At 40.3% G+C, this 115,805-nt stretch overlaps 6 protein-coding genes across 8 annotated transcripts; 3 read left to right on the top strand and 3 right to left on the bottom strand.

Moving 5' to 3' along the window:
* Window positions 1-1,706: 1,706 nt before the first annotated feature.
* On the top strand, window positions 1,707-10,003 carry cgrrf1 (cell growth regulator with ring finger domain 1). Of its 3 annotated transcripts, none has more exons than XM_013264591.3 (6): window positions 1,707-1,808; window positions 3,999-4,135; window positions 4,456-4,633; window positions 6,198-6,345; window positions 6,751-6,858; window positions 8,988-10,003. In XM_013264591.3, exons 2-6 carry the CDS (start codon window positions 4,075-4,077, stop codon window positions 9,294-9,296), a joined length of 804 nt encoding a protein of 267 aa, XP_013120045.1. In that variant the 5' UTR covers window positions 1,707-1,808; window positions 3,999-4,074; the 3' UTR covers window positions 9,297-10,003. The 3 variants fall into 3 exon arrangements, with proteins under 3 accessions (XP_013120045.1, XP_013120044.1, XP_013120043.1); XM_013264590.3 differs by having other exon boundaries at window positions 1,760-1,854; XM_013264589.3 differs by having other exon boundaries at window positions 1,781-2,011.
* A 1,244-nt stretch (window positions 10,004-11,247) lies between these two features.
* Window positions 11,248-19,642, bottom strand: psmc6 (proteasome 26S subunit, ATPase 6). The gene is made up of 14 exons (XM_003456017.5): window positions 19,471-19,642; window positions 18,988-19,067; window positions 18,518-18,557; window positions 18,238-18,290; window positions 17,847-17,914; window positions 16,215-16,329; window positions 15,945-16,032; window positions 15,021-15,082; window positions 14,812-14,935; window positions 14,420-14,481; window positions 13,172-13,292; window positions 13,008-13,088; window positions 12,657-12,728; window positions 11,248-12,577 (listed from the first exon to the last, which is right to left on the bottom strand). The coding sequence occupies exons 1-14, from the start codon at window positions 19,553-19,555 to the stop codon at window positions 12,459-12,461; spliced, it is 1,170 nt and encodes a 389-aa protein (XP_003456065.1). The 5' UTR covers window positions 19,556-19,642; the 3' UTR covers window positions 11,248-12,458.
* A 7,766-nt stretch (window positions 19,643-27,408) lies between these two features.
* On the top strand, window positions 27,409-35,766 carry nus1 (NUS1 dehydrodolichyl diphosphate synthase subunit). Its single transcript, XM_003456018.5, has 5 exons — window positions 27,409-27,987; window positions 30,657-30,788; window positions 33,268-33,420; window positions 34,807-34,906; window positions 35,067-35,766. The coding sequence occupies exons 1-5, from the start codon at window positions 27,576-27,578 to the stop codon at window positions 35,155-35,157; spliced, it is 888 nt and encodes a 295-aa protein (XP_003456066.1). The 5' UTR covers window positions 27,409-27,575; the 3' UTR covers window positions 35,158-35,766.
* A 1,506-nt stretch (window positions 35,767-37,272) lies between these two features.
* slc35f1 (solute carrier family 35 member F1) lies at window positions 37,273-61,322 on the top strand. The gene is made up of 8 exons (XM_005475128.4): window positions 37,273-37,404; window positions 41,035-41,210; window positions 45,947-46,074; window positions 47,815-47,974; window positions 48,217-48,373; window positions 50,154-50,206; window positions 53,474-53,628; window positions 59,887-61,322. Exons 1-8 carry the CDS (start codon window positions 37,316-37,318, stop codon window positions 60,118-60,120), a joined length of 1,152 nt encoding a protein of 383 aa, XP_005475185.1. The 5' UTR covers window positions 37,273-37,315; the 3' UTR covers window positions 60,121-61,322.
* A 2,308-nt stretch (window positions 61,323-63,630) lies between these two features.
* serinc1 (serine incorporator 1) lies at window positions 63,631-72,383 on the bottom strand. The gene is made up of 10 exons (XM_003456019.3): window positions 72,232-72,383; window positions 71,529-71,690; window positions 68,624-68,817; window positions 68,113-68,192; window positions 67,727-67,864; window positions 67,252-67,421; window positions 66,850-66,940; window positions 65,231-65,372; window positions 64,870-65,094; window positions 63,631-64,620 (listed from the first exon to the last, which is right to left on the bottom strand). The coding sequence occupies exons 1-10, from the start codon at window positions 72,268-72,270 to the stop codon at window positions 64,482-64,484; spliced, it is 1,380 nt and encodes a 459-aa protein (XP_003456067.1). The 5' UTR covers window positions 72,271-72,383; the 3' UTR covers window positions 63,631-64,481.
* A 3,436-nt stretch (window positions 72,384-75,819) lies between these two features.
* hsf2 (heat shock transcription factor 2) lies at window positions 75,820-92,823 on the bottom strand. Its single transcript, XM_005475127.4, has 12 exons — window positions 92,506-92,823; window positions 92,005-92,113; window positions 88,654-88,781; window positions 86,743-86,867; window positions 85,912-85,987; window positions 84,214-84,275; window positions 82,473-82,551; window positions 81,037-81,167; window positions 80,572-80,859; window positions 78,526-78,628; window positions 77,729-77,795; window positions 75,820-77,174 (listed from the first exon to the last, which is right to left on the bottom strand). Exons 1-12 carry the CDS (start codon window positions 92,596-92,598, stop codon window positions 76,846-76,848), a joined length of 1,590 nt encoding a protein of 529 aa, XP_005475184.1. The 5' UTR covers window positions 92,599-92,823; the 3' UTR covers window positions 75,820-76,845.
* Between the last annotated feature and the right edge of the window lie 22,982 nt (window positions 92,824-115,805).

Raw genomic sequence — 115,805 nt, 5'->3', positions numbered from 1 at the left:
TCCGATGAATTATCTTCTACATTGTTTTGGTATAAGGTTACCTAAGGGTTGACAGTGACAAAAACTTGGGAAGCACTGGACTTCTGAATTTTCACTTAGTATATTTATCTCACTTAAGAGCTCATCTGGTATTTGAATCTCAGATTCTAATCGCACTAAGTCTTCGAGAGCCTCGTTTCTGGGGGTCAGCAGAAATGTTTAGTAAAAAGGTGGTTTCAGACTGATCTATCTCCACATTCAAATGTGGAGATAGATAAATGTAAAATAAAACTATTTCTAAAAACACACATACAGAGAATTGTATTCTTTCTTTAATATTAACATTATTTAAGTGACCAAACATGTTGTGCAGCATAATAAAGATACATACTGCCATCCTGGACCAGCTGTTATGTGAGAGAATGAGAGATGGTCTTATTTTTGTTTCTTTAATGTTGTCTAAAAAAAACCCATCATCAGTAAAAATCAATTACATATTCATTGGTATCTTGAATGAAGAAAGGGCTTGAAAAGACTTAAATCAGAGTCTAAAAGAGTAAACACAATGAAAAACATTTCAAACACATGAGGAAATGCTACACCGTGTCAGAGGAAGCTACGATATCAAATGTATCAGCTACAGTGTTCTTAGTCTTCAGCTTTATACATATGCAAAACTGTATTAAGGTGCTATAATTCCCCTGTGATCAAAACGGTGACAAAAGAGGCATGAAAAATAACAAATCTTTGGCCAGGTAAAATTAACATCCTGGCTTATCATAAGCACAGCAGGACACCACCATCTGTTTTAATCAGCTCTCAATTGGCTTTGGTCATCACGGAGGCTTATCACCTAGAGCGCCAGCGTGACCTTCTGAAATCCCCCTTTGTCTGATTGATTTGAAACATAAAATCTCTTCCTCAGAAGGCCGTAAAATCAATTACGTTTCCCACTGGTCAGCTCAAAGCCATCCTTCCCACTCTCTTGTTGGTCTAAGCGAGAGCCTGCCTATCCCAAATTGCTTTATTAGTGGTTCAGGGAAGAGCTCCCAGACAGCCAGTATCGTCAGGTGTGGACTTGAGGTTTATGAGTTGGTGTGAAAAAGTTTTCACCCCCTTCCTGATCTCATTTTTTTGGTGTTTTTGTCACACTTAAAAGTTTTAGATGATCAAACGAATTTAAATATTAGAGAAAGATAACACAAGTAAACACAAAATGCAGTATTCCATTATGATTTTTATTGCTTCTCCTGTCATAAATCACAGGGCCAGACTCACTTTCTAAAAGTACTCTTATCCCTCCTTAGCATGAACGGAAAATGCAGTTAACATTTACATGACATGCGCAACTTTATTGCTACTTTGTTGTTATTTTCGTGAATGGTCCGTCACAATGAATTATGGGACGGCGTTTTCTCCTCCCCTTTCATAAAGGGTGCTCCAGTGTATCCTCTGCTGAAGGAAGTGCTGATGCTTCTTTTCTTAGTATTTGGAGAATAGGAACAGCTCTTACTTACTATGACAGCCACAGAGATACTTCTGGGAGTGAAAGTTATCAGGCTATCTTATTGTTTAAAACTATGGAAGAGGATTAGGGTCACTGGGGAAAAAAAATAAAAGTGGGCACGTCTTTTTTCCCAGAATTCTGAGAAAAAGGTTAGGTTTCTGCCTTTTTTCTCAAATTTCTTTTTTCTGAAATTCTCTCAAATTTTTGTGATATTTCACTCCACACCAGTTGGAGGCGGTAATGCACCACTTTGCTGTTTGCTAACCACCAATAAATAATAAAAACAAAAAAGAAGAAGAAGCTACTTCCGGGTCACGTCTCGGTGAGAACACTTGCTAAGCAGGATGGATTATTGGAATAAACCGAAGGTGTTATATGAGTTTTTTTAAATAAACACGCTTATTCTTGAAGCTGGTGTGAAATGGCAGGGGTGTTTCTAGCCACACTCTACGAGTACTCTCCGCTCTTTTATATTAGTGTGGTGTCGCTTTGTTTCGTTGTAACCGCGGCTATGGTCCTCGGCTGGTAAGTTGTATTTAGCTAATACAGTTAGCCACACTTTGATATATAATTTACATTCGTTGTCACCACACAGGTACCCTTCGATTTTATATATTAACGACTTGAATGTGGCCTTCATAATATAACAGAGCATGTAGGTCAGGCGCAGCGTGCTGTAAGGGTCTATCAATCATCCTGCTTATTTTGGGCTGAACAAAATGCTGCATTCACCTTTAATCAAAGTAATCCATTTTTTACAGTCCATTAATTTTCACGATTTCAGAACTAAGTGGAGAAACTATCATAATTAAAAATCTGAGTTTAGTATCGTTCACATTGATGCTTTAATCACATTGTTTACAGTCACTAATGACTACCTTAAGACTGGAACCGACGGGCAGTAACAAATACTGATTTTCTTCCTCGGTGATGCTGCCAGACAATCATAGCTTCTGCACTGTGCTGGTCACTGAGCAATCAATCTGGGACTTCTGGGCTTTGTTATGATGTTTGTGTTCTGGTGATTTGGGTGAGCTTGATGGGTGTAAAAAATGTTCTTACCACACTACCTGGCGTTTGGTTTCCGGGTCCCATCGGGGTGCACTTTAGGGCTGTGGGTATTGTGAAGATTACTAGAACAACCTCACAAATGTGCACACATACGCGCACACACACAAAGAGGTGAAAAAAATAATGGGCTAGTGATGTTTCAAAATAATATTCGTTGTCAGAGGCCTCGACCTGTAGATGATAGTAAATATGACATGTGAGTTTAGTAGCGCGGCTCACCATTTAATTCTTTTCTGAGCCCCCGCCCAAAGGAGAAAAAAATAAATAAAATCAATGTACAGGAGTTTGGCGTGGTTGTCTTTTCTTTTTCTGTCCAGGTGGGTTATTATCGAGTGCTGTGAGCAGTGATGTGTCAGCAGTGACCACACCTCTGTGGTCTTCCAGGTTTTCTGGTTGCCACATGTAGTGAAGTTCTTACCTACAGTGACATCCTCTGTGCAGTGTCACTGGTTACTGCCTTCGCACTCTTGGATGTTTATGTGGTCTCTCCGAGGGGCTTCACTCAGTGTGCCTAAAGTAGAAGTGCTAAGGCTGCATCCTCTGTTTGTCATTGGCTTACTGTGCTTCAGTGTGGTATGTAAGCAGGTACCAGCATAATGGAAAGATGATCAGGTGGGGTCAGGGGCTTGCCTTGTACGCATGTTGGTGGTTTGTGTACACCAAGAGTCCAGCATGTTCACCCCTCTGGTTTTAAAGTCGTTGTATTGCTTGAACTTGGGGAGCACAGTCTTGAACCTGTTGTGGTTAAAATCCCCTCCAATCACTTCATAGCTGTCAAGGTGTTTAGGTAGAAGCCCACTGTTGCCGTCGTGTAGTCCTCCAAGTGCCTAATTAGAAATAGCCTTAGCACCGGGAGCAGTGTAAACAATGGCAGTGATAATAATGGTAAATGGCTGGCATTTCACACTGAGGAACTCCACCATCTGTCATTTTTTCTCCTTAACAATTGGTTTGTCTCCCTCTGAAGTTTTTGCTGATTATCTGAATTTGTTTCATTTTGCAACCTAATAATTACCTGTTATTCTTGAATATGCTATTCTTTGAAATGCACATGCAACACTTTGTTGTATCTGGTTAGCTGATGAAGAAATAACAAATTGCTCATATGACCTCCATTTAAAGCTAAAAAATTTTGGGTCTCTGTATAAAGAACTGTAATTCCTCAATGCATTACTTTTGTTCAATCCTTTTACAATAAAGTTCAGAATCTGCACATGAGTTGGATTTTTGATTGTTGATAATTGGTTGTAGAAACATTTCCAGGCATAACTGTATCATGTTCTAGACTACAGTCAACATAGTAGCAGTTAATTCAGAAGAGCATGTTTCTACACAGCCAGCCAGTGTGTGCACCCCTCTGCATTTAATCGATTTGATTTAGATTTAAGCGAGAACACCACCAGGCCGAAAGACTCTGCTTACTCTCGCCCCTTTTCTGTAGGTTTGGCTTTGACGTTCCAGTTATACTTCGCAGCTATGATGAGCAAGAGCCCAGCTTACCAGCCGCTGAGAAACAGATGGTTCAGGTGACCAATCCCTTCGCCCTAGAGTTGGGTTCTGGATCAGCAAGTGTTATTGGTGAGAAAGGGTTAGGAATGAAATAATGCTGTTACTGGGAAAAGGTATTTTTTTGGCCTAAAAGTATGAGTGGATGTGAAACTTCCATGCCTGCATCCAGAAACGTCTATTAACCCTCCTTTTCTAGTGTGTTTCCAGAGGATGGTGTCCAGCTGAATGTACTAAATAGAAAATACTGTAAATCTATTTACTGCAGAGAGAATGTTTCTGTGTAGTCTATATAATAATCAATTTGATTTGTGGTCTGCTGTTCAATGGAAAGAACTCTAAATGGTGATGCTGTGGAACACTGAACCTTTTTCTGTTTTTGTTGTGTTCAGATGGTGTGCTGGTGAGACCTTGTTGTCTTGAGTCCTGTGTCCTGAGCTGTTTCTGGGGCTGTGAGGTCAGTACCCTACAAGGAGTGCTACATGCCCACCAGCATGGCATGATGCTCAGCACCCACCAGCATTTCCAGGAAGCCCTGAACCTTCACTACTACTATTGCCAGAAATTCCAGTATCCTATTTATTGCTAACCAAGTGTCTCAGTGGTATGCCTCTGCCAAACAGTTTAGACTTGATCTTTGACCTGTGAGATCTAAAATTGTGTTGTTCAGTCCAGCTGGAGTGTGTTCGAAATTTGAAGAAATTTCTTCTTTCTTTTTTCACACTGTCTGTCAGTCTGTCGCTCCCCTCTTCCTTCACTCCTGAAGGAAACCCAGAGACACCTAAAGGACAAGTTGCTGCCCCAAGTAGGGGAGTACTTGGGGCGGCAACTCGTCCTTGACCCAGGGTGGGCTTTCCACCCTTTTCTGGCCTCAGATTTAGAATTGGAGATTTTTATTCCTGCCATTTCAAACTCTGCTGTGAACCACTCTAGTGCAAGCTGGTGGCCACCACCACCTGATGAAGCCAACAGAACCACATCATCTAAAAAAAGCAGAGATGAGGCTGAGGCTACCAAAGTGGAAGCCTTCCGGCACCTGAATATCCCTAGAGCTTCTGTCCATAAAAATTTATTATGAACAGAATCAGTGACAAAGAGCCCTAGCGGAGTGCAACACCTACCATAAATGAGTCCGACTTATTGCTGCAACGCTGGTCTAATGTTCCACGACCAGGACAAACACCACACTGTTCCTCATATAGCCTAAGGTTCAACTAATGGACAAATTGTCCTTTCCAGTATCCTGGAAAAGATCTTCTCAGGGAGACTAAGGGGTGTGATCCCCTGTAGTTGGAGCACACCCTCTGGTCCTCTGGTGGGTGCCTCTTCTTAAAGATGGGAATCACCACCCCAGTCTACCATTCCAGAGGCACTGCCCCAGATCTCCACAAAGTGTGATTTATTTAGAAGTCTAATTACAAAACACCACTTGCATTCAGACTCGACACCACTCGGCTGATCTTCCCTATCACACCCCTGTAATCGATGTCATTGCCCACATGAGCTTTGAAGTCTCCCAGTAGTACGACAGAATAACCAGATGAACCTACACCCACTCAGTGACTTCAGGAAAGCTGGATACTCTCAACTGTCTTTGGGCACATAAGCGGAAATGACAGTCAGGAACTGGTCCTCGACCTGAAGGTACAGGGAAGCAGCATCCATTGGCGTTAAAAAAACCAAATATACTGTCAGCCTTCTGAGGGGATACAAGAATTTCCACTCCTGCCTGTTGCCTCTCACAGAGGGCAACTCCAAACTGTAACAGAGTCCAGCCCCTCTCTAGGAGACTGATTCCAGAGCCCAAGCTGTGCATTGAAGTGAGCCCGACTATATCTAGTCAGTATCGCTCAACCTTACGCACTAGCTCAGGCTGTTCCATGTCGCAGCAGCCAGCCTTGATAGCCGGGCATCCGATTGCTAGAGCCTGCGCCCCTGCCCTCTGCCTGAAATTTCGTCTGGTCACATTCTTGTGCCACTAGCAGCAAAGTTTGTGTTATTAGTCATCAGTCAAAGCAATCATTTCTAACATTTCCGCTCTTTGACTCATTGAGCTTCATGTCTGCCTTTATGAAGGAAGACATGAAGCATGTCTTCATGTCTCCTGCCGTTAGTGTCTTTGACCTTCTCTCAGTATCAGCAGTGAAGATAGAGCAGAGCGGCACACACAGATCCCCGCTGATCAGGGCATCACCGATTTTGGACCACTGCCAAGACAGCGCTACCCTCTCGTGGCTGTGCTGACCCTGGAAGAGGCACAAGACAGACACTTGAACGACATTGTGAGTTTAATCATTTAATTTATTTATTTTATAAAGATCTCCAATTTGTCTTAAGGCTCTTTATACTGTGAAGAGGAAACCCACACAGGAAGGCCCCAACTGGGATTTGAACCAGGAACCTTCTTGCTGTAAAGCAACACTATACCACCTTGCCTTCACTCAGGGTAACAGTGTGGTCAAAATGAAGAGGGGAGTGGGGGTAGAAAAAGTGGGCAGTGCATCATGAGAGCTCCCCGAGCATTCTGATCCAACCCTAACGATGAGCTTTATCTAATAAGAAAACTTAAAGTGTGTCAAACTGGGAGCAGCCATCAGTCAGAGATCAGCAACACTCACAGTGAGTTAAAACAGTGCAGATTTACATGGTGAACTGGTAGAAGTGATTGTAAATGTTTTCTCTTTCAGGTGGCTAGTGTCATAGTTATTCATGTTCCTGATGACAAATACAAGCTTTCTGCACGGATTCTCTTCCAGTACCTCCTCACTTCACAAGGGAGCATGTACGAGTTAAAGGTTGGTCACATCTTTTTCTGTGTGCATTGCTGCTCAGTAATAATAATAATACTAATAATAATAATACATTTGAATATAAGTACACCATTAAATGTCAAAATCACAGTATGCATAAAATAACATAAAAAGGTCAATTTTTTTTGTACATTCTGATGTCAGTTTCCCTTTGCTGTCATTTCCAAGTCCATATGTTGATACTATTATTGTTATTAGTATTATTCCTTATCATGAGACTATTGTTATTCTTTCAGAGGGGTTTGTAGTTATGACTTCATTTCCCACTGAAGCATAAATCCCTAGTGACTCCTGGATTCTCCTGTGTCAGTGCAGCCAGCCAGCAATCACTTATGCTTAAAAGGCCAAGAGTGAAAGCGGACAGTCTTTCCTTGGTGTTCACCATTAGGGTCATTGCTGCAGCCACAGTCAGCACAACAAAAAAGCAGCTTTTTCACTTTACCAACAATACTACATCAGGAGGTTGGTTACTATTCTGTAGTGGCGCTAGGGCGGGGCAGTATGGCCAAAAATATTTATCATGATATAAATTTGAAAATTTGCGATAACGATATAACTGACGATATAATTGACGTGAGACAAAATACTTTACAACTCCACAACTTTATTAGTGCAAAAAAACCCCCATCAATGTATTTTCACTTAAACAAGCAGCTGTTTTTTATGTGCATTAAAGCTATATAAAAATTTAACAGTGCAAATGCAAATTCCTTGCTGACAGTTTAACCAAAAGGCATTTCCAGTGGAAATTGGCCGACATTTCATACACACACAATACGGTAATATTATGTTAAAGCACAGTACGTATCGCTGCGCGAGGCTCCTGCCTACGATACTCGTAATGCTCCGACAATCCATCAAGCGGTGCGGCTTCGTAGCTTAGCAAAGTCATACTAAAACATTTTTTTGACAGATTTTTGAGTGGCGTGTACCACATAAAATCGGTTCGAGGTCACTAAGCACAACCAGAATTCATACATAAGGCGCACCGGATTATGAGGGGCACTGTCGATTTTTCTGAAAATCAAAGGATTGATTTTAAGTGTGCCTTATTTTCCAAAAAACACGGTAATAACAACGGCCCGCTTGCATGCTCTACCAAAAATTGTGCTTTGGTGTGTATCGGACGGACGAAAGCTAAACCAGTTCCACATCACAGAAGTTGCACCATTTCTACAAACCAGTTATGGTTCACCTGTTTCATTCAACGATCCGCTTTCGCCCTTCTCATTCTCCATTGCCACCACGCTTTTTCCGCCACGTGTGTATGAAAACAAAGTCACTGCGCATGCACGTTTTGCCCATATTATATCATGATATTTCATTGTCTTATCATTGCCTAACATTATACCAGTATTACCCTGAATGGTATGCCCTAAGTGGTGCATTATGGCTCTACAAACTTTGGGTTTAAACAGTTATTTCAAGGTTAATCTTAAATGTGACAGTTTTTTTAGGGCAAGACTCCATGTGGTAAATTAAGTTTCCTTCATGCAGTGTTTCCTGGCCTCTGTAATGTGTGCCAGGAAAATGCATCAGGATGTGGTGACGTGTCAGTCAGGAACGAAATGCGTCTCTTTGAAGTCAACGATGGGACCAAGAGCTTTTTTCTTCTTTGTTTTATGTAGTTACATTTATTTAGTTGTTTGATTGTCTTTTATTGTTTCACTGTAAATAATTCAAAGTTTATAATCATGGATTGTATATTTTTGTCAAACTGAGATGGATGTTTGTTTTTGTACTTTAATAAGTCATATAAATAATAAACATTAGCCATTAATTATACACATCATTTTACTTAAGTTTAGGTAATAAATTAACTAACAAAACCTCTGACGAGCTGGTTAGAAACCAAAAGAGTGGATTCTCTTAGTAGAGCTAGAATTCCCGTCACTTGCAGGATGAACACTCAGTTGAATTCACTGACTCTTCTTGCAGTTCTCACACTGATGCAGATTACTGCAGATGCCTCTCAGGCAGATCTTGTGGCTTTAGACTAGGAAAATGTTACATATTTTGTGTCGTCTCTGTCAGTGTGAAAAATATCCAGTTTGCCAAGCACTTAGGTTTTTCCTAAATTGCTGTAACAAGGCCCCATCTCTTGTCTCCTGCAGCCTCTTTTCATGTCTGCTGACAGCGGGGGGATGTCTGGGTCTGCTGATCCGGGCCACACTTCCACACCCAGTGACACTGAGTGCGAGGATCAGATCCCAGTGATGGAGGAGGAGGAGGAGGGCTGGTCAGAGGGGACGCAGGGCAGAGACTGTGTGGTGTGTCAGAATGCAGCAGTGAACAGGGTGCTGCTGCCCTGCAGACACGCCTGCATGTGTGACAGCTGCGTGTCCTTCTTCCAGCACTGCCCCATCTGTAGAGCCTTTGTCCAGGAGTCATTTGCGCTGACACAGAGCACTGACTGTCAGTGAACTGGTGAACATGATAGAAGAGATGACTACAAGGATCTGTCGCCTGTGTGACAGGTGTTTTGGTTAGCAGCAGATCAGACCTGTCTGTGCTCCTTTAAGGTCTGGTGGCTTTCTTTAAAACATTCTCCAGGACTTTACAGCATTACCCAACCTCTGCAGTGCTTCAGCCAACCTCTGGAATAGTTTCTACGAGAGTGACGCTGCCTCCACCATAGATGGAAGGATGTTCTTGGGTTGTTCTGCAGTACTTTTGTTACACTAAACAGTTCCTTATGTTCACTCAGTCCTTCAGCAAACAGTAGTGTTCACAGTAATATTGTGTTGTTTTCTGGCTGCTCTTGCTGAAAGTGGCATCACTGTGACCGCTTATGTTGTGGTTGTTACTCACAAAAGTAATGGATTAGATATTACTTGATAATCTTCCTAAAAGTAATACAGTATATTACTTATATTCACCGCTTTTGTGTTACTCCATAATTGTCTTATAGTTACCAGTTAATAATTTAAAGCTACAGGCTACAGTTCTGCACAACATGTTTACGAGCTGTTGTACTTTTTACATATGAACACAAAACCAGCCCAGAGTGATGGCCGGGGTGATTGTACAGTAGAAACAGGTGGAAGTGGAAGCTACAAGGTTATTGTTGGCTTTGTTTTTCTTGTCCTTTAATTCAATAAAAAGATTGTCCAGACCTGCACTCGTCAAAGCTGTCAATCTCTCGAGCTGATTCAGCTGACTGTAGTGTGAGCATGCAGGGTAAAAAAAAAAAACTGAGAGCCATAGTGATGTAAATAATAACATAATTGTAATTAATTACTAAACATGATGACTAAAAACATGGAACCTGGTTACAGTAACTTGTTACATCACTGCTTACCAGAGTTTAGTTTCACTGTTGATGCTCATTAACTAAACTCTGGAACATTGTCCAGATACATCTTCTGAGTTCCGTGTCAAACTACACAGCAAAACTTTGATGCATTAGAAGGAACAGCACTTTCACTCCTATGATAATACCCAACTTTATCTATCCATGATAATTAAACTGCAGGTGTTTCTGTAAGACTTAAAGACCTAATGACCTCTAATTTCTTGTTTGCATACTCTGGATGCCATTATCATATCAAACGTAGACTGAGCCCATGTTTGACGTTTGTTTTTATATTTTCACTCAGTGTTTTATTTACAGCATGTTTTAAGTGATGATATAATGGGGGTATAGGTTTTATATGAGCAGTGTGCAGCCTGCTGTACTCAAATCAGTGCGTTGCATGGTCACAGGAACATGCGTGTATTAATTTGGTGATTTATTAAATGTATGAATGTTATACTTGATTCTAATTTGCCGCTGAGTCTCTTACACTGATGGAAATAATGCAGATAACACACATCATGAACACTCGTTCACCCAATCGCATTCATTCCACTTTGACCTGCGACAAACTGAAGCGTTCATCTCTTTTACAACAGTGTTGCGTTTGACTGCTATATTTTTATGTTCTTTACGATGCAGATTTTCCCATCTCTGGAATAGTTGGCAGTAATAAGGATGATTTCATGTTGGAGAACACAGATATGACCATTCGATTACTTTGATGTTGCCGACACTTTCATGTGCCCGTGCTGGGAAACCCTGGGTTAACTTAGAGCTCCTAACTGTTTATCCTGGTACCAGTGTTGGGGTCAGCGATTCCAGATAATGGAAAGATATCCTGGATATGCCGTCCTCGCTCCATGGTGTACAGGGCTCTGAGGCAGCAGCTGGACTGCCTGTTTAGCCTCATGATTAATGTTCACAATAAAATATTAGTCTGTTTGTGTTTCACTAACAAGCCTGGTACATTTAAACCAAACAGTTACTACATGACGGAAACACCAGTGTTATCCATTTTAATAAAGTTTATGCGTGTATACACAGGTCACGCTGATTATTGAACAAAAACTCAAGGATCAGATGTTAATCAGATTTATTTGCTCTCTCCTCCTTTAACATGTTTTTAATGTTAGTTATAATTCAGAATTGGTGACTGAAATGAGCATGACACATACGAACATCATGAGAGAAAGACTCGATAGTTTAGTTAGTTTCTATGTTTGTTGTTGGCGCTGAGAAACGCCCACTGAAAGGCCAAAGCAATGGTGTTGACTGGATCAGCGTTAACCTCGCCCCCTGGCTGTGATTGGTGAGGCTGACTGATAAAATTAATTCATGAATTGTCCCTCCTGGCCCTCCATAGACACCCTCTCTACTTTTATAAATAAAGCAGAGTTAGGACAGGATCCATTTACACTCCAATAGGTCTCAGCTGCTGGAGGCTTCCCATGATGCACCAAGTGTTTCTTCTTCAATTACTGTGTGTTTACACAACACTCTGCATTAGTTACTCATTAGTTATTATTATTCTCTGGCTCTCTTCCTTTCCCTTCACCCTCAACTAGTGGCAACAGATGGTCTGCTGGAGGTTTCTTCCTGTTAAAAAGGAGCTGTTCCTTCCCATTTTCACCATGTGCTTGTTCAGAGGGGAATCATCTGATTGTTGGGTTTTTTGTATTATTGTGAGGTCTTTATAATCAATATTAAAGAGCCAACTGTTGTTGTGCTTTGGCGCTATATAAATAACACTAAATTAAATCAAGTAGGACCTTTACCATGGATCCATAAAGTTTGGTCCATATTATTCAGTCCCAGTTGCTGCCATCTTAAAATATGCATTTCAAAGGTTAATATCACCCTTCTAGATAAAAATCAGAGACTGGTTGAAAAATTGGACACCTCCTGTGGTCATCTGTGGATGCGATTAGTTAACAGGAGCATGTTTTCGTCAAATTTCCATTTCAGTTGTGGATAATTAAGAAGAAAACTGAATGATGGAAATAAAACACACAGCTTCAGCAACAGTTGTATTTGTGGACATAAAGCCGTTTTATATAAGTGTGGATTATAAGACAGAGCCTCTTTCATGTGGTGTAAACACTGAGGCAGTTCGACTAATAAGTGGAAACAGAAGGTAACGTCACTATGAAAGTCACTTTTGGCATCTGGAAGGTGGAGGGATTTTTTTTTTTTTTCATTTTTCTTTTAATACCGCTTCCCAACAAACAAACTTTAACACAGCAAATCCATGACAGGGGAATAAAAAATAAAGAAAAGGACAGACAAGTTATACAGGTTTGTAGTCCAGCTTAGACTCGAGCTTCTTTGAGTCCGCCACCTTCCTCACGGCCTTCATAAAGTCCTCCTGAGTTACGTATTCACGGTCTGAGCGGATGGCAAATAACCCTGAAAACATACACAGGGCCATGTGAGAGAAGAGCTTCTCAGAGCTCACCATAGATCTTATAAGAAATGATCATCTGACCTGCTTCTGTGCACACGTTTCTCAGGTCAGCTCCATTGAAACCATCTGACAGCTTCACAATGGCTTCAAAATCTGAAAGTAATCATAGAGGTAGATCCGTGAAAATGGAAAGGTCACGTGTCGGTTATTCTGCAACAAATACACTAACAAAAGCCTTCAAAGAACAGAGATAAGTCACGAGTAGGCAGCAAAGAGGAAAGCAACTTGTTGTTCATCTGAGGGATTTTTGTCAAGTTAACATGCTGAAACTTCCAGGCAGAACACCTAAATGAGCAAACTACCAAAGTAACACCGAGTCCGTTTGACATTTGGATAAGTGCAGCAGGACTGAGGTGATGCATGTCTACTCACCTATTTCTCCATGCTTGGTGATAGGACTGGAGTGAATCTTAAGGATGTCAAGACGAGCCTGCTCATTGGGCAGTTCAATGTCTGAGGAAGAGACAAAGGAAAGTGGTTTTCTTGCGTGGGCTCACTTAGAGCTGACAGAGAAGCTGAACAGGAGAAGTTCTTACGAATTTTGCGGTCCAGTCTGCCAGGCCGCAGCAGGGCAGGGTCGAGAGTGTCAGGTCTGTTGGTGGCCATGATCATCTTGACTCTGTGCAATGTGTCGAAGCCGTCCATCTGATTCAAGAGCTGAAAACACACAGACATGTCATGTATTTTGTGCGATTAAGCATCTGTCCACTGCAACAGCAACCATGTTACTGGTGACTACAAAAGTCACGTTAAAAACAACAAATGTTTGGAAAGGTTTGCTTCATATGAACAACCGACATACTGACGTGATGTCTTATTGACTAAACAGACCCAGTACAGACGTTCGAACAGCGTGTTGTGCTGTTAATGTCTGTTATAATAACAACAGATGGGTGGGGTGGGGGGCTGCGTCAGGAAGGGCATCTAGGGTGAGTTGATGTGCCGCTTGTGAGCAGCCAAAAGCATTTTTAATCTCACAGACTCAGAGAATCGGGATGCTTTTATTGCTCATGTTAGGATCACAGACGTTCTCTCTTACAATACTGTAACCACACAACTTAACTTTCAGGTAAACTTGTCTCCTGTATAGAAAAATGGTGTGGTATGTGGATAGCATAGTGAGTACCAGCCTGGAAATTCGGAGTACTTCTGATTCATGTCACACACGGCAGAACAAAAGTGGAGTGGCTGTAGCTCAGAAGGGAAAGCAGGCGAGACACTAGCCAGAATATATATAATATAGAAAGCACTTAAACATGTGCTTGAAGTGCTTGTATCCATGGGCGAATGAGGCACGGTGTATAAGCACCAGTCCATTTACAAAGCTTTGCATCAATTTGATGGAGATTTTGTGTGTGAGCTTATTTCTCGTGCAGGGTAAAAACATGCCTCCTTAGTCACTAAGGCTCAATTATACTTTAATTTGTACTTTGCAGTCAAATTCATTTGGTTTAGTGTGTTTCTTACTGTATGTGTTTCTTACTGTCACTATGTGACTGCAGAGTTACAATAAACTGATAACTGGCAGTTATTATTGGCAGGGACTGATACAGCTAAGGACACCCTCCAAGTACAATACAATTCTGTAATATGGAAAATGAAGTCCAATAAAATGTTTTTTAGTTTTTATAAAGGCACCTAAGCTGGACACTTGGGGTATTGAGCACCTTCTGGATGCAACATGAAAGCATGACTCAAAACAGGCGATCACACTGTTCCATATTTGTGGTTTATATCCAATCAACAAAGAGGGCTGCTGAGTGGTGTTTTGGTGCTTCTGTTACCTCCATCAAAGTCCTCTGAATCTCTCTGTCAGCTGAGGTTCCCTCTGAGAAACGTCGGCCACCTACGGGGAATAACACCAGTATCTCAAGCACCCTTCTAACAATTTCACTGTGAATAAACATTCAGTACACAACTCTTAGCTGAATGAACTTTGTGCTTGCTGTGTCAGTATCGAAGCTCACACCTGTGACATGGCTTTAAAAAGTACTTCAGTTTCATGCAAACTGGAGACGAGCAGCAAAATAAAAAGACAGCTCCTGTTTTTACTATGTCTTAACTTTAAGTATGATTTGAATTTTGGAAATGCGGCTTTACTACTTTAACAAAAGAATTTCCCAAATATGGGATAAAGCATTTTCTATCCTTCTCTGTAGAGCTGATGCTTACTTACCAATGGCATCAATCTCATCCATGAAGATGATGCATGGCTGGTGGTCCCTGGCATAGTTGAACATTTCTCTGATCAGCCTGGCACTCTCACCAATGTACTTGTCCACAATGGAGCTGGACACCACCTACAGCAGCCACACAGACACACAATAAGCTGAGTGACTGTGTCCGAGTGTGGCAGTACACTCTGATGGAGCTGCTGAGACTCACCTTCAGGAAATTGCAGTCCAGTTGACTGGCCACAGCTCTAGCAAGAAGAGTTTTCCCAGTGCCTGTTTCACAACAAATCATCACTGATCTTTAGAAGTACTGGTGGTATGGATTTCAAAATACTACATCGTGTTCTACTCGATTTATCACATTCACAGACTTGAGTGTCCATGCCAACCACCTGTCTTCCTGACAACAACACCCCCACCAGGCTTTTACAGCTGATTATATTACGCTCCCAATGAAGAATCAGTGGAAAAAATCATTGCACCCATAAAACAAACATATCATGGATTTATGATGAAGCCTATTTGTGTATTCCCACCATGCGTTAAGTGAAAATTGGTGTGATTACATCAGTTCAAGAAGGTGTATTGAAACCAAGACAAGACTCACAGTATTTCAGCTTAGGCAACAATTTGCTCCACACTGCATCGAAGTGTGATTAGAGCGTGTGGCCTTTAATGTGTACAGCACTTTGGGTTGTACTGACAACCCAAAGCTAGCTGGAGCTGTATGTTCAAAGTCACTTTCAGCATATGAAAAACAATGAAGAACTCTAATTGTGATTAAAAGCAGGTGTACTTGAAACACTACAGTGACAAATGGGTAAAATTCAGCTTATTCAGCTTCACTTTAACATAAAGACAAGAAGAAAAACAGAAGACTCTTTGGACTAAAGTGAGTGAAATCACAGGATTTCTTGGCAAGTTGTGAAAACATTGTATTCTAACTGGATCCTAGCTGTTAGATGTACTCTTCGTTGTGCCATTGGCCATTAGGAAGAAATATTCATAGGTTTATGAATGTTTAAGAGAATAAAGCATTGTATTGTAGGGTCTACCTTACAACATAAAGCGCCTTGAGGCAATTGTTGTTGTGATTTGGCGCTGTAGTGTGAAAACACCAGGAAATGACAGTTACCTGGGGGCCCATACAGCAGACAGCCTTTAGGAGGAATGATGCCAACTCTCTGAAAAAGCTCAGGGTTGGTCAGTGGGAGCTCAATCACCTGCAGAAAAACAGCAGCAGCGCCATTATTGTGGACTCATTTAAATATATATAAAGTAAAACAATGACTCTAGTGAAGGTGAAATCATACAAACAGAATGTAGTGAAACACTGGAGCCAGTCACACTAAGATAAATAATGCAGAGCACACAAGAGCTGAGGAGGACTTCATTTTTGTTGTACCTCTCTCAGCTCACGGATCTGTTCAGACAAGCCTCCGATCTCAGAATAGGAGACACTGCCAGGGTCCTCATGGGACATGTTGTATACCAGGGGGTCCACCTCTCTGGGCAGGTACCTGTGAAAAAAAAAAAAAAAAAAAACAGGCCACACATACACTAAATCATCACATAAGCCAAGTTCAGGAAGCTTCCTTTTTATTATGTTTGCAGATGACACCACCCCGGTGGGCTTCATCACAAAGGGGGATGAGGCTGCTGACAGAGTGGTGTGAAGCCAACAACCTGCTTCTAAACACCTCAAAAACCAAGAAGGTCCTCGTCGTAAAACTGCAGGGGATTATACCCTCTCTACATACATGGAGACTGGGTAGAGACGATTACTGGGAGTTGCGATCATACATGATCTCTCATGGTTGGAGAATACACGGGCGATGGCAGTGAAGGTGATGCACCATATGCACTTTGTGCCAATCCTCAGTAAAAAGAGACTGAACCAGAAGCTGCTTGTGTACTTACTTACAGCATCTCAGTGTGGTACAGTGGAAGCAGCAGAGCGTCATAAACACAGCACAGAGGATCGTCAGATGCTCTCTGCCTCCCCTTCCTGGAGGAGATCGCCAATTCCAGATGCAGAAGAGCAAAAATCATCCTGAAAGACTCCTCCCACCCAGCTCCTATCTGTTCAGCTTAATGCCTTCAGTCAAGCCCTACAGGTCGATGAAAGCCCGCACAACTAGTATGAAAATTATTTATTTTATATTGATGTTTAAAGGGAGCTGCAACTGTGATTTCATGTCATATAATGCCAATAAAGCAAACCCATATGGAGTTTCCCCACTGCAGCAGACTTATTAATTCAGAGATGTAAAAGTAAACAAACCTGTGTGCTGTGATAAATCTATTGTTTATTAATCAGTGCTGAGGGCCGTACTACAAAGCAGGAGAGCACTTTGTTGAAATTTCAGTCATAGCTTTCCTGTGTCATCAAAGCAGCTCTCTTTTTTCCTGGCTGAATTACCATGGTAGCTTATTCTGAATAACAACCTGATAAAAGATGCTGTGTTCTGAGTTTGGGTTTTTGGGAAGCTCCACATTTCCTGGGATCTGCTCGAGCCACTCGCCAGGTTTGGGGGTCACTAGCTTGAGTGCTCCGATAACCACGTGCTCTAGGACCACTGTTGCCTTCACCCTCCACATCTTATTGAGCACCTCTCTCAGCCCTTAGTACTTCTTGAGCTTTTTGTGTTCCTTCTTCCTGAGGTTGTTATCACTACAGCCACCTTCCTCTGCTTGTCCACTACTATGGTAATGGTAATACTGTTGGTTAGCCACCACCAGCCATCACCATCCACTGGGTCGTATTCCGTTTTGACCTCTGGACTTCCAGGTCACACTCGGGACAGATGTTTCTGTATACTATGCCAGCCACTTGGTTATGGTGTTCCAATGTTTGCCCTGCCTGCTAGCATCTTGCACCCTGCTGTTATGTGCTGGATCTCACTGCTTCTTTACACAGCCTGCACCTGGGGTCTTACCTGGTGTGTTAGACCCCAGCCTCTATAAACCTTTTTCTTAGTGCTGTGAGACACGATCCTGGTGAACCAATTCAAAGTAGTCATCATATCCACCTTACCTCATGATAGTAAGCGTAGTCATGTCCAGAGCCACTCTGGTCCCTGGCTTCAGCTGGGATTTGTCCAACTGGAATGAAAAAGATTAGAGTTTACATTTTATACAGTCAAGTCAGCATTTTTTGAGAAAGTTTCATTCTAAAAATGACATAACTCAGTGCTGAATAATGGAGTACTTCCAGCTGATTTACAACATTGTGCACAAAGAAACAGACATACATTGGTACAGAGTCTTTTGTAAACCTATTTTTATTTCCTCATCATTGTCAAATGATGAAAATCAAATGATTTATCACTCAAAGCTCTCAGATGTGATTACAGAGGGCTTCCAAACCCCAAAGAAAATTCTGCATTACAAGACAGCACAAACACTAGAATGTGATCAACCCTTACCTGCCTGCGACATCCAACCACATATCGGGGTCCATTGGTAGCCTTTACAATGACTGTAATTAAGGAGCAAAGAACAGATGACTTCAGTCAACAAACAAACAAACCACACACCTGAGTTTAACACCGTAACACAAGTCACAGATTCACATTTGCTATTTCCATTGATTACCAGGCTTCAACACAGGTGTTGCATAATGAGCCTGACAGTAGAAGACTAAAGAGATGTATAAAATTATTCAGCCTTTTCTACCTTTGCTATATATGGGAATGTATGACTTACATTTCTCCTCAGTGAGTTGTTTGAGCACTTCTCCAACAATCTGCAGGGAAGACACATAGTTAGCTAATAAAGAATACATCAGGTCGCTTCTGTTTGTGTTGACATTAGCTTTGTGTACTACAGCCTCACTATTAGTTCTTTAACTGGGACACAAAGGAGAAAAGGAGAAAAGAAAAATCACTTTTTTGACATTGTCTGCTGTTACAGTTTCTCACCTATAGCAGCTTAGTCAGCTGAAAGTGTTCAGCGCTGTAGAGCATTGGTGGAAACTGCTTGTTTCTAGCTGTTGACTTACAACAGCCAGAAATATTGCACACCTAATTACACTAACTGGCTTCAGATTTCTGTCATCAGATAACAAGTGAATGGTCTTCTGTTTGCATTGATTGAGTGTGAATGCACTGATGTACAACGTTAACCTTCAGTCTTTAGTTGAAGCCAAATGATTAATTTCCGCACGGTATATTTACCTGACCGACGCTTTGGAGAGCCTTGAGATCATTCTCTGATTTCTCGTACTGTTTGGTCTGTTCTCGCAGCTGCTCTCTCACTGGAAAACAACGGACAGCCAACATGTTTCATACACACACTAAGAGCTAACTGGAACATTTTGTTACAGCTAATGCTCGCATCAACGTGAAATCAGAAGTTAGCTTTACTTATAGCTCTTGATAACGTTAATAAATAATGACATCACATTCTTAGATTAACTGGCCTTAAAATATGAATTATCCAATGAACGGACGAACTGTATCACTGTCGTGTTTATACACCTAAGCTGGTAGCGAGAGCCGGTAGCCTCCATACATTTCCACCGAGAAGCTAACTGCATGACAAAGCACTAGCTAGCTGGTATGCTAATCAATGCTGGCTGTCCATCTACAAGTAAACAGTCAACTAAACAACACAAATTTCTAGCACGCCGCAAATATTAGTGTTAAATAATCCCTTACATTCTTTTAGTCGCCCATCAACTTCTTTGTGTTCCAGCAATTTTTTCCTGTAGTCCTGCAGCGCTTTTTCTCTAGTGTCCGCCATGACGCCCCGCTGAATGATGGGAAAATGCGGTGTCGCTCCACTGTTGGTGCGTTCGCTTACCTCAGTCGGATGCCGAAATTTCGCGCTCCGTGATGTTGCTGTTCGCTGGGATTGATATTTACACACACACACACACACACACACACACACACACACACGATTCGATTCAATCCTGTTTTATTTATATGGCCCCAAATCCCATCAACAGTTGCCTCAAGTTGCTCGCGATTCTGGATTTAACAAGAGAAGCCAATATATGCTCTATTTCCAGCTCCTGTCAGTGCTCTCTCTATAGCACACACAAACACAACACAATAAGACTGTTAGTTTGTGTTTTTCCATATTTTTTGTCTTTCACGAGTGTCTTGTTTATTAGTGTTCCTCTCATATCTATCCCCCTATCATTTTTTCTTTTTTTATCCTGCCTGTTAGCTCTAGCATTGCTGTATTACAAATGTATTTTTATGTACTGTAAACAATAAATAAAATGAATGAATGAATAAAAGATAAAAGCTCAACTTGGAATAAGTTTGGCACAACGGTGCATTCAGATCATATCCTGATTTTAAACCATAGGTTGAAAGAGATTGAAGTACCCCTGACTCACCTGTCATAATATCTGAGAGAGGGTAAAATAACTCAACATCCAGCCCTTTTATGTTTGTTGTGATGCAACGTGCTAAAACAGAGTTTATTCATACATGCTTTTGTTAATAATAAATTATATTTATCCTTAATCAAAGATATAGTGAAAGTATAATTCCACTTGATATGATGAATGAGGAAAACAGTTTGAGTAATGAAAATGTCTGTTGTAATGTCTGGATTTTGCATGTAGATGTGATTCAGCTTTGACTTTGGTAAATGGACTGATTCTTATATAGCGCTTTTCTACTCTCCCTCAGTCAAAGCGCTTTATATAATATGTCACATTCACCCATGTCACTTTCTTCTATGCTTTAAGTACTTTCTATCTAAGCACACATGCATCAGAGAGCAACTTTGGGTTAATATGTTGCCCAAGGATACTTGGCATGCAGACTGGGGCAGCCAGGGATCAAACCACCAACCTTCCGATTAGCAGGTGACTTGCAGCAAAGCAGATTATTGCTTGTGTGTGGCTGCAGGAATGTGAAAAGATAAAAAATGTATCTCCAGCCCATCCTCATACATGATTCTAAATCAGAGAAGCACTATTATGTATGTAGTCATTGTTAAGCACTGAATCATTATTTATATGTGATTTTGCTGATAGTTAATCATGCTTAATTGATTAATACTGATCATAACAGGTATAAGTTTAATCGATATATTTTTCTGCTGCCTGTCAGTTTAGACATACAACACATATAATGTAATAAATGAAATAACACTAATAGAAATGAATAAATAAACAAGAGGAGCCTATAGAGAATTTACAGAGCTCATCTTAGAAAAAGATGAATGTGTTTGGTACAACAGTGCATTGAGATTATAATTGTGATTGCCAAAAAAGGTCAAAATTTAATATGACCACCTTCAACACAACCTGAACTGTCTAAGGCAGAGGTCCCAAAGTGGGGGGCCGGGCGCCCCCTGGAGGCAAGGGGTATGAATAAAAAAAATTAAAATAAAGAACGCTTGGACACTGCTAGCATAATGCACAGGTTTTTGACGGGCTCCCACATAAACGCAAAGCAGAAGATGAAGCATCGCCAAGTATGTTGAGAAAATATGATGAAGCATATCTTGCCTTTGGCTTCACCTGTACAATGGCCAAGGTAGGTCTCCCCGACAGAATTAGTTTCCCCTGCGTCGGGAGCACGCGCTGGGCTGTCCAAATCATGGACAAACAGTATCCCACATTCTTGATTTTTAGTTCACAAACACTTCTTATAATGAATAACTACTCCTGACATTTTGGAGATGTTGGCTCTTTATACAGTAAAGTTACAGTGGGATACAAATAATATCAGGCTGATCCTGCCACAATTTGTTCCCCCTGTCCAAATCACAGACAAACAGTATCCCACAGTTGTTTATGTTTTTGAACCCATTTTTCACAGAGAGGCATTTTATGACAAATGTATTGATAGCAATGTTGAATATTATTACACGGGGGAAAAAAACAACTGCATGTAAAATAATTACACCCTGACGCCTCTGCTTTTCTAAATGGAGGGACAGTAACTGCGTCTGTATTTGTAAGCGTGTAAAAACTGCAGATAATAAGATTAACAGTAACAGTATTTTGTCTCTATCCGCCATTGTAGAAATTTATCTCATGTAAACAATAACGTGGCGTACAGCGTGACGTGAAAAAAGGCACATACTTTGACGTTGCGTGACGAACTCCGTGTTCCTCGTCCACACCACGTAAACGCAAAAACTGAGTGATTCGAAACGCAGTTTACGTGTTGACAGAAGGTCCAAGCGCACAGAAAAAGCTGCGTTTTCAAAAATACATGTGTAGGTGTGGACGTAGCATAAAAGAGTTAGTAGTTCATTTTATTGCTAAAATGTGCGAAGATTTTCTTGTGAAGCAAAGGGAGGCCTAGCAAAAAAAAAGTTTGGGAATCACTGGTCTAAGGCAAGGTTTCTTGTAATTTCCTTAAGCAGTCAGGAATCGTTGTCCGGGGTTCCTGATGTATGATCCCACACTGTTTCAGTAATACTGATGGCCAACCCATGCCTCATAGTCTTGTATTTGTTTTTTTCTATCCACGTATGCTTTTACTGCATTGCCAGTGTCTTTGACATTGTTGTTATTGCGGAAATTAAAGCCAATCAAATGTTTTCCAGATGGTATTTCATGGTCCACCGTCTTCCTCCATACAAACTGATAATATTTAAAATTTTCACTCCAGTTGTTATGTAATTTTGCATATATTGGCCTTCTCTCGCCGTTTCCCTTTCTAAATGATTTTTTCCTTACAGCCCCTTCCACTGAGACCATTTCTCAATAGGCCTAAGCAAACAGTAGATGAATCAACTAGAGGGACCAGTGCATCTCTTAGGTCCTAAATCAAATCTTTGCTGGAATTTTTTCCCCATTTCTTAGGGATATGACTTTCAGATACTGTTCATCTTCTCTGGATAGTCTTTTAGGCCTGACACTCTTGTGTCGTTTACTTGTCCAGTTTCCTAAAAATTTCAAGAACATAATGCAAACTATGCTGAGATAAGTTTTCAGCTAATAGCTCACTGGGATTCACAGTGTTGGTGCAAAAATACTATACTTATCAGACTTTGTTATCGTTGGTATGGAGTCCATCATATTATCCCCAGTCACTCAGACTAGCATAGCATGTAATTTTCATTATCTTATGATTTACAGTTTAATCCAGCGCAGGTATAACAAGTTTTAAACTGTAGATCTGTTCAGAATTTAAGTCTTTGAATGATCCAGAAACAGATAGAGTCAGATCAGGAGAACCCAGCAGCAGATTCACCTCTGAGGGAGTAAATGAACACATCAGCAAGAGGCCAGCATTAAAACTTCTGAAACTATGTTGTTTCTATATTTTCCAAAGATTTAGAGAAGAGTTTGTGGGATTCAGTGGAAGAAATCTGTGCTGTTGGTCAAGCTGGCCCATAAGAGGAAGCACCCATGGCAGAAGAAGAAAAGCCAAATTAGACAAAATGTACTTCTGCAAACAGTATGACTGTAATTTAAACCTAAATTGTTAGCATTTTCAAGATTCCTCATGAGTAAAACTGTGAGGATGTGCTCAGTCATCGTGACACTTACACATATAGAAGTATAACATTGTCATTTTGTGAAAAGGCATCAATTTTTTGTTTAACTCTGTAAACCATGACTCACTACACTACTTAGATTACTTTTTGTCAGTTTACTTCAAAGACTGGTAGTTCACTGGCTGTAGTTTGTTTTGTTCACAAGGTGCAAAAGGTTGCATCATCTAAATGCATGTAATGATTTACAGGGATAAAACAAGTGGACTCAAGCAGTAGAGCCAGATAGCGAATGAGGCATGAAACAATAGTTACAAAGCTTTATTCAGTCAAGAGAAATATATGAGCAGGATTAACCTGGGCAAGAGGCTGAGCTTGCTGGGGAAATGGGAACAGTCAGTGAGGAACCGTGCAAGATCTAAGCGAGTGAGGAGTTAGATCAGGTGATGATTCCAGAAATGAAGTAAACTATATTGTCCACAAGTGAGTAACATTAGAGTCTTTGCCTTACGTGGAATCCATGTTTCCAGGCACAAAGAGGCATGGATCAGAGCCAGCAGAGGGTGTTCAGGCCGGTAAGTGTGGATCAACTCTGCCCGAGAGGTAATAAGAAAAGGAGTCCACCACCCACCAGCCAGGCACTCCTTCTCCACTGTACTGTACCTGGCCTCTCACTTGGACAGTTTCTGGCTGATGCAAATGACTGTGTGGTCAATCCCACTTATTTGCTGGGACAAAACGGCGCCCACTCCTGTGTTCAAGTGTCAGTCTGCAGGAAGAAAGGGAGGGAAAAGTTAGTAGTGTGGAGCAGGGGTTCCCAACAAAAAACCTTCTTCAGCTGCATGAACTCGGCCTGGCACTGCTCTGTCCACTGGACCAGTTCTGGGGCACTGTGTTGGGTAAGGTTGGTCAAGGGGCTGGTCAGCTCAGTGAAACGGGGACGTGAACTGGCAATATTAACCAGCCAGCCCCAAGAACCGCCACTTTTTTGGTCATATGCCATTTGACTCTTCTATTGTACCCATCTTTAGCATTTCAGCCAATTGTTTCAGAACAATTTGCCTTTTGTGTGCAGGTACCGATAGGACTGTGAACGCACCGTCACACAAGGGCGCGTTTCAAACTGGTGCTCTATGAACAATTTGTGAGCGGGCAGGGGGAGAACACGTCTGCAAAATGCTGTTGCAATGCAGCAACATCCACTTTCTGGGCCTGTGGTCGTCACAATGGAGGAAGGTGGAAATGCCAGAGTTTGGTACAGTTTCCATGCTTTAAGGAGGTTGAGGTGCTATATCTGTGTGACTCCACCTCTATCTGACTGCACCGCCTTGTATTCAACATCCCCCACTCACCCTGTGAGCATGAAGGGTCATTGCCGCCTGGTCAGTACCTTTGAGCTAGAAGAAGGAAGCAATACAAGCACTCTATCTCCCGTGGAAATTGCCTGAAAAGAGCCCCTTTGTTGTACAGACGCTGCTTACGTTACTGAGCTTGGAGCAAATTCTCACATGATAACCTCCCCAGTTTGTGTAGCTCTGCTCTCAGGTCCAGATTGTATTGAATTTCATTTTAAACTGGGCTTTGACCTTCTTCCCAGTTTTCTTTAGTTATGTCCAATACCCCCCACAGCTTCTTTCCGAACAGCAAATAAACTCAACGCTGGTAGGAACAGATTTAATGCCCAGTAATTTATTTGGCTCTTTTAGTGTGCGAAACATGAACATGAATGTGGTAACGGGCACAAAGGCACTTTTGGAATGACTGGCTGGTTCATCAGCTGATGTTCCGGGCAGGATACGCACCTGCCCGGAACATCTGCCCGGTGTACATCTGCCTGGATGCCTAGCCAAAAGAATTGCACCATTACTTGCTCCAGAGTTTTGTCATACCTCATATGCCCTGCCATGGGGTTACAATGAGCCTCCTGGAAAATCATTTCCCTGGAGCTTTTTGGCACCAACAACTGAGTGTGTTCCTCTTTGGTGCAAGTGTCACAACTCACTTGATACAGTCTGCCTCTAATCAACACAAAATGCATCTGTGACCCAGTACAGGGTGCACCATTTAACCATCAAAGGCTGACTAAGTGTAGTGTAGACTGAAGGGTAGAATGTCATCACGAGACTGCTCGTGGAGTTAATTATTGGAGTCAGTCCTGATTCTCCTCCTCCCCAGAATCAGTGTTAGACGACCTCATGTCACTGCTGAGCGCAGTGCAGACACTACACACCCATATCAGTCGTGAATGTATCTCCACACACTGGTTATTAAACCCCGGCCAACCTATTCCCAGAATTAAGGGATGCGTTAGGCAGAAGCTAACCACTGCCTTAACTTGATGTGTTTTGCCCTTATATTTTATTTGTAGGGGCATTATGGGATATTTGTGTATCCCCCCATGCACACACCTAACATCCACCAGAGTCCAACCAGGGTTTGGTGGAACAGAGAGCCTGTGCAGCAAAACTGAACACACGAAACACAGGACAAGGTACGATCAAAATAAAACAGAAAACACGAGAAACACACAGAGAGTCAGACTGACTGAATATAGGGAACAGAGGGAACGAGAGACGCGACTAGGAAGCAGATGACTAAACACAGATTTTAACACTCATGACAGACCTGACAGATGACGCAGAGAGGCACAAAAGGGAATAGACTAAGTGAATGAAACTCAGAACTAGAAATAAAAATGTTTATACAAATGATTAAACTAGGAAGTACAAGGAAACTAACATTTACCAAATGAGAACACGAGAAACATAGAAACACTGGGTTCATAGACCCACTACAAATATATTAGTGTTGTAGGATGTTATATAATGGAATCAATAACTCTGTTTTGCTAAGACATGGCACTAGTCCAAGATTTGAGGTTAACAGCAAGGATGTAGTAGCTCACCACTTTTTTTCATCATTGCTGCAGAATTGTTGTCTATTCTGATTAAAAACAGTCAAACTGAAGTGTTAAGTGTGATGGGCAAAAATAAGTCAACTGGCAGATGATACCACCCTGTTTCAGAAAATAAGGACCAGATCCCTTTAGGCCACTTCTCCAAAGCATGGGGTCTATAGCTGAATATACATAAAAGTGAGATACTAGTTCTGTAGTGTCCCCTGTAGTTGATATGTAATATACAAATTAAAAAGGATGTGAAATATTTGGGCATTGTAATGTTACTAACATAAAGCAGTAATATATGTGATAATATAGAAAAGTGTTAGTCAATTTCAAACAAGTGGCCGCAGAGGAAATATATGCAAATATGCATGTGCATAATAAATGTGCAAAATATGCAATAAATGTGCAAATATATATCTTTGGTTTTTAAACATAAAACTTATAGTTGCAGCCAGGGAATGTACAACAGTGACCCCTTAGATGGCTTTTTAGTTTTAGTCTCCCTGTTTTCCACTGGAATAAACTAATGTAAATCTATTAGTACCAACCAACCCAGTGATGTCAGGTTCTGTACAGGCAGAAGATGGCGCTGAACATGTTCTAAAAACTCTAAAAAGTCACCGAAACATGGAAATGACAAGACAGCCCTCAAATTAGCGGCACTGTTCAATTATTTTAGTTTTTGTTAACGTCACCCCACCTTTTCTGTGATATAGTTAAGGACTTTTCTTTTCCTTCACATAATGTGTCTTTTTTAATATTTTAGTAATTGTATTTATTAATTATTTTCGCTTTTTTATGCTCAACCTTGGATTTCTCGAATCACTGTTTGTGACTGTTTGTTTGTCCCTCAAACAATTGAGCAGTCGAGCGACTTAAAAAGTGCAGGGGGCGTGTTCATGGTCGACTCCAAGAAATCTCTACTGTGCAGACTGGCTCTAAATAAATAGCCATCAGGGAAATGATCAATGTTGGCTTAGTTTTTGTACAATCGAAGGAACTGGAACCACGTCGTCCATACAGGCACTGAGTGAAACCGAGTGTTTAAAAAAATGAGAATTAACCATTGCAGCCACTCTCTATATTTCTGATACGTTTTTTTTTTAAATATATATAATTTCGATGCTTTCCCCTGGTTGCCCACCCGCCAACCAATCGGCATGCACAACAGCATGCCCATGCGCAGTTTGAAGCAGGCTTGGTTGGGAAACCCCTCTCTGTAGTCAAACGCATACGCAGCAGCGTCTCGCTTACTTTGTCCAATCCGAGAGCTACGTGTATCACACGCTGGGTTCGGAGTTCAGAGGTTGCCAGCCAGAAAACAAGATGGCTGCAGTCATGATGAGCCATAAGCACTGCTGAGCTTATTTAGGCGGATAATATATCAGAATAAAGTGGTCGTGTTCTTGTAGTTTATCCGGGGTTTTCCCCCTACACGAAATGCGGACACGAATGGCGCTTATGTACAGTTTGTTATGGCGGCTATTACTGATTCTCGTTCACGTCAACAGAGCGCTCTTCTCTTGGCTCCACGTCCGCATTCAGAGCTGGAAGGGCCGGCTGTGGGAGCGAGCAGCGACCGTCCTGCTGTTGCCGATATCTTTAGTTGGGTTTCCAGACTTTCAGAATAATCTGAATCATGGACCAGATGCTAATGCTAAACCGATAACTGAAAAGCGCACTGGCGGTTGCCGGTCACGGTGTCTGTCTGACGGAAAGTCCCTGAAGAAGATACCGGTCCACATCGGCCTGTTGGTTGCGGAAGAAGAGCCCAGTTATCCGGACATAGCAAATGTGGTGGTGTGGTGTATGGCTGTCGGCATATCCTATGTTAGCGTCTATGATAATCACGGTAAGCATGTTACTCCTATCAGCTGAGTTTGCTGCTTGTACTTTTATACAGTGAAGTTCATAAAATAATAGATCACAGTTTCATCAAAAATGCCTTTAAAATCTGCCTTTAAAAAAAACTATACACGTAGTTTGGTGTAGTTTGACTACAACCGATGTTTAAAAATAATGCAATGATTGGCAAATATCACTGAAGCCATATTTTATATCTTCATATCTCTCTCTTACACACACACACACACACACAGATTCTTAAGTGAAAAATAAATCATAATTCCAGTCTTAAAGAGCATTAATGCGCGTGAGCGTTAAATACTCATTCAGTATTCTTCTGACTCTTAAGTATTTTTTTTATCATTAGATGTACATTGTTTCTAATATGCATTTTAAAGATATCGTTTCCAACTTTGAGGCTTTTACTATTCTATTGTATTACATTCATTCTCTGTATAAATTTTCCCTTCAATTCGGTGTGTTCACACCGAACGCGATAGGCGCGAGCGAAAACGCCCCAAACGCCCCTAATTTGACGCGTGCACATTGGCACCTCAACGCGTGTCCAAGAAAAATCCATCGCGCTTCAAAATTGCATATTTTGACGCGCGTGAACCGGAAATGTGGGAGGAATGTGGGAGGAAGTTTTATTATGCTGTGCTTTTTCTCCGTCTGCGCGCCACTTTCGTGCGCCTTTTTCCCTCGCGGTGCAGGTGTGTATCTCCGAATGAGGGTCATAGTTATGAGTGTTTTTGTGCTGTTTTTTCTATTGGACGTGATGGTTATCAAAACCAAACATGATAAGTTTGGCAAGCGCAGGAGACACGACAAGGAGGAGATTTGTCAATCAGGCTGCAGAATGCAATGCGCATTGTTGAAAGCTATAGGGTGCAATAACAAAAATCAGCGAAATGTGACGGGTGAACAGCGGGACCACTGTATACTGTTTTATTAATAAACAAAATATATTCCTATATGACAATCACATCTACATTAATTCACTGTAAACCTTGTCCTTCTGACTGACACTCCCCTGCTGCCTCTCCGGGCTGTCCCTGGTCCTCGGGGGGGGGGGAGTTCTCCACGGTCCGCACCATATTGCCGCTAGTCTCCCGCGGGTGAGGAAGGGGTCCAGAAACCCCATGACCGCGAAGAACTTCCATCTCTTCCCCGATCCTGCTGCAGACCCACTCCTCTTCTCCTTCTCTGTCCTCTTCTCCTTATTATATGTGTCCCTGAGGCTCTTCCACTTTCTCCTGCAGATGTCCTCTGAATAAACACATTATCTTGTTAGCGGAAAGGTATTTGTACATCAGTGGGAAAATAGCGGGACAGTACGCGTCAGTACCTAGGTCAGAGCCACATCACCAGCCTCCTGATTGGTTGTCGCGGCGCGAATTGACGCCGGAGTTCAGATTTTCCAACTCGAGCGGTTGGCGCGATACGCGCATGTGCACAAAATGCAACACACAATCTGACACGCGTGGTTTTCTTCGCGAGTCAAACGCGCCCCACGCGCTACACTGACGCGCGTTTCAGGCGTTTTGGCGTTTTCGCGACGCAAATCTGCTTCCGAATTTTCGCCGGACGCGCAATCGCGTGTCATCGCGCTCTTTCCATTGACTTTACATGTAAACCTGATGCTCTGGCCGCCTCTATCGCGTTCGGTGTGAAGGCTGAAGATGCATGGAATCTTTTCATTTTCCTATTTAGCAATGCCCTGTTTAATTGTTTCCATCAAATGCAGATTAAATGTGTCTTTTTTCACCACTTCAAGTCCTAACTTTGTTTCAACATATTTTCAGGTACAGACACCATTCAAACGTTAAAACAATTGCACAGTATTTAACTATTAAACTTTTATTCATCATTCATTCAATTCTGTTTATTTGGCCGTCACGTTTTCAGTAGGAGAAACGTTTCATCACTCATCCAAGTGACTTCTTGACAGTGACAGTGACCTCAGCTCACTGCAGATTTTCACGAACCTTATAAACAGTCATTATGCAAATGTACTGTTTATAAGGTTGGGGAAACCTGCAGTGAGCTGAGACTGAAGAAGTCACTTAGATGAGTGACGAAACGTTTCTCCGAGTGAAAATGCTACGTCCAGATGAACAGAATCAACTTTTGGGATTTACATACCTGGATGATTGAGCATGCATCAATACATCAAAACTTATTTTTCAGTTCCTGTTATTATACTGCTTTTTAAGTTTATGTAGAGGTTATACTGCAGCTGAGCATTTTACCCTCAAATTGTTGAAACTATTGTCTTTTTTTCCCACATGATGCATCTCTTAAAGCTAACAGTTGGCAGTTTTCTACTCTCTCAGTTAAAGCACTTCATACAACATGCCACATTGTGTTTGTCTGATTACCAGATCACACAGACGTAAATACAGTACTTTTATCTAACTTTCACACACATGCAGATGAATGCGTTAGGGGGTTCAGTATTTTGCACATAGACTGGAGAAACCAGGTATCAATCTATTGACTTTCCAATTGGTAGACCACTCACTCTACTGACTGTTTTAAAGAAAATAGTTTCTACCAAGCCAAAAGTCATGTTTCTTCACAATTACTGTTTCTGTCTGAGGTCTACTTGGTGAAGTGAATTAACTCTGATTTTCGTCAATCTGAACTTAAATGATGTACTTTTCCTCAACCCAGGTGTTTTTCAGAAGAACAACTCTCGTCTACTCGAGGAGATAAAAAGGCAGCAACAGGATCTGATGGGTGTTGATGGCTCTATGCATAGTGTGGAGTTCCTGAGCAGTGGTAGTGACCAACACCAGCACAATGGTAAGAACCTGGCATGATATCTTTGATTTAAGTTCGTACAATTACAGACTCTTACGTACTTGGAAGCTTTACCAATAAGAACATGTAAACTTGTAATACCAACATTTTGATTAGTAACTGTAATTGTTAATAGTTAATTGTATATTTATTTTCAGTAAATTCCAGGTCAATGGTTTTCTTGTAATTTAATTCTGTGACTCTGTTACATATAAGTAGTTAATTTCCAAAATTTCTGTATCCACTTGCTGGAAGTGCCCACAACCTGATTTTCATTTTCTGTATTGTTCTTCATTAGATTAGATGGAATCCACTTATAAAAATTCAGACCCTTACACCCTTAGACCCTTTAACCTAGGACAGCCCCTTTGCCCTGGGGGCAAAGGGGTTAAACTGCAGTTTGACATCAATTCTTTGATGCAAATATCGACATGTGGGGTATCCAGAGAAACCTCTGAATCTCAGCTAAATGCTCATTTAAACCATTTCTACGACCACCAAACACAGGGATGATTAAATGAGCAGTTACGTAATTGCGCAAAAACACACACCTGAGCCACTAACTCTCCTGACTTCATGTAACAACAAAAGGTATAGCTAGTTTGCAAGCAGAGATCTCACAGGTTCTAAAACTGCAAGTTCCACCACGCTCCGACCAAAATTCACTGAACCAGCAGCAAAAGAAGACCAAAAAAAGCACACCATATCCGCTAAAACAGAAATCAGCTTGCCTCCAGTTCCCTCCGTTGTTCTCCATCAATAGCCGCTGTAGCTACTGATAATGGCAGCGCTAACAAGAAGCATCAGAGCCACTTCCGTCAACAATCACCATTTTCTGCCCAGTTACAGACACGTGACTGGATTACTCTGTGTGTTAGGGTCACGTGAGGTTTTCACCTTGAAACTTCTGATTAGTGAAACTCACGTGAACACAGCCTGGGGAGTCTATTGGCTCAAATGATTAAAAAGAGGTGTCAATCATGCAAATCGGCCAATAGAAGCTAAAATTACAGCCCCTCAGAATTTAAAGCACCAGCGTGCATTTAAACTGACTATGGCGCAGTGCATGGTTTTAATGGGCTTGCTGCACAACGCCCGGACATTTATTTATTAAAAGTGCAGTAATCATTCACTGTTTCACTTTTGAAGCATAAATCTTTGCACAGATGATGTTTATATGTTGATTACTTTTCTGGGTTAAAATGTGAACTAAAGCATATTTTTAAAAAGGTTTTAAAAAAAACCTATCAGCAACTTTTTCTGTGTTCCAGCCTCAGTAACCTTGATACAGTAACATCTGCTGTAATATTTACACCTCTGATGAAACCTCACAAGTGTTAGCTTTATTCTGGTACCAAGATTGTTTACACAGAGTTTGTAATTGCAGAGAATTTGATTTCATTCATTTTGGGGCAGGAAGCTCAGAAAGCTCTTTGGGGCTTAGCAGGTTTTAAACACTTTTTCAAGGTCACCTTCTAACACCTCTCTAGTTATATCTCTTGGCCTCTGCAATGGCTGAATTTCCTCCAGTGTCTTCAAGTAGTAACTCAACTTAAATCCAAATCCTTAAATTCCTGCAGTGGACAAAACTGCAAGGATCCTTGTTTGGCGAGTAAACGACGTTGCACAAAGAGCATGTTGCAGAAATTTGACACAAAGTTCAGAATTTTCGAAATTCAAACTTTTCATGTAATTTATGTACAGGCTGAACTTTTTGTCCTCATGCAGTGTGAAAACAAATGAAGTCAATGTTAAGCCACAATAAGCTGGTCCTGAAGTTTCGAATTAATAAAATAAAATAATGGAAATTCTGGGTTCATCAGATTCTCTACAGATGGTAGCAGCAGGTAAAATTTAATGGGGCAGTTTCAGCTGTTCTTGGTAAAGTTGCTATCACATCTGAGGAAGAGAAATAATTTCAGAGACCCCGTTGACCCAGTCATGTTTTGAGCTACGAGTCCACTTGTTCGTCTGGCTGGTCAGAGCTTTTTATTCAGACTTGGATTGGTAATAAATGCCAGAAATTACATGGTCGGCGTGAACGGCTGCATTAAGAATAGGTGAGTCAGAAAGTGTCAGTTCATTTCATCGTAGTATTTATCCACATATTTTAATTTTTGTTAAGTTGTTCCTTTTGGAAAAAAAATTGACAAAAATTATTAGTCAACGAAATGAACACGCATGGTAACATAAATAAATAATTTCATTAATTGGCTTGTTCCACTGAGGTAATGTCTGACCGAATCATTATATTGACCCAGCAGTTTCTCAGTTTACCCAACAATACTTTTCCCAGGTGTGATCCTAAAATCCCTAAATCCATACTTCACCAGTGTGCTCCAGTAGTCTACATCAGGTGTGTTAGTGAGGTTACATTATTAAAAAAAATATTTATTTACAAAGTTGAAAATTTGGCTGTGCAGAAGAATACCATTTGTAGTCATATTTAATTTTATGTGTTTTTATGTGTTCTTTGTTGCAGTTGTGTCCTGCAGGCCCACAGTGAGGGTGTTGTCTCCTGACGATGGGAAGCAGAGCATTGTCCATGTAGCACAGCAGCTCTGCCGCTCTGTGGAAAACAAGGAAAGGAGCTTCAAAGACATTAATGTTTCCATGCTGGACCTGCTTCTCAGAGGTAACACTTTCTGCCTGTGTGCATGTGTAAAGATACTTTGATTTTTTTCAGAACACACTTGAGAGATCGTTGCTCACCTACTTGCGAACACCTTGGTAGCCCTCAATAAAGCTAGAGAGGGTTACTGAAGCTGTGTGTGCTTATTTAGAAAGAGTCTTAGAAATCTTCTTTTCCCTAATCATTAGAAGTGTCTCATGGAGTTCATTAACTCATTACTGCTGAAAGCAAAATTATTTCAAGATCCAATGGATGTGCGTGCCTTGTGTTTTAAAAGTAATTAAGACGTGTCTTAATTACTGAACATTTCTTAATTGCTTGAAGTATTTTATCCTGTCTTTATCCACTCACTCCCAGCTGGTTACACAGAGGGCCGCCCCTCCCTGGCCTGGTTCTGCTGGAGGTTTCTTAATGTTAAAAATGTTTTTTTTCATTCCCACTGTTGCCAAAGCGCTTGCTCATTTGGGGGTTATATGATTGTTGGCGTTTTCGGTTTTCTTTGCATCATTGTAGGGTCTACCTCACAATATAAGAGCCATTAAGCAACTGTTGTTGTGATTTGGTGCTGTATAAATAAAACTGAATAGAATTTAGTCATTAGTGGACAGCTTAAAGAGGGAGAGTAACCTCCAGAGGATCCAGGTTAGATGGGCCATGTCATGGGATTGTACTTTTACATGCAAGAGATGAACATGACACTGAAGTGCTGTAAAATGTTTCCTCTGGGCATTTTTCCCCACTGTTGAACCTCTTGGGTTAAGCACTAGGAAAAGTGTTGTATGAATACGTCCAAAAAATACTAAAGGGGGAAAAGTGAATGTGTGCCATGTAATATATGAGTGTTAGAAAGAACATACCACAGATGTAGCAGTCAAAATGTCTTTTTGTTATTTGACACAAAAGAATATCCAAAAACCATTAAGCTATTTTAAGAAATAAATAATCTTGTAACAGAAGTATTAAACAAGATATTGTCAGAGTAGAATTCCAGCCCAGTGGTTAGGCTTCTGTATTTAAATGGACTCTATCCAATGCCACATAGTTCAGCCAGTTGGAGACAAATAAATGCAAAACAAACAACCTCTACAAAATCCAACAATTTCACTAAAATAATGACTCAAGTTTTCTAAAAGTCCAGGGATTGGACACATTTATGGCACCAAAAATGACCATTAATGTGGAGAAGTGTATTGTCCAGTCAGAGTCGATGTGTATTACCTAAATTTTCTTGAACCTGTGTGGCTGTGGATCTCGAGTGACATGAGTACTGCTAAATGGGAGCCACTCTCAACATTCAGTTCATTCTATAGTCAGAACATGCAGATTCTCAGTAAATAGGAGAAAAAGGTTGTCTTCATAACATGTTTCCTTTCTTTGTGCTTGTTTCAGAGTCAAAAAATATTCCAGACCCTGAGTTGGTGGTGAAGTTTGGTCCTGTAAACAGCACACTGGGCTTCCTCCCCTGGCACATCAGGCTCACAGAGTTCATGTAAGCTTCTTTAGGTCTCAGAATTTGCATGTTTAGATGGACCACTTTTAATAATGACAATAAATTATGAAAGTTTGTTTGAATTTTGAAATTAATGTCATTAACTGAATTCACTTTGAGGCGCACTGTGTTCAATGTGTAACCTGCTCTGTGCCCTCAGCTCCCTGCCATCCCACAGAAATGTCTCGTATGAGGACTTGTTGGGTGCCCTGCAGCGGTATGGGGCTTGTCAGCAGCGGCTTGGACAGTGAGTCAGAATGAGATTATTAAATAAACAAGTGTGGGCTTTACATAGCCAGGACATCCCGGACAGGTAATGACTACCGTCCCTCATTACTCGTCGGCTCAGCTATGCCCATCTGCTGGACCTCTAATACAACAAGACAATTCAAATATATGGAAACCAGGAAACATAGCCAGCCAGTTTTCACCACCAGCTTGTCTTCTAATGAACTCACATTCCAGGACTCATGGAACATGCTCAGTAAAACAAGAAAAAATGGCACTGACGTAAGACTGTCTCCACAAACTCGGTGGTCCTAACACCCTTGTTTGTTTCATTCATTCTCCAGCTGCCATTTACTGCTGATGAAAAAATTGCCTTCACATAGACTATAAAGAAGAAACAAATCTTTGTGTGCAAGCTGCATCACAAGGAAATATAGCAGCAGTATAGGGGCATGCAGCGCAGGAGCTGAACAGCAGAGTGGCTAATGTGTAAATATGAGAAATTCCTGTAGCTCTGTTTGTCTCTGTGGCCTCCAGCTTGCAGTCATGTTCATGTGTAGTGTTGTTTCATGCACATACAGACGGTTGTTCAACATTTTTTTGGTCTGAAATAAAGAAATGCACTGTGTGTATTTGAGTGTGTGTTTGTGTCTGTTAACACTCTTAGAGAAAAAAATAAAGCTCCTTTTATGACAGAATGAACTCTTCCTATTATGATTTAACCTCGATTCGCTCTGTGCTTGGACACGACTCAGTTCTTTATATTTTGCTTCAGTGCAGCGAGACTTGTTTGTCATTTTTAAGGTGGTCTTAAGTAATAGTTTGTGTCTGAAGTTTTTCTTTGGACATTGGTCTGAAAATGGTCAGGTACAATGTTGGGGTTTTTTTGTTGTTGTTTAAAGTCATTTAGCATAGACCATTGAATCGAGCATAAACCCAGCTATGAAAAATGCCAAAGGTGAAATTCTGATGGGCATCAAATAGTATTTTTGCATCAAAAAAGCTTTTAACTGAAAATGGCATATTAGCATTCTTTGCATTTTAGTTTTATTATTTCACCAAATCACAACAGTCATCTCAAGGCGCTTATTGCCATGTCCTTAAGATATAGAAACAGAAAAATCTACAAGGAATTGACACGACACATATGTTTTCGAATCCTCGTGAAATGGTCGCTGCCAAGAAGCCATTCTTAAGGAAGCTGAGCTATGCCAAACTACACAATTTTCTTCTCAGACCAATCATCAAAGAATCCTGGAGGAGTGGCTTGGACTGGCTCGTCAATGAATACTTCACAGTCAATCTGGACATCATAGACACCTGCTATTTCATTATTTCTCATCACAGTAATTTTACTTCATAAAACTTGATAATGAATGCAACATTTTAACCTCACTCATAATCAGTGTTGGGCATTACTTGAAAATAGTAATTACTTCTCTGAGAAAGTAATCCCATTACTTAAAAAAGTAATCAGATTATTCATTACTGCCCATCTCTGTTCATAATACACTAAAACCCTTAGTAACTCTCTAGGGTTGCATTCAGTATAGAAACAGCTTTAGTGAAGGTTACAAATGATCTTGTGGACTCATCTCTGCTTGTCCTGCAAGACCTCTGTGCAGTGATGATACTGTTGATCACATTTTATTACAGCGATTAGCGCATGCTGTAGGCATTAAAAGGTACCGGGCTGCACTTGTTTGAATCATTTAATAGACTCTAATTTGATCACGGAAATGGAGAGTCGTCTTCACACACTAAGGCTAATTATGGAATTCCACAGGATCCCATGTCAGGACCAATTCAATTTACATTATACACGCTTACCTTATTAGAAGGCATATTTTCATTACTATGCTGATAAAAAGCTCTATCTGTCCACAAAGACAGATGACACACACCAATAAGTTTTTAATGAATCTTAAAAAGATTTATGCAGTTGGAGGTCATCAAATTAGAGGTCAGCTTCTGGATGATCTCTAATTTTCTACTTCTAAAATCAGAAGTAGAAACAGCGTCGTTGCTTTTGTATTACCTGCGAAGTGCATCGCAACCTGTGCACTGCTGCCCGCGGGACGGAGACCAGTAGCTCCGCAGCTTCTCTGCCGACGCCCCTCCTTCTCCTCCTACTCCTCCGAGCACAATGCGCTGATATCCGCACGCTCGGTAAAAAAAAAAATGATTTCTTTTGTGTCGACAGTAGAGGGTGTTCCCAGAGATACGGGCACCGCAAGCCTCTACCAGCGGATCAGAAAGGTCTTGACGAGGTAAGATGATGGTGATGGCGCTGAACAATTTACATTCACTCTGCGCTCCAAACACAAGCTGGCCATCACACCCGTCAGATCCTGCTGCATAGTGAGCAACAGATGTCATCGTAGCATCATGCAAAGAGCTGTGTGTGTGGAGGGCAAAGCATTCGAGAAGGACCGTTAATACATTTATAATACATTTAGTTTTATATTGGTGTCCAGGGCTAGACAAGTTGTGTTGGGTCGGTGTCTGCTGCCGTGCTGCGTTTATCTGTCCGCTAAATTGCTGCTGTCCAGTCCCCGTGTCTGCTAAAGCCTCCGTCACCTTTACTCATTGGCCTCACTCACTGCATCCTTCAAACTCCCTTTGTATTTGCCTACTACATGCCTACCAATACCAATATGTAGGACTGCTCGCTTCCATTTTCGCAACATCTCCAAAATTATAAATATCCTTGTTCACAGTAACGCTGAAAAACAAGTAAATGGATTTATTATTTTTAGGCATGATTACTGTAATTCGTTATTTTTAAGATGTCCTAAAAACTCCCTGGAAAGCCTTCAGTTAATCCAAAATGCTGCAGCGAGAGTACTGACAGGGACTAGAAAGAGAGAGCATATTTCTCCTATATTGGTGTTGTCTATTAGCTTAAACTAGCTCGAATTTATATGTGCATCACATCAACGTTTCAGCTCTGAAAACAACGTGACAAAGTGAAAAGAGTCACTTGTAGTAACCTACAGAAAGTGTTAAGTTGACCCTTATTTTGCAAGATGCGGAAAGTAATCGAATAGGTCCAATAGGTTCTTCCTTTTAACATGTCCCACATCTCCACCAAGTTCAATCAACATCCTCTTGGTAATTATTGCACAAATAGTTATTTGTGTCTTGGTGGAGGAGGACCATTTCAGTTTTACATAGCTTTATGGTAAGTTTCAATCTTTAGCTGCCTTCTTTGTACTATTTTGATTCACTCTCTGTCATTCTGTCATTCCAACAGCGGACAACCTTATCAGACACAAACAGTAAGATATCAGTGGATGATCATTTTGCTTTATCAGTTAAAGTGAAGCTAAATGCATAAAGAATAATTGCTTACCTAATATTCATTACAATGGAACACAAACACTATCGTAAGCAGTGTTGGTCAAGTTACTTGAAAATATTAATTAGTTACCTATTACTGATTACTTCTCAAGGAAGTAATCCAGTTACTTTACTGATTACTTATTTTCAAAGCAATTAGTTACTTTATTACTTAGTTACTTTTTAAAAACATGATACACAACCTGAATACGTAATAAAGGAATAGATCTTTCAGCCCAATTCTGTTTTTTTGTATAATCCATATAATTGTTTTTGTTTACACTCTTTCAAATAGAAATCAAAGATTCAGCGCCACTAAGTCCTGTCGCTCTTAAATCTATTTTCACCTGTTTAGCAGGAGTGGGGCCGGTGGTTTGCGCGGTGCCACAGCGGTCATGTCAGTGGGGGGATCCGGGGGTTTCTCTGTGGCAGCGTGCTAGGTACTTGCTCAGATATGAAGTTTAATTTTCGCTGTAGAAAGAAGTTTTCTTCCCACGCAGAGTGTACAGTTGACGCTAATGTTTTTGTCACTTTTTATGGATTCAAACTCAAAGTACTGTCAGTACTTCCAAACTGTAAACGCTGCATGGTCGTACTCTCTCCCGCACTCCATATTATCCATTGTTGATCGACATACGTCTGTTGCTATGGCGTTATTTTTGTGCCACTATTCTGAGCGCACGTAAAAAACATTTGCAGGTGCAAGTGTCACATTTTGAGGAAAAAATTATTTTGAGCGAAGAAAAGCTAAATTTGAGTGAACAAAATTCATTGCTGCGTGCAAAAAATGTATTTCAGTGTTTGCTATTATTCATACACACACACAATAGCAGCCCCTCTCGCTCAGTATTTGCATTTGCGCTTGCTCGCAATGTGTTGCTTGCGCTCTCAACATTTCTGCCCGTGCGCGCTCAACTCTTTCTGTACACCGTTATATTTGTGCCACAAAACCAGCCAATCACAGACTTGGATGCAAAAAAATCTGATTGGCTGTTTTGGTCTCCAATCTATGGAGCCCCGCAGGGGACATGGGAGAAAAAAAAATTACGATGAACTTTTGCGAGATCCCGATCTCGCAAAACTAAGTCGGGATCTCACCGGGAGCTCACCGGGCAAATGCCCGGTATGCCCAATGGCCAGTCCAGCTATGCGGTCAGCTGATGGGCAACAGGCATCTCCGAGAACTTTAGAGCACTATTGTGTGTGTGTATGGATAATAGCAAACACTGAAATACATTTTTTGCACGCAGCAATGAATTTTGTTCACTCAAATTTAGCGTTTCTTCGCTCAAAATAATTTTTTCCTCAAAATGCGACACTTGCACCTGCAAATGTTTTTTACATGTGCTCAATTTTTTTTTACATGCGCTCAGAATAGTGGCACAAAAATAACGCCATATGTTGCTGCCACCGACGTTGCGCGCTCGTATGTCACTGTCATGAGACACTCTCACAAACAAAATCACAGTTTAGTAACGCAGTAACGCTGCATGCTTACGAGAAAGCGACAGTAATCTCATTAATTTTTTTGCAGTAGTAATCCCTTACTTTACTTGTTACTTGAAAAAAGTAATCAGATTACAGTACAAGTAACAAGTAACAAGTTACAAGTAACGCATTACTGCCCATCTCTGATCGTAAGTGCAAGGCTACAATATGTTACTCTGTAACTTTTTGGTATGCAAATAGGAAATTGCTAAAAAGTTCAACACATAAAAGGATATACACTATACTGCCAAAAGTTTTCACTCACCCATTCAAATCATTAATTTCTGGAATTCTAATCACTTCTGTGACCACCGATGTATGAAATCAATCACCTAGGCAGATTTGATGGAATAGGTCTCCATGGCCAAGCAGCTACATCTAAGCATGACATCACTAAGTACAATACAAAGCACTGGATGCAGTGGATGGTGTAAACTGGGGATTATGGTCTGGGGTTGTTTTTAGAAGCTCCAGTGAAAGGATTTCTTGTTTGTTTCAAACAAACTATTTTGTCTGTTTTTGTCTATTTGTTTCTACCCCCCACCTCTTGTATTTTTTATTTTTTTGGTGTCTTGCCCATCTTGCCTTAGACATCGTCGTACTATTCCACATATAATATCTGAAATAACACAAACATAAACAAATAAATAAACAGAAAGATTCACATGAACAAGAGGAGCATATAGGGATTCTGTGTAGCTGTTCTTGCAAAACCAAAATGTGTTCGGCACCACCGTGCACTCAGATCACAATACTGACTGCAGGACAGGTTTTAAAAAAAAAAAAGTTCACATGCTTGTGAAGGCAGACAAGTGAATACTTTTGGCAAAATATTGTAGGTCACTGTGTGCTTCTTGGTACATTCAAGTACTCCTGGTGGCCAAAAACTGGTATTGCATTAGTAAATATCATTTCAGGTATTTAATTTTATAAGTCATCTCATATGAAAGAGAATGATGTAACAAGCAGAGAACGTTAGACTATATTATTGCCTTATGATTATAATAATCCTTGCCATTCATGCTCAGTGATAAAACTGACTTTTTGTCCATGTGTGCTGTTCTCCACAGGGACCTGCTGGTGACCTTGGCCCTGGGTCAGGTCCTGTCCTTATTAATTTGCGCTTTAGGTCTGACCAGCAAGTACCTGGCGAATGACTTTCATGCTAACACCCCAATCTTTCAGAGCTTCCTCAACTACATCCTGCTGTTTCTGGTGTACACCACCACGTTGGCAGTCAAGCAAGGTAAAGCCACAAACTAAAATATGTGAGTGCATAAAACTAGCAATCTTGCTATCTAATTATAATAAGAATGATAATAATAAGGATAAGGCAGGTGAGATGAGGCAACTGTCTATGTCAATGAATACCAGAGTCTATACAGTCTTTTTTGCATTGGCTTTTAATTCAAGTTCAGTTTGAGTACCATCAGGCTTGTTTATGTTTGTTATGTTTTGTTTTTATGTTAATATTGCAACGGCCTGTGGAGGCAGACCGTGTGGAGTGTGTGAGGAGGACCCAGGTGCAGATACAGACGAGAAGCCAAAACTAAACTTGAACAAAAATCGAGCCTTTATTTTGGGGCTGAAACTCACAAATGTAAGACAAGGCAAAAAGAGGGAAAACCTAAGAAGTGTAATAGAGTAATAGAGTGCTGAGATCAACCTGTACATCTTCATCACACGAATGGAAGCAGAGAGCATGGCGGCAGATGATCGGACCAGCATATGAGTGGTGAAGAGCAGGGGTCCAAGCACAGAAACTTCTTGGTTAACTGGAGTACACCTGGAACAGACTGGGTGGCTGTAGCTCAGGTGGTAGAGCAGGTCACCTGCTAATTGGTTGTTCAAACCCTCCAGTCTGCAACCTAAATATCCTTGGGCAAGATACTAACCCCAAGTTGCACTCTGATGCATTCATCAAAGTATGAATGTGTGTTAATGTTAGTTAGAAAGCACTTGTATAAAGTGCTTTGAGTTCTGAGATAGAGTAGAAAAGAGCTATATGTCCATTTACTATTCACAAACTATTGTGTGTTGGACAGGTAGGATTGAAAACAAGAGAGTACAGCACCAGTTGGTTAGATGAGAAACTGGTGTTGAAGGCTAGAGAAAGGTCCAGGAGGATGAGGATGTTGAGTTAGAGGTTAGTGGTTAGAGTCCACTCCAATGAGAGTGGACATTAGTTATTTTGATGAGAGCAGTCTCATTGCTTTGGTGTGTTCTGAAGTAAGATTGGAAGGGTTCATAGAGCTCATGGTTTTTTTTTTGGTTTTTTTACAAGATTTTGTTGAAGAAAAGAAGGTTAGGATTTTTCTATTTGGCTTCTAGGTAGACAGTTAGGTCAAGGTGTGGACAAGATGTAGAGTTTGCTACGCAGACACACGCTAGTGAGGCCTCTGTTTGACATTTGAATAAACCGTTAAATTACCAGTATGTCTTGTTTCTTCATAATGATCCAATCCAATAAATTATACCAAACAGGCCTATGTTATCTTAAAAACCTCATTGAACGCAATTTTGAATTTCACAATGACCCAATGAAAGAAAGCTAATATGCAAGGTCTCTCTTTCCAGTCCCAGCCCTCTCTGCTGCCGTTCTGTCCTTCAAGCTTGGGTCCTCTACCAGAGGCCTGGGAGCTTGAGGGTCCTGAACAGTATATGGTTGGGCGATATGTAAAAATTTTCCAACCAACAATAGTCAGTCCAATATTCGACCATGGGTGATATATATTTGCGCATGCGCAGAATTTTTGATGGGCGGAGCAATGTAATCATGCACAGACTGATTTGCGCATTTATAACAGTCCAAACATGGATGAACTAATTTCCCCAAAAAATTAGGGCTATCAGTGTTAACGCGTTAATGCGACGTTAACACAGTCATCACGATTAACACGATTACAATTTTTAATGCGCTCAACCCATCTGGAGCGCAGAATGAACGAACTTTGGACAAACTGCCCGAAATACGTTGACAGAGATATTTCAGGGATTTTGACTCAGTCTGCACTCCAGATGGGTTAACTGTTAATTGCGTTAGTTGTGATGACGGCATGTTAACGCTGACAGCACTAAAAAATATAAAGTTGCAAATTTGGGATTTCTTTGGCTTTAAAGCAGATGAAAGAGGTAAACCTAAGGATGTAACCAAAGCGATTTGCTGCTTGTGCAGATGTATGTGTGAGCAAAGTACTCAAACATGACTATCTTGCATGAGCATGTACGTGTCCAGCATCCGGCTGATTGTGCTAGGCAATCACCAGCTTCTGCAGCTCCATCAACAAGCATTTGGGCAGTCTGAGGAGGGTGCATTTGCTCGCAGATGAAAGAGGGTGCTGTTAAAGCAGCGCTATTTTTTTTTTCTGTTGACTGCTTCTATTAGCTCCATCATTATTAGCAAACTTACTCATGGGCAAACAAATGAATAAATCGCCCGATGGCTCAGCCTATCATCGATAGTCAATATATCTGTCCAATCGCCCAACCCTAGCGCAGTATCTTGTAAATGGTAAATGGCCTGCATTTGTATAGCGCTTTTCTAGTCCATAGGACCCCAAAGCGCTTTACACTACATTCAGTCATTCACCCAGTCATACACACATTCACACACTGGCGATAGCAAGCTACATTGTAGCCACAGCTGCCCTGGGGCGCACTGACAGAGGCGAGGCTGCCGGACACAGGCGCCACCGGGCCCTCTGACCACCACCAGTAGGCAAACATGGGGTTAGTATCTTGCCCAAGGATATTTGGCATGCAGCCAGGATGCAGCCTGGGATCGAACCACCGACCTTCTGATTAGTGGCTGACCTGCTCTGCCACCTGAGCTACAGCCACCCCATCTTAGCTGTTCCTAGGACTCTGCTCTTCTGGACAGAGATATCCGATGTTGTTCCTGGGATCTGCTGGAGCCACTCATCTAGCTTGGGAGTCCCTGCATCGAGCACTCCAAATACCACTGGAAGCACTGTTACTCTCAACCTCCACATCTTCTCGAGCTCTTCTCTTCTCTGAGCCCTTGGTACTTTTCCTTCTTCCTGATGTTGCTGTCATTCCGTATAGCTACATCTATCACTACGGCCGTCTTCTTCTGTTTGTCCAACACTATATCCGGTTGGTTATCTACCACCATTTTGTCCATCTGTATCTGGAAGTCCCACAGGATCTTAGCTCGGTCATTCTCCACCACCTATGGGGGTGTTTCCCATTTTGACCTTGGGACTTCCAGGCCATATTCAGCACAGATGTTTCTGTATACTATGCCGGCCACTTGGTTATGGCGTTCCATGTACGCCCTGCCAGCTAGCATCTTGCACCTTGCTGTTATGTCCTGGATTGTCTCAGGGACATCTTTACACAGCCTGCATCTGGGGTCTTGCCTGGTGTGATAGACCCCAGCCTCTATGGATCTTGTGCTCAGAGCTTGTTCCTGTGCTTCCATGATTAGTGCCTCTGTGGTGTCTTTCAGTCCAGCTTTGGCCAGCCACTTGTGGGATTTCTGGATGTCAGCCACCTCTTCTATCTGCCAGTGGTACATATCGTGCAGGGGCCTGTCCTTCCATGATGGTTCCTCCTCTTCCTCGGGTTTCTGCTGCCCGAGGTATTCACTGAGCACTGATGTATTCGGGGATGTTTGTTGTCTCATCCTGGACTGTGGGGCTGACACTCACCACTCCCCAGTCTCAGGGTGCTGGACCCCCTGTGCATGATAAGGAGCTTCCTTGTCTTGATGTCAGTGGCTTCTATCTCCTCCTTTGGCCAACATATTATCCCAGCAGGGTACTTGATCACGGGCAGGGCGTAGGTGTTGATAGCCCGGATCTTATTCTTGCCGTTCAGCTTACTCTTCAGGAGTTGCCTGACCCTCTGCAGGTACTTGGTGGTTCCAGTTTTCCTAGCGGCTTCTTCATGGTTCCATTTGCCTGTGGGATCCCCAGGTACTTGTAGCTGTCCTCTGTGTCTGCAATGTTGCCTTCTTGTAGTTCGATCCCCTCAGTTCTGACTACCTTCCCTCTCTTTGTTATCATCTGACTACACTACTCCAGTCTGAACTACATTCCGATGTCCTTGCTGTATATCCTGGTGGTGTGGATCAGTGAATCAATGTCTTGTTCACTCTTGGCATACAGCTTGATGTCATCCATGTACAGGAGGTGGCTGACAACTGCTCCATTCCGTAGTCGGTATCTGTAGCCAGTGTTGTTAATGACCTCACTGAGGGGGGTTTAGGCCTATGCAAAACAGCAGTGGGGACAGAGCCTTGGTAGATCCCGCACTTGATGGTGACTTGTGCCATGGCTTTGAAGTTGGCTTCCAGTGTTGTCTGCCATATCCCCATTGAGTCCCTGATGAAGACTCTTAGGGTCCTGTTGATCTTTCACATTGATGTGAAAGACTCACTGTCACTTATTGCAAACTTCTGTGTTGCAAGATACTAATTGTGTTTGATAATGACAAAGTTGTGGAAATGACTTTCCTTTTTGATCTTATGGTATAAACTACTTGCACACTCTTCAAGAAATATAAACAGAAAATAATATTTTTGGCTGATTGACTAAATAGGACATTTGTGACTCTGTTTGTGTGTGTGTGTACAATGTTTATATATCTTTGTGGGGACTAAAAATAGGAATATTCCTAAACTTGTGGGGACCAGCAGCCCTTATGGGGACAAAATGCCTGTTCCCAGGAGTTTGAAGGCTTTTTGAGACTCAAAATGTGGTTTTAGAATCAGGGTAATAATACATTTGTGGTTAGGTTTAGCCTAAGCAGTTAGGGTTATTCATTCATGTTTGATGGTTAGGGTAAGATGCTAGGGAAAGCATTTTGTCACATGTCCCCACTAAGATATGAAAACACAGTTGTGTGTGTGAGTGTGTGTGTGCACATGTGCTGTAATGGAGTGAATCATCTTGTCCCTATGTTTGGAATACTAATGTGAGATTCTTTCCTTTTGTCCCTTTCTATGTTTCTCACCAGGGGAAGGGAACCTGCTGGCCATTCTAATGCAGCGCTGGTGGAAATACATGATTCTGGGTGTCATAGACATTGAGGCCAACTATTTGGTCCTTAGGGCTTACCAGTACACTACACTGTCCAGTATACAGGTTAGTATGTGTGAGGCTTCTGTGCATGTGTGCAGACATTACATCAAAGCCAGCTGTCCTCATAGTACCCATTGAGCTTTTGTTAAGTCTGACAAAATAATGTTGATGTTTATGGTACAAAGTTTGTTCATGTTTTTTTTAAAGGAAAAAGCTCTCGGGTTCCATTATGGAAAAGGTAGCATCATTGAAGAATCAGGATACCTTGACTTCTGCTTTGCCAGTGAATGGCATTGTGGTGCCATGCTAGGTGTTGCTGCATCAGAGCAAGCAGGTCCTTGGTTGGATATGTGGGATTTGCAGTTCAGAATTTAGTTACTCTGGCTTCCTCTCACATTTCAAAGACATGCATGTCTTAGAAATGTAATAAGTGAATTTAAATTAGCACAGGAAGCAAGGTATGTAAAGTGCTTAAAGTGTATAGAATAAAGTAGGGCTGGGTGATTTTTTTGGCCCTCTCCTGATACACGATATTTATTGTGATATGTTTATGTGACTCAGGAGGGGAAAGTGGTGCTCTACCTGCACTGTGTATAGTGCGAGTGGAGCACTGCCGACTTCAGTTCAGTTCAATTCAATTCAATTCAATTCAATTTTATTTTTACAGCACCAGTCACTTCAAGGTGTTTTATATTGTAAGTTAGATCCTACAATAATGCATACAGGGAAAAACCCAACAATCATATGACCTTCTATGAACAAGCACTTTGGCGACAGTGGGAAGGAAAAACACCCTTTTAACAGGAAGAAACCTCCAGCAGAACCAGGCTCAGGAAGGGGCGTCCATCTGCCGCGACTGGTTCTGGAGAGAGAAGGAAGACAGGAAAAAAGACATGCTGTGGAAGAGAGCCAGAGATAATAACAAGTATGATTCAATGCAGAGAGGTCTATTAACACATAGTGAGTGAGAAAGGTGACTGAAGAAGAAATACTCAATGCACTCATGACTTCAACTGAGAACATTCTCGGGGAGTGGAAGGAATACTTTGAGGACCTCCTTAATTCCACTGGTACATCTTCCTAGTAGAGCTAGGAGAGAAGACGACAGAGTAAGCACACAAGGAACTTGGATCTTGAGCTTAGCCCTTGAGCCTGTTACCAACTTAGGTGGGTTGACGAACTAGCGGCGAGGCGACAGTGAAGCTGGCCATAAATACCCTCCATTGATTGTCCAGAATTAAGTCCAGGTGCGCTGCCCAGTTGAGAGAATGGTAGGCCAACCCCAAGGTGGTTACAGGAGGCAGGGATCCACACCAGCTACACCCAGCTGCTCAAATGGACCATGACACTTCTCTACTTAGGCTGCTGTGCCCGCGACCCAGATCCGAATAAGCGGAAGAAGATGGATGGATGGATGGATGAATAATTATTCCTGCAGTCTTACTATTTATATTATATTCCTGCACAGTTTGTGTGGGTCACCCACAATTTCATTGTACATGTAGAATGACAATAAAGGGCTGTTCTGTTCTGTTCTATTCGATTCGATTATTAATCTTTGGGTCTCTTAAACATTAAATTGGTATCCTCTGACAATGATGTGGATCCAATCTGCATTGACAGACCACTAGGAAGTCTACTGAAATCACTTATTACATTGTTTAGAATACACATTAATGTAGTCACTTGTCAACAGTAACAAAAAGATAAGTCTGATTAGAATGAAACAACACTTCCAGTTTGAACGAAAAAGAAATCATCAACACGTTTATTTTTTTCTCTGTGCACTATTCTTTCTCTCAGCTCTTAGACTGTTTTGTCATCCCAGTGGTATTGCTGCTGTCCTGGTTCTTTCTCCTAGTGAGATACAAGACTGTCCATTTTGTCGGGACAGGTCTATGTTTGCTTGGCATTGGCTGTATGGTAGGAGCTGACATCCTTCTTGGTCGACAGCAAGGCCTTGGCAAGTACCAAGTACACACTGTCAAGTACACATAAATACTTAAAACATGACACTCAACAAACTTACATTTGATTGCAAGCAGCTCATCAAGGCCCAGATCCACTGGTAATTTGATATGATAAACAATGCATTATTGTGGCCCACTAAGGGTGCATGCATGTGTGGGTGCTGTCAGTTTGTTGGGGTCTCTTGATCATTTGTGAGTGTTGATTCCTCCTCTCTTTCTTCCTGAATCTTTCCAGGAGAGCAGAAACTGTTTGGGAATCTGCTAGTTCTGGGAGGAGCTATGCTGTACGGAATATCCAATGTATGCGAAGAGTTTATTGTAAAGAACTTGAGTCGTGTAGAATTCCTGGGCATGTTGGGGCTATTTGGATCCTTCTTCAGCGGCATTCAGCTGTGAGTTTGTGTGGAGGAGAAAAATGCTTCATAAATGCAAGTGGTCAAAATTTAATAAGTAACAAGCTAGGTATATTTAGCACAGTTTTGATGTAATTTTCTTTAAATTCTAAATTGAATTTTAAATTTAATCAAATTTTAGACATATTGTACTTTTAACTGAACTATGTGTATTTTACAGCATTTGTTATTAGCCTTTAAGAGAATACATTTTACCTTTAAAAAATTAAGTATTAATGCATAATGATAATACAGGTACATTACAGGTACAAATGGTCAGAGGATGTAAGAAGAACACTGTCTGAATGTAACTTTGGCCTTTCCACTCATTCCTACCAGGTATTTTAGTCAAATTTTCACCAGGAAATTAAATCTAAAACTTTGAGGCACATGGACTAGTTCTTATATAGAACTTTTTTACTCTACCTGAGCACTCAAACCAGTTTATACAACTTAACTTATTCACTCATTCACACAAGTGATAGGTTTGTAGCATAAACCTATTCGCTGGAACGTTAAGGACAATTTACTACACAGCAAAAGCAAAACACAAGTAGGCAAAGTTCTTTGTGTTACTCACGCATGAGGGAGATCTGCCTGGAGCCAAGTGTCGTTCCACCCACTTGACCTCCGTCAGACTCTCGTCCGCTCCCCCGTAACACTGCTCTTTTATTGAGGTTACATGAATATACATAGGTTCATTAACATATGACGTATACATACAAACAAAGAGTACCTTGCCTGTGCGTTGTGTAAGTATGTGTGTGTGTGTGTGTGTGTGTGTGTGTGGGGTCAGAGTGTGACCCCATAAAGACTTCCCTAAACCTGCTGGTCTGGAAGTCAAACAGTTCATCTAAACAAAAGGCACTTAGACTAAAACTGACATAGATACGTTTATCCTACCATAAAACAATAAGAGAAGGTACGACCTCTCCCATGCTCCCAGGATGTGGGTGTGAATGCCAGAGCACTCTGGAATGCACACAATGCCTTTGCAGACTACTAAAGATCACACATCCTATCACTACACACTCAATTATACACCTCTAAGCATATATGGTTAAATATTTCTAAGCATAAATGACAATCAACAATATAAACCTGACAACAAGCACTTTTTTTCTATGCTTTTTCTAAGTAAGTGCTTTCTGTCTAACATTCATACTCCAGTATATGCATTGGAGAGAGCAACTTGGGGTTAGCATCTTCCCAAATACATATGGCATGCACAATAGAGCAGCCAGGAATCAAACCACCAACCTTCCAGTTGGTATGTAGATGACCTGCTCTATAGCTACAGACACCCCATTTATCTGCAATTTGAACCTTTACACAAAAAAGCAAAACACCACTAAAAATGTCTTGATGCATGCTCAATCATCCAGGTAAGGAAATCCCAAAAGGTTGATTCTGTTCGTTTGGACGTAGTGTTTTCAGTGGGAGAAACATTTCGTCACTCATCCAAGTGACTTCTTCAGTCTCTGCTGACTGCAGGTTTCTCCAACTGTATAATGAGTACATTTGTATAATGACTGAAACTAGCACCACTGGCGAACAATGGGCCATGAGGTCAGTTTCTTGATCATTAATATGCAAATTGTTATGTTACGTCCAGATGAACAGAATCAACTTTTTGGGACCACTGAAAGTGGTTTTGGCCATACTAAACTAGAATAAACATCCTTTGTCCACTGTGCACCAAGCACCAAGACCCTAATGGAACTCTGGTTCTGTAAAAATAAGCCAGTGCTATTAAATCTCTGTGTATGCTTTGTTGCAGGGCTATCATGGAACACAAAGAGCTTCTAAGAGTATCCTGGAACTGGCAGATAGGTGACTCTGAACACACACACACACACACAGAAATAATGTTACTTTATTATAATGTAAGCACAGAGAAGCTTTTTGGTCTCACTTTCCTACACTCTTTATCCTCCATCATGTGCTATGTTTTAGATACCTGAAAATACCCCCCCTTTGCTTTGTTGACAGCGCTGCAAACCCTTGGCCTTCTCTCAATGAGCTTCATGATGTAGTCACCTGAAATGGTTGTCAGGGTTCATTTGTGGAATTTCTTGCCGTCTTATTGGAGTTTGGATCTTGTTCTGTTAAAAGGTTACCCGCACCAGGTAACCTTTTAACAGTTAACCTAATCTGAGTGTCATTATTCTGACCTGTGTTGCATTACAGGAAAACTCCTGACAAGCTTCAAAATGTTGTTTCTTTTTTTGTGCCACTTACAGTCTTTTGTTGGTTGCTACCATCAAATTCAAAATTAGCTAATATTTTTCTTAAAAAAGGATATTTTCTCACTTTATAAATTTGATATGTTTTCAGTGTTCTATTGTGAATGAAATGAAAGGGATAATTCATTTGTAGTAATACACTACCGGTCAAAAGTTGTAGAACACCCCTATTTTTCCAGTTATTTATTGCAGTTCAAGTTGTTCAAGTTCAATGAATAGCTTGAAATGATACAAAGTGGTGCCAGACGTTTAAAAAAACAAAAACAAAAACAAAAACATAAGGTTACCCAAAACTGATAATTCCAGGTGTTCCAACTTTTCTTGATTACTTACAACCCCTTCTAAAAAAAATTGGTGTTACTGTCCTTACAGAGACAGAAAACATGCTATTTGCACATATTTATTAATCAGCTCTGCAGAGGAGCTGAAGGAGAGTCCAGCCTGTTGCTCTTACAGTATAATACTCATATTACAAGTACAGTAATGGTAGTTAGTTAGTTAGTTAGTGACTGAGCAGCTTGGTGACTTTTCTCTTGATGTCTTTAGCCAGGCTAAATTCATTCACCTGCACAGATTAGCTAAACAAACTGTACAAAACAAGTTTCCCCAACAGCTGAGTGCTAATCTTAGCTATCTTAGCTAGCTAGCTAAGGATTTTAGTTCATTTTTGGGGTGCTATTAGGTCGTCCATGTTTTCTACAGTCATTGTACTATACCCTCGTGAATATCACTTGAACAGTATTGTACTGCAGAAATTAGTGTGTTGCTACAACGAGAAAAAGGCAATTACCAATGGAAGAGAGACAGACCATGATAACACTTAAAATGTAGGTCTTTCCTACAGAGAAACTGTGAAGAATGTCAAGGTGTCAGTGAGTACAGTTTCCTTCACCATCAAAAGGCACTCAGAAACAAACACTGACAGGAAGAGGTCTGGCAGACCTATAGCCACAACTATAACAATCAGAGGACACGTTTCTGAGAGTTAACAGCTTGCGTGATAGGCGGCTCACAGGACAACAGCTTCAAGCACAGCTTAATAGTGGTTGTAGTAAGCAAGTCTCAGTTTTAACTGTGAAGAGAAGACTTTGAGCTGCAGGTTTGACAGGACGAGTTGCAGCAAGAAAGCCATTGCTAAGAAGTCAGAATAAGACAAAAAGGCTTGCCTGGCCCATGAAACAACACCATTGGACTACTGAAGACTGGAAGAAGGTATTATGGACTGATGAATCAAAATTTGAAATCTTCAGTTCATTATGTAGGATCTTTCTAAAAGGATGGTTCCACAGTGAGTGGAATCAACTGTCAAACATGGCGGAGGAGTGAGATGGTCTGGGGATCCTTCTATTGCTGGATCCAGGGTCGGTGACTTGTACAGAGTGAGAACCAAAACAGCTACTACTGCATTCTGCAGCGCCATGCAATACCCTCTGGTATGCGCTTAGTTGGTCAGGAGTTCATCCTACAGCAAGATAATGACCCAAAACATAAGTCCAAGCTATGCCAGAACTACCTCAGCAAACAAGAACAACATAGTAAGCTTGAAAACATGGAATGGCGAGCTCCGTCTCCAGAATTAAACCCCATCGAGCTGGTTTGGGATGAACAGGACGAGAAGAGTGAAGAGTAAGAGTAAGAGTGAAGAGTAAGAAGAGTGAAAGCAAAGCAACCTACAAGTGGCACACATTTATGGGAACTTCTGCAACAGATACAGAGATGCTGACCTACAGCATCTCTGTATTGACCTAGAAGTCAATGAAGATGCAGTTGATGCATTTACTCACACTTCCAAGCTCATGGGTCCTCGTATTGAAGTATGTAATGAAGCTCGTCACTTAGGAAAACATGGGAAACCATCACTCAAGGATAAAAAGTCAAAGCATTTGTTTCTCAAACTTTCTCAGACTTTCTCAAGCTTTCTCACAAATGAGACTTCAAAGATTTGCACGCTCTTCAGTCCCCTTCTGTAAGTAGAGTCAGAGATGGAGCTAGTGTGCTTTATCAAGGGATGGGCTTCTGAGAAGAAATTTCCAAGCTACATGCTTGCATTATAAGGTAGCCCTTTCCAGTGGCATTTCTAGCCCTTTCTAGTCACACAAGATGGTATTTTGATGGTAGGTAGCAGGGTGAGCACATCAGCCATAAAAGAGGAGGCAAAACCCCTGAAACCTCTCATTCTCAGATCTGCTCACATGGATCTTGGTCAAAGTGGCAGGAATCACATTCAAGTTAGTTCAGTTCAACTGTATATGTGTATAGAGACTATTTACAACAACAGTCCCTCAAGGCACTTCGTTGTAAGATAAAGATCACACAGTATTAGAGAGAACACGTAAAAAATTAGACAACCCCGTAAAAGCAAGCACTTGGAGACTCTGGGAAGGAAAAACTCCTTTTTAATAGAAAGAAACCTCTGGTAGAATCAGGCTAGAATGTCAATATAGATCACATTGAGGCACCTGTTGTTGTGATTTGGTTCAATATAAATACAACTGAACTAAAATGAAAAGTATTGGAGAAGTACCCTGTTCACTTACAAAAAGACACAAAATGTGTTGGGAAATCCTGTAAGTTTTTTTGCCTTGGTTGGTCTGGAGAAAAGGGCTTGTGACTACGCCTCAGTATGTAAAAATTTATGGTACACAAATGTGTTTTCCTGCATCTCTACAGTGTAGGTTGGGAATGAAAAGTTAGCAATAACTCATAGCATGATCCATAAGATCACAATAACCACTTTTATGGTAAATGGCACATAGACTGGTTCTTGCATAGAGCTTCTCTACTGTATTTGAGCACTTTATAATGAAATAAAAATAAATCCTATTAAAAACGTTACCTCTTTGTGTGTTCACAGGTCTTCTTTATGTTGGTTTCAGTGCCTTCATGTTTGGCCTTTACAGCTTCATGCCTGTTGTGATGAAGAGGACTAGTGCCACCTCAGTCAATCTGTCTCTGCTCACAGCTGACCTTTACAGTCTCTTCTGTGGCCTCTTTCTCTTTCACTACAAGGTAATCAAACTGCCAGGAATCATTTATTTGATGATGTACAGTTTAAAAGATATATATACAGTAAAGCACTCTTTAGTTTGACTAGACTAATTGATTTAGTTGATTAAAACTAAAATAACTTTACTGCATTGTGGTATAAATGATTTACACTGTTGTAACTTATGAAAATGCTAATGATACTTGTTGCACTTAGATTTTTTTTTTGTTTATAAAAAGTGATATAAAGTTAAGAATGGATGAGGTGAACACAAAAAAGGCAAGAGCTATGCTGGCAGGCAGGTGGCACAGGTCTGATGGTGGCGGGTGAGTGGGTTTGGTGACATGGCCAGCAGATGAGTATGGATTATATAGAACTGGGAAGCAATAGCTTGACTTACAAGGACATACACACAGGTTCCAGAAGTAATACAAGGGATGGATCTTTACTGTATTCGGTGTTGCTATAATGAGAAATGTGTCTTCAAAGCTGAGAACTTGAGAGGTGTTGTAAAAAATGTGTCAAAGCATATTTTAAAATGCCACCTAAGAGTTTAAACTGAGCAGATGTTCTGGAAACTGCTTTCTGACAGCCTTAGAAAAACAAACAAACAAACAAAATATAGTAAATTTTTATTGGAAGTCCCGTAACTGACGGTGTCTATGCAACATTTAATTAAGTTGTAGCTTGCTGGCATATAAGAAACTACCAATAGCTTAGTTGCCATTAACCATGCCCACTAGCAGGGAAAACAGTTAATCACAAAACTGGGAGCTGAAATGCTTAAATAATGCCTTGAAACCATTAAAACATTAGAGTTCATTGTCAGATGATTGTTTTAGCACAGTACAGCGGGTAAAATAAGTATTGAACGCTTCATGTATGTTCTTAGTAAATATATTTTTAATCTTGCTATTGACATGAAATATCACCAGATGTCAGTAACAACCCAGACAATCCACACATGAAAAGAAGTCAAGACATTGCATATGGCCCCAAAACACCATCTCAACACCGAAGTTTTGAGGTGGGAACATCATGATGTGGGGCTGTTTTTCAGCATACAGCATTGGTATGCTTCATATAATGGAAGAAAACATGTACTGAGACAATCTTGATAGAAAGCTGCTGCCATCTACCAGGATGATGATGATAAAATGAAGGTGGATGTATAAGCAAGAGAATGATCCCAAATACACAAAGTGTGGAGCATGAAATTGTCCAAAATGTCTTGGTATGCTCAACTATTAAGAGTTCCTTTGAACTAAGGGGCTAAGCTCACTTCCTGAAAAACAACCCCACACCATATTTCAATTCAATTCAGTATTATTTATATAGCACCAAATCACAACAGCAGTTGCCTTGAGGTGCTTAATATTTTAAAGTAAAGACCCTACAATAATGTAGAGAAAATCCCAACAATCAGATGACCTCCTATGAGCAAGCACTGTGGTGGCAGTGGAAAGAAAAGCTTTTAACCTCCAGAAAGAAACTTTCACCAGAATCAAGCTCAGGAAGGTCATCTGCTGCAACTTGTAGGGGGTGAGATGAGAAAGACAGGACAAAAAAATGCTGTGGAAGGGAGCCCGAGATGAATAATAACGCTTAAATGCAGAGTGGTGTATAAACACATAGTGACTGACAAGGGTTGAGAGAAGGAGAAATACTGGGCCTATGGCACAATAACTAAGGGAGGATTCAGGGATACCTGGTCCAGGCCTGACTATAAGCTTTGTCAAAAAGGAAAGTCTTTAGCCTTATCTTAAAATTAGAGATAGTGTCTGTCTTCCAAATCCAAGCTGGGAGGTAGTTTCACAGAAGAGGGGCCTGAAAGAAGGCTCTGCCTCCCATTCGACTTTTAAATACCCTAGGAACAACAAGTAAGCCTGCAGTGTGAGAGTGAATGGAGCTGTAGGGGTGATATGGTACTATGAGGTACCATACCATTTAAGATAAGATGGGGTCTGATTTTGGTCTAAATCTTTTGACTTATTTGAGCTACACTACCAGTCAAACTTCTGACTCATGAAAGTAGCCACCCTTGCAGATATAACAGCTGAACACACCCGTGGCATTCTTTCTACAATAGAAATCAAATATTCATCAGAAAGTTCTTCCCATATCTGTTGCACAAGTTCCCATAAATGTGTGGTACTTGTAGGTTACTTTGCTTTCACTCTTCTGTCCAGCTGGATGGGGTTTAGGTCTGGAGATTGTGCTGGCCATTCCATGTTTTCAAGCTTACCATCTTGTTCTTTTTTCCGTTGTGGTTTATCAGTTGTGGCTTTGGGTCTGTCAGATCTTTTCCTGTCAGAGTGTTCAGAGTGAAAAGTTGGAACAGCTGTAGGAATTAGTACGAACAGCTTTCAAGGCTTGACGAAAACCTATATTGCTGCAGAACAGCTTTAAATTGTTAACCCATTTTGTGTTCCCTGAAAAAGGCCTTTTTGTATAATTCTGAAATAAACATTATCTTTCAGTTTTACCTTACCTTTTTTTAACCTATGGCAGTTCACCACTTACCTTTGTACCAATTCAAGCTATTCATTAGAATTTAACGACTTGAATTGTAATAAATAACTGGAAAAATTGGGCTGTTCTAAACCTTTTGACCTGTAGTGTACCTTACTAAGTACTGATGTACTAAATAGAGGACATCCTATGCTTTCCATTGATATATCATGTTGTTTTGGTGGCCACTTTTAGTTGCCCAGAGGAAGGAAAACACAAAAGAAATTCAATGGGAAGATTCTTTTTTCCATAGTCCTCAGGCAGATATGATTCAAATGACTCCAGCGCATAATTTCAATACCTATGACATGCTCTAATCTCTGTAATACAATATTACAGTTGACAGTGTTGAACATTGCACTGAGGTCTACTAGAAGAAGCAAAGACATGAGTCCACTGTTACAGGCCACAAGAAGATCATCTGTAACCTTCACTAAAGCTGTTTCTGTACTGTAATGAGTTCTAAAACCTGACTGAAACTTCAAATAAGCCATTTCTCTGCAGAGGATCTGTTTTCTGTTTTACCAATACACTTTCAAGAATTTTTAAGATAAAAGATAGGATGGAAATTGGCCTATAATAATAATAATAAGATAGTTGGATCTATCCCTATTATGTAACTCAGTAATAGGGATAGATTGTTCAAATTTAAAATTAAAACCTTAATCAGTGGTATGACTTCTTTGTGCAATCTTGTAGGAATTGGGTATAATAGATATATTGATGGTTTGGAGAAAGTATTTAATGAAACTAATGAAACTGAAAAAAAAAAAGAGTAAGAAAGAAATAGTCCAAATAGTATTGAAAATAGCTGTATGGAAATGGAAATGGCTATGAATAATTTTTTCTCTAATGGGTAATATTTTATTTGCGCCTTGAGGCAACTGTTCTTGTTATTTGGTGCTCTACAAACAAAAGTGAATTGAATTGAACTGAATTGAAAATTGAATTGAAGTGAAAAAATTCATGAAGTCATTACTAGTTATTAGTAGTTAATGTTAAAGCTCAACAGAGCCAAGTTTTCTTTTTCAGAGGAGCCAGAGTATCCAGGGACATACTGACCAAAGATGTAACATTATTAACAAGATAATCGACCTGTGTGGGAGTAGAATTTAGCTAGCTGTTCTCTGTGTTGGTATATGACATTGAAGAGAACGGTGGAGGAATTCTTTCTGTACTTACCAGACTTTCAAAAAGACATCTACTCTGATATTCCCCTACTGCTGTGTAATCCATTAATCTAAATTTAAGTGTTATTAGGAAATGATCAGACAAGAGAGGGTTTTCAGGAAACACTTTTAAACACTTTTAAATGTAAAGTTTCTATGCAATATGTTAAAACAAGATCTAGAGTGTGATTAAAATGGTGGGTGGGTTCTTTTAAATTTTGAGAGAAGCCAATTGAGTCTATGAGCATCAGGCTTTTAAATGAATTAAAACTCTGTCTGGGTCTTTGGTTGATTAATAAGCAGGAGTGGAATATTGCGGCTGCTGCTCCTCCTCCTCGTCCTGTGCTTTGAGGATTCTGAGCTAGTATAACTCACGGGTGTTGATTCATTTAACCAGTTTTCTGTAAGGCAGGGTACATCAATATGCTGATCAATTATTAAATTGATCAGGGACTCAGGAAAGAGAGACCTAATGCTTAATGATCCACATTTAATACTTTTACTCGTTGGTGCAGTTATCAATACTAAATTGGTCTTTCTTTGTGATTTGTTTATGTTTAAATTGTCTTTTGCTGATTTTTGGTTTGTTTTTTGTTGGTCTGGGAGCAGATACAGTCTCTAAGGGGATGGGGTTTGGGGGGGATACCAGGAGGAGAGAAGCTGCATAGAGGCTTTTAGCACTGCAACTCTGCTTCCTGGTCCCAGCTCTGGATAGTCACCTTTTGGGGGCTTTAATACATTTCTAGAAATGAGAGCTGCTCCATCCAAAGTGGGATGGATGCTGTCTTCCGTGCTAAGATCAGGTTTTCCCCAGAAAGTTTCACAATCATCTATAAAGCTCACATCGTGTTTTTTTGGACACCACTCAGACAGCCAGCAATTTAAGGAGAATATGTGACTAAACATGGTTCATGATTCAGGATCCTGGTTCGACTGGGGAGGGGACGAGAGAAAACTACAGAGTGTGACATTGTTTTGGCAAAGTTACACACTGGTTCAACATTAATTTTACTGACCTCCAATTGACGTATCCAGGTGTCATTGCTGCCGATGTGAATTAGAATTTAACCAAATCTATGTTTATCCTTAGCCAGCAATTTCAGGGTTCATTGAATGTCCCTGCTCTAGCCTTTGGAAGACATGGTGTTTCTAAGACATGTTTCTCAAAACAGAATGACCCTGCCAAGTTTGTTCCTTGGCGGGTGTATCACAGAGTGGGGAAAAATTTTAGATGTGAATGGTTGGCGTACTAGGGGTTTCTGTGTAGGACTACCAGGACTAAGGTGCAGGAGGGACAGTTGAAGACACCGTACTGCTAGTAAGCTGGCTAAAAGCTAAGCTAATGTAATGAATCCCTAAAGACACGGTGAATGAATACTGTAAATATGATTAGCCAGTTATTCAACAAAGAGTGTGCTTTGAATAAAGCTTTGGGATGATTACGCTAGGAAATAAGTCATTTTCCAAGAGTTTTTACTTAAATGGGCTACACAGATAAGCTACACCATTGTGTGTTGTAACATGTACAGGAGGTGACACTGTTCCCAACACTGAACCAACATCAAGTGAGAGTGCCACCACCCTCGACCAAACCTTGGCACAGTACAGTCAGATCTTTCTCCTGGTAACCACCAACCCAAATTCATCAATCTGATTGCCAGATAGAAAAGTGAGATTCGTCACTCCAGAGAACATGACTTCACTGCCTTTTTCACTGTCTTCACTGAAGTCCAGTTGTCCAGCATGCTTTACACCACTGCATGCAGGTTTTGCATTGCGTTTGGTGGTAAGGCTGGATGCAGCTGCACAGGCATCTGTTCTTCAGCTAATCTGAAGATCACATGAAGTTTGGAGGTCTGTAGTGATTGACTGCAGAATTTGGTGACCTCTGCTCACTATATGCATCAGCATCTGCTGACACCACTAATTTGTGATTAAGTTACCGTCTTCCCCAGTCACTTCCAAGTTGTTATAATACCACTTACACTTGACTTTGGAATATTTAGTTGCAAGGAGATTTCAGAACTAGACTTGTTGCACAGGTAGCATCCTATGGTACCATGCTGGAATTCACTGAGCTCCTGAGAGCGACCCATTCTCTCGCAATTGTTTGTAGAAGCAGTGGCCATGAAAATAAGTGGGACACTTGAATTTGGTGATTTGGATTGGTGAGTGAATACTCAATATAGTGTTAATACCAACAGCAGAGATCTCACTTTGACACTGCCTTCTTGGATAATACTGATTCCCTACATTTTCTACCATCTGCAATTAAATAAAGACAAATATAATAGATTTTTATGAGACTTTAAATAAGATTTAAATAAACATACACACAACTGAAGTAGTTCAAGCCTTTCATTGTTTTAATATTGATGATTTTGGCATACAGCTCATATATAACCCAAAATTCCTATCTCAAAAAATTAGCATATTACATCCAACCAATAAAAGAAAAGTGTTTTGAATACAAAAAAAGTCAACCTCCAAATAATTATGTTCAGTTATGCACTCAATACTTGGTCGGGAATCCTTTTGCAGAAATGACTGCTTCAATATATATATTGAAGGTTACATGATAGCTCTGTCTCTGTATTGCAGTTCTCGGGCCTCTATCTGTTATCATTCTTCATCATTATCTTGGGCCTGGTTTTTTACTCCTCCTCATCAACCTATGTGGTCCAGGACCCACGAGTCTACAAGCAATTCAGAAACAAAGACAATCAAACACCATATGAACCACCTCCACTTTGCCCTAGAGTCTTGGAGCCCTCTGTCATCTACACTACCCTGAGCCCTGAGCAAGGAGACGAGTTTCCTGTTCAAGTAGCCTGAGAACTGGGACAGAGTTAAGTGCATTAGCCTGATAAACTTGTGAGTCAGGTGCAACCCCCAGGTTTCCCTTGTATACAAATGAATAGTGCTAGGCTTTGCCCAGTCTGGTAAGCAGGATAGTTGGTATTACCCAGGTAAGTCAAGCTTTTCATTTTATGGTCTGGATGGAGGATGTCTCCATGCTCACAGTAATCAAGTTAACACAAATTCATATAGCTACATATTGTATGTACTGAAAAATGACTGACCAGAATGTAATTTAAACACATAGCAATGTGCGTTAAGTTCACTGTCATCAAAGACTGTGCATAGACTATAGTCGCTGTATATGATGATGTAAAGAGATGGTATTGTCATTTTTATGTTATCACGTATTTCTTCTAATATTTGCAAAATGATATTGTATGGATGTAAACTATGGTCTGCCCAATATTGCTCTTATTTCAAAGAAAGAAGCTCAATAAATTTACAAAAATAAGTGCTCATTGTATATTATAAGAAGGATTCTCTGTAGGATCTGATTGTTTACAGGCTGAAAGAAGGATAACTATATTCTAATGCCCTGTTTTCCGCAGTGTAAGTATTAGTGAGACGTGAAAGAGATTTCAAATTCAATGTTAACTTTGTCATATGCCCTAGAATGTTGAATTCAGGATCCAGCAGATATTTGTGAGGTACATTTTGGAATGTTTTTCAAGAGATGCATTCAGATGACTCATGCATCATCTGGACTGCTGTTACAGCTGTATACTGTTTTGAAAAATACAGGTCATTGTTCAAAAACGTTTTGCTTGTTGCTTTGATTGTAAACAAAATGTACAGTACATACAGTGAGATCAACCTTAACTTAGTTTTATTTATTGAACACGGTTCAATCATCTTGTCAATCCAACACATGGTAGTCAAATATAATTAACATAAAAGGATTCATTTTACTCATAACCATTTTACATAACCAGTTAATGTCCAATAAACAAGTAGTTTCTAGAAATATTTGACAGGAATGAAAAAATCATGTTCATGTTACAAAAAAATTGTATGCAGTTGGAACATAAAAAACTAAGGTTGACAAAACATAACTTAATTGCGTGCAACCGATGTACATATTTTTTTTACGTTAATCTCGCAGGTTATTTTTTTCAGTGTACTCTAGTGGTGTACATGACAGATGATTCATTTCAAATAATAAAATATAAAACATGTCCATTTGTTGGTGTTCATAATTCTATTTTTCACGTCCCAAATGGCCTAAAAATAATTAGAAAAACCACCATTTCTGAAATGCACTTACTCAGTAGAAACAATAATACAGACATAATACTGCTGAATACTGACTGACATTTTTAACAATATGTTGCGTTACTACATGAAACTGAGTTAAATGAAACCCAATGCGGAGGAGGGTGTTTCTTCTTCTCTCATTATGTGTTAACAGACGTCTCTGCATCGAATCATTCTTGTTATTAATCTCTGGCTCTCTCCCACAGCTTGCTTTTATCCTGTCTTCCTTCTCTTTCCCCAACCAGTCACGGCAGATGGTCGCCCCTCCCTGAGCCTGGTTCTGCCGGAGGTTTCTTCCTGTTAAAAGGGAGTTTTTCCTTCCCACTGTCAGCAAAGTGCTTGCTTATAGGGGGCCATATGACTGTTGAGTTTTTCTCTGTATGTATTATTGTGGGGGTACTTTACAGTATAAAGCACCTTGAGACGACTGTTGTTGTGACTTGGTGCTGTAAAAATAACATTGAATTGAATTGAACTGAAGTAAATACAAATAGCAATTTAAATGATGACTTTATTTGTTGAGGAATAAAAATATCCAATCCTACTGGTCCTGTGTGAAAAATAGTTGTAAGTTGTTAAGCTAAAGATTAATCATTGAAAAATAATTTAGATTTAAACCGAATGAGAAAATGTAACATGTGTCCAAGGATGCCAGGAACATGCTTGGATGTAGTTATGTGGAAGTGTAAAAGTGCTGAGCAGAGAAGGCAAACTGTTATTATTCCTTGTTTCAAGCTGGTGAGCGGATGGGTGACTGATCTTTGGGATCTGCAGTGGAAATAGTTGAAGCGAGGAGCGGCAGGGGAATAGCCAAATCCCAACCACTGCACGTATCTACTGGAATACAATTATTTGGATTTCTCTGCTCATCATTTACTGAGTGGGACTGGAGTCAAGAAGACGTTTGAGGGTTTTCGAGTCACTGCTTCTAACTGAATTTTCTCCAATTAGGGAGAAAGGGACTGACTCCCCTTTCCCCTCAAATCACAACAAGACCCATAGTAGATATTTAGCAACAGTTTTAGTTTGATTATTTCAGAATTTAATTGATGTTGCTGATTAAAAGTTCTGATTGATATTTTTTGATTGAGATGTTTGCTTAACCTTGATAAAATTGCACAAGTCAAATATCCCCTATTTTAGGGTTTTCTAAAAGTAAAAGGTCATACCTGCGTTGTGGAAATTTCGAGTATTATATAGAAGTCAAACTGCTGGAGTTGTCTGTTGAGTCATTTATTCTTGCAAGAAGGAATTCAGTACAAGGCACTCTCTACGTCAGGGGTCCCCAATCCCAGTCCACGAGGGCCGGTGTCCCTGCAGGTTTTAGATGTGTCCTTGATCCATCACAGCTGATTTAAATGGATAAATAACCGTCTTGCAGTTCTCCAGAGGCCTGGTAATGAACTAATCATGTGATTCAGGTGTGTTGATCCAGGGTGATATCTAAAACCTGCAGGGACACCGGCCCTCGTGGACTGGGATTGGGGACCCCTGCTCTACATTGTCCTGAGGAACTCATCCGAACAAAGGCACCGGATTCTACTCCTATGGGGCCCACCCCTCATCTTTATTAACCTGTTGTCAGGCAGAAAACAGTCAACCTAACCAGGTCAAACACACTTCAGCAGGACATATGGACAATAGCGAGTCACACGCATCGAAATAATGAGTTATACAATAAATTATTGTATAATAGTTCATTTTGAAATATTGACTTAAAAATAGGGTTTTTATTTTCAATTATTAAATAAATTAGTTACGTAATGTTTGAATAAATGAATTTACAAGTCCATAATTGTCTGACTCATTATTTAAGCACAGAATTCTTCATCCAAACACTGTCAGAACTCTTTGCCCCCATTAATGTCAGAAATCCTTCAGAGACAGGTTATATTTTTATGCCTTAGTTTAGCTTGTGTTCATCGCTTATTTTATTTGACCTCTAAATGTGCTCAAGTATTTATATATTTTTGCATTGAAGAAGTTACATTTAATTAGGGCACATAAATAGAACCAAGGGTTGTTTCTTTTGACAGACGTATCTAAAATGGAAACCAATTTTTACCTTTTGAATATTTATTATTGTTCATTAATAAGAAAATGATTTATCTGATTAATTGGTGGAATACTCGATAATTACTTGATGAGCCCTAGCATGTTTTGGTGGACCTACCCAATAATGGTGAAGCTGACAACTGTGTACAACCCAGCTAAACAACAAACAACAAATTAGACTTGACTCCCCCTCGCCCCCATTTCTTTTATTAAATCAGTTACAATATACTGTTAGGTCAAGAAGAAAAAAACGCACAGATGAGAGTCAAACACATCCACAATATGTCTGAAACAAGCAAACGCTAACGCGCTATGCAAAAACTTATCAGGAAGCTTGTTAAGCAGTCAAAACCACAAATGTTATCAAAAAGCAAGTCAGAAGCAACAAAAACAAGAATGCATCTTGTTACTCAATTAGCTGAGCGTGTGCAGAGATGTGCAATATAAAGAAGAACTATCTACGCCAACACATATGGACAACACAACACTGCTCACGCAGGGTGATGGAGCCAGTGGGAATCCTACTCTTGCTTCTAAATGTCACAGCTGCTCATGCACAACTCAAAAGAATAAAAACAGTTTTCCCTTTTTTAACAGGAAACAGCATACAGAACATTTACAGTGCAGAGTTGATGTGCACGCAGGATCATAGGAACCTTTTCAGATACAACTACTGTTAACATCACATCAGTTTTCAAAGAAAAACGTGCAAGTCGTCACTGGGTTTAACAGGATATACTAACGACTGCAACGAACTGCTAAGGATTCATGAGAATGGACTGAAGTCACAGCTGGAAAAAAAAACAAAACAAAAAAAACCACATGAACGTCCTGACTAGTTCATCACCTTCTGGTTATGTAGCTACACTCAGCAATACAAGCGAATCACCAGAGCCAATAAACACAACCATTCCTTCAGCACTGACTCATGCAATGTTATCTACCTACTAAGTTTCTTAATTTGCAGTAACAAAACACAGGTGAAAGCGCCAATATTTGGAGGAGCAGTGGGACATTGTGCAGTTTCAGTCAAAGTCCCTATTGACCAGGACCAGTGGAGCCACCAATGTCCACACATAGAGTGCGATGCAGATCCAGCTGGAGGAGATCTTCACCCACACAGACGGCCACTTGCTGGTGATGGCCTCATAGTTGGAGTCAGGGCTGCGGATACACACAAACAAAGTGGACTAGTTGATTCTATCCAAATAATATACCTTAGCAGAAACACAAAACACTTTATTTGGACCCAAACCCCACATATGCTGTAAGAAATATACAGCAAAGCAAAGGTAACGTCTCCAACTATTGAAGAGTGCCCAACTTTAAAACTAAATGTCGACAAAACCCATGAAATAACAAATATAAAGTACAAAGATAGACTAGACAAGTCTCCTACAGCGTGAAACCTACCTATACCAGTTGGTGAGTGTCATCATGATGTAGAGCGATGCAAGGAACAACATAAAGTGGAAGAAAGAGTAAGAATATGTGACGCCATCTTTCTCATTGTCCACAGCTCTGTTGGGGCCGTTTCCCTCCTCAAAGCTGTCCGTCTGAGGCCCGTCTTCAATGAGAGCAGACTCATCACTGGTCAGAGTCAGCTTGTTGACCTGGGCATTGGATGAATTGCGGATGCTGACGAATAAACAGAGGGCTACAGTTAGAATCGTGCTATCCACAAAGAGACAGCCTGCAGGTTAATAAATGAACCATTTAGTTGTCTGGGTGTTTGCAAGTTTAGAATTACAAAGATAATTAAGGAGTTCTTTACCTGGAGTACAGGACACACATGAGGAAAAGGATCAATCCCACAATTCCTTGGGCATCCCACCACTGAACCACATGGTTCTGACTGGCAGGACTTGTGGTGTTTAGCCCAATAATGCCCAGAAGGCTTGGATTACATTTCCTGTCTGAGAGACAAAAAGAGATTGTTTAACTATCTAATTACCGTCATCTGCACTGCCACTGAAGTCTAATCAAATGCACTACATGTCAGTGATATCAGTAGCGTTTAGCATTTAGGAAGGTGTTCTATCCATCTATATTCTTAGTGTGTTCCTGTACTTCCTTTCCTTCCTGTTGCCACCAACCCAGTGAAGCGGTAGAAGACAGCAATGCCCTGCAGGAATGCTACAGACTATATCACTGACTGTATACATTTCCGTGAGGATCGTCCCAACCAGGACTGTATGTAGTTTTCCTAACAACAAGCACTGGATCACCATCGACACTGCACCGGTTGGATGTACTAAGAGTGGGCAGGAGTCAGAGTACAGAGAGCTGGTGAGGAAGAAATCCCCTCGCTCTGAATACAATCAAGACAACAGAGATAGTGATTGACTTCCAAAAGAAAAAGTCTTCAGCTAGGCCCATCAACATCATGGGTGAGGAGGTGGAAACAGTGGACAGCTACTGGTAGTTGGGCGTTTACATTGATGCTGTTTATAAGAAGGGGAAGCTCAGATCCTTTAATGTGTTGCAGGTGATCTACCAGTCTGACGCATTAAAGTGCCATCTAATTTGCTGTTGTCTGCTGGCGGAAAGCATCAGCGCCAGAGTCTGTAGGCTTTGAGTTGGACAAGCCAGCTCTTCATCATGGACAAGCCAGCATCACTCCACACTTTGAAGGCAGCAAAGTTCCTTCCTTTATTCTTCCTCAGTGTGATTCAACCCTGCTGTACAGTACAGTAACTACTTGCGTTTATTGTACACTGTAGCATTTTTATTCTTTGTCCAGCTGCTCTGTTTTCCTTGTGGGATCTATCTGGACCAATAGAAGCACCCATATTCACACCTAGAGTGCGACCATGTGCAGAGAAAGGAACTGATAAATCACACAATAGATAGATGCAGCACGAAGCATCCCCAAAATTCACATTTAAACATTACCAGTGCAGTGCTTGGGGCATTTTTTTCCCAATCAATTTACACTTATCCTCTTAAAGCATCAAATGCAGGCATTCATAAATCCAGTTTTACTTATACAGCCCCAAATTACAACAACAGTCGTCTCAAGGCGCTTTATACTGTAGGGCAGTGATGGGGGAGATGACATTGGCCTTACTGTGTCAATCAAGAACGACACCTGATGGATTCAAAGTAAAGAAAAACCCATTTCTGGATATTATTAGGCCCACTTTAGGAAAAACTATTCCTGATCAATTTGAGAATAAAGCTGAAATCGGTTGGTGTCAAACTGATTCTCAAAGTAGCATTCCGGGATCGCTGCTGGCTATGGGTGGGCACCTGTCCACGTCAGAGCATGGGACAGATGTGGATGGATGTGTATCTGTGTGTGTGGGGCTAGGCCTGGGTCTGGGGGTCAGTTATGGGGGCATACCAATACATTGCAAAACACAGCAGGCTGAAAAGCTTTTGTTTTCTTACCAGGCTCATTGGTCATAGCAGACCAGGTCAGGTACATGGTGTACAGTGTCACCAGAGAAGACTGCAGCAGGCCAGACCTGGGCTGGGACTCCTGTACATGACACACCACACATCAGTTATCTCTATTTTCTAACAACAACTTTCATAAATGACACATTCTGAATTATATTAGGCGACACCTCCATGACTCCATCTCATGTTTGACTCATCTTGCTATAATTCATGCCAATTATCCTTCTAGTGTTATATTGCATAACGTCACTTCATAATAAAGCACTACGTACCCTGTCATGTTAATATGATTAATGCATCTTACTACTACATATAAAACCTGAACATGTCGAGCCATCTAATGTACACAAAACGTGCGTCTGTATAAATTGTAAGAGAAGTGGTGTGAACCTGAATCTGTGGCAGGATGGACATGACGGAGGCAGCGATGCAGAGGAGCATGTTGATGCTTATGAAGACCTTGTTTTCAGTGCAGCCATCAGAGTGGGTGTAGTAGACATAGAACATGACCAGAGACACCAGAGACAGCAGGTAGCTGACTGTGGTGACTGACAGCAGAGCTGTGAACATACAAAAACAAAGAAACCTCATTAACATACAGTTGAGTTAAGCTTTTCCAGCTGGTGAAAACACCACCTTGAGTTGTTCACTTGTCATATAGAACAAATACACCCAAGTGTACACCTAATTATTTCTTGTGACTGTTGTAATTAATAACATAAAAATAAGTCTTAAGTAAATCCTATTTTTCTTTTTTTTTTCCAGCTATGACCAAAACATTTTTGTCTGCACTTCAAATCTATTAGATCAAAGACAGATCTCTTTAGTCATCTCCATGAGTATCCTCTGCCACTTGTCATCATACCTGCATACCAGCAGCGAGAGTTGCCCTCCTCCATCTTCTCCACCCAGGACTCGTTCCAAGAATGGGCAAAGTCGATGAGTAAAACAAGCTGGATAAGGATGAAACAGAAGGCCCCTGCCATACCGATGTAGAACCACACTGTGGATCAGAGTGAGAGAAAGAACGTCACACAAAGGACACTGATATAATAAAATCTCCAGCTTAGTGCTGGATGAATAGAGTGCTTTAATCCGGCACATTCACATTTCTTTATTCTTGTCCCTTAATGTGCACTGTAATATGAAACAAGGTGTACAGCTGCACAGTGTGTGTGCAATCAATGATCAATGTATGATATGCACACACTGGTGCATTGGACTAAGTGAGAGTGAACCAAAAACAGTTACCAGTAGTGAAGGGCCCTTCTGAGATAAAGAAGGATCCAACAGTGATGGCAACAGCTGCTGCAAACTTGAAGAACCAAAACCTGACAGACAGAACATAAAGAAATTAACAAATCAGATTACTGCTGAAAACGTTCACAGATGTTATCATTCAAGTATATTAATGGTAACATGTTTTAAAAGTGTAATGACGGACATCAGGAAACTGTGAGGAAAACATCTGGTGCTGTGCTATTTAAATAAAACTGAATTTAATTGAAAATACTTCTTATATCAATGAAAATAATCACTAGCTGCAGTCCTAAGTGGGATGTTCCACAGTAAAGATGGCCTTTCACTCCCTGCTGCTAGTTTTGATGTGATCTATAACAAGAACATGTTCCAGCTTGTCACATGTTCTAATAACATGATATGTTTGGCATGTTTAAAGCAGGTAATCAATCCATCAAATCTCAATAAAACCTGACCTTGTGTCATAGCAGACATGATGCAGAAGATAGACATGCTGACTCACCCATTGTGGAGTGCAGCACGGGGGTCTTTACTGCTCTTGACTTTGATCATGAGCAGAGAGAAAAGCAGGAAGAACATAGCCATTCCGAAGCAAACACGGTACACTGCCTTGTAGCCAACCAGCACATCACAGTTCACATGTCCCTCCACACCAGGAATAGACGAACCCATCCCTCCTTCACAGAAACCTGGAATCTAGAGCAACATAAGAAGAGACAATGTATACAGGTGTGTCGCGGTGCAGCACCCGCCACGAAAGGGCAAAGGAGCCACTGCATGCAACAGAAGCACTGTACTGCAAGCCAAAGGAAATCCACAGAGATCCCACAGGTCAATTATCCACCTGTCAAGTGCAGGCTGGACATGAGTTAGCCAAACTTATCCTTTAACATGTTGCATTTTGTACTCAAACAACATGTCGCTCATACAAACACCACCACTGGATACATCAAAGCTAATATTTGCCTCCTTTCTAACTTTTTTTTGGTCACACATGTCACGCTTAGATATTTTAAAGCAATTTCAGTATTAGACAAAGATAACCTAAGTCAATACATAACAATTTATATATTATAATTTAATTTAAAATTATCATTTCATTTATTAAGAGAAAAGTTATCTGAACTGAATCCTTTTTAGCTGCTTTAGTTTTAAGAAAATTAGTGTTGCTTAATGTCAGTAACACAACTGCTTGCATGAGGCCATACAAACCTATCTTGAAAATGGAATTTGGTCTGGTTCTTATACAGCGGTCAAAGTGCTTGAGCACACTTGAGTTATGCAGCAGGACAATGACCAAAAGCACAACAGCAAGTGGTGGTTCGATCTCTCCAGTCTGCATGCCAAATATCCTTGGGCCCAGTCCCAATCTTTTCTCCAACGCATTCATTGGATGCATCTGTGTGAATGCTAAATGGAAAAAAAAATAGGCTAGATCCAGCATACATAGAAAAAAGTGCTTGGGTGAATGAGACAAGTTGTATAAAGCACCGAGTGCTCAGGTAGAGTACAAAAGTGCTACATAAGAACCAGTCCAATGACCACTTGACTAGTCAAAGCCAGGACTTAAATTTAACCAAGGTCATGAACTTTAACACGCAGCTCATACCTAAAAAAAAATCCTCCTTTGTGGCTGAATAAAAACAATTCTGCAAAAAGGGGGCAAAAATTCCTCCACAGTGATGTGGTACACTCCCCGTCAGTTATCACAAAACAAGGAGGATACAATCAGTTATTACGTTTGAGGGGCAATACTTTTCCATTAGAGCATTTGTAGCGTTTCCATTAAATCAAATTATCATTTAAAAAAAATTTAACATTTACTTGGATCATCTTTGTCCAATGTTAAAATGTGAAAAATTAGTGATGTGTGCTTGACTAGTCGACTAATCGTTGTCACTATTTGGTACCAGACTTGATGCCCAATGCTGGTAAATTGTTGGGTCCTAAATGTTATGCAGCCATCTGCCACTAGATGGAGCACTGTTGAAAAACACCAAAAATCTGTTATTCTAATAGTGAAGGCCTGGATTGAGACAGCTATACAAGCGGCGGACATTGGCTTTCTTCGAATCGCAGATGGTCTCTCCCTTTGCGATAGACTGAGGAGTTGGATCATTATGGAGGGGTTGAGAGTAGAGCAGCTGCAGCTCTTCACAAAAAGGAGATGGCTAAAGCTGTCGCCTCCTGCGTAAGGTGTCTAAGCTGGGCGCATCCTATTGGAGGAGGCCGCAGTGCAGACCCAGGACACACTGGAGAGATCAGAGTGTATCGGCAGGTCTGGGAAAGGCTCGATGTTTCCCCAGATAACTTGGAGGAGGCGATGAAAGGGAGGTCTGGACTCCCCTGCTGCTGCCCCCGCGACCAGACTTAGATAAACGGAAAAAATGGCTGCATGATTTATTGTTATCTTATTTTAGATTTGAATTTATTGAAGTTGTTGTCATGAATTTTCAAACAATGTGCATCGTTCATAATGCATGGGACAATGTGCCACACTGTTCAGTCACAGTTTTAGTTTTTCAGATGTTCATTTGTCCTATTTTAATAATTCGTGAAAATGTTTTCATAACATATTTAACACTGGTTTATCTGAAGGGTTTTTCCTCTTTGGTGTCTATTTGGAGTATAACGTGTTGATGATGTGAGAGTGGCGCCCATCTAAACAGCACTGAAGAATGAGATTAATGGTTTAAAATGCCTTTTTTTGAGTTTTTGACATTTTCCACTGAACGGTTCTCAAATGTAACATATTATCTTAGTGTTTCTGACTTGTCAGTTACTCTAATATTAGAGTATTGTCTCCCTCGCTTAGTTGAGAAACATCCCTAAAAAAAAAAATCAAACACGCAAAAAACAAACAAAAACCCAAAGAATGAGGTTTTTCACAGCACTGCAGTTTCCAAACACGGCTGACTGAACACCACTGAAACTTTTTTCCAAATATCCCACAAAACCAGATTATTTTGTACTAATAATGCAGCCAATATTATACAACAAAACTGCACAAACAGAAAAAAGGGGATTGAGGCCACTGTAGGGATCAACATAAAAACAGTTACCACATTAGAGGAAAGATCACAGTACATTCACAGGCCTGTATAGTTATCTTGGTATGAATATCACACATGTTTAAGTATTTAAGAGTTGGAACAGGCAGGTATGGCTCATTAGGAGAATAAGGTGATTAACAACTGGTAAGCTACTTAACAGCAAACAAGGACTATTTGTCTTAAATAATTAGGAGCAATGAACCAAACTATATTTACTCTCACTGCAGAATCCTGTTAAAGCCTTAGCAAACAAAAATATCCATGAGAGTGTTTTCATAACTTGTGACATCTCTGTGCTGCAGAGATATGAAGGCATTATTCCAAGCCTAGTTTTATGTCAGGAACACTGCGTACCTTCTTGAGCTGGCCCTCCATGCCAGGCATCAACATGATACAGGCAACAGCCACTCCCAGCAGCAGGAAGAAGGCATAGATGAGGCGAGTCACTGTGGAATTATTTCCACTGGGGCAGCATCGACACAACAGACAGGGGGCGCTGCCACAGAGACACGGGATCTACATACACACATGGGAATAAGTCGAGTATTAGAGTTAAGCAGAGGTCTTTTTAAAGCTTAAGTTAACAGGAATAACGTAATCATTTAGTTCCTAGAAGCACCTCGTGTCTGTAGGTCTATCTGTCCGTGTCAGATGACACGAGCCTACTGCGTGCAGCGGATACCCCACTCTGTTTACAAGGTTGAGCTAACGTCATACCCCGGTGTTTTCATATCACGGACAGTGTGTTTACGAGCAGTCACTGTGTAACATGAACACATAAACAGGCCTGCTGGATGGTAGCGAGTACGGCAGTGGTTCACATAATCGGCTCCGTCTAACTAATAGTGCAGTAACACGCTCACAGTAACTGAATCACTACAGCGGCTGTGTTATGAGCCAAACGGTGATGTTAGTATGTCTGCGCCACAGACGCTCATGGTGCTGGCCTGACATTTTCCTCCTGCGCAGTCACTGCAACATTTGTTAAATCGAGGCAGCTAAAACGTCCTGTCGCTGTTAAAACTGTTCTCACAGTCAAATGAAGAATGATACTGACCCAGCTTGCCATCGAGCACAAACCCAAAACAGCTCCCATGATCGCTGTCGTTCTTTTGTTGTCCAACAGCAGACCGCTCGGTTGACAATCTCAGAGAAGATGGCTGACGTCCGGACACACTGGCTTCTTCTACGTCATAAGGCGACAGTGTCGGTGCCGTTCATCGTTTGGCTGCCCCCTACAGGACAGTTACAGAAAACAATCCAAATCAAAGCGGAACTCTGGAAGAAGGAAGAAAAACACGCAGAAATAGTTTGATAGCCCATTTCTTACAAAGACCTGTACGTGGAAAATATTGCCTAGGCCTGATTACTTTAATCTAATGAAAAGATTTTCTCTCATTAAACAGTTGGCTACCAATATTAAATAATAAACATGCTTTTACTGGGGAACAGACTGACAACCAGGATTCATGGAAAACAGACATATTTAAGTTTGAGCTTAGACATTTTTACTCTGAACTTGTTACAGAAAACAGCTTTAGTCTTTTCTTAGGCCTCTATAAAGCACTTCCTCGGTATATGAGTTTATGGCTTGATGTGTTCCTTATAGCGAATTTGTCAAAGCCCCAGTGATTCTCAAAGTTTTTACATCATTCCCCACATGCAGGAGGAAAGATTTTCACGCCACAGATAAAAACAAAACAAAGACAGAAAAGCCTAGCTGCAACTTTATTTGGATAATAAGCGCATTCACAATGAATTCTTCAGTCATTTTTCTTTTAAACAATAGAATAGAATAGAATAGAATAAACATTTATTATACCACAAATTAGAAATTTGGGTGTTACACAGCTCTTATAGCAAGAGGAATATAGACACAAAGTAGTCCTATATACACAGCAACCGAAATTCGTATGCACAGATATAAATGTACAGAGATATGTACACAAGTGTGGGGGTGTATAAATGCTCCTGGTGAAATATACAGTGTACAAACAAGCTGCTAATGAGTAGCAGCAATTAAAAACATATGATATGTAAATTAAACTGGTGATGTGTAAGATAACCATGTTAAACTGTGTTATAGAGTCTAACAGCTGCTGGTAAGAATGACCTGCAGTAGCGCTCCTTCCTCCACTGTGAGTATAAAAGTCTCCTGCTGAACGAGCTGCTCAGTGCTCGTACAGTCTCATGCAGGGGGTGGCAGGTGTTGTCCATGATGGATGTTAGCTTAGACAACATCCTCTCCTCCCCAACCTGCTTGATGGACTTCAGCGGACAGTCCAGGACAGAGCTGGCCCTCTTGACCATTTTATTAAGTTTCCCCCTGTCCCTTTCTGCCATTCCACCACTCAAGGAGACCACAGCATAAAAGACAGCAGACACCACTAAAGTGTCGTAGAACATCCTGTTCACCCCAAAGTATCTCAGCCACCGTAGCAGGTGAAGAGGACTTAGACCCTTTTTGTAAAGGGCATTTGTATTTGTGGACCAATCCAGTTTGTTAATAAGGTGAACACCCAGGTATTTGTTCTCCTCCACCGTTTCAATTTCCAAACCTTGGATGTTCACTGGTGTAATAGGAGGTGACTTCTTGCTAAAGTCAATCACCAGCTCCTTCGTCTTGCTAGCATTGATGCGAAGATGGTTCTGTTCACACCCGATGACAAAGTCACTGATGACTCCCCTGTATTCCATTTCGTTTCCCTCTGACACCTGGTCCACAATCACTGAACCTCGTCTTGGAAAAAGGGTTTGTTACTCGAAGTGTTTCAACACAGTCCTCTTTGGTGGCATCTGGTGGCCAAAAATATGAAGAGCAGCTTGAATCTACAAGTTGAACTGCTTCATTATGATTGCCCACTGTACAGAGCTGAGTTGATGACAGCTTCTGTTTAATATCATGCGATAAAACAGTGTGATATTGAAATCTATTACTTCTAGGCTTGAAAATAAAACCCTTGCTTCATCTGGTGTAGTGTGGAGGATATTTTTTGGCACATACCCACTGAGTACTATTTAAATGTCACAGCCTGAGTATTGTTGCTGAACACGTCCCTCCTTTTATGATTGCAGTGTATCCATCTTGAAAAGACTGCCTCCAGCTGGATAACACGCCATGTCACAAAACCTTAAATCATCTCAAATTAGTTTCTTGAACATGAAAATGAGTTCACTGTACTCAAATGAGCTCTACAGTCATCAGTAGTGATGGTGACTGTAGAGGCCAGTAGTGTATGAAGCAGAAAACAGTGAACCCCTGTATCACTGTGTGTATCGCTTTAAGAAAAACCATGAGACTGGTGCAGCTGCTGTGTCATACTGCAGTGAGGCACCAAATTGTATAGGAATTGTGTAAGAAGCACAACTAAGAGGATGATAGGAGACAGTCTTTAGTGCTGTTTGAGTGTTTACTTTTTAGCTTGTTGTGGAAGAACTCCAATGCCATCACCAAAGTCCAGCAATATCTGTCAGAGAACAACATATCCAGAACACGGGATCCTCTGGAATACTAGAAGCATCAGAAACATTTACCTGCACCTCTACAAATTTGCTTTAAATTTTGATGTTACTATAACCGCTCATTCTTTAGAAAAATTTGTAAACCCTGCCTTCTGCCCTCAGATACAAATACACAAACACTTCCACTGTCACAAGCACTTCTATTTCCAAAACAAAACCTTGGCTTTTATTTCATGTGTTCCCACTTATACTTGCTTACAAAAAAGATTAGTAAATTTAGCATTTGACAGACTATTAGTCAATCATATGTAGTTCTCATCAAATTAATGTGAATATATACACTTCTCTTTCATTCAGTTTGTGCTCCATCATCTGCTGGTTATGTAAAGACTATTCATCACTCATTTAGTCCAGATATCCTAGTTCAGTCTCTCTCGAAGCTTTATCCATGTTGCCTGCAATGAATATTTAATCCAGCAGATGGTGCTATTGAACACACCTACAAAATTTCAGAATCAGGATCGTTGTTATTGTAGTAATGAAACACTGAATAAAACTTAGGTGCAATTCTCAGCACAACAGAAGCATGGTGTTGGCTGAGGAATAAAAGCTGTTCAGAGACATCTGCCTGAAGGTAGATTCAAACAGTACATGACCAGAGTGAGATGGGTCTTTAAGGACTTTATTAATGTTCTTGCAAACAACAGGAGCTTTGCAGCTTTTTGAGGGAACCCTCAGAAAGTAGTCCCTTTTTGGGCCTTCTTCACTACCCAAGCAGTGTGCATTTCCCAGATCAGGTCCTCCCTGATGTTAACTCCCAAAAAGCGGAAGTCTGAGACCCTCTCAACAGAAAACCCCTTGATAGTGAATGGCAGGATATCACTGATTTCTTCCTGAAATCAATGATCATTTCTACTTCAGCGCTACCCCTTAGTCTCCCAACAAGTATGGTATAAATTTATTAGATGGCTTCTTTCTTGAGTTAGCGCGTTCACAAAATGTTCAGACAAGTGGACCTCTGACCTTGAGGTCACTGAATTTAAAGCTCAACTGAGATTTGTAGTAGCTGCACCAACGTTGCGTCATTTCGCAGCTACTGTCTGCCTGGCAGGGTGATGATAATGAAACTGAAATTAAACTTTTCTATAATCTATGACCACCATTCCAAAAAACACACTGACACTTACAACAACTCAACTTTATTGTTATATACTGCTAAAGGAAAGCAGGACAGATTTCACAATATATGTTTTGTATGCCTTGTGTGTAGTTGGGTGGACACAGCGCATTCTTTCCACATCTATCATATCTGTAGCATGCACACATGCTAAAGCCACTCACACATTATCATCAAGATTATTTCTGTCTGCAGTTATGAGAATGAAAACTTATGAGCTGACTGAAGGACTGATTATTACCCCCTATTTCTGTTTTTAATTCAGTGTTTCCCCAGTCCTCCAGAATTCAACTGAATGTAAATGTACAAATTACTTTCCGAGGTGTTCCCTAAACACAACACAATCCGCAGGAATGTTGCTTTATAAAAAGTCTAAGCTCTGTGCACAAACATTAAGCCAAATATAAACAAAAACTAGAATAAATAGATTATTAAATTATATACAACGGTTCACTGTTCATCCTCACTAAAGTTGTAGAACCAAAACTGAAGCAGTTCTCTTTAGACTACAAAGACGCTGAAGAGGAGAGGGAACGAAAGCCAATGTATTCTTCTGTCTGTGGATCCAGCAGCACAGAGATGAACCGAGCTTATACACAAGTGATTACAATGCCTCCACTTTGTGCCTTATTTTTACATTTGAGACCTTTGATTTGAGAAAAAAAAAAAAAAAATTCAAGTTCTAGAACTTGAAAGTAAAATGATCAAGTTTCAGAAATGTGGAAGTTCGTTTAGCTCTTTCTGCCCCTCCCACAGATGAGGAACACACACATTCCAGGATTTTCCTGTATTGTTATCCTTACAGGACACAAACAGAATGAGTATGGAGTAGTTAGTTGTGACTTTTGATTGACTGACTATTACCTAAACCCAAAGCAAAAGTCTTAAATCTAAAAATCTGTCCAAACTGCAGCCACGAGGTTTTTCACTTCATTTTCTGCTGTTTAAAACAACTCAGGACAAGAGATGAGAGGACGTATTAACATAACTGAGGGACACAGTCTGTGAGTGAAGCAGTCTCAGTGCTCACACTCAGCTAAGCTGGACTGAATCAGCTTCAGGCCCAGCAGGACTCAGTTCACATAGGTAGAAGAGGGTCTCCTCACTAGCTTCTGCCTCCGTCAGGGGCTCCAGGCGAATCAGCGAGCTGCGATGTGCCTGCTTCGACTCCAGGCTGGTGTCCAGTATCTCTGATGAATTCTCAGCATCAACAGAAGCAACAGAGCTGGAAGAAGGCTCGTGTTGGGTGCTTGAGGAGCCTGTGCTGCTGCCGTCTATGGATAGATCCAGGTCTGGAGGATGAATACAGCCATCGAGGAAAGCCAACAGAGGGCAGGTGGTGTACTGGATCAGCTGCTTATCTTGTGGGAGGAGCAACAACAAACAAACTTAAAATATATCTGGTTCAATGAAGAAAAACATGTTAAACATCCTTTACTTTTCCTAACTTTATTAACAACATAACATTAATGATCGTCTGCTCACGTCATAAAGAAAAGAGCTTCAAACAATCAACACTAACTAAACTTGTGAAATATTTGAATGTCTGCTCTCTGACGCCGATTTGGAGACACAATGTTGCAGGTAAAGAGAGCTGTTAATTAATTTTAATTTCAGACATTACTCCATAACTTTATCAGCTGCTTATTAAATAAAACCAGCAAGTTCACACTACAGCAAGGTGTTACAGATTTACAGCACAAAACAGTGACAACTTTATAGCATTAATAATCAGTAATTACCTACAGGATACTGAAAGTACATAGTTACTGTACTATACTGTTGTTGTATTGTAATTTAGAAAATAATGACATCCACATGCATCTAACTCATTTCAGCAGTACCTTTTGGATTTGCAATATATCCAACGGCTAATTTAAAACTCTCTTTGGTTAAATGTGTAGTTTATCCTCACCTGTGTTATCTTCCTCACTCCTCCCTTTGCTCATCTCTGCTGTGCTCCCTTTGGAGGGCACACTCTCCTGAAGGGTGACATCACAAGACAGAAGCTTTAAAACAGCCAAAAGCTAACAGCATAGATGTAAATTAGAAGTTAGAGAACAGATGTACATGTTCAAGAACAAATATTCTTACAGACAGGGAATGAGCTGCTGCCATATGTGGAAGACTTGCAAGTGTCTCTGAGGGGAAAACTGAGATGTGCAGACTGGTGCAGCTGCTCTCTCTTCTTGCCGAGTGTGCAATCGAAGCTGTTAGTTTACCAGTCAATCTATGTTACCACTCTCATCTATGGCCATGGCTTTTTGTTAGTGACTAAAAGAATGAGATTGCTGATACAAGCAGAGAAAAAGAAGCTTGCTCTGTAGAGTATCTAGGCCAGAATTTGGAGAGGTTAGCAGCTTGGTCATTCAGGAAGGACTTAAAACAAAAGTCCTCCCTCAAATCGAAAGCCCTGAGATGTCAGAGTCAGACACTTGACTAGAACCACCTCTTAGGTGAGGTGATTTAGGCATGTCGAAACTAAGAGGAGACACACTGGCGAGATTATGTCTCAGCCAACTCGGGAGCGCCTCAGCGCCTTCCATATTTTTACCTCAAAATACTCCCATTACATTACCTTTACAGCAGTGGAAGTACCAATGGTTAGCTTCTCCAATTTTGGTTAGTCAAACTGATCAGATGTGTTAAGGCTACAAACCCACCAATGACCTAAGTGGGTGTTTATGATGTGTGTGTATAATGCTATGTTACCTCTTGAGTATCAAAATCAATGCCACACTGTTTTCCATAAAGCATGGCCTGGAAGTCCTCTAGACTGCAGTCAATACTATCCAGATAGTCCATGAGTTCCACCCTAACAAAAAAGACAAATTCACACACACGTTAAATAAAATTAATCAAATGGAACACCATATTCACATGATCACATGACCAACATGGAGTTGTAGAGTTAAAAATGTGACAACACTAGACACTTAAATGTAGTACATGCCTGTTCAGCTGTCTAGAATTTGGGGAATTTGTGGTTCGCATACTGCACACAGCAAAGTATTTAAAATACTAAAAACAGCAAAGCACATGTGATGCTTTAACAATGTTAAATATGCATCTTGTGCATAATCAGCCCCCTTACAATGTTGCTTCCATGACTCTGTACAAAACAGCATAAACACAGCAACATATACTGTCAGTATGGATGGGTCAATCCAGCTTGGAAAGTCAGAGCAAGGGTATGTGCTAATTAGCTAAGCTAAGGTTCAGTGTAATCAGTGTTCTTGGGCAACTGTGCCTGACCAGTCTAACACATGACATACCATAACTGATTTCCAATGAAAGTTTATATGACTTGCCAAACACAATCAGTGATTTGTGCTGCCTTGCAGAAAGTGGTACTGTTGTAGTGAAAGGGTTTGGAGAACTATGTGGCTATTCCAAGGACAGGCTGGCTATGCAAGACACATCTCCTGGATGCACTGGTACGCATCTTCTGTGATGTATCCTGGGGTCATCAGGTGTTTCAGGTCTCGCAACATCATACACCCTCGCCCAGCCGACCCAGCCGGGGGTGATCAGGCCCCAACTTGCGTACCAGTAGCTACCCATGGATCAGCCCTCTTAATCCACAGCCACCTTGTGGCCTTCTCTGCTGCTTCGCTCACAGCCTGGATAGCCCTCTTCTTGGCTGCCCCAGCCACACCCAGCTGGCCCAGGACTTTGCAGAGTGATTGTCCTGCAAATGGGCTCATAGAAAGTCTTCCAGCTCCTTCCCCTGCATTCCTGCACTAGCTCCTGGTACTTTGCACGTTTTCTCTCGTTGGCCTTCTCGACCCACTCTTCCCAGGGCACTGTGAGTTCCAGCATGATCAGATGTTTTGAGGCCTCAGAAATAATGATCATGTCTGGCCGGAGGGATGTTTTTACAATGTGCTGTGGGAACTTTAGCTGTTTACCCATTGACTTGGGTAAAGTATGAACTGATCTGGACAGAGATCTTGGAGGCTGTCCCCGGGATCGGCTGGAGCCATTTTGGAGGTCACTGCCCCGAGTGCTCCAATTACCACAGGGACTTCTTTGGCTCCTCTCTCAGGCCTTGATACTTCTCGTGTTCCTTCTACTTTCATGTTACAATCACTCGGTATAGCTACATCTATCACTATGGCCGCTTTCCTCTGCTTGTCCATCATTACTACGTCCGGTTGGTTTGTACAGTCCCAATCGAAAGTTTCAGACCGCTTGAAAAATGGCCAAAAAACCCCCAAACATATTTTGCTTGGTTGGATCTTAACAAGGTTTCAAGTAGAGCTTAAAACATACGAGACGAAATGGGAGCGAGACCAAACATTTTTTTAAGCATGCAATTTATTGAAAACAACGCTTAAACTGAAACAGGCTGTCTAACAGCTGATCAAATATAATATTTTGCCATTTTCCAAATGGTCTTAAACTTTTGATCGGGACTCTATCCAAGCATCTAAGTTTGTCTTGTCTTGTTGTTTGGTAAATTTGTCTTATTTTATTTATTTCCTAACTTGTGAAGCACTTTGATCGAAACTGTTGTTTTTTTAAATGTGCTATATAAATACATTTTGATTTGATTTGATCTGTGTCACAGAGTATCTTATAACCAAGGGATGACCTCAGTGTAACCCGTCAGCCATCCACATCAGCTCAGTGCTCCACTTAAATGTTTTGTAAACATCTGAAAGGGATCGATAGTCTTATTTGAAAATAAAAGTGTCATAATCTGAACAGGCAATGAAGCATCAAACTTCAATGATAATTTGGGCTCAAACTTACTTCCCCAACAGGTTGATGTTCTGTGATATTGCTGCTCCATTCTCATTCAAGATGGAATCCATCATTTTCACGGGGTCCTCAAGACTCAGCACTGAGGGTTTATTAAGCTGTAGGGCACTACTAGTTGTTCCACTGCTGTCTAGAGTGCTGCTCCTCTGACTGTCATCTGCTGGGGCTGGCGACACAGCTTCAGTGTGTTTGAGGCCCTCTGTAATGGTGGTGCTCACCTCTGTTTCAGCTGGAAGCACTGCACAGTTGTCGAGCTCTACTTCCACTATTTCGACATCGCTGAAGGAAAACATATAGAATATATTTAAAACTTAACCTAAACACAACTTTCTAAAGTCAATGAATGACTCGGTAGAGCAAAGCACACCTCTACTACAGCTGTTAAGATGTTACCATCTGATGTTAAAAGGGCAGAATGCCAATGCCTCTCAAGAAGTCTTAGGTAAATTGTCTTACCCTTGCTCGTAGGCTTGTGACTCCTCTGTGATCTCTGGTGTTACCTCTCCATCATTCTCAGTCAAGTCACAGATAACGACCTCATCGGATAGCTCAGAACCCTTTACTCCATTGATACTACTGACGGAGGACTTAATACGGGGCACAGAGAGATTCACGACTTTAGAAAAGATTGTTTACAGAGTTTACAGAGATATAATCAACATGATATAATCAACATGCCAATGCTCAACTTTAGGACAACACACACTCACACACAAAATAAATAAATATTGGGACAAGGTGAACAAAACCCTTAAAAACAATTAAAGCAGAACATTTCAACATTAAATTGCAAAGAATTTGGGAATATCATCATCTGTTGTTCATAGTCTTAGATGAATGAAATCTGTACACAGAGAAAAAGATCAAAGCTAATTTTGAATAGTCAATAACTTTGACTAAGTGAGGCACTTAGAGCCACAGCCTCAAGAGTAGACAGTTCTGCTGTGGCAATCACTGCCTGTACAAGGACATCTGAGACCAACGGTCAGGAGCAGAGTTCTTCACTGCATCTACAAATACAACTTAAAACCTTACTATGCAAAGAAAAACAAAACTGGGATCCATCCAAAAAAATAAAACAAACTGTTTTGTATTTGAATTTGATAATATAGGGTGACTATGGTTAAAGGGGTCCAGCACATGGTCTATTAAATTAAAAGGTGAGTGGTTCAATCTGGCTCCTCTAGTATGAGTCCCTGAACTGCCCCAAAGCATCAGTTTATAGTGAGTGTTTGTGTGCTTGGCAAAGTACTTAGACAGAGAATAAAGTGCCTGTATGACAGGATTTGTGAATGTATGAATGAGGCTTGTCGTTATAAATAACTTCTCTTACTCTAATTTTACCAAAAAGTTAATAAATACATTCATTCTTACATGGAAAAACTTAGTACCTCTCTAAATTAATCAGACCATCAGATTCATCGAATTACAATCAGGGCTTTAAAACTAAATGCCAAGAACCTGTTTCAACACAGGTCTTGTACTGCTTTGGTTTGGTTAGTTGCCGCAAGTCAACTACTGCAACGTTTGGCCTACCTCCTTACATGCTGAAGACTAAGGCCAGCCTCATAAAAAAAGACTACAAGAGCAGCAGCTCATCATTGACTTGTTAATGAGACAGTACTTTGTGTTGTTATCCTGAAATACACGTTACCATTGTGATTGTAAAATTAACTATGTTCAGTTAGCTAAAATGTTTGCAATGGCTAATATTATAGAAATGTTCATTTTTCTACTGTGGTATCAAGTTGGGTACTGAGAACAGAGTTATCGTATTGGTAATCATACAGACAAATTTTCTGGTATCACTAGACTCCTAATTTATTTAAGGCAGCACTTAAAAACAATACTTTTGAAAAGCATAATATGAACAGTAACCATTCTTTACTGACCTGTTCAACACACACTTTGTCATCATAGATCTGGTGAATGAATTTGGGCTTCTTCCCATTGCCATTCATAAGAATGGGCCTGTTTAAAAACAAAAACAAAAACTGGTATATGGTAGTCCTTTGGAAAACATCTTTATTGTTAAAAGTTCTTATTTGTTGTACCATTGCATTTAATGTCCAATCCTTTGTTGAAAACCAAACTCTAATATCTTATGTCAGCACTAATCAATAAAAAAGCAGCTTTATCATTTGTATAATTTAAACTCACAAAAAGTTACACTTTGACCCACCTACAACAGTAACTCTATTAGTATCATATTAGTGTTATAGGCCTTACATAAAACTGACAACCCCACTTCCACAATTTAATTCAATTTTATTTGTACTGTAAATCACAACAACAGTTGCCTCGAGGCACCTTATACAGTAAGTATAAATGCCCTACAATAATACAAAGAAAACCCCAACAATCATATAACCGCCTTTGAGCAAGGTCTTTTGAAACAGTGGGAAAGAAACTCCCTATTAACAGGAAGAAACCTCCAGCAGAACCAGGCTCAGGGAGGTGTGGCCATCTGCTGCGACCGGTTGGAATGAGGGGATGAAGACAATACGAAGACCAAAGATGAATATAACTAATAATTAAATGCAGAGGTGTATAAACACATAGTGAGTGAAAAGGTTAGTCAAAAAGAAACCCTCACCCTGCATCATGGGAATCCCCCAGCAGCCTAGACCTATAGCAGCTTAACTAAGGAAGGATTCAGGGTCACCTGATCCAGCCCTTACTATTATATGTTGTCAAAATGGAAAGTTTTAAGCCTAATCCTAAAAGTAGAGAGGGTGTCTGTCGTCAGTAGTCAACATCACTACAGGATTTGTCGTCTGCTTGCCCACCACTACTGTATCCAGTTGGTTAGCCATCACCAGTCTGTCTGTATCTGGAAGTACCACAGGATCTTAGCTCAGTCATTCTCCACCACCCTACGGGGTGTCTCTCATTTTGACCTCGGGACTTCCAGGCTATACTCGCCACAGATTTTTCTGTATACTCTGCCAGTCATTTGGTTATGTCGTTCCATGTATGCCCTGCCCGCTAGCATCTTGCACCCTGCTGTTATGTGCTGGATTGTCTCGGTGCATCTTTGCACAGCCTGCACCTGGGGTCTTGGTTCATGTGGTAGACCCCAGCCTCTATTTATAGTTTACATGTGACGTCAGAGCTACTGGCGAGCAAAAACAGTACCGAGGTCCTTTGCCCTCCAGCCATCCTTTGAACATATTTCAGACTTAGCCAAAATGCCAGATAGTTGCTGTGCTATTAGATGCACAAATCAACATTTATTTACAGCTGCCAGAAGAGGATGCGCTTATTTATATGTACTTCACGTAGTCTTGGTAATCGGCCACACCTTGTTAATATTGGAGGTAGGCTTTAAGTAGCATGGGGGGGGGTCCTAACCTGGGGACCCTTACTGGAAACAGACGCCCTGTATCCACACAGTTTTTTTCTCCCTAAATTACATTTTGACCATTACTTTTGTTACTATTTATTTATCTTTAACACGCGCAAGGTTTTTGGCAACTAATCTGAAGGCTTGTGGTTTGATTCCTTACTGTGCCAGTCTGCATGGGCAAGATACTAATCCCAAGTAAGCACTTACAGCAGAGCAGAAATGCAGAACCAGTCCATTTACTATGTATAGCAACTTACTGTAAGGAATTAACACTGTAAACTCACCTTTTACGTTTTAAATTCAGGATGCGGTTGTTCTGCACCAATGTGACAATGAAATGGATCAACTGAAAAAAAAAAGACCAGTATGAAAAATACAAGCCTGGCATGAATGCTTCATCACTTTTCATCTCTGTATTTTTAATACATGCTGATAAAGGCTTTACGTCTGGCTGCTGAAATATTAGGTGGTAAAAAAACTGGATAAATCACTAAAAAACTCAGTTTAGCTTCCAGTGTACTAAGTAATTAGAAAGACTCCTTTAATAACATATCAACAACATAACACGAATAATAAGGCATAATATTATGACATTTATTTCAAAAGAAGTTCAACTTTAAATTCAGTATAATCTAGTTAAGATGCAATCATTTCATTTATTTATTTATTTCACACTTGGTACAACAGTTCAAACAAACCAACCACATTTTCTATCAATAAAGCACTACAACCATGTGTGAAAAGGAGCAGGAAGAAGAAAATATTCTTATTAAACCCTGCCCCCTATCTACAATCCAACTTATATTAAAAGTGGGCACCAAAAATCAGGGAACAAACTAACATTAACATTTATCTCCGGTCCTAACCCAAACCAAACAACAAATTTACAATCAGAATATACAAATTTACAATCAGAATATACCACTCCACATAGTAACAAGGAGAAAAATAAAATTAAAATAAATAAAACAAAAAATTATAATGGATCCTTTTTCAATGAACTCCAATTTCATTCACATTCTTCATATTGAGTTATCGTTTTAAGCATGTAACACTTTTTAAAACAATGTAAATTTATACAATTCTTTAAATTATAATGAAGAGAGTTCCACAGTCGTATACCCCTAACCGTTGGACTCATTAATCTTTATGTAGTCCTAGCTAACTGATGCTTAAAGTAAAATTTCCTTCTGCTATCTTCTCCCCCTGAACACAATAAAAATACTCTTTGTAACTTAAAGGGCAAAATATTATTTTTAGCCTTAAACATAATTAATAGTGTCCATAATTTCACTAAATCTCCTAATTTTAATAATTTCGATTTTATAAATAATTTATTTGTATGTTCTCTATATTTAACATTATGAATCATTCGTATCACTTTCTTCTGTAATAAGTTTAGAGGTTTTATAGTATTCTCATATGTATTCCCCCAGACTTCAATACAGTAACTAAAATATGAAAAAAAACAATGAAAAATATAAAATGCGCATTGTTTTATAGTCTAATAAATCTCTTACATTTCCCAGAATATAAATGTTTTTAACCATCTTCTTTCTAATATACTCAATATGTGATTTCCACGTCAAATTTTCATCTACTATTACACCCAAAAAACGAAATTCATAACTCTTTCAATCAATTCTCCATCAATGGACATAATGACTTCATCCTCCTTTACACAATTGCCAAATATCATGAATTTCGTTTTTTTCAGATTCAGAGATAATTTATTTACATCAAACCATATTTTTAATCTTAACATCTCAGAAGTCATAATTTCAATCAAATCTTTCAAATTCTCTCCAGAGCAATAAAAATTTGTGTCATCTGCAAATAAAATAGAATTTAACCTTTTTGATACGTCACAGATATCATTAATATATAAATTAAAAAGTTTAGGTCCCAAAATAGAACCTTGAGGAACGCCACATACAAACTCATAACTTATGAATACAGTTCCAAATCATATGAACGCTGACCTTTTTGATGAGCTGTTGTTGGTGGGCATGTTTCTGTCTCAGATCTGATAACTCTCGCCACAGAGACTCATTCTCTCTGAAAAATAAGATGATTTTTGCAGTCAACAGATTGGACTACAGGACCAGCTGTCACCTGTAAGATTCAGTATTCGATTACACAGTCTCGCATTCATGTAAGAATTCCTTCCTGATATACTGATCAAACACAATCGGGTTATTACATCTCAAATCAGCACGAGTTTACTGCTCGACTGTCTCTGATCTGCATAACAATTTTAATGGAACATATATATTTTATCTATTTTAGCTTCAAATATAAAATACTTTAAGAGATGTATTTTCATGCCATTGTTCTGACACAAACAGGAATATCTCAAAGGTATATTTTTTTGACGCATTTCTCCTAAATTACAGGTCCTGGTGCATTTTGATAGTAGGAAAGACGAGTGAAAATTACAGGCTTTCATGCGCAATGGCCTTTGAGATATTCACTTTGAAACACTGCCAGTGTGCAAAAAGGAAACAATGTTTTAAAAGTGGATGGAACAATTTAACTTTCTGGTGTGAAACCTGTTATTTAGGTGGGTGTTACTTTAACATGTAACTACCACTTCATCCAGCAGGCTACACGACCCAGCTCTGTGATTGACGGTGACCTGTTCAGGACGTACATAGTGTCAGGTGTGATAGGTTTCTGTATTTTTGTTGTGTTAAAAAAATGATACCAATAACAATAAGAAATACAAATGAATATTTACTGACTGAAACCTTTACATGCAACTTCTCCAGATGTGTTGGTTTGCATCTGTTGGTTTAAAGCACTACACTCACCTCTTGAGTGTTGCCAACCGGGCATCGATGTTCTCCTGTTTGCTGTGAACACTTTGAACACTTGCCAAAATCTTGCTCAGGTCTTCCTGTCGAATCTTATTGTCCTCTGGTCGAGCATTAGAAACCTGAAATACATAAAGCATGACTAAGTCTTGTGCTTAAAGGACAGGAAAGTTGTGATCTGTCACAATGGATCAGAAGACTGAGCAGATGGTTTCATCAACAAACTCTCTCTGAGATGTTTTAGCACAGCTGAGACTATTTGCGAAGTATCAGTTGTTACTGTTGTCCTTGTAATGACAAGAACAACAGTAACAGTAACAAATAAAGGGGTCCAAGTGTGACTGTGGTATAGGCTAAATGTAAAAAAAAATATATATATATTTTGGAATAACATTTGAATTTTCTGACTGAAAATCATTTTTTGATTTCAGAAAAAAAGGAAATGGTTTGCAAACTACTTTGTTCCATATTTACTTCCTAAAACATTTGTACAAAGGCAGCATTTCAATCGACTGGAGCTTCTTAACACATGGGTGTGTATGATAAATGGAAATGGACTGGTTCTTATATAGCGCTTTTCTACTCTGAGCACTCAAAAACACTTGACACAACTTGCCTCATTCACACCAGCGCTTCTTTCTACACTGTCTCTAGGTGCTTTCTGTCTAACATTCACGGGCATACTCTGATCGATGCATCGGAGAGCAACATGGGGTTAGTATCTCACCCAAGGATACTTGGCATGCGAATGGAGCAGAAAGGGATCCAACCAACCTTCTGGTTAGTAGGTGACCTGTTCTACCACCTGAGCTACAGCTATCCCACAACCCACTTCTCTTTAGTGATGATTATATAGCCAACATAGAGCAGGATATGAAACATAAAGACCTATACTTTTCTGCTCTAATTCAGTCATATGCTGGGAAAGCTTTTAAATACAGATTTAAACGAATGCAGTAACATTCATCTAAAGCGATCCAAGAGGTTCCAAGGACAACAAATAGAGTTTTAATTGGCCAAGTCAGTCACATGTCTGACCAATACGCTTAATAAAAACAAAACAGAAGGTAAAAAGACCCACAAACAGCAGCTGAAGCTGCTGCAATGAAAGCCTAGCAGAAAATGACAAGAGACAAAATAAATACCAGTTTTTGGTAACCACTATGGATTTCAGACTTTATGCAGGGTTTCTTTTTGGAAAAATCACATAAGCAGTTTTAACCACTCCAAACGAAAACTCACTAACACCAAACTAAGAATTGAGATTAAAAAGGCACGTAAAGCTTAAGTTGCATTGTTTAGACGGGACCTGAATGCTCCAGTATATAGCTCTATTATTGTCCAGAGTGATCCTCTACCTTTGCGTTAGTAAAAGGTAGTAGCAGTATTTTATCCATTTCAAAGTTTTGAGCTTGATTGTACTATCAGAGTCTGGCTCTCTAGCACGTTGCATTAGCATTTTCTGGAAACATTTGTTCCTTATGCTACTAAGGATTATACCCTCTTATGTTACTCTTCACTGTTTTACAGTTAGTGGTAAAATGTCAGAACTCCCATATCATGGAACTTTAGTTCAGCAGCCTCTGTTTATCAGCAAGAAGCACACAATTTCAAATGGACTAAAACAAATTCCCTGACAAACTTGAAAGTGTCTTCTCTAAACCTAACTAGAAGACAATGGAAGCTGTCATTTGCATCCTACATTTAGACTCCTAATGAAACTGTATACATTTGAAAAATATGATGTGAATGTCAGGAGGTTTCCAAGGAGCAGGAGGATGTTTTTGACAAACAACAATCAAGTTTTTAAGTCATCAAGGTTTGGGACTCTTAGATACTGGCAGCTGTCTGAATCATGTGGGTAACTTTAGCTACATTTTTACATGACACAATGGTGGAAGACGTCACCTTCCTCTTGATGTTCTCCAACAGATCATCCTGTCCTTGTCTGAAGTAGGGGTGCTGAAATTCCACTGGACCGTCTCTCTCCTGTTTCACAATGCCTGTATCAATGTGCATCACCTTACGGAATCCATCTACACACAGACACAAAGAAAAGGAAAGAAAAACAAACAATCAATTGACCCTGGATTTCAAGTATATATATGTAGTATACTGACACTTGTACAGTCATACGATCAAAAACCAAAAACTAAAAATATACCATAGATTTCAATGTTTTATGTGATTTTTGACTCCTCTAAGTCCATAGTTTGTAGTCATGTGACTGACTCGATGCCTGCCGGGAGCTCCACTAATTACCCTATTATTCTAACCTTACAGTATAAAAACAAAAGCAAGTGCTGCTGTGATTTGGGACGATAGAAATAAAATAAAATTTTATTGAATTTATTAAAAGTTAACAGTTTGAAAGATAAAACAATATTTTTGCAATATGAAGGTGATTCTTAAAGAGCTATGAGCTGAAGAGTTGGCAGGATCGGGTGCAGCATTTCTTTTAAGAATAAAAAAAAAACAACTAAATTTGAGAAACCTGGACAAGTGACCCGAGGACACTGGCTCAGGGGAAGAGCCACCACTGAGACCCGCGGGAGACCCGCCCAGTTCCAATAATTCACTCCATGGACGATACACTCAGCCCTTGACCACGTGATGAAAACTGATGGTCAAACGGTGCGCCCTGATGGAACGCTGACATCTGTGCATTTTGTAATGACTAGGGACAGATTATATCGAGTGAGACATGACATGCGCACGCAGAAGAACACAACCAGTTGTTGGTACTGAAAAGCAGCTGGGAAATTATTTTCCATATGGCACATTACAACCCAATGGCTGGTCGTCGTTAAGGCAACACGGCCAAGCGTCCCTTGATGTTATTAGTATGCGACACTAATGCTACAACAAAGGTGGACGTTGAGGCGACAAGTCACCTGCTGCTCGCTATGTGGCTTTTCGTCAGACTCGGCGACCACAGCATTGTTTTTTGTAGCCATTTTCCTTGTTGCTGGGTTTCAAAAATGGTGGCTTTGATTTTTGGGAACAAGACTCTCTCATGACTCATCGAGTGACGCCACTGTAAATGACCTCATTAATATTTTGTAAAGTAGTTTGTAAATTTATGAGTGACTATTATATTGCTGGAGTGGATGCTTTTATTTTGAAAGTCACAGAGCGACAAGGTGGCGTAAACCATATAGCAAAAAACGCGAGTTTTAATGCACAGAGAGAAGGTGTGCTCTATGGTTAACGGACGGAAATGGGAAAAAGAACGGCTATCAAGGTGCAATCCTGAGTTGTAAGCAGTTCCTAGCACCTGGTTGATGAGGGAACAAGGTTTGTAACGAAATTTGTCCTGTGGATTTGTACTTAGTTGTTTTACGGAGCATATAGCTGCTGACCGCTACTAAGGATAAAGCCTAAGTTTTCACCCACTAGAGGGTGCTAATGTACCTCGTCATGTTTAGGCAGCGATGCAGCGATTTCACTGTTATATGCAATAATTTACAAGTTTTAGTGTTATTTGTTATGTAAGGTAAAGAGAATTAATTTGTGATTAATAAATAAGTCAAAAGGTTAAAGGTAACACACTGTTTGATTTACTAATAGTCTTTTATTCTGTATGTTGTAGCTCTTACGGTATGTTCACATGCACAGCTATTGAATAAAGGGATTGTGAACCATCAGTTTGAGAGACCATCTTTTCAACCGGGGATGCTACAGCCACTGACTAGCCAATGGGTGGCATGGAGTGTTTTGACACCAGATTTCATTACCTTCTCAGATCACTTTGGAGGTACTATTTTAGTACCTGGTACCAGGTACTATGGCCTAACCCTGAATACCCTGAATACATGGCAGTCGATCAGAGTATGTACTAATGGAAAAGAGGCCAAAGAACACCATTTTGAAACATGCCCTGCCTTAACGGTGAGTTCACTGCCCTACAGGTTACCTGAACATAAAAGACAAAACTGTTCAGAAAGAATTGGCCGAAATGCTGAAAATGGGAGTCACAGAACTGTCACACAGTGCCTGCTGTAGCCCCATAGTTCTTTTAGGGAAGAAAGATGGGTCTATATGGTTCTGTGTAGACTACCACAAGGTGAACGAGGTGTCACAGTCTGATGCTCACCTCAAAGGATTGGGGCTTTTTATGGTTATTCAATCACTGTCCAATTTTCCAACTGAGCGTAAACAGAGTTACATTTCCCCTCACTTATCTTAAATTCAGGATAGTTTAATATTACTTTATTATAATATTGAAAACCTTAAGGAACAATATATATATTTTCCCATATTTATCCAGGAAAGACTGCTGAACTATGTGTCTCCTATATTATTAATTATAGTCTAAATATTCTAGAAGTACATAAAGCACATTCTTTTTGTTAACTACAGACCACTACCTAGCCAGTGACTGAGCACGGCACTGAATAGACTGTCTCCTAAGAAGCAGGTAATACTTGCAGTATGCCATGTGGGTACTATACTATCCAGCAGTCTCTAAAATTATCCCAAGTGATAAGGAAATGAGACTAGGAGTGAAATAATACATCATACTGATTGCTTTTACAATAAGATCATGGATAAGATGAAGCAAAACACGGGTATTTTTATTTATTTTTTTTAAATCCAACTGCTCTAAACACACTACCCTATCGGTTTCACTTACTTAACACTTCATTAATCTTTATAAGGGGGTACCTACAAAAAATGAGGACAAAGGGAATGCAGTCATAAAGAATTGTGATATGTCACAGAACAACAGTTTCAGGGACAACTTCACCAGCAAGGTGCATGGAGTATCTGAAAGACTGAAGCTCACTCTACACTTGTGGTGAAGCTAACAGCTTTATTATGACCATGGCATGAGACTCTGATAAATGCCACAGGACATGAATTGATGTATCGCAGCCTACTCCATGGTTCCCACCTCTTAATCTGACTATAATAACTTAAAATGTGAAAACACAAAGGCATATAACAAACAACTGTGAAAGTAATCTACAAATTAGTTGTAATCAATGGCGGTCTTGATTTTGTCCATGCATTTTTGCTAGGTGGTCCAGTGGATGGATTTTTAAACAATAACCCATTGTGATCTTTGCACAGAAATGAATTAAGTAAACTGACATGTGTGTTACTACTTACCAACCACCTGCGTAGCTGCTGTCTAATACACAGAAAGCCATATTCAAACAAACTTATTCAGCAGAAAAAAGGACACTTATCAGAAGCCGAGTGCGTTTGCTTTGACAACTACAGACTAAGATGAGGTAATAAAAGCATTCTTACACATGTTGAGCTGCCTGATGAAACTGGCCATGTTATTGTGCTTGAAAAACTTGGGGAGGATCTCTTTGGCGAAGCGCTGCTCGTCCAAAACTAGAAAGCTGTTGCCCTCCTGGAAACAATCAACACTACGACATTTAGAACGCATCTTCAAGGACAACTGGAACTATTTTAGCGTGTACGTAATTACACACAAACACAATTATCAGCCTGTAGAGGCCAAAATTTGAAACTGATCCTCGCATGCAGGGACAGGTTCTGTATGCGTAGGCTAGCTAAGCAGCAGGGACGCAGCAAAGGAAAATTACTGGCTAGCTAATAGTTTGTTTTTAGCTTTGCACAATGCAATTTGTCGAATACATGTTATGAAAATCAAGGCTGATCACCTCCTGTTGTTAATTTTGATTACTGATTTTTAAATTAAGGTTATTCTCGCTAGCTAAATGTTTTATTTGCTTTGGAATGTAAAACTAGCATGCTAGCTGTATGCAGCTTTAACTTTACCTGACTCCAGCAAATAAATTCATTGGTGTCTGTGTCCTCGACCAACGTCCACAATTTAGTGAGGAAAGCTGGGACATTCGAGTTGTGTTTCATCTTGCCAATTTAACGACAGGTACACTTCGAAATTTAAAAACGGTAATATACGGTTTGTTTTGTAGCCTATAAAAACGCTGATCAAGTCTTGCTTTAAGGAAAATGCCAATGGCGTACAACTTCCGTTTCTAGTAAGCAGGAGCTGATTGGTCAAAAACGATTTTACGTAAGCTTTCTCACGTGGAGTTTCATGCAAACAAAAGAGAGGCTTTGCACATCGGCCTCTGTGAATTCCCTCGTTTACTTTTTTAGGGGGCGTTCCAGATTGAACTCGGAAATCTCGATTGGTCCCGCAAATGTGTCCGTCCGTGTACACGTTTCCGATAGGACGGGGAGGGTGCGGGGCTCACCCACCCCGTGCTCACGTGCAATCCAGCGGCGGAGCCAGGAAATTCTCAGTGGGGTGGCCAGGGTGGATCGCTGGCATACATGTTTCACAACCACCACACACCTGCAATATTTGGAATGCAGGTAGTGGTGAAAAAGATAAAATAAGTGTTGTACTTATATCGTGCAGATAAAGCAACAAAGAACCATACACTGCACAAACGTAGCACAATTTACAGACAGTTGTAGTGTGTGTGTCACTACTGTGCTGAGAGGAGATTTCCTTGAAGAGCAATGAAAAGTTAATCATAAAAAAAAATAAAAAAAGTATCAGCACCAGAATGTACCTGAGAATAAATATCAATATTTTCTTTAAGTGTCATTGAACATGGTGTATTTTGATTAATAGTACTACTGTGGTTGTTGTATATTATTGGTGTAGATGTTTATATGGCGACCTGTCCAGGGTGTACCCCACCTCTAATTTTATGGCTAATCGGTGCTGTGCGAAGTCAGTTTACGCAGGACTGTAAGCTGTCATCTGTGAGGCGTGAGCAGTGTTTGTCTTTAACATAGTTCACGGTGGAGCTGCTGACATAATGTGGATCCGAAGATCCATAATTGGCCTACCTGGGGTTGAAAGTCTCGATAAATGCACGGTGTTTCGGCGGGAATACCGGCTTCCGCGAGTGTGACGCTTATATTGAGCGAGGAAAAAATAATAGGATATAATTTTATATTTATATTTCAATATCACAATAATCTTCCAATTTAGAACTACAAGTTTAAAAGAACTAACATAAATAAAATACACTTCAGCGAAATACTTCTAATTTATTTTCCCAAACCACGCGGAGCCGCACTATAAGGACTAAAGAGCCGCATGCGGCTCCGGACCCGCGGGTTGCCGACCCCTGACATAGACGTTGGAAAGTGGCTGAACATCTTTAAAATGTACAGTATAAAAAGCGGACTAATGACAAAAGAATAATTAGAGTCAGAAAACACCTCAATGAATATTGAAAGCTCATATTCTTTTAATCACTAGAAGAGTTGAATTTTAAATGTCTAAACTCGGGAATCTTAAAATTACAAAAGTAAAACCAGAATATGTGCATGTCTGCTCTAATCTGCTGTGTGTAGATCAGTGACTTCCTCTCAAACAGGAAGTCAGTAAAATAAGGCTGAAGTGATGGACAGAAGCCTCTTGCCAGAGGACAGTGTGACAAACAGTTCATGTGAGGCGTCATCAGCTTTTGTTGCTTCCCCTCAAACAGGAAGTCAGTGATCCCCTGAAAGGGGAAGTCCACAAACTATTGTTTGTGGCATAAGTTCCTGCAGAGTCCAGATTCTCTGTCAGAAACAACGCTACGGAGCGTTGTTCAAAACATCTGCCCTTCAACAGCTTGAAACAGTGTGTCTTTCGAACAGTAGGGCTGGGAATCCCTACTGTTACAACAGGGAAAACACACAAAATGACCTAGTTTAGTAAAATACATATAATATCAAAGAACAAAACAGTTCAGAAAATTATACAAATGAAGAAAGTAAAAAAGAACCAAAAAAACCCCAACATCTTATGGGCTGATTGTTACATAGCGCTTTTCTACTCTCTCTCACTCAAAGCGCTTTATACAACATGCCACATGTTGCCACAAGTACTTTCTTCTACGCTTTTAAGTGCTTCCTATCTAAGCAGACATTCATATTTGGGGTTAATATCTTGCCCAAGGATACTTGGCATGCAGACGGGGATTGAACCACCAACCTTATGATCAATAGACCTGCTTTACCGCCTGAGCTACAGCCACCCCGAATGGGAACGTTACAAGTGAAATCTAACAAATAAAGTAATGTGCTATGGAGGCAGGAAGGATTTTTACTGATATCAAAACATTTAGAAAATGTATGCGATCACTTGGCCACTAGATGGAATAATTTGTTCATTTAAAAACATGACTAAACACAACAGCCAGAATTGCTGTATTTAATGTACAGATTTTTTTAGTGTTTTATACAGTCCCTCTGCTATAAGTAAATATACAATTCCTTGCCTTCTTTTTTTGTGCTTACAATCTGCCTTTGTGAACTTGAGTTGGTCAGAGGCATTTTTATTGTCATTATTGTATCACTGTATATATTATATTAATTTGAATTATTTATATATGTTGCATTCCTCTGGTCTATATTAGACTTTCACAGAGAAAGAACAACATGCTAACTATAGAACTAAATATAAATATAGAGCGGTTATTGCCTTATTTAATCTGTATGACATGTAATCCCTAGTGTCTGATAAACCATACAGAGTAACACACACTGAATATAAATACATAACTAGGTAGGGTTGATTGGTGCAGTTAATCAGTAGAGGTAGGCCAATGTGAATTTGAAAGAACCAGTTACTGCCTGGGACTAACTTCCAGGTTAGCATAAACTGCTCATCAGTGTTGAGTAAAGTTGACAAGTGTTGGGCTAATTGGATTGGAGGGTAATGTTACATCAAAAGATGTCACCCGCTCCTGTAAAATGGCAGTAATTAGTACATTCTTTAACTCAGACACAGGGGAGATTATGGCAGGGCAGGAATCAGAATGTATTAGTACCACCCAGGTGATCCATAGAAGGGAGTTTCACTTCACATTGCAGTTATTCCTAATGCTATATCTCTCTCTATCTACATCTATATATACAGATAGAGTGGGGAAAATAAATATTGAACATGTCACCAAATCAATATAAATACTTAAGTGTGCATGCGTCAACCAGCATACTGCCTGTTTCAGTTTCTCCTGCTTTTTCTCCTTACTTTAACCTTTCTTCCTTTTTCCCTTTATCTTTTACTTAGTATTTCTACAGTTAGTTAGTTTTTTTTAACAGCTTTCTGAGATGCTATTGACATGAAATTCTCACCATATATTCGTAACAACCCATCCAATCCACACTTGCAAAGAAATCAAACCATAGATGTCCATAAAGTATGTGCAATAATGAGAAATGAAACAGGTAAACAAGTATTGAACATGGTTACTGAAACGTATTTGTTAGTGATGACAGCTTCAAGACGTCTCATGTATAGAGGAACCAGTGAAATGCATTGCTCAGGTGTTATTTTACCCATGATCACTGACAAGTTCTCCCAGCTTACCTTCTAGCTTACCTCTCATTACATTAAGCAGTTCATCCCTATAGCTGTTTCCTAACTTATCTCTAATTGTAATCAAATTACAAGTCTACCTAATATGATGAATGGAAATGCAGTTTTGAGTAATGAAAATAATGAAATAATGACAATGTCTGGATTTTTTTATGATTCAAAAGGCTTCTAACTGAGATTCTGAATGGAGTGGTTTGTTTGTGCTAAATATGACCTCGGAGGTTGTGTGTGAAAAGGATGGGAGGGGGTGTGAGACATTGAGGAGACTTTAACATGCATAATTTGAGAATTTGAAAAAGTATACTGTTGCTGACAAACACAGAGTTATGAAGAGAAAAAGTATCTCTGTGTAATTGAGGTAAAAACACATGTTGGAATCATACACAGTCATGATACTCATATAAAAATTGAGCTAATGATAAATCCTATTGAAGTAAAATAGCATAAGCTGAATGAGACATGAAGAAAAGTATATTCACATGTTACTGAATATTCATATGTAATGATAGATCATGTTAAAGTACAACATAAAAAAGAAATATACGTAAAAAGGAGAAACAGAGGGATGTATTCGGGCATATATGACTATAAAAGAGGGATCCTAGGAGCATTCAGTGTTCTTCACTTCGTCTCCTGTGAGGTCTTCCAGAATAGAAGATTGGATCAAAGAGTTCACCATTAGAAATCTCAGCACAGATGTCAGAGGGACCAAGTGCTGCCGAATTGTGGACTTACAATTAAATAAAATACAAAATACAAACATGTGTTCCTGCTGTAATACAACTTTCAAGGATTTCCATTGTTATCCTGTGGATTATAACTGTGAGAGGATTGGGATTGCCACTGCATTCCTGGAGAACTGAATATCCGAGGGATGCCGCTTTCCTGTTTGACTATATCTACACAGAACAGAGATAAGTGCACCTTCAGACCTGGATGTGCCCATTCTCTCCTCAACCTCTCTTCTTTGAAGATTACCATTGGAAATCAGTATTATCTCAGAGTAGGTTAATTAGATAAGTATAATTGAAGTGATTTGATTATGTGATTATTATTATTTGAGCTGGCTTTTGCTTTGCTCTTTTTTCAATTGCTCAGATAAAATCTCCTAAAAGTTTAAATTATGAACATTCTTTTGTATAACCCAAGGTGAAATAGTAAAAACCTGTGTATTATTCAGAGGGTTCTTACAGTTTATTCTTAAAAATTAACAGATCCTTGGGGCCATCTTTTCCAGGCCACTAAATTTGAACCCAGTTAGTTACCAAGTGCGGGTATTTAGAGGATTTAGAGCTGCTGATAATGGATGTGACTGAGGGGAGGGCTTGACCCAGGGGTGCCCAATCCCAGTCCTAGAGAGCTACTATCCTGCAGCTTTTAGATGCATCCCTACTCCAACACAGCTGAATCAAATGGTTTGATTACCTCTTCAGCATGCCATCAAGTTTGACAAAGGCCTGTTAACAAGCCATTCATTTGATTCAGGTGTGTCGGAACAAGGATGCGTCTAAAAACTGCAGGACGGTAGCTCTCGAGGACTGGAATTGGGCACCCCTGGATTGACCAAAGAGCCATATTGGCAAGCATGCCTCCAGAGGCAGCAGGATCAACATCCACAAGCCCTTCTGTAATGTATTTCATGAAGATGGGGCAGAAAAGAATGCAGTCTTTGTGAGCTCTGTATGAATAATGAAATAGTAAATGTAATGATGTCCTAAGATCACAGACTATAACTAAATTGTTTGCTTAACATGTATTCTGATAAATAAGAGGGGAGTAAACCAGAAAGCGATTTGAAGATAAAAATGATACCAATGAACCGTCTACGTAAGGCCAATGAGGACCAGTCAACCAGAGAATAAAGAGTACAATGGTGTGTTAATGGTTTACAGCCGGTTATAACTCTTAATACCTTGTAATAAACAGATTCTAACAGATAGCAAGATGGGCAGAGGCATTCATGTCAATTATATCACCGTAATCCAGGAGAGGTAAAAAGGTGGTAGCAGCAACCCTTTCCCCTGCAGTGAAAGAAAATACACAATCTGTTTTGGAAAAGGAACCATTGGTCTCTCTTCCAGTTTTTTTTAAATGTTATGAACTGTTTGTGGTCTGAAAGGTCATTAGAAAACCAGCCAGCTGCTTGATTTGACAGGCCTATTTCCAATAGCCTCTGACATAAAATGCATTGGTTAAAAGTGTTAAAGGCTTTTAATAGATCAACAAAAAGAAAAGTGCAGTAATTCTTCATAGATGTCATTGAGAATTTTTTTTTAGGAAACATTTACAGTACTGTGCAATGTCCTAAAACCAGCCTAGGAAGGAGATAAAATACTGCCAGATAACCTTTAAGATATTTACCAGCCTTTCCAGAACCTTAGCCAAGGTAGAGTTTGGAAATTGGTCTGAAGAATCACCACTTTTCAGGAGGGGACTGATTTCTCTACAGTAGCTGCTCCTGGTGCTGTTGGGAAATTATTTTCCAGGAGCAGCTCATTACATTGGGTGGGTGAAGCTCAGGAGGTAAGCAGGCTGGGAAACAGTTTTCCCAGTTCCAGTTCTTTGATCCTATATCCTTAATAAATCTCCAGTTGTTTTCACTAATGATATTTTAAACAAAAATCACAATGTTTTATTTTCTGTATGCAAGATAACTTCAACACAGTCATTTCAATTGATCAGAGGTTAAAATACAAACCTTACCAGGAAAAACATAAAAAAAAAACAGCCGGTAAACACATGAAGGTAGTTAATAGACACTGAATAAAGATTGAGGGGAAGACAGCACTATAGATATACAAGGGTAATTAGGCAAAAAGGAAACAGATGCACAAAGTAGATACAGGTGACAAAGACAATAAGACAATAGTCTTATGTTAAGTAAAGTTAACATAAGACTATTGACCATCGAACTTCGCATATAGGGGAGCTGACACAAGATGATAAGGAAACACTGAGGAAATAAAGAACTTAAAAAACAAACAAGCAAAAAAAAAAACAAAAAAAAAAAACAGACCCAGGAACTCATGTTGCTAGCAACCTTTGTGTTAAAAGGCTGCTTTTTGTCTGACCTCATGATGGCACTGTTGTTTTTGCTATTAGAAAATTAATATGGCCATGCCAGAGCAATAAAAAATCAAATTTTGTTTGTTTCTTTTTCTTTTTTGGATACTGGACTTCATGACTTGATAGCTGCTCTGAAGATAAATATGTAGAAGAACAGTAGTGGAATAGGCCAACTTTCTAATTTAGGAGACCAAAAGGAGGCAGAATAATTTAACAGTTTCAGGTTCATGGGAGTCAGAACCATAAATAACCTGTCACATGTTTCCAACCGAGTAAAGAAAGCCAAAAATAACCTCTTAACTGTACTTCTTAAAGAAACTGAAGAAGGCTTCATTTTGATTCCCATTCAGTGACCCCTTATGCATTAGGAAAGAGATAAAGAACAACTTGCTCTTAATTGCTTGCTCTTCTTCTTTCTAAGAGAACAAATGGGCCAAAATCATCAAAGCGTCATGGTACCTGTACCTGCCTGGTTGACTCAGTGCGGCCATAAATGTTATTGTTTTGATTTTGCCTTTCTCTCTCTCCCTCGCATCACTCTGCCTGTGCAGAGCTCATCACCGGCTCCTGCCTTACGGCCCACACACCTGCAGTTAATTAACTCACCTGTGGTTCATCACTCTGTTGGCTGGCCACTTCATAAGGCAGTGGCTCTGATCTACTCGTCGCTGGACTATTGAGTAACCCACGTTAGAGTCATCCCGGCTCTTTTAAAACTTCTGTGTATCTTCATATTTTCTCTGGTTGTAACTGTTTGCTTCTGTACATAGATTTCGTCTTGAACCCTGAACCTCGGAACTCTGAGCGTGAGTGCTGGCAGTTTGGCATGTTGTGTATGTGAGTAGGGATTCTCTGTGAGGAGCAAGCGAGCTGGCAGTGGAACGTGTGGAGATGAGTGCAGGTGTGAAGATCCCGCTTTCCCGAACCCCCTATGGATCCCTGGAATCCTGGCATTTCCCCCAACTTGTATATAGAGCACTTGGTGTTTAAATAAAGAACTGTTTAACTGCTATTTCCAGTCTGGGCTTGAGTCTGTCTTGCCTGTCATGACACAAAGTATACAAAAACAATAATAGAGCAACTACAGGCTCTCAACTGCAAAGTCTATTTTTTTCTTTTATTTTTAACATAAAAGTACATAATGATCATAACAGATATGAATCCTAATAAGGTATAAATGCACACAACAGGCAATGTTTTGTTACTAAACACTGGCTTTTTAAAAGTAATCTCCAGATCATTTCATCACATCCTAAGATTTCTATATAACTATGTATAAACCTGTTAATATATTAATTGTAAACTAATGTTCACTGTATTTGCATTTGGCCCCTGGAGTTCATATTGCTGAATGTTTCAGCTAAGATATTGTGGAATAGCAGTGACTGTTGTATGATAGGAAAAAAAAAGATCACCATATAAACAAAGCATTATATTTCTATTAATGAACGTGCTTTATTAGAATTCTCTTTATTATTTAGAAAATAATTTAGATACGATGGTATCCCCCCCCCCAAAAAAAATCCTCAAACACTTATGATATTCATCCACTCGGGGACTTTTATCTCAGCATCTGAAATCACTTTGTCAAATGGTCAATTCAGTCTGACCTGTCCTGCTAGTAATTATGTCATCTGGGTCCTAATGTTAGCCCTTGATCCATAGTGTAATAAACAGATGGCAGAGGCGACCACATTTCAGTGCTTTTCAGCATTCTTTTATTACTCTCTGTTGCTGTCATGTTACACACACACACACACACACACACACACACACACACACAGAGCTGCAGCTTTCCAGTGGAACACTTCCCCAACAACAACTAAGACAGGACCTAGTTCACCCTTTTAATGCAAGTGCAGCATCGTTGATGCCGCTCAGGTGCATTCATCTCGCCGCAGCCGTGCCACCGACCATGCCCTGCCACAATAGTTATTCCTGGCTTCTCCAGTTTGCATGCCAATACTAATGACGGAGCAGTTCAGGGGGCCAACGTGTGGGAAGCGGCAGCGATGCAGGTGAATCAGGTACGGAGGCTGACAGCATGGGAAGCGGCGGCGGTTCAGGCAAAGCAGGTCAGGAGGCCAAGCAGGACGTGCCGGCATGCTGACGTCTGGCGGAGGCAGAGCTGGACCAGACAGCGTGCTTTTGGCGGAGATGGAGCTGGAACAGAGGGCCCGCTGACCTCTGGTGGAGATGTGGCTACGCCAGACGGTGGGATAGAAGCCGCAGGCGGGGAGTAATGGGTTGAGCTTCACGGGGTGGCATGGGAGCTGTGCGTGGCTGGACAGACTTTCCCGAGCCCCTAGTGGAGATTTGTGGCGGTGGGTGGCTGGGTGAAGTCACCAGAGCCCCCAGCGGAGACAGGTGGTGTCTGCGCAAACTCCGCTCAATCTGCTGGGAAGGATTACGGTGGCTAGGCAGACTTTCCTAAGACCCCAGCAGGAACAGGCAAAGGCTGGACAGACTTTCCAGAGCCTCCAGCTGACGAGGAAGATAGCTGAATGGGTCTCCTGAGTCTCCAGGCGAGTCAGGTGGCAGCGGGATGGGTTTTCCTGAACCCCCAGCTGGCACAAGGAACTGACTCAATAGAAAGTGGGGTGTTTAAAACAGATTCCATTGTATTTACTGTGGTGGCTGTCTTGGATGATGAAGTAGCAGGTGGAACTCGGTATCCGAGGAATTGACAAAAGGATTGTTCTGCAGTGAGACCACCATAATCAGACTGTGGCACGAAAGCTGGCGTTGGGAGTGCTGCTTCCACTGGGAGGAGGGAAGAGGTGGGTTGGGCTGCGAAATCTCCAGTGGACCGGACAGCGAAGCCTCCAACGTGCATAGCGGAGGCATCGAGGCTGGAGAGAGGTCCCCACGGTGCTCCCTATGCGAAGGTGGAGGTCCAAGGCTTTGGAGAAAGTCTTTTAGCCAAGCCGGCAATAAGTGTGCATACTGGGACCAGGCCAAAAAGGAACAGAGATAAACTAAACTAAAACCTAGACTGGGGAAAAAACTAAACTTAGAACAAAGCATAATGAACGTGGGAAAAACTTCATACAATGAACATGGAGAGATGAGCAGCGGACCTGAGACCGGACAAAGAAAGACAGAGGACTTAAATACACAAAGCATAACAAGGGAAGTGAAAACACATGGGGAACACAGCTGACACAAATAAACATGACACCACAGGGGTGGTCACTTTGACTGAGCTCCAGTGTGCTTTGTAGACTCCACACAGCACTCCATTAATCAGGCTTACATGGTAGAGTGGCCAGACGGAAGCTACTCCTCAGTAAAAGACACATGCCAGACAGTCTGGACTTTGCCTTCAGGACTCTCAGACCATGAGAAACAAAATTCTCTGGTCAGATGAAACAAAAACTGGACTGTTTGCTCCCTGAATGTCAAGCGTCATGTCTAGAAGAAACCAGGCACTGCAGTGGCTCCTCCACTGCTGAGCAGTTTTCAACAGTTTTTAACTAGAACTGTAAAATCCTGGAGTTTTTATGTAGCCAGGCTGAGGAACTGAGCTCATGGTTTTATTCCACCTGCTGGACTGCTTTGGACACTGAGGCTCCATTTAAAAACCAGGCAGCCTAAAACTAAATCTGAGCCCTGGCTGAACGACGTGACCTGAGCTGTTAGACACGAGTGCCGTTGAGCTGAGTGCAAATGTAGAAAGGGCAAACTACAAGCGTTGTTTTAGATGCTAAAGGACTGTTGGCATCATTATCAAACAACTGCAAAAGATACTAAAAGAAAACACTTCTCTGACATTATTCTCTCAAACAGCCACAATCCATGTATTGTATTTAAGACCATTAAATCTGTTCTTAGTTCACCATATACTGACTGTATCAAGCCCTTGCCTTTTTTTTTTTACTGAGAAGGTCTCCTCCACCCCTCAGTCTGTTTCACGCTCTGCTGTCTTTGACAGGTTTGAGCTGGTGACTCTGTCGTCTTTAAAGGAGATTGTTGGTCGTTTTAAGTCTGCAGGGTCTCCAAATGATGCTGTCCCTACTCGACTCTTAAAAGAGGTGTTACCAACAGTTGGACCTTTGGTTCAAGCCACAGTTTGATGTCATGTGTAGTCCCTAAAAATTTTAAACATCCCAAACCTCTGATTAAAAAAACACTGTCACGGTTCTGGGTCATTTTGACCCAGCATTTTGAGTTTTCTATGTTTTGGTATGATTCTGTATTATGGGTTAGGTTCTGATTATTTTGCTGTGCTGTGTTCCCTCTGTTGTCATGTCCGTGATGTCATAGTGTCTGCTCGTGAGTCTGTGTCTGTAAAGTTCAGTGTACTTCCTGTTTTATTTTGGTAGTCTTTGGTCTGTGTGCGTAATGTTCTCTTTACTCTCTCCCATCTCGTTTGTGTTATCAGTGTCATCTGTGTCTCCCAGCTGTTTCCTCTTGGCCCTGTTCACCTCTTGTATTTAGTGTCTGCATCTTCCCCTGCTTGTTGGTGCGTCGTCCCTCTTAGGTGTGTGTCTCTCCCTGTGTGCCTCCTCGTATCTGTAGTTTATATCTTTCCCAGCTTAGTTTTGTTTAGTATTGCCATGCAGCAAATAAAGCTGGTTTTTGAGTTCACGTCCTGTTTCCAGGAGTCTGCTTTTGGGTTCTATTTCTGCTTGCCACAGCTAACCATGACAAAACCTGCTCTTGATCCCACAGTCCTTACAAATTGCAGGCAATCTCCAAAGTGCCTTTTCTTTCAAAAATTCTTGAAAATTCACAGCCAATTGATGACCTTTCTGGAAAAGCAAAATGTTTTAGAGGTTTTCCAACCTGGTTTTAAACCCTTACATAGCACTGAATCAGCCCTTTTAAAAGTTTTTAATGACATATTTTTAGCTACTGACACTGGGCACTGTGTTGTTCTTGTGCTTTTTAGATTTGACGGCTGCATTTGATACAGTGGATCATGCTATTTTACTCCCTTGTTTGGAGCACTGGAGTGGTTCAGGTCCTAATTGGCGGAGCGAATTTTTTGTGTCCATGTGTCGTCCTCTGCTCCTCTCTAGTGTAGTGCCCCACAGGGCTCAGTTCTAGGCCCTCTCCTCCTTTCTTTGTATTTGCTCCCTCTTGGTTCTATACTGAGAAAACACAGCATTGCATTTCACTTCTATGCTGATGACTGTCAGATCTATGTCCTTCTAAAGAAAAAACACACATATTCCGTACAGCCTTCAGTGTCTTGATGACATTAAAGCTTGGATGTCTTGTAATTTTTTTTAAAATTCTGCCACAAAAAGACTGAGGTGATGGTTTTTGGTAGCCCCACTGAGACCCTCAATGTGTATTTAGATTCCTTGGCCCAGTATAATAAGCCAACTGTCACAAACCTGATGGTCAAAGTGGACTCTGAACTGAAGCTTGACAGTCACATTAAGGCAATGGTAAAGTCAAGCTTCTTTCAGCTGTGGCAGCTGGCTAAAATAAAGCCAACTGAAGCCAACTCTTTCATGGCAGCACTTTAAGACAGTTATCCATGCCTTTGTTACCACTTGGCTGGATTACTGGAATGCACTTTAATGCCCTCCATGGCCTAACCCCATCTTATCTGTCTGAGCTGCTACAGCCTTATACACCAACCCGCTCTCTCAGGTCAGCTGATCAGCTGTTCCTGAATGTACCCAGGGCTGAGTATAAACTTAGAGGAGACCGTGCTTTTGCTGTAGCAGCTCCCAAATTGTGGTCTGCGGTCTGCCTTTAGAGATTAGACAGGCCTCTTCTCACATGGTTTTTAAATTACTTCTGAAAACCCATCTCGTCACCCTGGTCTTTGACACCTTGTGAGATGTTGGTTTTTAGTTTATTTTTATTTTAGTTTTTATTAAGTTGATTGGATGTGGTTTTATATTGTTTTTAATATGGGGCTGTTTTAATATTGATCTATTACGTGTTTTATTTAGTTTTTATTTTTTGCTGTTTCATTTTATCCATTGTTCTTAACTTATATACTGTGTAGTACTTTGGTCCTGTGCTGGCTGTTTTAAAGTGCTTTATAAATCAAGTTGGATTGGATTGCTTGACTATGGAGATGCAATTTATATGTATGCTTTGTCAAAGTGCTTAAATTCTCTTGTGATAGTCTATCATGGAGCCTTGAGATTCATCACAAACCTCAATAGTCTGACCCATGATTGTATGTTGTAGCATATGTTCTATCGTTTCTATAGCATTACACCAATTACATAAACCAGTTAGATATTTTCCCAACCTAAAAAAAAAAATGTGATTCGGAAAACAATGACCTGTTCTTATTCTATTTATAATCATCTCCTCCCGCCTACTTATTCCTCTATTGCTTGTAACTTCAACTGTATTTTGTACTTTATATAAATGGCTCCCTTTTACTTCATTATCCTATGCCATTATCCATAAAATTTTACTTTCTTTCCAAACCATACTTTTGCCTTCGGATTTAGACAATGGTATCTGCATATCAATATCTACTCTTTTTAACAGCTTCTTCAGCCAACCTATCTGCTCTTTCATTACCCAAAATATCTACATGAACAGGAGTCCACATTATTACTATATTTCTGTTTTGTTCATACAATCTATGATGAGCAAAAAGAACTTCATACAGAATGTTCTAGTGATTCCTTGTACTTCCCTTTTCAATACTTACCAATGCTGAGAATGAATCACTACACATTATTTTACTTTTGAAATTCTGTCTTCCACCCATTCTAAAGCCAATAATATGGCACATAACTGTACTGCATATATAATCAAAACATTTGATGTTCTTTTTGCAATCTTGATATTTAATTTCAGAATGATAGCTGCCACACTAGTTGTTTCTGTTTTTGGATCTTTCGATCCATCTGTATACATCTGTAAATAGTCACTGTACTTGTTCTCCACTCTATTATAAAATTCTTCACAAATATCTGTTGTAAATTTCCTCTTCTTAATATCTGATAAGGATGTGTCTACATTAATATATTTCCATGTCCATGTAGGCCTTAAAGGCCACAACACTGACTAAATTCTTTGCCATATACTTTAAATCAGCGGTCTCCAACTCCAGTCCTCGAGAGCTACTGTCCTGCTGCCATTATATTTCTTGACTCTAAAAATGATACCAACCACTCATTCACCATACTTTCCATCAGTTTACACATATTGGAAGTCAAAATAATGGGTCTATAATTCCCAGGATTACTATGGTCTTTTCCAGGTTTCTTAATTGGGATAATTATTGCTACTTTCCATATCTTATTAAATAACACAAACAATTTATTTCACGCTACATCACTTAAATGTTTCAGCATAATATAACATACTTCATCTTTCCCTGGAGCACTATTCCTGGTTCTACCCAGAGCTCTTTTCAGTTCTCCAACAGAGAAGGAACAATTCATTATACAGGGAGTGCAGAATTATTAGGCAAATGAGTATTTTGTCCACATCATCCTCTTCATGCATGTTGTCTTACTCCAAGCTGTATAGGCTCGAAAGCCTACTACCAATTAAGCATATTAGGTGATGTGCATCTCTGTAATGAGAAGGGGTGTGGTCTAATGACATCAACACCCTATATCAGGTGTGCATAATTATTAGGCAACTTCCTTTCCTTTGGCAAAATGGGTCAAAAGAAGGACTTGACAGGCTCAGAAAAGTCAAAAATAGTGAGATATCTTGCAGAGGGATGCAGCAGTCTTAAAATAGCAAAGCTTCTGAAGCGTGATCATCGAACAATCGAGCGTTTCATTCAAAATAGTCAACAGGGTCGCAAGAAGCGTGTGGAAAAACCAAGGCGCAAAATAACTGCCCATGAACTGAGAAAAGTCAAGCGTGCAGCTTCCAAGATGCCACTTGCCACCAGTTTGGCCATATTTCAGAGCTGCAACATCACTGGAGTGCCCAAAAGCACAAGGTGTGCAATACTCAGAGACATGGCCAAGGTAAGAAAGGCTGAAAGACGACCACCACTGAACAAGACACACAAGCTGAAACGTCAAGACTGGGCCAAGAAATATCTCAAGACTGATTTTTCTAAGGTTTTATGGACTGATGAAATGAGAGTGAGTCTTGATGGGCCAGATGGATGGGCCCGTGGCTGGATTGGTAAAGGGCTTTTGAGTGTCCTTGCAAAGAAAGGTGGCTATATTGGTCGCTGATTTGTTTTTGAATGTCAGAAATGTATATTTGTGAATGTGGAGATGTTATATTGGTTTCACTGGTAAAAATAAATAATTGAAATGGGTATATATTTGTTTTTTGTTAAGTTGCCTAATAATTATGCGCAGTAATAGTCACCTGCACACACAGATATCCCCCTAAAATAGCTAAAACTAAAAACTACTTCCAAAAACATTCAGCTTTGATATTAATGAGTTTTTTGGGTTCATTGAGAACATGGTTGTTGTTCAATGATAAAATTATTCCTCAAAAATACAACTTGCCTAATAATTCTGCACTCCCTGTATCTTCAGTACTCTTTCCTTCTTAAAGCTTCAAGATTTCTTCTTTTAGTTCTCTCCCTTTGTCATTTATCCTATTCTGATAAATTTCTCCCACTATGTATTTCAACAAAAGTACTTGCTAATAAATCGATTTTCCCCCGCTACTTGACTATTCTTATTAGGTATTGGATAACTCTATTCTCTTCTGTCTCCCCCATTATCCTGATTATCCCCCAGACTTCCCCTAGTTGTCTATTACGACCAATTACATCATAGAAATCTCTCCAATATTTTCTCTTTGTTCCTCTTATTGTACTCCTGTGTTTTTTTTTTTTTTTTTTTTTTTTTTTTTTTTTTGTATTCAATTAAATGTTGAAAATGATGAGACCTTTTGACCAACTTAAATGCTCTATTTCTTTCTCTTATGACTAACTTACACTCATCCTTCCACCACAGAACTGATCTCTCCCTAACTTTTCCTGATGTCTTTGGAATAGCCTCCTCACCAGCTATTAAAATGCTTTGACTAATCTCTTAATTCATTCCTGCAACACTCAAATGATCTTGAACCTGTAAGAGCTTCCTTTCACATAAACTATTAAATTTTCCCCAATTCTTCTTCCAAAACATCCACTTTCCTCCTAACGTTTCAGGAATCTGTATTTGACCCATCCTTACTTTACTGACTACAATATAATGATCACTATCAAATGACTTATTCCTTTCTTACGTGCCACTCACATACAGTAATGGAGCCAAAAAACTAGATACAAATTTTAAATTTAATATAGATTCCTTACCAGAATTAATATCAATTATTGTCGACTTCCCATCATTCAAACATACAAGATTTTTGTCATCCAGGAATTCCTCTGACTCTTTGCCATTATAGTCTGTTTTCTCACTCCCCCATAACGAATGATGTTCAGTAAAATCTCCACACCATATAATATTTCCTTTCATATCTATTTCCTCCAGCTTAACTCAAGCTTTATACAGGGATTATAAAAATTAATAAACATAATTACCTTCCCTGCTATCCATACCTCAATTCCTACATACTCTAAATCCCCTTCCCTGTCAATTACTTTATATGGAATACCTTCCTTAATCAATGCAAGACACCCACCTCCATTCCCTTCTTTCCTTTCATATCTAACTGCAATATATTCATATACTCTAAAGTCCAAAAAAGGCTTCAACAATGTTTCGTGTATACAAATTATCTCAGGTTTTTCTGTCTGATCGTATATAAACTGCTTAAAATCTTGACCATTTGACAAAAACTCCACTGTAGGATTCTCCGTCGTGGACTTCTCATGTTGCATTTATTACTTCTGCAATTAAATGTCACCATCTTCGTCTTCTCTTCCTTTATGGAAATGGTTAAAAGAAAAATAATTACTTGTTTCAACCCTGTCATGGGTTTTCAAATCTGTCTCTCTTGCTCAAACATTTTACACGCCTCTGCATTGGTCACTTTCCGTAGTACCCTTGTTTACTGAACAACTGTCTGCTGCCTCAGCACTTCACATCCCCAAAAAGCAACACTATGTTCTCCTTCACAACTACTATACAAACTAGCTCGAGGACAGAGGAAATTATTCGGTTTAGAGTGGGTTAGTTGGCAGGCAGAGCACAGCAGGCTCAGAGGGGGAGGTAAGGGTCCAGGTGAAGGGATTTCAAGAGAAATGGTGGCAGGCGAGCAGGCAGGCGTGTGTGATGGAAAGGTTATTCCAAAGCGGCGAAGTGCCAAGCAGAGGGAGAGTGAATTCTTGCTGTGTTGACCAGCATTCAGAGAGAACGAGAACTTGGTGAGCAATACTCTTCATCAGGAGTGGGGTAACTCCTGGCCTCAAGGGCCGGTGTCCTGCAGATTTTAGATGTGTCCTTGATCCAACACAACTGATTTAAATGGCTAAATTACCTCCTAAACATGTCTTGAAGTTCTCCCGAGGCCTGGTAATGAACTAATCATTTGATTCAGGTGTGTTGACCCAGGGTGAGATCTAAAACCTCCAGGACATCGGCCCTTGAGGCCTGGAGTTCCCCACCCCTGTTCTACATGAAACATACATGCATGAAACACGGTGGGAAACTACCTGCAGCTCATCCAGACCATGACACCGTTGTGTTTAGGAATTCTCTCTGAGTCCTGCACTTTGGGTCCTGAATCTGCTTGCCACACACAACTTATTGTACATATCATTTGTTCTGTGAGCTCTGGTAGATTTGTCTTTGTAAATGGACTGGTTCTTATTTCATGCTTTTCTACTCGACTTGAGGACTCAAAGCACTTTATACAAACATGTCTCATTCACGCATTCAACTTCTTTTTATACACTTAAGTGCTTTCTAACATTCTTGCATATTCACACTCTGATTAACTAATAGTGAACCCTGAGTTGGTTTGGATATTTCCTAAGGATACTTATGTAGACTATAGCAGCAGGGGAATCCAGCCAACCTTCCGATAACACTAACTATACTGTTGCTCTCTCTCCCCACCGTCACTCCCACGACTTTCCCCTCTTCCTAAGCAACCAAATGCCACGTGTTGCCACAGTTTTTTTTGATTGATTGACATGATGTCACAAGGCCAAATGGACAGTGTGATTGAGGAGCAGACCCAAAAGCAGAAACACAAGTGACAGAACTGAACTTTAACAAAAAGTCAACCATTTATTCAAGTAGCAAAGGCAAAAAACTAAACCATAACCTGAACTGGGAAAACTAAAGCTAGACATGGTAAACCTCTAAATATAAACGTGAGCATGAACCCGAGAAAACATGAATTCCAGGAACATGAAGTGAGGTTGACAAACGACCTGACAATAAAAAAAGGAGACAGAGGAGTTAAATACACTGAAGGGTGAACCAAATTAGTAGGAACACACGGGGAACACAGCTGACCCAAATGAACATGAGGCCATAAGGGAAGCAAAACTAAACACATTGAACACAAGACTGTCAAAATAAAACAGGAGACATGGAGGGACATAAGCTGGGATGCGCAAGCTTGACACAAGGGTCGAGGGAAAGCAGACGAGAGAGAGGGAGAGGGGGAGGGAGAGGGAGGGAGAAGCACGAGAGAGCGAGAGAGGTAACAAGACATGAAGGGCTGAAGAAACTTACATGGATACACATGACAGGGGAGACGTGGAACAGACATAGGGAGGAAAACATGTAGAGGAAATAAATATAACTAAACATACAGCAAATGCTAAGAATAACTTCATACCAAATAATAGAAAACTAATACATTACCACACAAAGAAATTACAAAAAGACCATGAATTCAAAAGCTGGGTCAAATGACCCAGAACCATGACACATGGTGCACTTTTCCACCAATAGGAGAGTTTTTTTTTTTTGGCTTGCAATGACTTTGAGCTTGTGTGCTTTCCTTAGAAAATCCAGTTTTCATCTTTTCTTCCTGCACTAAATGTGACAACAGTATTTTGAAAAAGCATACTACAAAATATTTATCATAGCTCTGGTTTTACTTGGCCTGTCAGCTCAATTTAAAAACTGGTCATTTGAAATCTGCACTCTAGACACAAGTTGAAATGCAGAGTTAGAGAGGCTGCGTCTTGCTGCTGTGTTAAATAGGTCATGTGATTTGGATGTGCTGACACAACGGCGACTCAAGAGAGTTAAATCACATTTTTTGGTTTTTACAAAAATGCTTTATGATGATGGCAAATGTATTTATTTTTCTCTTCCCCTCAAGAGTATATGGATGAAAATACAGTAAAAAACATAACAGTGTTCCTAATATGAAGTATATGCAACAATCTTTTTAAGATTAATCTTTTTTTAATCTCTTAAAAGGATCGAGACATTCAGTGATGCCTGATGTCTGATCCTTGAAGACATCAGTTGTCAAAGGTGGACTCTAGACAGACTTCCTGGATCAGTAACAGCACTTGCAAAGACAGGGCGGCTTTAACAGCAATGTCAAGCGTGTTGATATGCTTTTTGGAAACTACAAAGACATCTTCTCTTCTGTGGATGGAGTCCGGCAGGTGTGTCACTACTGCCATACTGACTTCCCTAAACTCTGAGACATCCAGCTCATCCAGCTAAAGGACGTTTTGGCCCAGATTCGTACTTGTTCCTCAGCTTTGGTTTGATGCAGTGCAGACACTTGTTAAACATGTTTCCCTGCACTCATTTCACACCAAAGGATCCACATAGGAGACTACAGTGAGAACGTTGAACACTCCAAACATGTAACATAGTGGTCATATACACAATAGGAGAATGCATAAAAAAATATATGTGTAGTGGATAAACTGGTGTAATTTGATGTTGCTCAGCAGTTAGATAATGGCTTTGTTGTTTATTAGTGAGAAGATAAATTGTGTCCATGCCTGTGTGTGTGTGTGTGTGTGTTAAATGTGGCTCATGTCTGTATGAGTAGAAAAGAAGCATTCCTGTTCTGTCGAAAACAAGCAGACATGCGTAGTGAGCGTGCATGTCAAGGGGCACCAGAGGCCAGTATATGGAAGTGGACCGAAGCACAGACACCAACCAGAAAAGTTTGATTGTGAACACAAGGATAACAATGACAAGGCGTGGGTGCGTAAAATCAGACGAGGTTAGGGGGTGGAGAATCACTGACATGAGACAATGCAACAGAGCAAGAGTGTAGTTAGATTTAGGGAATGAGGAGCGAGTACCAGAATGTGAGAAGAATAATGAATTTAGTGGCTTACTTGCAGGTGGAGTTATTGAAGCTCTGAGGCAGGCAGCCAAGTGAGCGCCTGACAGGTGAGTGAGTGAATGAGGTTCCAGATGATTCAGAGAAGACAGTGGGCATGAGGACAGGCGAGTGAAAATTCCAAGGATTAGACTGTGGCAAGGTTTAACTGCAGGTAGTAATGTTATGTCTGACACTATAGCCCTGTATCGAGTAAAGGGGTCATGTCCAAATGAAGGCTGTGTCGAGGCCTGCCTATTCTTCAGCGTATCACCTGAGTTCGGCCCTGTTTCTCTGAAGTGACATCACTGCCTCATTATGTGGTTCAAGCTGTTGAAAAGACACAGGGGTTCGGTTTTTCATGTGAACTGGATCTGAGGTGATTCTGAGGATCATCACAAGCTTGCATGGAGATTGTAAGCACATTGTGGAGCCACTAAAAAGGTGAAAAATATCAGGAGTTAGTGAGCATGTTGAGATTATCTCTCCCAATAATAACAGATTTTAAATCAGTCTCAGAGAGGATGGTTAGTTAGGGGTGTGTGTATTTATAAAACAGGACCTCATATGTGTATTCTGCGATTTGTATGTCATTACGTTTACATATCCACTGGTATGTATCCCACATGTATTATAACAGCAGGGATGCTGTACATCAAATAACCAGCAGATGTCAGTACTTCCAAATGAGCTGTTAAACGGGGCCTTTTGGTGAAGGCTTCATCACACCATCACTAACTGCAGATGAGCAAAGCGGGGACTAGATGAGGAGAACTGTAGACCTGGGATTCAAGGGATGTTTTATTCCTTGGGGAAAAGATTAGTACTTGAATAGTTTGTATATAGTTATAAGCTCTAAATGCTAAAGAGCAGCATTTCAAAGCTGTGATCCACTGAAACATACACATTCAAGTGTCTAGATTTCTTTTTCTGCTTTTGTTACAATGTATTTTGAGGGTTAGTTATTATGATACAGAAAACGTCTTTAACTTACAAACATTTAAAACAGGGAGTCCCTTACCTTTAAAGGATTTGTTCTTTCTGTGACAGTGTTGGTAATGAGTAGTTCCAACAGAAAGCTACTGTGTTGAATAACTGACTGTAAACACTCAGGGAATGTTAATTAAGCCTCTCACAAACCAAACAGATTCAGTGGATAATTATGCTCAGGGGACAGGGAAACCTCAAACAGTTCAGTACACTGCAACTTTGTTGAGAGCAAAGTACTTCTATCAGTGTATTATGTAGTATTCTACTGAGCACTGACAGGTTAAAATGGTCTGAAATGTTTAATAAATTCAGGACCCCAGCCAGAAAAACATTAGAAACCACACTGTACAGACTATATAGATTTAATGGAACGTTTAGAGACCTGAAGTTTAGATAAAAGTGTAAAGATGATTTAGCCGTGCATTTAGTCAGACCCGTTTCACAGACCAAGTAATTAGCACTACATTCAAGCATATTTTATCTTGTCCTTTTTAATGTGTGCACTTTTGTTGTGTGCCTTCCTCTTGATTTGTATGTGTTCTTCTTGCTTTGTTATTTGTTCCTGTTGTCTTGCTATTTATATTTGTTGCACAGTCGGGTGGCACACGCACAATTTCATTTTACATGCACATGAGCTATTTCTATTCCTATTGCTAAAGATGGTGGTGCTCAGTACAAACCATAAGGAAATTCAATGTCTGACATGGGAATTCAAAGGATAGCAGAGAAAGCGATTGTCACTAAAATAGAACCTGTAACATGATTTTTAAAACTTCAGCACTGAGAATCTCTGTGAACAAATACCTGAGTTATCCATTTTCAATTCAGTTCAATTTTATTTATACAACTCCAAATCACAACATCAGTCGCCTCAGTGAACAGATGATCTGTTAGCTGTTTGACAACTACTCTTTCAAGAATTTCAAGAATTTTTGAAATAAAAGGAAAGTTGTAATTAGTTGAAACAGCTGCGTCAAAAGATGGCTTTTTAAGTAATAGTTTAGAAAGAACCTAAATAAATGTCAATAGTATCAAGAGTAGGTGTACGTAATGATATGTCTGTGAGTTGTTATTAATATTTCTTTCTCTAGTTATTAAAATTGTATTTGTTCAGGATCACTACTACCAAGTAGTGTGTCTCATAGTTCTGGTTTTAGTTTGATAGTCCCTTGTTTTGTGTTCACTGTATTCAGGTTTGCTTCCTCCCAGTCTCGTTATGTCCGATTAGTCCCAGCTGTGTTCCCCTCCAGTTATCCCTTTGTTATCCTGTGTGTATTTAGTCCTCTGTGTTCCTCTGCCTGTTGTGGGATCATCCCTCATTGCTGTGTTGTTCTCTGTGTTCCAAGGTTTTCTGTGCACTCAGTTTCCAGTCTTAGTTTCCCAGTTTTTCTACTTCCTTGTTTATGGTTTAGTTTTTCTTGTATGTAATGTTCGAGTTTTCTAACAGCAATAAAGCTGCCTTCTTTTGTTCATCCCTTTGAGTTAAGAGTCTTGCCTTTAGGTCCTACCTCTCCCTGCCACACAGTGCTACTTGACAGAATGGCGTGAGCATGAAATACACCCAGCAGACATTCCTGAGGTTCCATGGCAGCCATAGATGCGATAACTGGCAGGGAGCTGCACCTTTTTCAGCTTCTGACTGTTGTGAAGGCACTTAAGCCTCTGGTTCATCTGCAAGAGGGACTCGCAGGGGAGCATCATGCCCAAGCGCTGGCTCAGGCCATCAGAACTTCCTCTTTAGCCACGCATCCACCGGTACAGTAGCAGCAACCCTGTGTGCAATTTTCTACTCCTCCCCTGCCTCACTGCTCTCAAGAATATGGTCAGAGGATGAGGAACCATTCACGTTTTCCAGGAAGAAGTGACATCAGCGCCACCCACGCTCATCACCATGGCCGGAACTTAGGACTTCCTCAAAGCAACTGGCCATGGTGAGTGACTTTATCAAACTCCTTCAGAGCTTGGAGATAAAAACACTGAGGCCTTTTATTCCAGGTTGGTGGATTTGAAAGACTCTTTTCTTTTCAAGCCTGGAATTATTACTTCAAAGACTGTTACCTGTTTTCGGGCCTGTGTTTGAAAAAGGCCGTTTTCCAAGCCCGACCCTTCTTCCAAGCCTGGAAATGCAAAGAAAATGCAAAGACAGAGACCTGTGAACAGATGATAAAAGCTTTTGACAGGCCTGTTTTTGAAAACTTTTTTCTGGCACTGCTTGTTGCTGGGAGCTCAGGCAAGCCAACCCAGCCTCCTCTATCATCAGCTGGGAGCTGTTTCTGCCACAGTTAGCTGGCGGAGATCCAGAGGAAAATATGTATTGCATGTGAAAAAGAAGAGGCAATGAGACATTGTTTCTCTAAGATATGTGGGTTCTAATCGGGTCCATAAAAATCTAAATTTCAAACAAGAAAAAACCCCAAAACAAAACTGTAGACTGTTCAATTTTACTACAGTGACAAACATCTCTCCTCAGACTTCCAAAAATTGTAGTCTTTTAACTCTGCAGTACTAACATTTCAGAGTCTTTGGAATGTTAAAGTAATTT

Source organism: Oreochromis niloticus, linkage group LG15 (genome assembly GCF_001858045.2).
Source record: "Oreochromis niloticus isolate F11D_XX linkage group LG15, O_niloticus_UMD_NMBU, whole genome shotgun sequence".
NCBI lineage: Eukaryota > Metazoa > Chordata > Actinopteri > Cichliformes > Cichlidae > Oreochromis > Oreochromis niloticus.
This window is presented reverse-complemented; position numbering and strand designations above follow the sequence as displayed.

Excerpts from the sequence above, each read along its gene's own strand:
- serinc1 (XM_003456019.3), bottom strand. The coding sequence starts at position 72,270 with ATGGGAGCTGTTTTGGGTTTGTGCTCGATGGCAAGCTGG. Across the intron at positions 68,193-68,623 it reads CGTGCTGCACTCCACAATGG|GTTTTGGTTCTTCAAGTTTG; the intron begins GTGAGTCAGCAT and ends TCTGTCTGTCAG. Across the intron at positions 64,621-64,869 it reads ACACTCACCAACTGGTATAG|CCCTGACTCCAACTATGAGG; the intron begins GTAGGTTTCACG and ends GTGTATCCGCAG.
- psmc6 (XM_003456017.5), bottom strand. The coding sequence starts at position 19,555 with ATGGCGGACACTAGAGAAAAAGCGCTGCAGGACTACAGGAAAAAATTG. Across the intron at positions 15,083-15,944 it reads TCTGCTGTATGGGCCCCCAG|GCACTGGGAAAACTCTTCTT; the intron begins GTAACTGTCATT and ends GTTGTGAAACAG. Across the intron at positions 14,936-15,020 it reads TGGACTGCAATTTCCTGAAG|GTGGTGTCCAGCTCCATTGT; the intron begins GTGAGTCTCAGC and ends TGGCTGCTGTAG.
- slc35f1 (XM_005475128.4), top strand. The coding sequence starts at position 37,316 with ATGATTTCTTTTGTGTCGACAGTAGAGGGTGTTCCCAGAGATACGGGC. Across the intron at positions 47,975-48,216 it reads TGGTCGACAGCAAGGCCTTG|GAGAGCAGAAACTGTTTGGG; the intron begins GCAAGTACCAAG and ends GAATCTTTCCAG. Across the intron at positions 53,629-59,886 it reads TCTTTCTCTTTCACTACAAG|TTCTCGGGCCTCTATCTGTT; the intron begins GTAATCAAACTG and ends TCTGTATTGCAG.
- hsf2 (XM_005475127.4), bottom strand. The coding sequence starts at position 92,598 with ATGAAACACAACTCGAATGTCCCAGCTTTCCTCACTAAATTGTGGACG. Across the intron at positions 85,988-86,742 it reads CGGTTGGCAACACTCAAGAG|AGAGAATGAGTCTCTGTGGC; the intron begins GTGAGTGTAGTG and ends CTTATTTTTCAG. Across the intron at positions 78,629-80,571 it reads AACATCAACCTGTTGGGGAA|GGTGGAACTCATGGACTATC; the intron begins GTAAGTTTGAGC and ends CTTTTTTGTTAG.
- cgrrf1 (XM_013264589.3), top strand. The coding sequence starts at position 1,908 with ATGGCAGGGGTGTTTCTAGCCACACTCTACGAGTACTCTCCGCTCTTT. Across the intron at positions 6,346-6,750 it reads ACAGACACTTGAACGACATT|GTGGCTAGTGTCATAGTTAT; the intron begins GTGAGTTTAATC and ends TTTCTCTTTCAG. Across the intron at positions 6,859-8,987 it reads GGAGCATGTACGAGTTAAAG|CCTCTTTTCATGTCTGCTGA; the intron begins GTTGGTCACATC and ends TGTCTCCTGCAG.
- nus1 (XM_003456018.5), top strand. The coding sequence starts at position 27,576 with ATGCGGACACGAATGGCGCTTATGTACAGTTTGTTATGGCGGCTATTA. Across the intron at positions 30,789-33,267 it reads TGACCAACACCAGCACAATG|TTGTGTCCTGCAGGCCCACA; the intron begins GTAAGAACCTGG and ends TCTTTGTTGCAG. Across the intron at positions 34,907-35,066 it reads ATCAGGCTCACAGAGTTCAT|CTCCCTGCCATCCCACAGAA; the intron begins GTAAGCTTCTTT and ends CTGTGCCCTCAG.